Here is a 144,179-nt window from a genome sequence, read left to right as displayed (position 1 = left end):
TTGGTAAAAATTAAATTTAGAAAAGGAGACCAACCCAGGGGTTGTTTTTTGGTAAAAGGTTGATAAAATTAGATTTAGAAAAGGAGACAAACCTAGGGGTTGTTTTTGAAAAAGGTTGATAAAAAATAAATTTAGAAAAGGAGACCAACTCAGGGGTTGTTTTTTAGAAAAGACTTATTTGAAACTAGTTTTTGTAAAAGGAGATTGATACGAAGGTTGATTCTGAAAAGACTGATTCAAAGCCAGTTTTTATAAAAGACTCAACCCGAGGGTTGATTTTGAAAAGACCGATTCAAAACTAGTTCTTGTAAAAGACTCAACCCGAGGGTTGATTTTGAAAAAGATTGGTAAAAATTATCTTTGACAAAAATATTGAACTCGTGATTTCGAAAAAGGTCGTTGCTTTAAAAAACTCTCTATGATCATGATAGAGATTTTGTAAAAAAATTCAAAGGTTCATGTTTTTGGACAAACCCCTATGGGTAATCTTATCACTCTCATGAATGATGTCAGGATTGTCCCTTATCCTGAATGGGAAAGAAGAAAATAACTCAAAAAAAGAGGCTCAGGTTTATCCCTTAACCTGAAAGGGAAGGAAATACCTCAAAGAACGAGGTTCAGGTTTATCCCTTAACCTGAAAGGAAAAGAAATACCTCGAAAAATGAGGTTCAGGTTCAACCCTTAACCTGAAAGGAGAGTGAAATAGGAAATTGATGAAAAAATTGATACAAATTAGTGATGAAAGAGTTTGATCTTGCCTGCATATAGGACATTTTGAAGTAAAGATAAATTTTTAAAAGATGCCCCAGTGTAACGGGAAAAAGCATATTTGAAAAATGCTTTTTGGAGATAACATGGCAACGAGCTTTTTTATTGATTTAGGAGGCCCTCCGAAAGAGCTCACTCTTCGTAAAAGAAGACATCTTGCAAAAAGAAGGAGAAGAAAAGATGATGTTGCTAAATTATGAGGAAAATTGAAAATTTTACTGATGCATTGAAGAGTGATAAATCAAAGACAGAAATAAGATTACATCATCTCTTTAAATCTACAAAAGCAAAAAAAAATGGGAAAGCATTGGCATTGTCAGTTCCTTGAATGATTGAGGAAAGGCTTGGTTAGGATGGCTAGCTAATCCTCTTCTTCATCTTCAACAAGAAAATTCTTGTCAATGCAGCCTTGAACAATATTTTTAAAGATAAAACAGTGATCGGTGTCGTGCCCTACTGCCCGATGGAATTTGCAGAACTGATTGATAAATATTCCCATGATTATGGGAGGATCCGTGGCTTTGGGGAGTGTGATCATCGCAAAATTTTTCTTCTCTTGGTTTCTCTCTCTTCCTTCTATTTTTCTTTCTAACCTCTATTTCCCTTTTTGGAAAGGGGAAAATAAAAGACACAAAAGAAGAGAGAAGAGAAAAGAAAAGAAGGAAGAGAGGGAGTAACTCTTTTGCAAAGGTCTCACTTGACCTTAATTTTGAAAAGATTTAAAAGATTACTCGCCTCCGTTTTGAAATATTTGCGAGAAAATTGGGAGACGGGGCTCGCTCGTCGGTACGAGGTTTGACCGTTCCTGGCGCCTTTACTAGGGGTAATCGAACCAAGGATCAAATTTATACCTTTTTGCTTTGCCTTAATGTTATCTAAGAATTCATTCTAAGTCTAAAATGCATAGAGAATCATGCTTGTGCAATGCAAATGCAGAAATGTATGCTTTTGAAAAAACACTTTTGGAAATTTTGAGATTTCTCAAGTGATTCTGAAATAAATGTGATAATGGAGTGAAGAAATGACTTTTGAAAGTTGAATCTAACTTTAAAACTTGTGATAGATCTGAAAAGGTATTTGAAGTTCTAAGTTTTGAAATAATCAGAGTTGGGAAAATAAATCTTGATTTGAAAAGAATGAAGGAAAAGGAGAATTTTTGAAGTTGAGATAAAGAAAGTGAAGTTTCAAAAAGTCAAAATGGACTTTGAATTTGTTATCTGGATTCCAAAGTGGAGATGGAATTTGAAATGGAATTGAATTCTGGATTTGAAGTTTGAAATCAGAATGGAATTTGGATTTAAGAATTGGGTGTGAAATCTGGAATCCACGATGAAATTGGATCCGGAATCTGAGATAAAATTGGATATAGAATCCAAGATGGGATTTGAAAAGTATAATTGGATCTAAAATCTAGAGTCCTAGATGGAGTTGGATCCGAAGTCTGGAATCCAAAATGGAGTTGAACCTGGAATCCAAGATAAAGTTGAATTCAGAATCAAATATGGAATTAGAAGATGGATCTGGATTTTGGAAATCCAGATGAGATTTGAAGATGGGTCTGGGCCTCGAGCATCACGATGGGTTTTGAGAATAGAATAGGGTCTTGGAAATCCAGATGAAACCTGAAATTGGATCCTAGATCAATTTTTTTGAACTCGAAAAGAAGGATAGAGAATGAAATTTAAATTTCGAAATCAGGTGCTGGACCTGAAAATTTCAAGGTTGAATTGAACTTTTGAAATTAAATTGAATTTGAACTTGAATCTGGAAATGAATTTGGAATTTTAAAATTGAATTGAACTTTGAAATTCAATCTAGAATATTGAATTGAATTTAAAATCGAATCCTGAAAATGGAAATGAATCTGATTTTTTTGAATTGAACTTTGAATTTGGTTTTGAATTGGGAATTTAATTTTGAGTTTTCAAAGTCAAATGGGACTTCGAAATTGAATCTTTGAATATAAAATGAATCTAAAATTTCAAAGTCACATTGGACTTTGAAATTGAAGTTTTGAATTTTCGAAGTAAGATAGAATTTGAGCATAGGAAAGAGATTTTGAATTTATAAGCGAGAATTGAAGATTGATCTGAGAGGTGAAGAAGATATTTGAAAAATATATCTCAAAATCACTTGATCTTGGAAAAGAATTTTGGAAATATGATATAGTTCTATCCTAAATGATGAAATGAATAAAAGAATTTGAAAGTGAATTTGGAAAGCATATTTCATTCTTTAAGTGAATTGAAATAAGATTGAAAATATAATACATCCCTGACTATGGTCATTGAATGTATTATATAGTAACCATATTTAAATTCAAGTAAAGAATAAAATACATTTTGGTGCCTTTATAGAGTTTTAAATGAAATTAACTCTCAATATATATCCTGACTATGGCCATTGATATATATTATGAGTTAATTTTAAATTAAACTTTAATAAAGGAAGAAAATATTTGAAAATGTGATGATTTTTTGAAGAAGATCCAGTGTGGATCCGATGTTATTCCATAAAAGATGAAAATCCTAAGTCTTGTTCACATTCTGACTATGGTCATTGATGCAAATCATCAACTTAGGATTTAATCACCTTTTATTAGAGTGGTGCACGTGCCATTCGTGTTCCCATTCATGAATTTTTGAAAGAAAAGAGAAAAATGATATGAAACACATAATTTTAGAAAATATGCATGCTCATATATTCTAATCTAGTGCAAGGAATGTAAATTTTTGTTATATCTAGCTATTACAATTTTAGAATTTGAAATTAAAATGATGGAATTCTAAATTTAAAAGGGGATTCAACCATTCCTGTATATTTTCTGCAAAATCCCAAATTAGCATAAGCAATAATAATAATAAAAGAGTATCACATTGAAAACTAATATGCATGTAGATGCTGTGAAAAGAGATTGTGGGTATTAAGTGCACATACAGCAAAGGGGACAGAAGTGCTACTGTGTGAGTAATATAATGGATGCTTCTGTGTAGGCGTAGGGTTGAAGCCGATGACAAGGGACATTGTAGAGGTGATGCTGGGAAATGGGTCGTGGAAATGGTTGGTAGATGAAGGGATGTTGCATATTGTGTGCAAATAAGGGTGAGACAATCATGGTGACAGCAACAGGGTTGTTGTGTGTTGTAACAGATGGTACAAGAGGGGGGGAGTGGTGTTGTTATCTGATACAGCAGGTGATAAATGGGTGTTGCAGGGACTAACATGGGAAGCATGGTGAAGCCGTGTAGGTGAGGTTGTATGCAGTGCAATGAAAATGTAGGAAATGTGCTACATAGTGCAACAGTGCGGTGATAGGTGAGTATTAAATGCAGTGGCTGAAGGTATGGACAGCAGAACATGGAATAAAATGGATGCCAATGTGGTGACGGTAAGTGGCTGATGCATATAGTGAAAACACTAATGTGAAGTGGTGTAGATAAATGAAGTAGTAGGGTGGTATGCAGAAGGGACTTATTGAAACTACAGACTTCAAAGGAAGCGCTCCTATTGTAAATGCAATTAAAGAATGTTGATGAACAGATGGAGATCTGTTCACCAATACCACATCCCTATCTTTAAGACTTCTATATAATATATCACCTATTTGAAGATTGCTCATGCTATGTACAAGAACTAAATGTCCATTTCCTTGAATATGGAAACCAGCCTTCTAATGAAGATAAGTTTCAACATGTGCCTTCAACAGCTTCCACTTGACTAAATTAACATGTAATAGAACCATGAGCTTTTGGGAAATCTCAGCTGGAATGCCAATCTCATGCAGATGAAAAACATGGGTTACCAATAACAATGGTACGAAATGTAAAATCAGAGCATTTACCAAGAGCAACTTCTCTCATTTATCTCAAACCTGAACTACAAGTATCCGGATCTCGGCTTGAAGATGTTCTGGGACTCAATTTGGGTGCATCGGAGCAGTCTAGTGCCTAACAGTGACCAATTTTCACTGTTGCACATTGATAGAACATGAAATACTAGATTGTCAAATGTATTCCCATTCGCTGTTATCGGTTTCTACTCCCTGCTGCATGTTGATCTTTGAATTGAATGCCAACAAACGCTTAATCAGTTTTAACAGATGCCAATAGATGTGAATCAGACCTAAGGTTAGCAAAGGTTAGTAAGTATAAACAGAATTCAGAATACCAGATTCAGAGTTTCTCAAAATATAAACATAAAGAGCAATCAGAATATTGGCAAATTTAGACCACATAGATAAGATGCAAAGAAGATATACCACATGGAGCTATAGTACGATGAATAGAACTCTGTAACAAAATATTCTAAGAAAAAGAATACACTTAATGCTGGATGATGTTATATGACATCAATGAAATATAGATGTGATATGCAGATGTACAGGTATGACAGGTGAAAAGATTCAGCAACCCAATGTGCCATGATAAGTGAAATATTACTACAGATGATAGTATACAAGACACAGAGAATTAAACTGATATATAGGAAACTTAATCATTTGTGAAATACAGATAACGGGGCGATTTACATGCATTACTAGCAGCAAATTGCTTCAAGCAAATTGATTTTGGTGGCAACAATTGGATTAATCTTTTATAGCTGGGACTCACTTGTTAGATCTCAGTATAAAGTCTCACCTGAATCCGTCAGGACATGACCTTAGTTGTCATTTAACAAGATTAGGATGCCTCAATAATTTCACCTGGATGCTCCTAGGAAATTAACATTACAGACTGAGAAAGAATGATCATGTTAAATAATTGAACAGATGATTGCACAGGTTTGGCATTCCTTGGGAGTTCCCATGTTATCTTAACTACTGAATCTGCCACCAATGTGCTAAGAAGATATGCAGATCTCTCGATTCTTACTAATCGAGTATGTAACAAAGCATTACCAGCACCAGAGGATCCTTCCTCCATTGGCATCAAAACCTGGATAGAAATACCAAGAATGTCTGTTATTTTTTGTATCTCCTCATTTAGTAACCCTTTTAAGGCAATGCTCTGAGAAGCTACTACTGAAGACCCAAGCGATGCAATTACTCAGCCTTTTAAACTTTGAGCATCCCCACTTCTTATAACATTTGATTTACATAAGTTTCAATGCCATAGCAAGTTCTGGTTCTGTAACATCGTAATGTGTTTTTCAGAGGATATACATCGTGGGCACAAATACTTCAGCAACTTGTGTTTTGCTAGGTGACATACAGATGATGGGTAACAAATGAGGTAGGATTACCTCCAACGATCAAACAAAATGAGAAAAAAAATAGTGAAAGGAAAAGGGGAGAAATAACACGGTGGCTGGGAAATATCAATCTATATAAACAAATGTTAGAAACAACCAATGATAAAAGGGTGTCATGAGGCCAATGATGGTAACTCGTGACATCCAGGTGAATCAGTGGTGTCTTGGCAGGACATCACCGACTTCTAACAGAGGAAAATGCTATGGATGCAGGGCATTTCCCTCGATATGAGGGATCCACAATGGGTAACATCAGCAGAAAATTATTAAATTGTAAATACATATTAGAAGATAACACTATCAGATCAAGGAGGATTGAAGCAAATGTCATGACGCATACCAGCAGAATCCTACAAAAACCACAATCAAAAGCTTCAAAAGATCAAAAGATCGAAACAAAAGTTTTTGCTGGAACATGATCGTTCCCTTTTGATGTTAGCACGGGGATGGGTTGAGATTGCTATAGGCAATCCGACGCCATCCATGGTGCATTAGTGGGAGCCCCAAAATAGAAGAATAAAAGGAAAGAAAATCAGAAGCATAAAGAAGAAAGAAAAGAGGAGGAAACTCAAAAGGAGAAGGCAGTAAAGCAGTAAAAGAAATGAACGATGCAAAAAGTAAGGGAGGGAGAGATGACATCAAAGGCCAGAAAGGGAAGTTACAACGAAATTAAACACAGAAAAGGGGTCTTCAAATCACCTACGGGAGTTGATTTGAAGTTTTTCCAATAATCTCAGAAAACACAGTCATGATGAAATAAAAGAGCATTTTATGATAAAACCAAGAATCCGATGAGCTATATATTGAATGAGATGCAGAGTACCCACCTGGATTAATCTATGTGTGGCCACCATTCATCGCAGAGATGATGCAACTAAGATTACGATGATGTAGAAATCAATAACGAACTGAAATAACTCAGATTGGGAGGAAGAGAGATTCTTCCTCTGTGCCACCGCCTGATGGATCAATTTCCTTTAGCCACTGAGTGAAAGAAGAAATAGGGAAAGGGGAGAGGGAAAGAAGAAGGGAAGCGTGAAATGTGCTGGGGTGAAGACGGATGCTCAGGAGAGGAGCCTTCGGCTCCTTATAACGGCGAGTCGTTACAATCTTTACAACAGGGATTCCTCTTCTTTTCAAAAATTTTAAAAACAGGTTTTTAGAAAAGGGGCTTTTCAAAAATAGGTTTTTAGCTAAAAGGAGATTTCATAAAGTGGATGAACTATTTTTTCTAAATTTTTGGAAGGAAGATCCGAAAATATAAGGGAAGTGTGAGGATTTTAATAAGCGGGACCCAAATGACATTTTTGAAGCAATTTTACAAAAAATTTGTTTTAAGACTTTAAGATTTTTCTAAAATGAGGTTTTTATGAAAATACAGGATTCGTTTCAGAAAATGAACCTCAATATGGATCTGGATCCAAGATTTTTCAGAAAATATTGGGTTTGGATCTCAATTTGAGATTAAATCCAAGAAAAATGATTTTTTTGATTTTTTGAAGAATAAGAGATCCGGGATCAGAATTGGATCCAGATATCCGATTTGGATCAGAAATTGGGTCCGAATTGAGTCTGGATTTCAATGAATTCGATAAATAAATGGAATTTTGATTAAAGATTGACTTGATCTATTCAGAGAATGGGCCTAGGGGCAAAAGGAGAATTTTTAGATTTTTTGAAAAAATTGGGGTGTTCACAGGGAGCTTGGACAATCCCTTGGTTAGCATGTATTCAAGGACTTCTTCGAGCGGCTGCTCTAAGGGAGTAAACTTGTGGTCGCTACCCCAACCTTCACGCTTTATCTTTTCTTTTTGTTGGAAGTTGGACTGAACCGGCTTGTTGCTCTGTTTGGAAGACTTCTCCCCTTGAGCTGCACGGTTATTCTTGCTACCTTTGCTGTCATTGTTGCCGGAGTTGGCGGAGAAGGCGAAATTTGTTTTTTTTTTTTAATCTTGATTGTTATTGACAAGGGTGATGCCTTCATAGACTCCGTTGTCCATTCCCATTTTGAGTCATTCAGCTCGTTCAGTAAGTTTGATGAACGGCTTGGAAAGTGAAGTGGTAATAAGACCTCTGAGAGGTTAAGAGAAGTTGTTCAGAATAATCTGGAGCGTGTGCTTCTCTGAGATGGGGGTTCGCATTTTGTTGCAGGTGTCTCTTTATCTGTGAATGAAGTCTCTAGCTTTTTCTTTGTCATTCTACTTTAGATGGTACAGGTGATTGAGGGTTGGCAGTGCCTCAGTATTGAACAAGAACCTTTCAATGAATAAATTGATAACTTTGTCGAACTCTCGTAATTCGATCAGGTTGATGTGCTCAGCATACCATCTCGCCGCAACACCTTCTAGGCTGCGTGCAAAACATATAAACAAGGCTCTGTTGTCCCTCTTAAATCGGTTACATTCTGCGAAGAACATGGCCAAATGAGCCTTGGTATTTTCAGTTTCATCAAACTTAATGAATTTACGAGGAAGGTCCTCCAGGTTGTCATCCCCTTCTAGACCATCGTAGAAATCTTCGCAGGTGTAGACTCTTTTGCCTTTGTCTCGAGCCTGCAAATCTTTGACCATGCGAGTCGTCTCTTTCAATTGCAGTTGGATCAGGTCTTCCACCGGGATCAGAAACTTAGTTTTGTTCACTGACTCAGGCTCCTCAATGATTTTCTTGGGCTGATACAAGGGGTTTTAAAAAAATGTAGGTTGCTCTTCCTGTGAGTCTTCTTTTATTGAGTCTGTCATTTCTGAATTGCTATCAAGCTGAACCCTTTTCTTGGTCACTTTGACGGGTTTTCTCATGAGATTTAACTTGGATGACTTCTTTTCTGAACTTGCCATGGCTTGATCTGATTGCATCTTGATCATCATCTTTTGAAATAAATCGTACATGGTGGGATCGATGTCATCGCTGCCTGTCTGATCCTGACCTCTGGCAGATCTTAGAGAGTCCATTTCTTTTGTATTGCTGTATTGTCTTCTTCCCAGATCACAATGCCAATGCTTCCTCTGTAGAATAAAAGGGATGGTTTAGACTGAAGAAGTTTTGGAAGAAAGAGAGATGATGAAGGAGAGATTTGAGAATTAGGTTGAAAATTTGAAAAAGATATCCCATTACCAGGGATTGGGTCATCATTGAAGTCGTGAAAATTGCGTTATTACTTCCATAAAGGAGGTAAACAACTAAAATACGCCTTGTTACCCAGGCGGGTCGCCAACCATGATGAAAGGAAAAACAAAAGATTTTGGGCTGACAATTTCTTATTGAAATGATCAAGGGATTTATTGGAAAAATACGAAGGAAATAAGGTGAATAGATTTTTGAAAATAGGATTGAAATATAGGGATCAAAAAATCCAAGAAAAATACATGTTTTTTGAGAAAAATATCAGGCAGAATCGGAGAAATTGAAGAAATCAAGATCAAAAAAGAAAATACACCTAGATTTTGAGAAATATAGGAAAATCTTTGAAAAATATATAGGGTTTAAAAAATTTTCTGAAGAAATAAAGAAATATATACCTAGATTTTGAGAAATATAGGGAAATCTTAAAAAAATATCAAGGATTAAAAAAATTATTCTGAAGAAATAAAGAAGGAGACATATACAACTAGATTTTGAGAAATATAGGGAAATCTTGAAAAACATCCAGCGTTTAAGAAAATTATTTTGAAGAAATAAAGAAGGAGAAATATACACCTGGATTTTGAGAAATGTAGGGAAATCTTAAAAAATATCAAAGATTTAAGACAATTATTTTGAAAAAATAAAGAAGGAGAAACATACACCTGGATTTTGAGAAATGTAGGGAAATCTTGAAAAATATCCAGGTTTAAGAAAATTATTCTAAAAAAATAAAGAAAGAGAAATGTAGGGAAATTTGAAATGAATATCCAAGGTTTTGAAAAGGTGAAGTAAATGAGGGTTACAAGATAATATCCACAAAAAGGAGCAAAGCTACACAAGCAATGATGCACAAAACAACATTCCCTAAAAGCTGACTAAAATGCAATATTTGAAAAGGCTTGTAGGACCTTAATTCTAACTCTAAGGTTTAGATCATCTTAATCCAACCAAGATATGCCTATATACTCAAGCCAAAGCTTGAAGTACGTGGCATAGAAAAAAATTTCCGGTTCTAAGGTAATGGTTTCCCAACATCCTTGAGCGCCTACCGATATACTTTGGACTATGGCCCTTAGTACGTGGCAGGGAGGTGTTAACCTAAATAAGTGGCCCAGTTGTGAGGCTCTTTTCTGAACTATGGTTCAGTGAGACAGCCCAGCAATGTGAAGACTGGGACAATATAGGTGGAGATGTTTTTGAAAATATGCTTAACATGCAAGAAATCAGATGGCTCTAATGCCAAGTCCTAAAGAAATAGAATTTTGAAGATCATAAAAAAGCATAAACTTTCATATATTGTTTGCATTCAATCCCTAGAATAAAAAGGGTTGTATTTCAGACCTAAGTCTAAGTAAGCATGCATAGATCTCCTCAATATGGTCCTACCAAACCATACTTAATCCTTTATGCATCAATGTCAGTTGGGTCAGAGTCTGGGCTCCTAAGGTTTGCATAAAAATGAAGCTGACATTTTGTAGAATAATGACTTAGACAATTTTAAACAAGGCAAAGGCATTTAATTCGATCAAACGAATGACGGGACCCATCACGGTCGTCAAACTTGTGATCATTGCAAAAAAAATTCTCTTTTACCTTTCTTCCTCCTTTTCCTTTTTGAAGGAAAAAAGTAGAAGAGAGAATGAGAAAACTCTTTGCAAGGTCTCACTTAACCTTTTGAAAAATATATTTTGAAATTACTCGCCTCCCTTTTGAAATTTTGCGAGAAAATGAAGAGTCTAGATTCGCTCATCGGTACGAGGTTCAATCGTTCCTAGCGCCTTCACCAGGGGTAATTGAACCAAGGATTGAATTCATGCCTTTTGCTTTACCTAAATTTGTCTAAGTGATTATTCTGAAATCCTAAATGCACATAGAGTGATGCTTGTGTTGTAATGTATGCTTTTGAAAATATTTCAAAATTTTGGATTTTCCAAGTGATTTTGAAATAGGTTTGAAAATATCCTTTAGAAAATTTGAACTTGATTTGAAAAGATTGAAATTTGAATCCAAAAACTTGGGATTGAAGTGAATTTGAGATTAAAAAGAAAATTAGAAGTTGAGACTTTGAAATAATTTGGAAATTTGATTTGATGTTTGAAATCATATTCGAATTTAGAATTGGAAATCAAAAATGAATTCCAAAATTAGATTGAGAATTTGGAATAAGATTCAGATTTTGAAATTGAATTTGTGATGAAAATGGAATTCGAAATTTGGAGTTTTGAAAATTTGAAATTGAAATGGAACTTGAGATTTTGAAGAAATTCTGAAATTTGATTTGATATTTCTAATCAGAGTTGAACTTGGGAATTCAATTGGAATTTCAAAATGAATTTCAATCTTTAATTAGGAATTCAGATTGGATATTGAAATAAAATTTAGAATTGCATTTGAGATGAAAGGTAAAATTCAAATTTTGAATTTTTGAAAACAAGAAGTAAAGAGTTGACTATTTGAATTTGAAACGAAATTCAAAGTCAAAAATATGAAATTCAAGAAATTATGAAGTTCAAAAATAGGAATTAAAAATTAGAATTTTGAAACAAGATTTAAAACTGAGTAGAATTGAGAAATAAAAGGTAAATTTGCATTTGAAAATGGAATTTGAAAATGGTTTTGAATTTTGAAAATGAAAATTGTGTTTTTGAAAATTTATTTCAAAGTCTCTTGGGATTTTGAAAATGATTTGAGATAATTTGGAAAGATGGCAAATAATGATGCAAAATGATGAATGCATTGAAAGAATTTGTTTAAAATTGAAATTTAAAAAGAAAATTTCATTCTTTAATAGAATTGAAATGAGATTTAAATTTAATATACTCATGACTATGGTCACAAATATATTTTAATTTAATCTTCATTTAAATTCTAAGAAAGAATAAAATTATTTTTTTATGCTTTTATAGAATTTAAGGCAAGATTAAATTTCAATATATCCATGACTATGACCACAAATATATCTTGATTTAATCTTTACTTTGAATTCTGATAAAAGAAGAAAAGATATTTTTAAAAAATATGATGATTTTTAGAAATGACCTGAAGTGTAGGTCAAATTTTATTCTATAAAAGATAAAAATCCTAAGTATTGTTCACATTTTGACTATGACCATAAATGTGAATCATTTACTTAGGGTTAATTAGCTCTTGTTAGAATGGTGCACGTGTCATTCGTGTTATCCCATAGTGTTTTTTTTAAGAATAAAATAAAAGGAAATACTACAAGCAATTATGAGAATTCAAAATACAACTATATGCTCATACATTCTAATCTAAACAAAAAAGTAGGAATTCTCATTAACATAGAATTATTACAATCTTGAGATTCCCTAATCTTGGAAAAGAAACCAAAATCTTCCATGCTTTCCCTTCAAATATGAGATAACACGAGGCAACGAAATTGCAAAATATAGCAGGAAATGGAAAATGTTAGGTTAAAACTAACATGCACATGGTTATACTGATGAAGAATGCATATGCATATACCTAAGTGTTATGTTTATGCTAATGAAGAATGCACATGCATATGCCTAAATGCTAGGCCTAAGCTAATGAAGAAATGCATATGAATATGCCTAACTGCTATGCTTATGCTAATGAAGAATGCATATGCCTAAATGACAGGCCTATGCTAATGAAGAAATGCATATGCATATGTATAAGTGCTATGATTATGCTAATGAAGAAAATGCATATGCAGGTGCCTAAGTATTATGCTTATGCAAAGTAGAATGGCATTATGAAATAAGAGGCAAAGAGATGGAATGCAAACAATGCTCAGCAGAATGAAGCGAAGGAAGCATGCTGTCAGTGCATATGAAGCTGCAGTAATTTATTAAGAATGTTGTGGATAAAGTTGCTTGTGAATGAAGATGACAGTATGCAGAAAGTGACAGTATGCAGGAAATGAAGCAATATGTTGTGCAGGTGACAGTGAAGTGCAAGGGTGTGGCTGATGCAGGAAATGTCAATGGCAAGTGTGTTGCGATGTAGCAGTGAAGTATACCTGTATGCAGATTGGTATGATTTGCATTCAAGTGATTAAATGATGTGTATAGATGATATTAATATGCAGATGCAGAAGTGCAAGTGCACAGGGAATGAAGCAATATGCAGAGGCAAATGCAGTGAATGACCTTGCGCAGGTGCTAATGAAGGGGTATATAAAATGAAGCTTATAGCAGGTGCTTTGAGTACATATGCCGCTACAACAGCTTATAGAAATTTTTTGATTGTACGTGAAGCTTCGGTAGCTTCTGGGGTACCATGAATGCCTAAGTGCTATGAGTGCTTGAGAAACTACAACAGTGTATAGATGATTAAATGATCAATGCAAATTATGCTCATATGTAGATGAATGCTTAAGATGCTGGAAACAGTGTGAGATGCAATGTTAAATCAAGAATATGTGGATGATATAGCAAATGGAATGAAGACAGCCAATGCTATTACAGCTTGACAAAAAGAGAGACTATTGTACGGTTTGCTCATTATCAGCATTAATGTTATGCTTATACTAAGTGAAAGGGTATTATGAAATAATAGGCAAGGAGATGGAATGCAAAAAAAAATGCTCAGCAGAAGGAAGCATGAAGCATGTTGTGAGTGCATATGAAGCTACATCAATTTATTAAGAATGCTATGAGTGTGACAAGATGTTGTAAGAAGTGAAATGTTGTAATAATGAAATGTTGTGAGGTGAAGTACAGTGAAGTGGAATGTTTTCAAAATGAGGTGATGTGCAGTGAAGTATGTTGTAGGGAAGTGGAGCATGTTGTGAGGATGATTTGATTTTAGGATAAAGCATTTCGCGGTAAGCCGAATATAAGTCTAACTTCCAAGCAACAGAGCAAAGGATTTCCTTTGACAGAGGAACACAGTGAAAGGTAACTACTATTCTTGTACCTATTCTAGAAGGACAGGTATGTACATCCAACATTTCCATGAACCTTGGTTATTCAGTGACCTTCATTGACATAAATACATATGCCATTTTGTTCCTCTTAGGAGACAATCCAATAATGAGTTATTTGCAGAATCACATGTCTGGAAATGACTCAGGAGTAGCAGAACAACAATCCTAATGATGAACATCTAGAAGTTCTCCATATTCGGACACAAGATATCCACCCAACAATAAGTGATTTTAATACATTTACAAGTTAGTGCAAAGACAGAGCCTTAGTGGATGTGGATGTTTGTGCAAGTGATGAGGATGTGCCTAACAAGCTATAACAATAAGCATTGTTGGAAATAAAATTGCAGGCTTAGCAGAGAATGAGTTTACATTAGCTAAAAAAAAATCAGCAAAAGATTGCTGGAATAAAATTTTGAACAAAATTAGGCCAAGCTTCATTTTTCCTACAGAATATTTGATCAACATTCGGTGATTACCAAAATCCAAAAAACAAAATCGGGTATTTAAAATGGTTGAAATGAAAGAATCATACCACCACTTCCAAATGTATTAAATATTATCAATACCTGAAGAAAAATTCTTAATGTAAGCAAAGGACTGGTGCTCAATGTTCATTAGTCATGAAATGTGATGGATGCAACAGGGAAATACATATATGAAATGTAAAATGAAGGAAGTTAACTGCTATGAAGGACGGATGAATAAGGTGATATCCAGGTAATATGTAGATAATGAATCAAATATAATATGCAAATGCAGGAAAATACAGTGAATTAAGAGGAAATGTACAATGATGTAATGAAATGCAAAGCCATAACCTAATATGATGTGCACAGGCAGTAAAATGCAGTGGGTGATAAGCATATGTAGTTTAAAATGCATATGTATTTTAAAATGCAGGGAAGGGATGTGCCACCACTTAATCTAGCTATCTCTTCTAATATGAAGGTATTTGAACAAGTTCTCATGGCTCACAGGTGACCATACATATTTCATATTTTTTCCAATGCAGGTGTGGGTTAAGTACACCACCACCAAATATATCTCTCTTATCAACTGGGACATAATTGGACTATTTCTGAGTTATATAATTTTTTTTTTATAAAGTTGCTCCTTGCCAATTAGTTTCCGGATTCAATAGTTGGACTTTGAAAATTAGGCACTTCATACTTCTTCAAACTTTCAGTAAGTATAGCTTTATTTGATTTTGGCCCTCTTCAATCTCAGTATCAGCTTCTGTGTCAGAGTTGTTAGTAGAAGTGTCATCATCTATTGGCTCAATGATTCTAGCTTCAGAATTTCTAAGATTTTGTGACCTACTGCAATGTTTTTGAGCTACGAATTTTGAGTATGAGTCATGGCAAGATGGATCACCTATGGAACGAAACATGGAATTTCATATTTCAAAAAGACACAAATGCAATCAGCGAGAGTCCAGGTTATGAACTTGAATTTCATTTAGCAAATCCATTTCACACATCGGATTTTCAAAACTTATGCAGCACATTGATTCAACAAACCAATTGCAGACATTGGACCTTCGAAACTCATGCCGCAAATCAATTTCTGTTGTTCAGACCCACAGCAAATTGACCCTCGCTCGTTGTGTAGCAGAAATGACCTACTGAATCGTGAACTCAGGAGGAAACCAAATCAGCACAGGATCTGTTTTCATGGTAATGTCAAATCATACAATAGACTTTACTGCAACTCTGAACTGGGTTCCAGAGCAGTTGGGGTTGAAATGAAGGATCGATGAAATGGAAGGATGAGCAAAGATTGATCACTTGTAGATCTGATGCAGCAATTAAGGAGTACAATGCAAAGGAAAAAGAAAAGTTTATGCGATAAAATACGATGGATACAAAGTTTGATAAATATGCAACACAAAGATGTACAAGTGAATATAACACCAAAACAAAAGAAAGGAAAATTGCAAAACAACATGAAGTGAAGTCCAAAGGAGATGATGATCGATGATGATTCGAACAGATTTCACGAGAATGTGTGGAATCTAAAGATATATAACTCATGTATTTTAATTACCAACACAGGAAATGGGATTTCTACGAATTAAAATCTAAAATTACAGATTAGAAATAAGATAGAGATAGTGGTAATGAATGGGATTAGCAGATACGATAAACAAAGAGATAAAAAAAATGGTAAGATGCAATGAATGATATGTAGATAATTAGAATGAACGGATGAGAAATGAATGAGCAGGAAGGTTTCACTTCCAGAGTAAATGCAGCTCAGCATTTCACAGTGAAATCAATCTGGATTATGATTTCGCTGTGGAATCAGGTGCAAAGAATCAAATTCATAAACCAACAATAACAAAGTGTGGCCAGGAAGAGATCATTATCTTATTGCAAAAATGTAAATCGATGCTGCTATAGGCAGATTGATATTGCGTATGATGCTTCCACAGAAAAGAGAGAAAAAAAAAACGAAAAGAAAATCTAAGATAAAGAAGAACGAAGAGGCAAATTCATAGAAAAAGTGTAGAGGGGGGAGGGTGATTCTTATTGTGGATCGGCAGAGGCTGAGAAGAGAGAGGTGCTCCCTCTGGATGCTACTGCTCCAGGATTGGACTTCTTCACAAGGTAAGAGATGAAAATAGAGAAAGGAGGAAAGAGAAGGGGAAAGAGGAAGATAGGTATGCGATGGATGAGGCAAGATGATGGAGATGGTCGATGGATAATGGATACTTGGGGGTTGTGGGATGCGAGAGATGGTCCCCAGCCTTCCTCTGATGGTTGCTTAAAAAAGATGAGACCGTTACAAAATGTTCAAAATGGGTCCCTCATAGTTTTAAAAATTTTCAAAAAGGGGGTCTTGATTATAAGGTTTTTCAAAAGAAGGGATGAAGCTAATTCTTGAAATTTATTCTTTTTATATTTTTAAAAGAAAAACCTAAAAAAATATAAGGGAAATACGAGGATTTTAAAAGATGGGATCCAGACAAGTTTTTTTGAAAGCTTTACGCAAAAATATTAAATTTGAAATTTTGAGGATTTTTACAAAAAGAAGGGTTTTGTGAAATAGCGGAATTGATTTTAAAAATTGGGTTTCAAAATGGATCTAGATCCAAGATTTTGAGAAAAATATCGTGTTTGGATCTCAAACTGAGAAAATGAAATGAGAATGGATTTGGACAAAATACCTGAACCAATGCAGAGAATTGATTTTTGATTTTTGAAAAATAGAAGATCCAGACCTAAAATTGGATTCATATATATCTGGATCTAAGATTGGGTCAAATATGGAAAATGAAATTGGATTTCAAATCTTCAACAAGAAAATGAATCTGAAAAATGATCAAAAATTGACCTAGTTGCTAAGAAGGTGGGGGCCAGGGGCAAAAACAAAATTTTTGAAATTTTAAAAGACAGAGGAGGAGGAGAGAATGATTGGGGAACAAAAAGGCAGAGGCGGGAGGAGGATGAGCGAATGATGGAGCAACAAGAAAGGCAGAGGAGGGAGGGAGGGGATGAAGTGGAGAAAAGTGTGACAAAGGTACGTGTTATCATCGCAAAATTTTTACTTTTGCAAGTCAAACTGACCTTTGAAAAAGTTTTTGAAAATAACTCGCCTCCGTTTTAAAATGCAGGATAATTCCGAAGAATGGGACTCGCTTGTCGGTACGAGGTTCAACCGTTCCTGATGCCTTTACCAGGGGTAATTGAACCAAGGATCAATTGTGTGCTTAGCTTTGCTCAACTTGTCTAAATCGTGTTCTATTTCCTAAATGCACAAAGAATCAGGCATGTGCTATGAATTTTCTGAAAATACAGATTTGAAAACATGATGTTTGCTTCTGAGATTTAAAATACTTGGAAAATTCTTGGAAAAGATGTCACTTGGAAAAATCGTGAATCATGGTGAAAATATTTCTGAAGAAAATGAAAATCGATTTCTGAGTAATTTAGAGGTTTTGTGAAAATCGATTTCTGAGAAAACCCCAATAACTTTGGAAAATTTGATTTCTCTGAATTAGAACTTGGGAATTGAAAATGTAACTTGAAAAATCAAGATTTTGAATTTGGGAAATGTTTGAAATATCATTGGAAAATCAATGTGTTGAGAAAATCAATTTCTGAATAATACTTAGAAATTTTGAGAAAATCGATTTCTTTGAATTGAAATTGGAATTTGTAAATGAATGAATGTGGATTTGAAAGACTTGATTTTGAGGAATTGAGAAAATCTTTTTTGTAGTTTTGAGAAATGAAGTGCATTTTTTAAGTTAGCCTAAGAGTGTAGGCTGAATGTGGCTAATACGAAGATTACAAATCTGGGTATCATTCGTATTCTGACTATGGCCATAAATACAAATTCCACCGAGTTTGTCAACTCCATAAGAGCTAGTTATGTGCCATTCATGTAGACCATAGTGAATTTGTAATATGTTCATGAATAATGCATTCATCAGATATTAAAATTTGCAGAATTAAACTATATGCAATGCATCCTATTCTATGCAGGAATTGAAATTCTTATTCCAAATTTACATTTAATTTACATCACTAATTGAATTTAAATGACTTAAAATTAAAGTGTTTAATGTTTCTGCAAAACTAAAAAACTGGTTAGTGAAGATATGTTGGCTTTTCTAGATTTATCCAGTAATATCTAGAAATTACTGGATTTTGCTAGATATAAGCCATTTTCCATATGATTCCCTTATATAAACTTAATAAAATATGAAATAAGATGGAATAAATACGAAAATGGAATTTGGAATTTCGAAATTGGGGTCAAAATGACCAAAATACCCCTGATAGCAAGACTATGGCCTTGAAATCAGGGTTTTTAAAAAGATATTTTGTAAAATACAACTTTTGAAATACAAATAATGATAAATTAACTCAAACATGATATGACATGATTAAAAATGTGAAAATTAGGGTTTTGAATTTCGAAATTCATGTCAAATGACCAAATTACCCCTAATAGCAAGACTATGGCCTTGAAATTAGGGTTTTCTAAAATAAATTTTAATAAAAACTTTGAGTTTATGATTAAAATAAACATAAAATCAAACATGAAACATACTAACATGATTCTAAACATAAACAAACTCTAAAAACATGAAATTATACACAAAAATCAAGAAATATCACAAATATCACAATTTTGGCAGTGTTTTTGGATCTTTTAGGTACCCTGTTTTGCAATTTGATCTATTCAAGCATCAAATGAATTCTAAATTTGATAAAAATCAACACCTGCACTTGTTATAACCCTAAAATCAGATTGGAATTATAAAATTATATTTTTGACATTATTCCAACTCGAAAATTGCATTAAAACCGTAAAATAAGCTATTTTCACCCATGTTCACAGCCCAGTTCCAATGTTAGACCCGAATAAGGAGTCAAATCATCATAGAAATTTTTGAAATTTTACAAAGGTACACTAGACATAAAAATAGATATTTCCCTTTTTACAGTTCAGAAAAAGCATCTTCTATGAGGGATAAACTCTTACGGCAATCCGGACTAAAATTTAATGAATCTAACATTGGTTAAAACAGGTACTTCCGATTGAAAATACAGAAACAAATATTCGACCTCATCAAAAATTCTTGAAATTTTAGAAGTGAACAGTAGACAGAAAAATAATGAATTTTTTTTTTACATATCATGAATCGGATCTACGGTTTGAGATTTATGATCATCACAAGTCAGATTGGGGTTTTGGTAAACCCTAACGAGTTTTAAATTTTAAACCTGATTCTCTGACAGAGGAAAAAATTAAACAGAGGTTAAAAATTATCAAAATTTTACAGTAAATAGTTCATATCAACATGAATCCACTGCATTTTACGAATCTTGAATTGGATATCGAATGAGAAAAATAACCCAACTGCAAGTTACCTATGAATTTCATCAACGATTCTAAATGACTGAAAATCACGGTTTAATCTTTTATTTTTTTAACTGGGTTCCCAAATCCCAAAACTTCTGATTTTTTTACAGTAGCTCACTGACATATCTGTGTATCACATTATAAAAAATCAAAAATTTAAAGTAAGTACTTCAATACGAAATAACATGCTCTTTACTGATCTAAGCTTAAAACACACAGAAATTTAATAAAACCTAATAAAACATGCATTAATCAATGAAAACAATAAAGAAAATACTTAAACAGTAAAATAAAATTAATCTCTATGCTGGGAAACGTATAATAAACATGAATAAGTAAAGAAATAAATAAAACACATGGAATCCATGGCTGGAATTGCTTTTACCATTGAAACCATGGATTTAATCCATTTAATCGGATAAATCTCATGTTTTCTTGGTTAAGAATATAAAAAATAATGCAATAATCAATTCTAATGGATTAGAATCATGGAAAACAGCATGGAACAGGGTTAGATCATCTTCTTGAATTGAACTTGAGGTTCTTGAGGTTGAATCCATGGTTAAATCCATGAAAGGGGAGTTTTCATGGTGAAATCTATTGAAAAATCATAAAAAACTAATAAAAATTAATAAAATAATATTAAATAACTCACCTTGGGGCTGCAGCTGCAATGGAAGAAGGTGGAGGTGCTGGAAAGTAGAGAGAATCCACGAAAATTTGAGAGAGAAAAGAGCCCCCTTTGACCCCCTTTAGGTGCCCTATTTATAGATTTTTTTTTTGGATTTGTTTAGAAAGAGTTTTGATTTTTTGGACTCTTTTTAATTGTTTTTGATAAACCACATGGGGAGGATGATTTTTTTGGAGAATTCTAACCTAAATGGACTCTAATTAATCCCTAATTAAACCCTAGAAAGTCCAAATGTGGCAGCACCTAGTATGGACCCATATTTGGTTTTTAAAACTTGAATTTAAAACCTTTAAAAACCAATGGTTTAAAACTTAAATAAAATGGATTTTTAAAATTGATTTTGACTCATCTAAACCCCTAACCTAACTAGGACAATGACTAACCCTAGTCTAACCTTGACTTCTTCAAATGTGGCGCCACCCCGAGTGGGCTCCACTTGAATTTTCAAAAATAATTTTAAAACTTGAAAATGAGAGGTTTTTCAAAAGAGATTCAAAAGTAGTCTTGAAATCAAAAGTTTTGAAATGGCATAGAGTTTCAATTGGGTTAGAACTCCTCTGGATATGGTGCCAACTAAGTGGACCCCACATCGGAGTTTTGAAAATTTGAAATAAATACTGAAAATGGCTTTGAAAAGGGGTTAAAATCAATAGTTGAAATTCAAAGTTTTGAAAGTAGAGTCTCAAGCGAACTGGAACTCCGGCTTAGAGTCCTGAATTTTTAAGACTCTGTGATTTTGGTTTTTAAAAGCCAAATGAAGGAGTTTTTGAAAAAAATTCATCGAAAATGGTGAAACAAGTTAGAAAATACAATCAGGGTTAGACTCCTAACTCAATCAGAACTCTGAAATAGAATCCTGAATTAACTGGACTCTACAAAAATGACCTAATTTTTGAAAAACAAATGAAAATAAATGAAAATAGAAGTAAAAACAGACTCTAGAACAGACTTATGACTAGATTAGGACTCTGGGACAGAGTCTTCATCGGACTGAAACTCTAGATTTTTTTTGGTATTTTCTGAAAAACAGATGAAAGAACTTGTGAAAACAATGAAAGCAATAACAAATATTAAAATAAAACAGAGTTCTGATTCAACTGAGACTCTGGGGACAGAGTCCTAATTGAACTAGGACTCTCCAATTTTTGGATTTTCTGAGAAAACAAATGAGAGAATTTTGAAAAACAAGTGAAAATAGGATGAAATTAAAGTTTTGGTTCAGAGTCCTGATCTAATTAGGACTCTGAGAAAGAGTCCTGATTTAATCAGAACCTTAAGAATTTTTGGTTTTCTGATAAGTAAATGATGAAATTTAAGCAAATCTTTTGAAAACCAGTGAAAATGAAGTGTGAAAACCAACTTTGGATGGAGTCCTAATTCGATCAGGACTCCGGGATAGAGTCCTAATTTGCTCAGGACTCTGGGATAAAACCTCAGAATTTTGAAATTCTTTGATAAAAGTGTAACAGTTTTGATAGATGAAAAGATTTTTGAAAGATTCTCTCAAAATTAAAATCAGGATCAGAGTCCTGATCCAACTAGGACTCTCTGAACAGAGTCTTGTTTTGACTGAAACTCTGAGTTTTGACTCATTTTGAAAGATTTGGTTAAAAACAGGTAAAAATAGTGATAAAAGATAAAGTCTTAATTTGATTGAAACTCTGGAGAAGAGTCCTAATCCGACTAGACTCATGAAGAAGTGTCCTAATCCAACTAGAACTCTGGGATTTTGGCTAAAACGGAAGATTTTGAAAGGTTTTCTCCAAAAGAGGTAGAAAAGGTAGTAAAAAGTAGAGTTCTGATCCGACTGGACTCTGGAAAAAGAGTCCTGATCCAACTAGGAATCTGAATATTTGGAGATTTTTGACAAGTAAAGGAATTCAGAAGTGACACCACCTAAATGGGTCTTATTTGAGAATTGAAATCGGTTGAAAAGTGAGTTTAAAAGAAATCCAGATTGTTTTCTTGAGAAAACACTTCAAAATATAAGGTCCTAGGGGTTGGCAAATGACAAAATGTTGATTAAAAACCCAGGTTTTAAAATTGATTTTGAAAAAAAAGTTTTAAAACTCAAATCTAAATTAAATATTTTGAAAATAAGAGTGCTGGATCTCGAAAATGAGATGTAATGACATGCAATGCAATGAAATGGTATGTCGAATACATGCAATGACACATGAAATATATAAACACTGGATGAGGGTGAAAATTTGGGGTGTTTACAGATGCCTCTCTTTGCTACTAAGTCGGTTGTAAGCCGAGCTTAGTGGCAAAGAAAACACACCAAATTTGGACTATATATATAAAAAAAATGCCCCAGTGAGGAGACTCTAACTGGGTGTGAAGGAATTAATTCAGATGATGATGGTAGATACGGAATGGAGAACAAAGAAGAAGATTCACCTCATCGAAATGAGGCTCAGGCTTAGCCCTTAACCTGGATGGGCGGGAAATGAAATACCTCATCAGAATGAGGCTCAGGTTTAACCCTTTGACGTGATCGGAAAATGAAACACCTCATCAAATGAGGCTCAGGTTTATACCCTTAACCTGATTGGGCAAAAAATGGAATACCTCATCAAATGAGGCCCAGGTTTATACCTTTAACCTGATTGGGCGAAAAATGAAATACCTCATCAAATGAGGCCCAGGTTTATACCCTTAACCTGATCGAGAAATGAAATAGTAAGTTGGATAACAAATAAGACGACTTTCTTGAAGAGGAATAAGGCAACTTTTTCGATAGCACGAAAGATGAATAAGGCGATCCAAAAGAGCAGGGTGATTCTTTCGACAATGCGAAAGATGAATAAGGCGATGGAAGTCAATTCTTTTGACAATGCGAAAGATAAATAAGGCTATCCTTTCGGAGAAAAGGCTAATCTTTTAACAACGCGGAAGATGAATAACGTGATCCAAAGAAATAAGGCGATTCTTTCGACAATGCGAAAGATGAATAAGGTGATCCAAAGGAACAGGGTGATTCTTTCAACAACACGAAAGATGAATAAGGTGATCCAAAGGAAGAAGGCGATTCGTTCGACAACGCGAAAGATGAACAAGGTGATTCTTTCGACAATGTGAAAGATGAATAAGTTGATCCATAGGAACAAGGCAATTTTTTCGACAATGCGAAAGATGAATAAGGTGATCCAAAGGAACAAGGCGATTCTTTCGACAACGCTAAAGATGAATAAGAGGATCCAAAGGAACAAGGTGATTCTTTCAACAACGCGAAAGATGAATAAGGTGATTCAAAAGAACAAGGTGATTCTTTCGACAATGTGAAAGATGAATAAGGTGATCCATAGGAACAAAGTGATTCTTTCGACAACACGAAAAATGAATAAGGTGATCCATAGGAACAAGGCAATTCTTTCGACAACGCGAAAAATGAATAAGGTTATCCTTTTGGAGAGAAGGCTAATCTTTCAACAACGCGAAAGACGACAAAGGCTATCCTTTTGGAGAGAAGGCTAATCTTTCAACAACGCGAAAGATGACAAAGGTTACTCTCTCAAGGAGGCAAAAGGTGATGCCAGAATGTGTCAAGATGGGCATTGAGCTCTTCACTTCATGTCAAGATAGTAAGAAAATATTGCCAAACTGTAAAAAATTGTTTGTTGATTCAAAATACTAAACAATGATATATATCCATACAAAAATATTTTCTCTTTTCTACCCAAAGTATTACCTCCAATTAGGCTAACTTCGTAGAATCAAGATTCAAATTCAAATTGCTTACAATTGGCTTTCTTTCAAGGAAGCTATCAATTTCCATGATAGGGACGGAAAAGAAAGTATTTTTGATATTGCGAGAGCTATTGGTGAAAGAATATTGATAAAAGAATTTCACAAAATTAAAGAAGATTCTTGATAGATTCAGCAGTCTGATATCCTGGGATTCTTTTCTCATGATGATCTTTCTGCACTCTCTTTTTGACAGAATTGGAGCTTTCTTGGGTATTCGGGGATTACATCATCCTTCATTCTGGAGATGTCCAGACTTTTCTCTCTTTCTCTTTTTTTTTTAGAAGGGTACGTCACAAACTTTTTCATCTCAGAGATGTTCTGATCCTTCTTTTCTCTCAGAGATTATATTGACGATTATTGGCTCTTTGGTTGGAAATCTCTTGATGATAGCAAAAATTAAATATCTTTTAGGGTTTGTCGGGAGGCTCATCGCATCTGCCTTCATCTCGACAGTGCTTTGGACTTTCTCTGGAAGGATCCGTCACAAACCTTGCCATCTTGGAGATGATTCAAATCTTCTTTGGCCCTGGGGGTCGACTCGCCTAATTCGTCTACATCTTGACGACAATTGAGAGATCCCTTTTGCATATATTTAATTGCAGCTTAGGTGATTGAGAAGATTGAGTGGATCACCCCGGATATTTTGACTGCTTTATTTTCCAAGAATGATCTTTAAAAGTGTGTCATTGACTGCGATCAATATCAATCACTTATGGCTTTGCAACAATATTGATTTTTTTTGTTGGCCATATCGCGGATTTATTCTTCATCCTTTTGGTTGGCCAATATAAAGATTTTGAATTTGGAATCTTTCTTCGCAAAAGCTTTGTCCTTTTGGAAGTAATACTGAAGGTAATTTTGAGGTAATTCTTTTATGTAATAAAGGTTTTGAAATCAATAAATATTTAATGACAAATTGGCAAAATATTCTTGGAATCTTTGGTGAAAGAAATTGCTTGATATCCGAGTTGACACATCAGTGGGATTCTGGATGAAGGTCCAACACGAACCTAAACTTTAAAGGTAAATCCAATACAAAATTGGAATTCTAAAAGTAAGTCTTAGCACAATGTTGAATTTTGAAAGTAAGTCCAATTCAGAAGTTGGTTTTGAAAGAACGACTGAGTCAGGACTCGGGTTCTACAAGGAACAGAGAAAAATTCGAGTCGAAACTCGAGCCTTTGAAGGAAAGTTAGGAAGTTTGGTTTTTAAGGAGTGAAAATTTGGGTCGAAACCCAAATCTTTAAAGGAAAACTCGAGTTTAAAACTCAAAATTTTCAAAGGAAAACTGGAAGGTTCAAGTCGGGGCTCGGAAAACTTGAAAGTTCAGATCTTGAAGGAAAGAAAACTCGAGTTTAAAACTCAAATCTTCAAAGGAAAGCTGGAAGGTTCGAGTCGGGGCTCGAATCTTAAAGGGAAATTGGAAAATTCAAGTCAAAACTCGCATCTCAAAGAAAATTTAGAAGTTTGAGTAGAAACTCGAATCTCAAGGAGAATTGGAAGTTCGAGTCGAGTTCGAATCTTAAAGGAAAATCTTTAATTAGAAGATTGAATTTTGAAAATCGACAGTGCGAGGACTGGGATTGAAAGTTTTGAGAATGGCTAGTTTGAGGAATGGATTATTGGACTTGCAATGAAAAAGACCATCATATTTAGAGGTATGTGGTCTGATTTTCAGGATTAACCCTTTATCCTGGACGGGGATATGAATAGAAATTGGAGAATTTTGGCAAAATCATGGAAAATGATTCAGGTTTATCCCTTAACCTGAAGGAGAAGAAAATGGATGCAGAATTAATGCAAAATGAAATGCAAATGCACATGAAATGTAAATGAATGCAAAATTAATGCAAGTGGGTGCATATACATGCAAAAAGAGAGATTGGTTTATCCTGCCTGCATACAGGATGTTTTGAGGTAAAGATAGATTTTTCAAAAAAAAATGCCCCAGTGTAACTAGGGAGGAAGATTTTGAATACAAAGAAGGATAATCGAGGAATAAGGTGACAGGCTTCTTGATTGAGAGACATCCTCAAGGTCATTCCTCACAAGAGACATATTGTGAAAAGGAAAGAGACGCAAATAAAATGGTGCCAAATTATTGGCAAATTTAATAATTTTATTGATGCTTAAAAATCGAGGAAAGGAAACAGAATTATATTGTCCCTTTGAAATGATAAAAGCAAAATGAGAAGTGAGAAAGTGCTTGCACATGGGATCTTTAAAGTAAAAGGAGAATGTTATTTTGAAAGTGAAAAATCATTTTGGGAAGAAAATCAACTGCAAGGTTGATTTTGAAGAATGATCAGCGTGAGAGTTGATCTTTGAAAGGGGAATCAACACGGGGGTTGAGAAATCATCATGAGGGTTGATTTTGAAAACGAATTGGTTTAACAATAATTTTGGAAAAGAAAATCAACACAAGGGTTGATTTTTAAAGATAATGTTCAAAATTAAATTTAAGAAAAGTAGATCACCGCGATGGTTGATTTTTGAAAAAGATTGGACCGAAGTATTAAACTTTTGGGTGATCATAATGAAGATGTTCGTAAATTTTTTTTAAAATTTCACGATTTTTGGAAAAACATCATAGGTAATTTCATTTCTCTCATGAATGATGTTGGGATTGACCCTCATCTCGAAAAGAAAGGGAATTTAATGTGGCTTAATAGAAGCCGATGGCAAAGAGGATTCTTTAAAATGAAAATGTTACATTTATTTATTTATTTATTTATTTTGAAAAGGTGCCCTAATGGGACAAAAGAAAGATGTATTGGATGATGAAAATGGACATTTTATTGATAAACAGAACTGATAACAAAAAGACTGCATACTTATAAGTACTCGACCAAAAGGTTGCAAAAACTGGGCGGACTTGCCCCTACGAGGTGACTGGCAAAACGAAAGGAAGAAAGCAGGAAATTTTGGCATCATCAATTTTCTGAATGATCTAGAAAAGGCTTAGTCAGGATGGCCAGCTCGTCTTCTTCTTCATCTTCAACAAGGAGGCTCTTGTCAATGCAGTCCTGAACAATATTTTTGAAGACAAAACAATGATCGATGTCATGCCCTACTGCCTGATGGAACTTGCAGAACTGATTCATGAACCTTCCTGTGATGGTCGGAGGAGTTGTGGCCTTTGGGAGCTTCACTAATCCCTTGGTCAGCATGAATTCAAGGGCTTCTTCGAGTGTTTGTTTGAGAGGAGTGAACACAAGATCATTACTCCAACCTTCACACTTTATTTTTTCCTTTTGTTGATCCAACTTTTTATTTTGCCTTGAAGACTTTTCTTTTTGGCCTGTATGGTTGCTCTTGCTATTTTTGCAGTCACTGTGGCCGGCAATGGAAGAGAAGGTGAAATTGATTTTCTTTTTCGATTCTTGTTGATTGTTATTCTTGGTGAAGATGAAACCCTCGTAAGATCCATTTTTCATACTCAACTTGAGTCATTCAGCTCGTTCTGTCAATTCTATAAAGGTCTTGGATGGAGAGGTGGAAATCAGTCCCCTTAGGGGTTGCGAGAAGTTACTCAAGATCAAAGATAGTGCATGTCTCTTTGATATCGGATCACGCATTTTGTTACAAGCGGATGTCCACCTATAAATAAAATCCCTGGCTTTCTCGTTTTCCTTTTGCTTTAGACTGCAGAGATGACAGAGAGTCGGGAGGGCCTCAGCATTGAATAAAAAGCGTTCAATAAACAAATTGACCACTTTGTCAAACTCTTTCAGTTCGATAGGATTAATATGCTCTGAATACCATTTTGCTGCAATACCCTCCAGACTGCGAGGGAAACAAAGAAATAAGGCTCAATTATTCTTCCTGAACTTGGAACATTCTGCAAAGAAAAGGGAGAGGTGTGCCTTTGGGTCACCAGAACCATCGAATTTGATAAATTTCTTGAGGAGATTGTCGAGATCATCATCCTCATCCGGTCCGTCATAAAAAACTTCACTTGTGAAGACCCTTTTGCCCTTGTCACGAGCTTGAAGATCTTTGACCATTTTAACCACATCTCGGAGTTGTGACTAAGTAGGATCGTCAACGGACTGATTCCTGGACTTATAAGCCGACCCTTGCCCCTGAGTCGACTTTCTGAATTCTTGTCGAGTCTCATATTCTTTATCAGTATCATCTGTTGATTCTGCTTCATCAGATGTTTCTTCATGACGACTCTGCTTTTAGTGATCTTTACAATCTTGGCTGTATGACCTTTAGCATTTTGTTTGACCTGAGTCTGCTCTGTACTGGCTTCAGTCAATAACTTACTCAGCATTCTCTGGAACAATGAATACATTTGTGGGTCGATGTCATCATTAGCTTGCTGCTTTCCATTTCCGACAGATTGTGAAGAGGCCATTTCTTGCACTGAAACTGACGGGGAACTGGTAATCTGGACTGGCGCGGATTTCTTTCTGGACCTCGTCTGAACCATGTAAGGATGTGGGTGCTCTCTATAGGGCAAATTGAGGATTAGCTGCTGAAAATGGTTTTGAATAGGAAATATTTGTTGAATATCTGGTAGACGATTTGAAGGATGTCCCATTACTAGGGACTGAGTCGTCGCTAGAGCTACGACAATTGCGCTGCTATTCTTTGCAAAATAAACAACTGAAAATATGTCTTGTTACCTAGGCGAGGTCGTCAAACCAAGATAGGATGAAAATTAAGGGAATTTTTTTGAGGGAAAAAGACATGATTTTATTAATAATATACTTGACAAAAAGGAGGGGGACGGACAATTTTCCACCACTCCTGATAATCAGAGGACACTCGAGGACCAGGAAAAATAGTGAGAGTAACAAAAGAATTCCAGCCATGTCTGGCAGAATGGTATGCTCCGAACCACTGATCTGATGTGAGATCGATCTCTGGCAAGATCCCTGATAATAGACGAATTTCTATGTGCTTCTGTCTCTGAGATAACTGCCTGACACACCGCTCTGGATGGTAGTATGCGCAAAAGAATGGTCCCAGTAGCCTGAACCGCTTGTCGTAGGCATAAGTATATCTGGGAGGTGATTCCTGACGATCAAAGTAGTCCCACACGACCTCTTCTTTCTGAAGGTTATCGATCAAGAACCTGTATCGAGCAACTGGAAGAAGCTTTTCACCATTCTATCTGATTGAGCTGGCTCGGGCTGGCACATGCTGAAGGAACCAAGATTGCAATGCATAGGTGCACCCTTTGACTAGAATTGATTCTTCGAGTGTGAAACGGGTCAACCCTCGGTATAGAAAAGTGAGTGCGGCCATGGCTATGGAGAGGCGGCTGGTCTGTCGACTTCCCCACCTTCGCAGAAGTTGAACTATCCTGATATCCATGTAATTTCGTCTATCTGAAAAGAGAGCTAATCCCACAGTACATAAGACCATCGCATGTTGGATTCTCTCTCAAGCTGTTCGAGATAAGAAACTGACTTCCATAAATGCCCCATACTGTATGTAGATTTCGAGCAGGTCCATATATTCATTTCCATTCTCCTCGATCAATGGCCAAGACTTGCATCCTGTCATGCGAGCTAAAGCGTCTCGGGGATCCAGACCCTTGACATTGATTAAGAACTGTTTCTCCAATGGATCTCCAGGCTGACCGGCTGGCTCGGGTAATCCCATAATCTCCGAGAATTTGTACATTAATAAAGTCATTTCCCCGAATAGAAACTGGAAGGTACTAGTGCTCGGATTCCACCGCTCTGCCAGTGCGTGGATCAAATTACCGTTAATTGTCTGCTTTCCCACTGCGGATGCCAGTTCCAATCTACAATCGTCCAAATGGTCTGAAAACATACGAGAAAAGTTCTTGAGCCATGAATAATACCACCGGGGAAGGAAGGATCCGGTGTTGAGGACTCGATGTTTTGGAAGACCTTGTCGCACCTCGTAGGAGATGTGACCCACAGAAAAGACTGAATCGAGTTGACTGGATGCCATCAGAATAGACTGGAAAGCATGGAAAATTTGGAATAAGTCTTAGGAAAATATAGGATTTTTGAAAAAGATGCAGGCAGGATAAAAATGAAGCAGAAAATTCGAGATCCAGAAGGAAGGAAGGATAGAAAATCACCTGGAGTTTTGAGGAAAATAAAGGAGAATTTGAAAAATCGTCCAAGGTTTGAATAAAACAGGAATTTTAGATAGTATATGGAAACAGATGGAAACATTGGAGATTTTTGGAAATCATCCAGTATTTTAGAAAACTTATGGAAAAATGTAATAAAAGAAACTGACATTCAATCACATCTTGTACAAACAAGTATGCACATACAACATTCCCTAAAAGTTGACTCTAGATGCACAAGTTTTGAAATAGCTATAGGACCTTAATCCTAACTCTAAGGTTCAGATCATTTGTGTCCAATCATGCTATGCCTATATACTCGAGTCAAGGCCCGATGTACGTGGCATAAAATCAATTTCTCCAGTTCTAGGTTCAAGTTTTCCAACATCCTTGAGCACCTGCCGATATACATTGGACTATGGCCCTTGGTACGTGGCAGGGGGGGTTTCACCCAAATAGGTGGCCCAGTTGTGAGGCTTTGTCCCGAACTATGATTCTGGAAGAAAGCCCAACAACGTGAAGACCGGGTAGACATAGGTGGGGTGGTTTTTTAAAACATGAGCACATGCAAGCAAACAGAGGGCTCTAAAACCTAAAGAGATAGAGATTTTTTTGAAATATTTAAAGAAGCAAACATTGTTTTCATATAATTTCTAGATTGAGGAGTGTTGTATTAGACCTAAGTCTATGTGAGCATGAATAATTCCTCCTCAATATGGTCCTACCAAACCATAACTAGTCTATATGCAATCCATGTCAGCTGGGTTCAAGTCTAAGCTCCTAGGTTCACATGATATCATGAAATAAAAGCTAACATTCCATGGAACACAATTTTGACAATTTGAACTAAGTTAAGCACACAATTGATCAGGCGAAGACAGGTCCCATCACGGTCGCCAAACCTGTTATCATCGCAAAATTTTTACTTTTGCGAGTCAAACTGACCTTTGAAAAAGTTTTTGAAAATAACTTGCCTCTGTTTTAAATGCAGGATAATTTCGAAGAATGGGACTCGCATGTCGGTACGAGGTTCAACCATTCCTGGTGCCTTTACCAGGGGTAATTGAACCAAGGATCAATTGTGTGCTTAGCTTTGCTCAACTTGTCTAAATCGTGTTCTATTTCCTAAATGCACAAAGAATCAGGCATGTGCTATGAATTTTCTGAAAATACAGATTTGAAAACATGATGTTTGCTTCTGAGATTTAAAATACTTGGAAAAGATGTCACTTGGAAAAATCGTGAATCATGGTGAAAATATTTCTGAAGAAAATGAAAATCGATTTCTGAGGAATTTAGAGGTTTTGTGAAAATCAATTTCTGAGAAAACCCCAAAAACTTTGGAAAATTTGATTTCTCTGAATTAGAACTTGGGAATTGAAAATGTAACTTGAAAATCAGGATTTTGAATTTGGGAAATGTTTGAAATATCATTGGAAAATTAATGTATTGAGAAAATCAATTTCTGAATAATACTTAGAAATTTTGAGAAAATCGATTTCTTTGAATTGAAATTGGAATTTGTAAATGAATGAAATGAATGAATGTGGATTTGAAAGACTTGATTTTGAGGAATTGAGGAAATCCTTTTTGTAGTTTTGAGAAATGCAGTGCATTTTTGAAGTTAGCCTAAGAGTATAGGCTGGATGTGGCTAATACAAAGATTACAAATCTGGGTATCATTCGTATTCTGACAATGGCCATAAATACAAATTCCACCAAGTTTGTCAACTCCATAAGAGCTAGTGCATGTTTCATTTGTGTAGACCATAGTTAATTTGTAATATGTGCATGAATAATGCATTCATCAGATATTAAAATTTGCAGAATTAAACTATATGCAATGCATCCTATTCTATGCAGGAATTGAAATTCTTATTCCAAATTTACATTTAATTTACATCACTAATTGAATTTAAATGACTGAAAATTAAAGTCTTCAATGTCCCTGCTAAACTAGAAAACTGGTTAGTGAAGATATGTTGGCTTTTCTAGATTTATCCAGTAATATCTAGAAATTACTGGATTTTGCTAGATATAAGCCATTTTCCATATGATACCCTTATATAAACTTAATAAAATATGAAATAAGATAGAATAAATATGAAAATGGAATTTGGAATTTCGAAATTGGGGTCACAATGACCAAAATACCCCTGATAGCAAGACTATGGCCTTGAAATTAGGGTTTTCAAAAAGATATTTTGTAAAATACAACTTTTGAAATACAAATAATGATAAATTAACTCAAACATGATATGACATGATTAAAAATGTGAAAATTAGGGTTTTGAATTTCGAAATTGAGGTCAAATGACCAAATTACCCCTAATAGCAAGACCATGGCCTTAAAATCAGGGTTTTCTGAAATAAATTTTGATAAAAACTTTGGGTTTATGATTAAAATAAACATAAAATCAAACATGAAACATCCTAACATGATTCTAAACATAAACAAACTCTAAAAACATGAAATTATACACGAAAATCAAGAAATATCACAAATATCACAATTTTGGCAGTGTTTTTGGATCTTTTAGGTACCCTATTTTGCAATTTGATCTATTCAACCATCAAATGAATTCTAAATTTGATAAAAATCGACACCTGCACTTGTTATAACCCTAAAATCAGATTGGAATTATAAAATTATATTTTTGACATTATTCCAACTCGAAAATTGCATTAAAACCCTAAAATAAGCTATTTTCACCCATGTTCACAGACCAGTTCCAATGTTAGACCCGAATCAAGGGTCAAATCATCATAGAAATTTTTGAAATTTTACAGAGGTATACTAGACATAAAAACAGATATTTCCCTTTTTACAGTTCAGAAAAAGCATCTTCTATGAGGGATAAACCCTTCCGGCAATCCGGACTAAAATTTAATGAATCTAACATTGGTTAAAACAGGTACTTCCGATTGCAAATACAGAAACAAATACAAATCTCATTAAAAATTCTTGAAATTTTAGTAGTGAACAGTAGACAGAAAAATAATAAAATTCTTTTTTTACATATCATGAATCGGATCTACGGTTTGAGATCTATGATCATCACAAGTCAGATTAGGGTTTTGGTAAACCCTAACGAGTTTTAAATTTTAAACCTGATTCTCTGACAGAGGAAAAATACTAAACAGAGGTTAAAAGTTATCAAACTTTCACAGTAAATAGCTCATATCAACATGAATCCACTGCACTTTACGGATCTCAAATCAGATATTGGATGAGAAAAATAACCTAACTGAAAATTACCTATGAATTTCAACAACGATTCTAAACGACTGAAAATCACAGTTTAATCATTTATTTTTTTAACTAAGTTCCCGAATCCCAAAACTTTGGATTTTTTTACAGTAGCTCACTGACATATGCGTGTATCACATATTAAAAAATTAGAAATTTACAGTGAGTACTTCAATACGATATAACATGCTCTTTACTGATCTAAGCTTAAAACACACAGAAATTTAATAAAACCTAATAAAACATGCATTAATCAATAAAAACAATAAAGAAAATACTTAAACAGTAAAATAAAATTAATCTCTATGCTCGGAAACATATAATAAACATGAATAAGTAAAGAAATAAATAAAACACAGGGAATCCATGGCTGGAATTGCTTTTAGCATTGAAACCATGGATTTAATCCATTTAATCGGATAAATCTCATGTTTTCTTGGTTAAGAATATAAAAAATAATGCAATAATCAATTCTAATGGATTAGAATCATGAAAAACAGCATGTAACAGGGTTAGATCATCTTCTTGAATTGAACTTGAGGTTCTTGAGGTTGAATCCATGGTTAAATCCATGAAAGGGGAGTTTCCATGGTGGAATCTATTGAAAAATCATAAAAAACTAATAAAAAATAATAAAATAATATTAAATAACTCACCTTGGGGTTGCAGCTGCAATGAAGGAAGGTGGTAGTGCTGGAGAGTAGCGAGAAGCCACGAAAATTTGAGAGAGAAAAGAGCCCCCTTTGACCCCCTAGGTCCCCTATTTATAGATTTTTTTTTTGGATTTGTTTAGGAAGAGTTTTGATTTTTTGGACTCTTTTTAATTGTTTTTGATAAACCACATGGGGAGGACAATTTTTTTGGAGAATTCTAACCTAAATGGACTCTAATTAATCCCTAATTAACACCTAATTAAACCCTCGAAAGTCCAAATGTGGCACCACCTAGTATGGACCCACATTTGGTTTTTAAAACTTGAATTTAAAACCTTTAAAAACCAATGGTTTAAAACTTAAATAAAATGGATTTTTAAAATTGATTTTGACTCCTCTAAACCCCTGACCTAACTAGGACAATGACTAACCCTATTCTAACCTTGACTTCTTCAAATGTGGCGCCACCCCGAGTGGGCTCCACTTGAATTTTCAAAAATGATTTTAAAACTTGAAAATGAGAGGTTTTTCAAAAGAGATTCAAAAGTAGACTTGAAATCAAAAGTTTTGAAATGGCATAGAGTTCCAACTGGGTCAGAACTCCTCTGGATATGGCGCCAACTAAGTGGAGCCCACATCAGAGTTTTGAAAATTTGAAATAAATACTGAAAATGACTTTGAAAAGGGGTTAAAATCAATAGTTGAAATTCAAAGTTTTGAAAGTAGAGTCTCAAGCAAACTGGAACTCCGGGTTAGAGTCCTGGATTTTTAAGACTCTGTGATTTTGGTTTTTAAAAGCCAAATGAAGGAGTTTTTGAAAAGATTTCATCGAAAATGGTGAAACAAGTTAGAAAATACAATCAGGGTTAGACTCCTAACTCAATCAGAACTCTGAAATAGAGTCCTGAATTAACTGGACTCTACAAAATGACCTAATTTTTGAAAAACAAATGAAAATAAATGAAAATAAATGAAAATAGAAGTAAAAACAGACTCTAGAACAGACTTCTGACTAGATTAGGACTCTGGGACAGAGTCTTCATCGAACTGAAACTCTAGATTTTTTTTGGTATTTTCTGAAAAACAGATGAAAGAACTTGTGAAAATAATGAAAGCAATAACAAATATTGAAATAAAACAGAGTTCTGATTCAACTGAGACTTTGGGGACAGAGTCCTAATTGAACTAGGACTATCCAATTTTTGGATTTTCTAAGAAAACAAATGAGAGAATTTTGAAAAACAAGTGAAAACAGGATGAAATTAAAGTTTTGGTTCAGAGTCCTGATCTAATTAGGACTCTGAGAAAGAGTCCTGATTCAATCAGAACTCTAAGAATTTTTGGTTTTCTGATAAGTAAATAATGAAATTTGAGCAAAGCTTTCGAAAACCAGTGAAAATGAAGTGCGAAAACCAACTTTGGATGGAGTCCTAATTCGATCAGGACTCCGGGATAGAGTCCTGATTTGCTCAGGACTCTGGGATAAAACCTCGGAATTTTGAAATTCTTTGATAAAAGTGTAACAGTTTTGATTGATGAAAATATTTTTGAAAGATTCTCTCAAAATTGAAATCAGGATCAGAGTCCTGATCCAACTAGGACTCTTTGAACAGAGTCTTGTTTTGACTGAAACTCTGAGTTTTGACTCATTTTGAAAGATTTGGTTAAAAACAGGTAAAAATAGTGATAAAAGATAAAGTCTTAATTTGATTGAAACTCTGGAGAAGAGTCCTAATCCGACTAGACTCATGAAGAAGTGTCCTAATCCAACCAGAACTCTGGGATTTTGGCTAAAACGGAAGATTTTGAAAGGTTTTCTCCAAAAGAGGTAGAAAAGGTAGTAAAAAGTAGAGTTCTGATCCGACTGGACTCTAGAAAAAGAGTCCTGATCCAACTAGGAATCTGAATATTTGGAGATTTTTGACAAGTAAAGGAATTCAGAAGCGACACCACCTAAATGGGTCTTATTTGAGAATTGAAATCGGTTGAAAAGTGAGTCTAAAAGAAATCCAGATTGTTTTCTTGAGAAAACACTTCAAAATATAAGGTCCTAGGGGTTGGCAAATGACAAAATGTTGATTAAAAACCCAGGTTTTAAAATTGATTTTGAAAAAAAAGTTTTAAAACTCAAATCTAGATTAAATATTTTGAAAATAAGAGTGCTGGATCTCGAAAATGAGATGTAATGACATGCAATGCCATGCAATGCAATGAAATGGTATGTCAAATGCATGCAATGATATGCAATGACACATAAAATATATAAACACTGGATGAGGGTAAAAATTTGGGGTGTTTACAGTACGTAAATCGCTTTTGTCTGTCACGATTTACTGTGATAGGTATTATTATGTATAGCGATTACTGTGATAGTGATTACTATGTATAACGATTATTGTGATAACGATTACTATGTATAGTGATTATTGTAATAGCGATTAGTACGTATAGCAATTACGTAATAATTTTCTGTGATAGGTATTATTATGTATAGCGATTGCTATGATAGTGATTACTATATATTGCGATTACTATGATAGTGATTACTATGTATAGTGATTACTGTGACCTATGTATAGCGATTACCGTAATAACGATTAGTATGTATAGCGATTACTTTGATATTTATTATTATGTATACAATTACAGTGATAGCGAGTGTACAATGATTATTGTATATAGTGATTACTGTGTATAGTGACGTATAAAAGTACAAATGAGACTAATTGTGATTTGATAAGAATAATATGAGATTTTGTGTTATAGGGAGGTCAGAAGAGAAGTAGAGCACCAGATGAAAAGCTCAAAGGGTGGTGTCAGTGGCATGTAGTTCTGTCGTGGTATGAACAACTGAGTGAATATCAGAATGACCAATTATGAAATATGCACTTCGGCGGCCTTCTGGACCAGCATTATTTTGAAACGTGCTGGAACACTATGACCCACCTGGTTAATAAGTGGAATCATAAGACAAACACATTCCAGTTTGATGGTTTTAAGATCACCATGACCCTAGAAGATGTGACACGAATTACGGGTCTTAAGTGCAATGAAAGTGTTGTTCTAGCATGGGATTCAAACTATAACTCAAGGGAGAAGTGCATGATCATTCTAGGAATGTCAATGGAGGACTGGGGTCAATGTATTTCTGGTGGAAGCAATTCCACATCGATGAAAGTTTCTTCTTTACGTAATAAATGGGAAGGTTGGTCTGCTACATGTGCATCTAAAACATTTGATCAAGAGTTGTGTGACTTCCTTCTTTATTTTTTTGGACTTACTTTATTTTCGGATTTGTCTAGTTTGAGGTTAAGTTACATGTGGTTGCAGTTCTTGGAAGACTTAGATGAAGTCGACAACTAATCATGGGGTGTTGCTATGCTCGCACACTTGTACAATCAACTTTACTATGCAAGTAAGGGTATAAAGACCGTCAGAGGGTTTTGGCCATTTATCTAGGTAATTGTTTATGACATATTTAGTAGTTATAGACTAAGATCAGTGAAGGTTATAGTCTTACTAATATATTATTTTTATATGCTTGGACGTGAGAGCATATTGTCGCCTTGCGTCCTCACTATGGCCCTGCGATTTGTGGTTTTCCCAAGATCGGTTGGTGGGCTACAATAAATGTCAAGGAGGATAATGCTAAGTTCATTTTAGATGATCTGCAATTAAATGAGGTAAATGGTTTAAAATCGTTTACAATCATTTTAGCATTTACCATTCATTAGTATAAATCGCTTAAATATTTAGCAATCTTAAGTAATCATCATTGTAGGATTTTGTCTTTGTTAGTACAAATCGTTATCGCATTAGCATTTAGCATTTATTAGTATAAATTGTTCTAATGTTTAACATTCTTAAGTAATGATCGTTACAAGATTTTGTATTCCTTAGTATAAATCGTTATCGCTTTAGCATTTAACTTTCATTAGTATAAATTGTTGTAATGTTTAGCATTCTTAAGTAATGATCATTGTAGGATTTTGTCTTCGTTAGTACAAAGCGTTATCGCTTTAGCATTTAGCATTCATTATTGTAAATTGTTGTAATATTTAGCATTCATTAGTGTAAATTATTTTAATACAAAACACTCATTAGTATAAATCGTTGTAAGTTATTATAAATTGTTTTAATATTTAGCATTCATTAGCATGAATATATATGTCTATACCTAAACCACAATCTCTAATATACATGTTGCATAGAAACTGTATGGAGATGGGGAGAACGAGGACCAAAAGGTTGTTGCTAAGACTGCGAGACTGTCTAGCTATGATATTTGGTTGTTTAGCAGATCTAAAGCCGAGTTGCAGCATGGTAGTCGAGTTCACCTGCAAGCTGGCTTGGGACAGTCGACCCCAAAGAAGCTTGTGGTAGTGAGAAGGAAGATGAATAGTGGTGGGGCTAGGAAGGTGAATTGGCACGAACGCTTCAGGAAATAATTGGATAGCTGGAACAAAGGTGTTTGTGCCATAGCATAAGATTATAAATAACGACAATATGACCCCAACTATTTCAAAAAATATTGGAAACCCATGTGTCAAAATTTGGAGATTTAGAAGAAGCAACATGGAATTAAGGTCCCTCCTATCCCCCAGCATGTTGTCTCCCAACATAAAAATAACGTCCATTGTATCCCTTCGACTATAACTATGATTCACTCAGTTGTAGTACACAATGAGGAGACAACACAGCTCACAAAGAAAAAGGTTGTCTCTCCCACAAGGTTAAAGATGTTGGGGAGAGAGAATAAGGAGTTACGAAAGCAGGTGCAAATTTTGGGGAGATAAATGTCGTCACAATATAGTACACTAGTAGAGACGATTACCAGTGGTTTTAATAAGATCGAGTGAACCAAGAGGCTACCGAGGAAAGAGAGTCTACCAAGGAAAAGAAAGAGACGATTTGTATGTCATAGTCCATGTGAGTCGTCAAGTGCCAGTGAATAAACATTATGTGATTTTTGTATCTGTGAACACCCCAAATTTTCAAAAATTTAAAAATTTCCTTTTTGCCCCTGACCCCCACCTTCTGAGCAATTAGGTCAATTTCTAATTAAATTCTCGGATTCACTTCCTTGTTGAAGATCCGAAATCCAATTTCATCTTCTATATTTTAATCCAATATTGGATCCACATCAAATATCCAAATCCAATTCTGAGTCTAGATCTTCTATTCTCAAAAAAAATCCAAATATCAATTCTCTGTATTGGCTCAGGTATTTTATCCAGATCCAATCCCTATTTGGATCCATTCTTCTCATTTCATTTCCTAAGTTCGAGAGCCAAACTTGATATTTCCTAAAAATCTTGGATCCAAATCCATTTTTGAAACCCAATTTTTTTTTAAATCAATTCTGTTATTTCGCAAAACTCTTCTTTTGTAAAATCCTCAAATTTTTAAATTTAATGTTTTTGTAAGGCTTTCAAAAACCTCATCTGGATCCCATCTTTCAAATCCCTCGTATTTCCCTCGTATTTTTTGGTTTTTCTTTCAAAAAAATAAAATGAATATATATAAAAAGAAATTTCAGAAAATAGCTCTACCCTCCTTTTTTAAAAAACTTTTTTAAAGGCCTTCTTTTTTAAATTCTTTAAACATTGAGGGACCAATTTTGAAAAACCTGTAACAGCTCCTTCCTATATAACAACCATCGCAAGGCAACTCCCTCATCCATCTCTTGCATCTCTCATCCATCGCAAGACACCGAGCCTTCTCCCCTCTCTCTCTTTCTCTCCTTCTTTCTTTTCCCTCTCTCTCTCTCTCTCTCTCTTTTTCTTCTCTTCTCGATCGACTGATGGAAATCTGCCCTGCAACAGTAGCCAAGTTTAGACGATCTCCTCTCCCATTTTATCTACTGGTGATTTGTGTTTTGATGCCTTATTGAATTCATTACAGTTTGTGCATGTTAATTCCATGTTTTATTCGTTATACATTATTGCATCTGTTATATTTTTCTGGATTCAGTTGCTTTATCGTATCATATAATTATTTTTGTGGTATATATCTGCGATTTGGGGAAGTCGGCATCATATTGGCATTGTCTATTGCAAATCCATTATATCGGTTAATGTGGTTTGCATCCATGACAGCATCGCATAATGGTAATCAGTGATGCCTTGTAATGACATCATCGGTTCACCAGAACATTATATTCGAACCCAAATCATTGTCCTTCATTTCATAGAATTTTATTTATTGTTAATTGTTCCAGCATCATCCGCATCATCTGTGCATTTTCACATTCATTTTCTTAGCAACTTGTGTGTTTTTTATTCATCACAGCATTCGTGTGTTTTTAATTAATCACAGCATTCATGTGTTTTTAATTCATCAGAGCATTCATGTGTTCTTGATTCATCACAGCATTCGTGTGTTTTTTATTCATTACATCCTTATCTACTTCATGTATGCATTTGCATATATCTTCCTAAGCATTTGTGTGTGTTTTATTCATCACAACATTCGTGTGTTTTTTTATTCAGTATAGCATTATCCATATCATCTATGCATTTGCATTTATCTTCTTAAGCATTCGTGTGTTTTGATCTCCTTCACTGCATCCACCGCGCACTTCACTTCACAGCATTTTGAGGTCAGTGCCATCTAAAATAAGGAGCTGTGTTTGCGGATTTAAGTAAAAATATGATATCAAGTGACCTATCCGCATTACAGAATTGGGGTGATAATATAGGGGTTGTTGATCTTAGTTCAAAATCACTATAAGGGACCTTCTCCAAATTAGACTTCTCAGTTTCTAAATTTGACTATCCTAAAGACAACAAATAATTTATTGGTGGGTACTCTCCCTCCTTTAAGGAGATATTCAAAGTTAACTGTGACAGACCTAGGCTGTAATCAACCCTTAGGACCTATTTTGAGTGACTTCTTCATGTTATTGACTTTGAAAAGCTTGCGTCTGTCAGGTAACAGGTTCACAGGAATCATCCTTCTTCAGAGTTTGCATTTGTCTTTATCTCAGTCATTGGGTCTACCTTCTTATTCACAATTGAAGTCTCTTCTACGTATTTTTTTCGTTTGCATGTGCTCCTGTATTCTTCTGTTTGCGTCTTGAATTTTGCATTTTATTTCAAACTATTATTTAGTTTAAAATCCAGTGAGCATTAATCAGTCACTTAGCATATTGGCATATCATTAGTTAATTCATAGCATTAGCTAGTTCACTAATTACACATGCATACTAGTTAATCCACCCTGCACCTTGCTCCCAGTTTCCATAATGTAGGCCTGCAATTTTGTTCCTGTTAATGCTTCTAGTTGTAGTCGGCTGGGTCCAATTCCGTCATCACTTGCTGGAACCACAACCGGTAAATAGAAACATAAAGCTGAGACAAATTATCCTCAAACGCTTTATAGACTCAACATCTTTCTTGCAAGTAAATCTGAGGAGAATATGCAGCCTATTGATCGATTTGTTGTGGAGGAGTATTTGTTGGATGTGCTTTTTCTTTTTTTCTTTTTTTCTTTTTTTCTTTTCTTCAATGGATGTCGTAAAGAATGTGTTGAATACATGGTTGGTCTGCTTGAACCATTTCGATATGAGTATCTGATAGTTGAGGCATTATTTTCTCAGCTTTTATTACTCTCACCTCCACCCTTCAAACTGTTATATTATACACTTGTTATCATTGATCTTTGTAAGATGTGCAACAGTGTCGTTCAGCCAGGTGTTGGAGACATTGCTTTGATCTTCAGCTACAACTGTTGATGAGGAGAGAGGAAATCCATATTGGCGAGCATAAGCTGACTTTTATATGACCTGTACTTTGTCTTGCCTTCCATGGGGAGGAGCAGAGTTGGTCGAGCAAGCTCCTAAAGAACTTGAGAGAGTTATGGTCGGTATTCATTCATACTGTAATATCAGAAAGCATGCTTATGATGTTGGGTTTTCAGCTTTATCATTCGATGATGAAAGTGCCACATGTTTTGATGAAAAGGATTTCTTAGAGGACTTGTAGGATCGCATCCAAAGTCTTTCCAGTAATTGATGAAAAGTAGATAGTGTTCCCAGACCACATCTTTCTTCATTTAGCAGCATATACATTGCATTTGCATGAACACTTGCATTTTTCCCTTTTAGTAACTTCCTTTTTAATGCATCTTCAATACTCATTTAGCCTGGTAGTACTTGCATCCGCAGCACATCATTCAGCCACATTACTGTGTGTTGCAAGTCACCCAATTACACTATTATGTGTTACAATTCAATTGTGTTGTTGTGTGTATACTAATCATCTGCATATCTTTCACATGCACAGTATAGTAAATTAGATTAGCTACTTACTTACACATCACACACTTAGGCTCATTGTTCACCTACATCGGTTCACATTAGTTAGCCATATTCACATTCAACTTAGATATACTATTTTACTTGCACCTTAGTTAGGCACATTACTTACCCATATTATTTCAATTCATACATTAGTTTAATACATATTAATGACACTCACTTTCACATACGCATATCACTCAGCACTTAGTTTAATCACTTACATATTAGTTAGTCATTTGCACATTAATTTTGCATGTGCATTCGGTCTAGTTAGTCATTGGCATCTCATTTTGTATGTGCATTCAGTCCAGTAGGCATTGGCATATCATCTTGCATAGGCATTCAGTCTAATTAGGCATTGCATCTTCATTAGCATATGCGTTTCCATTATAGCTTAGGCATAACCATATGCATATTAGTTTCAAACATGGTATTTTCAATTTCTTTTCTATATTTTGTATTTTTGTTGCCTTGTGTTATCTTGTGTTTGCAGAAAAGCCTGGAAGATGTTGATTTCTTTTTCTAGATTAGGAATTTCAATATTCAATTTTAATTGTAATAATTCCATATTAATGAGAATTTCTATTTTTCTGTTTAGATTAGAATGTATGAGCATATAGTTGCATTTTAAATTCTTGTAATTGCTTGCGGCATTTCATTTTACCTTATTTTTCAAAAAAAAGTATTGTGGGATAACACGAATGGCACAAGCACCATTCTAATAAGAGGTAAATAATTTTAAGTAAATGATTCGCATTTATGGCCATAGTCAAAATACGAAAAATACTTAGGATTTTTATCTTTTATGAAATAAAATTTGGCCTACACTCTAGGTCCTTTCTGAAAAACATTATATTTTCAAAAATGCATATTTCTCTTTTATCAAAATTACAAGTAAAGATTAAATCAAGATATATTTGTAGCCATAGTCATGAATATATTGAAATTTAATCGTGCCTTAAATTCTATAAAAACACAAAAAATAATTTTATTCTTTCTTGGAATTTAAATGAAGATTAAATTAAAATATATTTGTGACCGTAGTCATGAATGTATTAAAATTTAATCTCATTTCAATTCTATTAAAGAATGAAATTTGCTTTTAAAATTCTAATTTTAAATAAATTCTTTCAACGCAATCATCATTTTGCATCATTATTTGCCATCTTTCCAAATTACCTCAACTCATTTTCAAAATTTTAAGTGATTTTGAAATGAATTTTCAGAAATACAGTCTTTCTAAAATTCAAAATCATTTTTTCAACTTACCTTTTATAAATGCAGATTTACCTTCTATCTCTCAATTCCATTCAGTTCTCAATCTTATTTCAAAATTCTAATTTTTAATTCTTATTTGTGAGGTTCACATTTTTTATTTTATATTTTGACTTTGAATTTCATTTCAATTTCAAATATTCAATTCTTTACTTCTTTTTCGAAAATTCAAATTTTGAATTCTATCTTCCATCTCAAATTCAATTCTGAATTTTCATTTCAAATATTCAATTCAAGTCTTAATCAAAGTTTGAGATTTACTTTGGAATTCCAACTTCAAAGTTCCAAATTCAGTCTTTTATCACTCTTTTCCAAATCCATTTTTGACTTCAAACATTCATTTTCAATTCAAATTTAAGATTCTAATTGTTGACCTTTGAAATTTCACAAGTTTATTTCAACTTGCAATTTCAACTTTTGATTTTAGTTTCTACTTTCATAACTTCAAATTTCTAATTTCCTTTTCAATCTCAAAAATCACTTTAAACCCAAGTTTTTGGATTCAAATTTCAATCTTTTTCAAATCAAGTTCAATTTCTGAACCATTTCTTAAAAAGACATTTTTAAACCTATTTCAAAATCACTTTGAAAATCCAGGTTTCTGAAATATTTTCAAGAAAAGCATACACATTTCTTAAAGTTCAAAACTCATGGCACAAGCCTGATTCCATGTGCATTTAGGATTTCAGAATAATCTCTCAGTCAAATTTAGGCAAAGCAAAAGGCATTAATTCGATCATTGGTTCAATTACCTCTGGTAAAAGCCCCAAAAACGGTTGAAACTCGTACCGACAAGCGAATCTCGGCTCTCTATTTTTTCTGCAAAATTTCAAAACGAAGGCGAGTGAATTTTAAAACATCTTTTTCTAAAGGTCAAGTGAGACCTTGCAAAAGAATTTCTCTTCTCTCTTCTGCTTTTTCCCTTAAAAGGGAAAAGAAAGAAAGGGAAAAGAGAAAAATTTTGCAACAATCATAGGTTTGGCAACTGTGATGGGACCGTCTTTTATTTGATCAAATTAATGCCTTTGCCTTGTTTAAATTTGACTGAGTTATTATTCTTCAAATGTCAGCTTCATTTTTATGCACCCTTAGAAACCAAGAATGAAACCCAGTTGACATTAATCCATATAGAATTAAGTATGGTTTGATAGGACCAAATTAAGGAAATTTATTCATGCTCACTTAGACTTAGGTCTGAAATACAACCCTCCTCAATTTAGGGATTGAATGCAAACAATGTATGCAAGTTTTTGCTTTATTATTATTTTTTTTTTCAAAATTTTATTTCTTTAGGACTTTACATTAGAGACATTTGATTTCTTGCATGTTGATCATATTTTAAAAAACATCTTCACCTATATTGACTTGGTCTTCACGTTGCTGGGCTATCTCACTGAACCATAGTTCAGAAAAGAGCCTCACAACTGGGCCATTTATTTGGGTTAATAACCCCCTGCCATGTACCAAGGGCCATAGTCCAAAGTATATCGGCAGTTGCTTAAAGATGTTGGAAAACCATTACCTTAGAATCGGATAATTATTTTTATGTCACATACTTCAAGCTTCGACTTGAGTATATCGGTGTATCTTGATTAGATTCAGATGATCTAAACCCTAGAGTTAGGATTAAGGTCCTACAAGCCTTTTCGAATGTTGTATTTAGAGTTAGCTTTTAGGGAGTGTTGTTTGCGCATCCTTGTTTGTACAACTTTGATTTTGTGATGCTCACTTATTACTCATACTTTCTTGTATTTTTCAGACTAAGTTTTTCTCAAACCCTGGGTATCCCTTTCAAAAAAAATTCTCTATTTTCAAAAACCCAGGTGTATATTTTCTTCTTTCTTCATTTCTTCAGATCAATTTTCTAAAAAACCTGGAAATCCTTTTTCTAAATTTTCCTTTGTTTTTCAAAACTCGAGGTGATTTTCTTTTTTTTCTTCCTTTCTTCTGGATCTCGATTTTCCAACTCTATTTTTATCCTGCCTGCTATTTTTCTCAAAAATCATTCCTTTTTCTCCTGGATTTTTTTGTATCTCTATATTTCAATCCTATTTTCAAATCTCTTCATCTTATTTTCTTTGTATTTTCTAATAAATCCCTTGATCATTTTAGTGAGAAATTATCAGCCCAAAAACTTTTGTTTCTCTTTCATTATGGTTGGCGACCTCGTCTGGGTAATAAGGCATATTTTAGTTGTTTACTTCTTTTATGGGAGTAATAAACGCAATTGTCATGACTTTCGTGATGACCCAATCCCTGGTAATGGGATATCTTTTTCAAATTATCAACCTAATTATCAAATATCTCTTTCATCATCTCTCTTTCTTCCAAATTTTCTTCAGTCTAAAACTTTCCTTATTTTGCAGAGATCTTTGGCATTATCACAATATTTGATTAGAAGATTGCATCATCTCAGTGTGTCAGTTAGAGTAGCAGTAGCGAGCAAAAGATGGATTCTCTAAGATCTGCTAGAAGGCAGGGTCAAGAAGACATGGAGGCCATTGATCCCTATATATGTCAGTTGTTCAAAAGAATGATGATCAAGATACAATCAGAGTAAGCCAGGATAAGTTCAAGAAAGAGGCCTTCCAAGGAGAAATCCAAGAGCAAGCTTATGAGGAAGCCTGTCAGAATTGCCTAATATGAAGATATCTCGGAAGAGACAGACTCTGCAGATGAAAGCTCTGATGAAGAACAAGAAGCCTGCTTGCCAGCTCACTAAATATTCAAGAAGCAGATCCTAGAGCCTAAATCTGTCAAAAGGCCCGAGGATCAGCTAGATATCAATCATATACAACTACAACTGAGAGAGATGAGTTGCTTAGTCAAAAACCTGCAGGCCCGAGATAAAGGAAAGAAGGTGCACACAAGCGAGAATTTCTATGATGGTTTTGCAGAATGCACAAAATCCAAGGCGCATGCTGAAAAGACACATGTCGCCTCATCCAAGAACATCACTAGCAATAGCATCAGTCTGGGAGGCAGGAGCAGCAATAAAGGCAAAAGGGGAGATACCTTCAACCAAGATTACAGGCAATTTCAGTCAAGTTCTTACCCGAAATCCCTGCAAAAAGAAAAAACAAAGCGTGACAGTTGGGATGGAGGCCATCAGTTTACTCCTCTAGAGCAGCCGCTCGAAAAAGTCCTTGAATGCATGCTGACCAAAGGACTAGTAAAGCTCCCAAAAGCCATGGACCTTCCTATAATCATGGGAAGATTCCTGAATCAGTTCTGCAAATTCCATTGGACAGTAGGACATGACACCAACCACTGCTTCATCTTCAAAAATATCATTCAAGACTATATTGATAAAGATCTCCTTGATGAAAAAGATGATCAGCCAGCAGTCTCAACCAAGCTTGTCTGATCCAACTCCCAACAGAAGCCAAGTACTTGGCAGAAACCAAAGCACGATGGTTGAAGTTACAATCATAAATTTACTCCTCTAGATCATCCTCTCGAAAAAGTTCTTGAATATATGTTGGTCAAGGGAATGGTTAAACTCCCGAAGGTTGTTGATCCTTCTGTCACCAAAGGCAAGTGGAAGAATCGATTTTGCAAGTTCCACCGAGCAATGGGGCACAACACTGAACATTGCTTCATCTTTAAAAATATTGTGCAAGATTTCATTGACAAAGAGCTACTCATGAAAGACGAAGAGGAGAGTCAACCAGCTCTCTCGCTGACACCTTCCCTGACCACTCAAGAGGATGATGATGCCAATGCTCTCTCACTCCTTTCGTTTTGCTTTTGCCATTTTTAAAGGGGCAGTGTAGTCCCAGTTCCTTTCCCTCATGATGTCATGTCAGTCCCCAGTTACTTTTTAATATTTGAGTAATAAAGCATTAAGTTTCTTTGCATCTCTATCAAATATTTCTTTTCTTTGCTATATTGGGGCATCTTTTATTTTGAAATTTTATTTTCACTTCCAACATCTTGTATACAGATAGGACCGGACAAAATCTTTTCATCACCTATTTTTATTAATTTTCATCAAATACCCATTATTTTCCCCTTCAGGATAAGGGATAATCCTGACATCATTCATGAGAGTGATAAGATTACCTACAAGGGTTTATCCTAAAATCGTGATTTTTTTAAAATTTTTGCAAAATCGCCATCATGATCATCGAGAGCTTTTTAAAGCAACAGTCTTTTTTAAAATCATGAGTTTAGTATTTTTGTCAAAGATAATTTTTACCAATCTTTTCTGCGATCAATCCCCCAGGTTGAGTCTTTCTTCAAAAACTGGTTTTGAATCAGTCATTTTCAAATCAACCCTCGTGTTGATCATTCTTCAAAATCAACCTTCGTGTTGATCATTTTTCAAAATCAACCCTCATGTTGATCATTTTTCAAAAATCAACCCTCGTGTTGGTCATTTTTCAAAAATCAACTCTCATGTTGATCATTTTTAAAAATCAACTCTCATGTTGATCATTTTTCAAAAATCATCCCTCGTGTTGATCATTTTTCAAAATCAACCCTCGTGTTGATCATTTTTCAAAATCAACCCTCATGTTGATCATTTTTCAAAACAACCCTTGTGTTGATCATCCTCTCAAAATTAGCTTCTGGGTTGATCCTTTCTGTCAAAAGAATTATATTTTGCTGGTCTCTTTCAAAATTAACCTTTGGGTTGATCTTCTCCTCAGCAATGAATTTTTACTAGTTTTCTGAACATCTTACTTCAAAAATTCCACATGCAAGCATGATCAAGCAAAATATTTTTGTCAACAATTCTTCATCAATTTCCAATAATTCTCATCAATCTTCTTTTTTTTCCATTCAGGATAAGGGATAAGCCTGAGACCATTCATAGAAGTAACACAGTTCTCTATAATGGTTCATTCAAATTGTGAATCTTTCTATGTTTAGAATTTTCACAAAAATATCATCACAATCATAAAAAATCCTCAATGTCAGTTTACAAGTCAAAACCCACTCCTAGAGCTGGCCATTTAAAAAAAAAAACTGATCATAAATCGTATCATTTCCAAATCCAATTTTTTGTACTGGTCCTTTACCAAAATCTAATCTTCGAATTGGTCCTTCCAAATCCATTTTTTCAATTTGGTCCTTATAAACCCAGTTTAACACTAGTCCTTCAAAAACCCAGTTTAGCACTAGTTCTTCAAAATCCAAATTTTCAAATTGGTCCTTCAAAATCCAAATTTTCAAATTGGTCCTTCCAAACCCAATTTAGCACTGGTCCTTCTAAACCTAGTTTAGCATTGTTCCTTCAAAACCCAGTTTAGCATTGCTTCTTCAAAATCCAATTTTTTCAAATTGGTCCTTCAAAGCCCAGTTTAGCACTGGTCCTTCTAAACCCAGTTTAGCACTCGTTCTTCAAAATCCAATTTTTTCAAATTGGTCCTTCCAAACCCAATTTAGCATTGGTCCTTCTAAACCCAGTTTAGCACTAGTCCTTCAAAATCCAATTTTTTCAAATTGGTCCTTCCAAACCTGATTTAACATTGGTCCTTCCAAACCCAGTTTAGCATTGGTCCTTCCAAACCCAGTTTAGCACTGGTTCTTCAAAAACCCGGTTTAGCACTAGTCCTTCAAAATCCATTTTTTTCAAATTGGTCCTTCCAAACCCAGTTTAGCACTGGTCCTTCTAAACCAGTTCAACATTGGTTCTTCAAAATCCAGTTCAACACTGGTCCTTCAAAACCCAGTTTAGCACTGGTCCTTACCAAAATCCAGCTTTTCACTGGTCGAGGTTATCAAAATCCAGTCTTCACTGGTTGGAATTATCAAAATTCAGTTTTACTGGTCGGGATTTCCAAAATCTAATTTTCATATTATTCCTTCCAAATTTCAACCCAAGGTCCTATCAAAATTGATATTGAGTAATTGTTTCACGAGGGATCTTCAAATATTTTGCTAAAAAACATTTGTTGATTTCAATATTTTATTGCACAAAAGAATCACCTCAGATTATCTTTAGTATTCTTTCCTAAAAGGTAAAGCTTGCTGAGAAAAAAAGCAAAATTCAAACCTTTTCCCTGTTGATCAACCAAAAGGATAAGAAAAATATCCTTGTTATGATGAGCGGAGAAAATTTCAATGATTTTGAAAAGCCAGAAGCGAATTGATATTGATCATAGCTATGGTGCATTTTAAAAGTCGATTCTTCTGGCAAGAAAGCAATGGAAATATTCTGAGCAATGTAAAATCAACTTAAAATTTCCAATAAATCAAGTATAATTAATTATATGCAAAAGGGATCTCTCAACTATCGTCAAGTTGAAGATGGATATGCGAGTTAGACCCCCGGGGATAAAGCAAATTTGGATCACTTTCGAGTTGAAGGAGTGTGTGACGTATCCTTCAAGAGAAAGTTTGGATCATCGCTAAGTTGAAGGCCAATGCGACGAAACTCCCGATCAACCCTAACAGATATTTGATTTATTCTATCAAAAGATTTCAATCAAAAAAGACATCTTTATCAATTTCTGGGGACAAGGAAGACCTTGATCATCTCCAAGTTGAAGGAGTGTGAAGTGTTTCTTCTAGAGAAAATCAGAACATCTCCAAGTTGAAGGTTGATGTGATAAAATTCTTGCCAAACTCTGATGAATGATTTTTGTTTTATGTCTCAAAAGGTGCAAAAAAATATATCTCAAATTGCCAAAATTGCCAAGAATCATCTTTTCTTATGCAAAATTCTTTTATCAATATCTTTTCATTACTTGCTTTTGTGAAATTAAGAATATCTTTTCTCTTTTCATATCAAGGAAAGGGATAGCTCCCTTGAAGAAAATCATCAGCGTTAAAATTTGAATTTAACTCTGGAATCCGGGGAGTTAACCTCATTGGAGGGAATACTCTAGGTAAAAGAGGGAATATTTTTTGCACATACGTGCACACTTTCAAGCATTTGAATCAACTATTATTTCATCTTATTGGCAAAATTTTCTGGCTATTCAAATATGAAATAAATGCTCAATGTCTATCTCGATGCAACCCAACATGGTTTATATCTTAAAAACGAGTTGCCTCACTCTGATGAGGTATTTCTTCTAGTCCCATCATGGTTTCCCTATCCTGATGAGGAATCCATATTTTTCATATTCATTCAGATAAGGATTGTACCTGGGCCTCGTCTCACGAGGCATTTTTCAGAAACATCCCATCATGGTTTCCTCCATTCTGACGAGGGATCCATATTTTTCATTCCCATTCAAGTAAAGGTTAAACCTGAATCTCAGCTTTTCAAGATATTTTCATCCCATCCAGGTCAAGGGCTAAACCTGAATCTTTCTAAAAAGCTTATTTCGTCTCAGCCATGAGACTTCTTCAGAATCTCCCTTCGTCACTATTTCAGGTTCTTCATTCAAAAGTCTCATCACGATTTCCTCATTTCTTTTTATCCAATTATTTCATTCTCGAGGATTTCGTCATTTTTCAAGCCATTCAAAACAAGGTATTAAACCTGAGAATCATTTTCACAAAACAATTCTTTCACACTCAGTTCAGATTTTCTGACTGGGGCATTTTTTGTTTTAAAATTTGGTGTGTTTTCTTTGCTACTAAGCTTGGCTTTCAACTGGCTTAGCAAGAAAGAGGGGCATTTGTGAACACCCCAAATTTTTAATTTTTCAAAATTTTCCTTTTTTGCCCCTGGCCCCCACCTTCTGAGCAATTGGGTCAATTTCTAATTAAATTCTCAGATTTACTTCCTTGTTGAAGATATAAAATCCAATTTCATCTTCTATATTTTGACCCAATCTTGGATCCAGATCAGATATCCAAATCCAATTCTGAGCCCAGATCTTCTATTTTCAAAAAAAATCCAAATATCAATTCTCTGTATTGGCTCAGGTATTTTATCCAGATTCAATCTCCATTTGGATCCATTCTTCTCATTTCATTTCCTTAGTTTGAGAGTCAAACTTGATATTTCCTAAAAATCTCAGATCCAGATCCATTTTTGAAACTCAACTTTGTTTAAATCAATTTTGCTATTTCGCAAAACCCTTCTTTTGTAAAATCCTCAAAATTTCAAATTTAATATTTTCATAAGGCTTTCAAAAACCTCATTTGGATCCCATCTTTTAAATCCCTTATATTCCCCTCCTATTTTTGGGTTTTCTTTCAAAAAAATGAAATGAATATATATAAAAGAAATTTCATAAAGTAGCACTACCCTTTTTTTGAAAAAACTTTTTTAAAGACCTTTTGAAAAATCGTTAAAACAATGAGGGACCAATTTTGAAAAACCTATAACGGCTCCTTCCTATATAACTGCCATCGCAGGGGATCCCTTTGATCCATCTCTCATATCTCGCATCCATCGCAAGACACTGAGCCTTCTCCCCTCTCTCCCTTCCTCTCCTTCTTCCTTTTCCCTCTCTCTCTCTCTTTTTCTTCTCTTCTCGATCGACTGAAGGAAATTAGCCCTGCAACAATAGCCAAGGAAAGAGGATCCTCTCTCCCATTTTATCTACTGTTGATTTGTGTTTTGATGCCTTATTGAATTCATTACAGTTTATGCATGTTAATTCCATGTTTTATTTGTTATACATTCTTGCATCTGTTACATTTTTCTGGATTCAGTGGCTTTATAGTATCATATAATTATTTGTGTGGTATACATTTGCAATTTTGGGAAGTCGACATCATATTGGCATTGTCTATTGAAAATCCATTATATCGGTTGATGTGGTTTGCATCCATGACTGCATCGCATATTGGTAATCGGTGATGCCTTGCAATGACATCATCGGTTCACCAGAATATTATATTCCAACCCAAAACATCATCCTTGATTTCATAGCATTTTCCTTATTGTTAATTGTTTCAGCATCATCTGCATCATCTATGCATTTTCGCATTCATTTTCTTAACAACTTGTGTGTTTTTTATTCATCACAACATTTGTGTGTTTTTAATTCATCACAACATTCATGTGTTTTTAATTCATCACAGCCTTATCTACTTCATGTATGCATTTGCATATATCTTCCTAAGCATTCGTGTGTTTTTTATTCATCACAACATTTGTGTGTGTGTTTTATTCAGTATAGTATTGTCCATATCATCTATGCATTTGCATTTATCTTCTTAAGCATTTGTGTGTTTTGATCTGCTTCATTGCATCCACCGTGCACTTCACTTCACAACATTTCAAGGTCATTGCCATCTAAGATAGGGAGTTGTGTTTGTGGATTTAAGTAAAAATATGATATCAGGCAGTGTTGTGAGAGGCGTACGCCTTAGTACCTGAAGCGTACGCCTCAGAGGCAAAGCGCACGCTCAAGGTACTGAGGTGTTGTAGTGATGCGCCTAAGGTAAATATAAAAAAAGAAATCTGATTATGAGCATTAAACAAAGGTCGTTCTGAACTTCTGATGCAGTCGAATACGCATTAAATTCAATCCATTAACATCCCTACAAAAATGCCACATATTTTTACGATATTTTAGATATACCACGGATACTTGATAGTCTCACGTTGTGAGAGGCGTACGCCTCAGTACCTGAGGCGTACACCTCAGAAGCGAAGCGCAAGCTCAATGCCTCACTTCGCCTCATCGCATTTAACAACCTTGATATCAGGTGACCTATCTGCATTACAGAATTGGGGTGATAATATAAAGGTTGTTGATCTTAGTTCAAATTCACTATCAGAGACCTTCCCTAAATTAGACTTTTCAGTTTCCAAATTTGACTATCCTAAAGCCAACAAATAATTCATTGGTGGGTACTCTCCCTCCTTTAAGGAGATATTCAAAGTTAACTGTGATAGACCTGGGTTGTAATCAACCTTTAGGACCTATTTTGAGTGACTTCTTCATGTTATTGACTTTGAAAAGCTTGCGTCTGTCAGGTAACAGGTTCACAGGAATCATTTTTCTTCAGAGTTTGCATATGTCTTTATTTGAGTCATTGGGTCTACCTTCTTATTCACAATTGAAAACTCTTTTACGTATTCCTTTTGTTTGCATGTGCTCCTGTATTCTTCTGTTTGCGTCTTGAATTTTGCATTTTGTTTCTAGCTATTATTTAGTTTAAAATCCATTGCATTTGATTTGCCTTGGATATTCAGCAACACTTCACATCCTCTATTTTAATAATTGCATTTCATCACATACTCTCTGTTTCGAAACTTTAGCTTCATCATTTCATTTAGTTTACGTTGCTTATGTTTTGATCTGCTGCATTTTCATCATCCCAGTGGTAATATGCTTTCATCTGTTGCATCTGTTGCGTAGCATACTCATCGCATCATGTTGGTTTTGGTCTGATCATCATTCCTGCATAAGCTACTGTGTATTTAATATGTCGTATGTTGTGTTGTAGAATTGTTGTGAGTTATATTGCATAACATTCACTAAGCACCAGCATTCATACTTCATTACTTGCATCTTCTATTTCATTACTAGATCATGTACCATCCATACCACACCTTCATCAACATCTGATAGCTTTAGCTACACATTTGCACTTACATACTACTCAATGCATTTCATTTCCCATGTTGCATGGCATTGCATAGTAACATGTGCATTCATCTCTTTCTCTGTATGTTATTGTCCTCATTACATTTTCACAGCAAACCCAATTTATACATATGCAAATCCAGTTAGCATACCATACCAGCTATGATCAAATGCAGAAAAGTGAGCATTAGCCAGTCAGTTAGCATATTGGTATATCATTAGTTAATTCATAGCATTAGCTAGTTCACTAATTACACATGCATACTAGTTAATCCACCCTCCACCTTGCTCCCAGTTTCCATAATGTAGGCCTACAATTTTGTTCCTGTTAATGCTTCTAGTTGTAGTTGGCTGGGTCCAATTCCATCATCACTCTCTGGAACCACAACCAGTAAATAGAAACATGAAGTTGAGACAAATTATCCTCAAAGGCTTTGTAGACTCAATATCTTTCCTGCAAGTAAATTTGAGGAGAATATGCAGCCTATCGATCGATTCGTTGTGGAGGAGTATTTGTTGGATGTGCTTTTTCTTTTTTTCTTTTTTTCTTTTTTTCTTTTCTTAAATGGATGTCATAAAAAATGTGTTGGATACATGGTTGGTCTACTTGTACCATTTCGATATGAGTATTTGATAGTTGAGGCATTATTTTCTCAGCTTTTATTACTCTCACCTCCACCCTTCAAATCGTTATATTATACACTGGTTATCATTGATCTTTGCAAGATGTGCAATAGTGTCCTTCAGCCAGGTGTTGGAGACATTGCTTTCATCTGCAACTACAATTGTTGATGAGGAGAGAGGAAATCCATATTGGCGAGCATAAGTTGACTTTTATATGACCTGTACTTTGTCTTGCCTTCCATGGGGAGGAGCAGAGTTGGTCGAGCAAGCTCCTAAGGAACTTGAGAGAGTTATGGCCGGTATTCATTCATACTATAATATCAAAAGGCATGCTTATGATGTTGGGTTTTCAGCTTTATCATTCGATGATGAAAGTGACACATGTTTTGATGAAAAGGATTTCTTAGAGGACTTGTAGGATTTACAGCTTTACAGCTTTATCGCCACTGTAAATTTTGCACACGTTTTAAAATCATACTACAAATATCTTACAAATCGACACTAGAAAATACATAATATCTTACAAATCAATATACACATCGTATAATATATTACAAATTGATACAACAAGTGCGCAACAATATAAATTATGCATGCACACGTATTAAAATCATACTATAAATATCTTACAAATTGACACTAGAAAACACATAATATCCTACAAATTGATATACATATCGCACAATATATTATAAATTGATACGACAATTCAGCATAATAGCTTACAAATCGATATTAACAAACAAAATAATATCTCACAAATCGGTAGTATGTTACTACAACTGTGATTTACGTTACATTGCATATATTGAGTGAATGAACGATACTAGATGGGGTAGAGACCCTTCCTCACATCTGTAACCAAGCATTCTTGTCAATAGGTCCCAACGTATTATAAATATCTTCAAATTTTCAACCATCGAAAAGCCAACATCCACTTGCAATAACAAAATAATGCCTTAATGGTACTCACAATGACATGCGTTCTTTAACAATAACATGATGACATGGAAAGGTATTCACGACGCCTTAATGGCACTTGTTGAAATGTTTGTTCGTCATTGCTTTTTTCTATACTGCCTAACGAAAATGAAGAAGAAGAGAAGATTGCAAAAAAAGATGGCCGACAAATCCCTCTATGACACCCACCAATGATCGAACCAGTTGATTGATTTATAGTTATCTTCACAAGATAGAAACAAACCCTATAATGTTTTGTAACACAAGGCAGAAACGAGAAGACGAAAATGTGTTATAACACAAGCTAAAAACCAAGGTGAGAACCTGAACTCGCGAAAATGTACAAAGTTATTTACGAAAGAATATTTCTGTTAAATGCATATCTATTTTATGGGAGGACATTTTCATCAAAGGCATATCTATCTTTGTTATATGCTATTTATCTTTTTTATATGTTATTTTATTATAAAATCATTATGCGTAACATTGACATATGAATTAATGAAATCATTATGCGTAACATTGACATATGAATTAATGAGGGTCCCAAAATATTCCTTCGTACACACCCAAAACACAAGAATTTGGGTTAGGGGGAGAACACACAACCCCCTCTCCAAATTTCTCCGGTCCCATACAGAGCTTGAGATCAAGATCAACGGCATCCACAGGAGTTATAGGGTATTACCGTCAGTGCTCACTTTGACCTGATACCATCAAAGGTCCTGGATTTCCGCATGTGCGGAGTTTTAGAGGCAGCCGTGGTACTAAAGAAAAGGCCAGTTATTTCTTGGTGAAAAATGCAGTAGAACCTTATGTGGCAACAAGAGGTCCATTGGACTTTTTCTTTAGGTGATTTCCGTTTTTCCCGTTCCTTTCCAAAATATAAAAAAAAGCGAAAGACTGGTTTGGGGTGATGGCATTACCGAAATTTATAAAACAAATAAGGGTAATTTTCATATTCCGTAACGCAATCGTCGTGGAGATGTCTACGTATGCGAACTACCCGCCATGATTTCGTTTTAGTACACGCTCTGATCTTTCGTTTTCTCACTCGCACTGTAAGAGCTTCCGGAGCAAACGGAGGAAGAGGAAGAGGAAGAGGAAGAGGAAGAGGAAGAGTTTCAAGAGAAAGACAGAAGCGCCTTAGTCTAGAAGATGGAAGAGAGCTCTCTTCCTCGATGCTGTCTCTTTCCCCTTCCCACGCGTCTCATTGGGGCTCTTTCCTCTCTCTAGATCGTCCCAGAGTCACTTTGCTTCTGAAAACCCTAGCCCCTCCCAGAACGGTGCGTCTCTCTATCTCTCTCTCTCGGAGTTGGCGATTGGAACGAGATCTCCACTTCTCGCCTTGTTGATCGAATTCTAGGGCGGGCGCAGAACGGCGGAAGTCCTCGCGCTCGGGGGAGAGATCTCGGTTTCATGCTCTTTCTCGAGGTAAAATCTAGTGCTGAGGGGGAGATCGAAGATTTTCTGTCCAGGATCTCAGTTATTCTCGTTTCGGCCTTGGTGTTTCACCTCTGTCCGAGTCAATTAGCTTCGTTACGGTAAACCGTGGGTCGCGTTGGTTGGAGCTCTTCGATCTTGAGTCTTTAGCTTTGGATGAGAAGGTTGAAAGGGTTCTCTTTGAGATGCTTTGGCTTAGGCTTTTTGTTCTATAATTTCTCCATTTCTCGTGGTCAAACGAACGAGAATCACTTTTCGTCCATATTTTGATCCTCTACTGTAAATCTTTTAGCTTAAAAGAAGGAAAAAAGATCGTCTTGGATTTTGATTTTGAAAGAAAATCACCGGTTTGGAACTTTTCTTTCTTAATTTTGGTTGGAAATGTGACCTTCCATGCTTAGAGAAAAAAATGCTGCTGTTTTAATCTGGAAAATGACGTGAAGAGCCTCGCTTTCTTTAGATTGAAGAAGATCGTAAGCTTTTATGCTTTATCGACCTTCGGTTAGGAATTTGATAAAAATAGTTGTTTTTCATAGCCTCTTTTTCTCTTCAGCTATAAAAAAAGGCTTTTTTTCTCACCAACTTGTTTTTTTTTCCTGGAATCTTCTTGTGAAGGAAGATCCTTAATTGCTTGTTCTGCTTACAAACGTCCTCGATTGTCCGGGTTATGGGTAAAGAAGATTTATTCGAGACGTTCTGTTCCTAGAACTTCTGACATCTTGGTTGATCCAAATATTCGTTTATACTATAAAAAATACTCCGCTTTGATTTTCTGTATTTTGTTAAGCTTTGGTTTTGAATCCTTCCTTGAATTCAGAAATAAAATCTGTATTTTTGAATCCTTCCTTGTATTTTGTTAAGTTTTAGTTTTCTGTCCACCAATTTTTTGAAGTTCTTTGTGTGAAATCGGTTCCATCAATCCTCATCAGGATTGCCGGAAGGAGAGACTCTTTTGGAGTTCATTGGTATGTTTCATTCAAGGGAGGGGAAACGTATCTAAGTTCTTTTAGATATCTCGTTACTTTTTGGGCAACTTGGGAATTACAGACTTTTGCGTGCATGCTCCGGCTCACAGCGAAATGGACGAAGGACGAAGAGTTCCAGATTTTTATATTTAATACATTTTTTTTCTTTGGAGATTTTGAGGGGAAGAAAGCGACCGCATTGAAAGATTCTTCTGGTATCTGAAGGCTGTAATACTGATCGAGCATCTTGAGAAAAAACAAAAAAGAAAACACTTGGCGGTTTACGGCCTATATATACGGAAAAAGGGAAAATATATAGATTTCTGAGAGATGGCAGGCTTCAGATGTTGAGCTTTTACCTGGGGATAGAAACCATTGTTTTAGGTTTAATATAGAAAATCCCGTTTTTCTCTGTGTTTTTTTTTTCCTGTATCACAAGGAGGTGCTGTTGTGGGGAGAGGTGATTCGGAGGGAAAAGAGACGGGAAGAAGAAAAGGGAAAAACTTTATGCTGTCCCCATCTAAAGAGGGCAAAACCCTTTCTGTGCGAGGTTTTTAGGCCTGAAAAATAGTGCGTTTTTGCGGAGAAAAGGGAAAGAAAACTTGTTGCAGGATAAAGGAGGATAGGAGAGGGAAGAGTCACGGGGTTGAGCGTTTTGTTTGGCTTACTATTTTGTCTGGGAGACCTGGAGAAGGCACCATGAGCGTCACGTCTTGCAAGGATGGCAATGGTGAGGGGATGGACCCCGGGAAGTACGTTCGCTACACGCCTGAACAGGTGGAAGCGTTGGAGAGGCTTTACCATGAGTGCCCGAAACCAAGCTCCATTCGGAGGCAGCAGCTGATTCGGGAGTGCCCCATACTCTCAAACATCGAGCCCAGGCAGATCAAAGTCTGGTTTCAGAACCGTAGGTAACGAGAGAAATCTATGGGTGTCTCTTTTCCATAAAGTAGTGCGGTTTTCCTTTTCTTTTCTCCCTTGTTTATTCTCTCTCCTCCTTTCATACATGGAGGGGTCTATCCCCGTGCATTGGGAAAAAAGGTGCGTATTCCTTATTAAAATGTATCTAGTTACATTTCTCTCTCACTTTTCAACTGTAGACAACGATGTTGGTGTATTTGTGTTTCCTTCTGGCCTGTTTTTAATTTTTGACGCTTAAATTGTTGTTGTTTTCGTCGAACGATCTTAGCTGGTTCATTTAAACTGCACTATTTTAACCAAGGGGCTCGGGGTTCAAACCCCATGGAGTCTATACCCATGCTTGGCTGAAAAATTAAAAAAGAAATGTGTGGATTTTTTTAATTTATTGTTGGATATGCTTAAGTAACCATCTCTCTCTTTCACTCTTTCCTTTTTCCGTGAATAATGTAGAAATTTCTGTGCTCTTTCAGCATGAGCGTGCATGACGAAATTGGCGCTGCATTGTGCATTTTGGTATTTTACGTAATTAATTCTTGGTTTGTTATAGTGGGCCTTTTGTTGGTTACTTAAAGCGTGGGTGGTGAAATGTGTACGAAGATTGTTTTTTTGCAATTTTGCCTTTTCATGGGTTGCTTAATAATCCGTGCTTTCGTTTTGTTTCTTGCATTGTCCTTTTGGGTTTGTTCTCTTCAGATGCAGAGAAAAACAACGGAAAGAGGCTTCTCGCCTCCAGGCTGTTAACAGAAAACTGACGGCCATGAACAAACTTTTGATGGAAGAGAATGATCGTCTCCAGAAGCAGGTGTCGCAGTTGGTGTGTGAGAATGGGTCTTTTCGGCAGCAGACTCAAAATGTTCGTCATTCTCCCACTTATCTTTATTTATTTATAATGGGGCCACCACCATAAAGAAATCACCGGAAGTTGTTCTGGGGGTTGAAGGCAAGGCGATGATCCCCTTCAAACTAAACTTCCCAGGCTCCTAGACGAAAGAATACTACGGCGAGACTAACCAACCAAAATTGGCTAAGCTCACCAACCAAAATTGTTCCTCTTTTCCATGCAGTATGGTCAAATGGCTGCACCAAATCGGGTTTTAGTATTTCCTCCATCTTGTTTCCGGAGTCCGAACGAGCAACCACTTTCCTTTGCTGGGCTTATTTATGTCTGGGCAACAATTGGCAAATAACAGGGGCACAAACGGGTCCAGATGCTCGTGTGGCTAAGGGTTAGTTCGCCCCCTGTAATATACGCGTATGACATGGTTTAGACTCGGTGCACAGGCCGGTGGCCAAGTCTTTGGCTGTGGTTGTAGCGGATTTGTATTTCGGTTGACTTTGTTCTTACTGGGTGTGGCCCAGCTCCTACATAACAGAGCCCTTTCCGATACCGCCACTTAAATAGCCACCGGCGTCTATGCGAACTTGCGTGGCACGGTTGGCAGGAGCTGTGAAACTTGGATAGCCAGAAAGAAGCAGCACAGAGGACATCCTTTTTCTTCCATCCTTCTAAAGGACCTTTTCCCTATGCTTTCCTTTGTTTCGTTTTAAAAGTGGCAATTATGGAATAACCGGAAAATTCTGTCTCAAGTTGTTCTTTTTAGCGTTCGTTTTGGTTCTTTTTCAATTTTTATTAACATAGTTTACGTATTCGCCCGCTCCCCCGCCCAGGATGGGAAATAAACAGCTGAATTATAGGATATAATTGAAAAATGTCCATCAAGAAACAAACTACCCTGACATAATGAGCGAATATGGGTTAGACTTTTGAGGTATCGTTCAGGTTGTAAATTGTCTGAGTCGTTCAATTAGTGTTCTTGTCAGATCGTGGATATCTAAAGTTTGGAATGGTAATTGGGCATATTGTCCCCCAATTAATTTTGGCCTTCACTGTTTGCTGTAACATTTTCCTTCCATTCTTTACTGGTTGTTGTTACAAATGTTAAACTCAGTTCACCTCTGCTTGCAGGCCTCTGTAGCTACAACAGATACAAGCTGCGAGTCTGTGGTAAGCATTGGTCAACACCACTTGACACCATCACATCCTCCGAGGGATGCTAGTCCAGCTGGGTAACTGAAAATTTTCTTTTGCTTTGGATTACCAAGGTTGCCTCTGCTGTTGAACAATAGTACCTGGATGAACACCCTTCATATATGACGACGAAGTTTTCTTGCGAAAATGAAGCCTTAAGTAGCCACTTGTTTTGAAGTGTACATGGAGTTCCCTTCTTGCATTTCTATTGGTGTTTTTCAAGTACCTGGTCCTTGAATGGAGTAAATCCATTCAATCCAATTCCAAATTGGCTTTTCCTTTTAGATTACTGGAAATAATTTGATGTTTTTTTACATCTTGATTCTTGTTTCTTGAGATTGAAATTCTTGTTCATTTTCACAATAGGGTGTGTTTAGGTTCTTAATTTTGCCAACTTTCTCCGACGTTAGTAAGTATACTTTGATCATTGTGTTCTAGAATCTGGATCAGGTTTTAGAAGTATATTTCTAACACTATTGGAATTTCCTTTTTTCTTCATGTTTGGTTCCTACCACATGTTGTGGCTGTTGCTGTTGTCAGTAATGATGATAATGATAATTTGTTCCCACTTCCCATCTTCTAGACTTATGTCTATCGCCGAGGAGGCTATAACAGAGTTTCTTTCGAAGGCTACTGGAACTGCTGTGGAGTGGATCCAAATGCCTGGGATGAAGGTAGCTCTAGTGAAACTTATTTATTGCTTTCTTGTTTTTCACAATCATCTCCTCATGAATGATGAATAACATGTTAAATTGTTATTGTCTTTAGCCTGGTCCGGATTCCATTGGAATCATTGCTATTTCACATGTTAGCTCAGGGGTAGCTGCACGAGCTTGTGGCCTTGTAGGTTTGGAACCTGCAAAGGTGCGTCTTCTGCAATTTTTGTTCGGATGCCGTTTGCTCTTTTCCTGCCCTCATCATGATCATCATTGATTTCTTTGTTACACCATTGTTTAATTTTATTATAAATGCTATTTTTTTTTAATATGCTATTCTTTTATGGTTAAAAGTTCTTGGCTCTACCACTCAATTAAGTGGAAAAACAACTAGGAGAGAATGAGCTGTTTGCTGATGCTTTTGTTTCAGGTTGCAGAAATCCTCAAAGATCGACCTCTGTGGTTTCGTGATTGTCGATCTATGGATGTTTTGTCTGCTCTATCTACTGGAAATGGTGGAACCATTGAACTAATTTATATGCAGGTAGCTATCTAGTGTACCGCCTAGTATTTATTGTTAATGCAGTTGAATGCTAGAATCTTGTTGTGGATTCATTTGGATAAACACATTCATTTTCTGGGCATCTGCATCTAGACTTATGCACCAACAACATTGGCTCCTGCTCGTGACTTTTGGTTGCTGCAGTACACTTCCATACTGGAAGATGGTAGTTTGGTGGTATGCTGCATTTCTCTAACTTTCAACTGCATACTCTCTCTCTCTCTCTCTATATATATATATATACATATATATATATATATATATATATATATATATATATATATATATATATATAATCTCTCTGTGTGTGTGATCTGCTACAAGTGATGTTTTTATGACTGGATTTCAGGTGTGTGAGAGATCACTTAACAGCACCCAAGGTGGTCCGAGTATGCCCCTCGTTCAGCATTTTGTTAGAGCAGAAATGCTTCCAAGTGGGTACCTTATAAGGCCTTGTGAAGGGGGTGGCTCAATAATTCATATTGTGGACCATATGGATTTGGAGGTAAAATTTATCATAAATGAAAATGGGATCTCTGTTTTCTGTTGTTAGTTTATTTACAGGTACTTTGTACCATTAAACTAATAAAAGTTAGCTCTTTCTAATCAAATTTAAGTTGAAAATGCAGCCATGGAGTGTACCTGAAGTTTTGCGTCCTTTGTACAAATCACCAATAGTGCTTGCCCAGAAGATTACAATGGCGGTCTGATACTGTATCTTCCATTAGTTCCTTTGAGAAGAGAATCCATTCCTTCATAATCTGCTGATAGTTGTTCCAACATATCCTGTTAAATTTTTAACTTAAATTGGTAGATGTTCTACCAAAATTACATTTCCACTTCTGTGTTATTTAAATAATTATACCTGAAGTTGTCTTTTGCCATTCATCCTGTTCAGGCTTTGTGCCATCTTCGACAGATTGCACAGGAAGTTTCTCATGGTGCAGTTATTAGTTGGGGTAGACATCCTGCGGCCTTACGAGCTCTTAGTCAGAGACTGATCAAGTGAGCTTTGGTATAAACTTTGACTGATTGCACTATATTCTGAATTAGGACTTCAAAGATGAATTTCTGCAGGGGTTTCAGTGAAGCAGTGAACGGATTTCCAGATGATGGATGGTCCATATCGATTAATGATGGGATGGATGATATTACAGTTCTTGTCAACTCATCACCCCACAAGATTATGGGCACAAATGCATCTGAAAGTGGGTTTTCATCCATCTCAAATGCTGTATTATGTGCCAAGGCTTCCATGCTATTGCAGGTTGGCTGTTAGTTTTTTGAATTGTTGCAAAGATTTTTGGAAAATTCATCTACGGGGTGTTCAAACTTCAAACATCCGTGAGACGATGTCCTGCTCATTATTTCTGATGTTCTGCTTTATTATTTTACTATTATTTTCTGCTTGATGACCCTAGGAATCATGAGTTGTATTCTAGTTCTAGAAACTAGATTCTGCATTTTAGTGGACTACACTCTTCTTTTCTTTTTCTTTTGGACTTTTTCTTCTTTAAAAGACTCAGTGAGACGATGTCCTGCTAATTATTTCTGCTGTTCTGCTTTATTATTTTACTAGTATTTTCTGCTTGATGACCCTAGGAATTGTGAGTTGTATTCTAGTTTCTAGAAACTAGATTCTGCATTTTAATGGACCACACTCATCTTTTCTTTTTCTTTTGGTCATTTTCTTCTTTAAAAGACTCAGTGGTTGGCAATGTTTTCGAATTATTCTCTATCAATCAAAAATCCAATTCTTAAATGAAATAGGATAGATCAAATACATTCCAATTTCTGAGGGTTGAACCTGGTCCCTCTTCTTTGGGTTTTAGAAAATATCCTGTTTCAAAACTTCCATGGTTGGGTGGTGGTTGTTTTTCTATCTAAAAACCTTTTTAACTTTATTTTTGTAATTAATTTACTAACTAATCTTCATATTTTCTTTTTCACTGGCTCAATTTTGCAGAATGTGCCTCCTGTATTGCTCATCAGGTTTCTGCGCGAACACAGGTCGGAATGGGCTGACAGTAACATTGATGCTTATTCCATGGCAGCTCTTAAGCCCAGCAACTGTAATCCACCTGCACCATGGATGGGTGGCTTTGGAAGTCAGATCAATCTTCCACTAGCTCACACACTCGGGCATGAAGAGGTAAAAATTACCAATCTTTTCGACTATTCATTGTTATGCTGGAAACTCTTTTGTTGTCTTCTTATTACTTATCCATATTGCTATTTTCTCTTAAATTATACCTATCTTATGTAACATCACTGAGTTTTCTCTCTTTTTTCCTCCCTAAGGAGATGCGTTTTACATTGCTTGGGGAAAATGTCCCTAGTGACTAGTCGCTAGACAGTGTCTAGTTAGGGACAAATTAGTTGGCTAGGACCTGGTCAACTAGGAGACCTAGCATAGGTGCTAAGCCTGCACCTATCTTGACTATGCAGTCACATATAATGTTATTATGTAGCTTCAATGTGCTTATTTGGGGTTAGGACACAGCCTCATAGCAGTCCTTCGATTGTAAAAGATATATTTTTCTATTATTAAAAAAGGTTAATCGAGCCACCATATGGGAGCTTGCATTGGGCATATTAAGACAGAATAGAGGGAGGGAGACTCATGCTTCGAGAGTTTCTCTGGTGGACAAGTGATGTATCTTATGGCATTCTTTTCTAAGCAAAAGTATGGTGGTTGCTTGAGGTTTCTCTTGGTTTTGGAACAAAGGAGAAGAACAACCTGCACTTTTGGTCTTGTACTCAAGAGCCTTTCCTTTTCTATTTTGAACATATCTATATTTGAGATAACCATTTTGACTGCATATTTTCTACTATTTCTTTTATGTTGGAACGTGGTAGGTAATTAGCTCAAATTTTGCTGAATTAAGAATAAGGCTTTCATGCTCTCCTTTTTTTGGTAGACATTTATAGGCCATGTTAATCCCTTCTTTTTTTGGTGGTACTTTCCTTTGCTTATTATTATTTGTGTGAGTATTCCTTAATCACTATGATATCAGATTGGAATCTAACAACATCCATAGCATGGATCTCAATACCACAGCAAACAAAAACATGCAAGAAAATATTAGAAAACTGACGAGGTCCTAGGGACTACTAGATAGTATGTTAATATTGATTGTACACATGCACACACACATTCAGGTTAATCACTTTAAACTGTTTATATTTGATGCTAGAAGTTTTCAACTGATTGAAATGTCTAGAACACTCACAATGGTGTTTTGGAAAATGTCATTGGGGGGAAGTTATATTTTTTCTTTTGTTTCTGATGGAAAGCAAAAAGTGAAAAAAATCCCAAAAACGGTATTTCAGTAATTAAATCAAATTATGAAAGTGACTTTGGACACTACTTTTGATGGTGTCTTGGTCATTTCAATCACTTTAATGATTCTAATGCAAAGGGTTTAAAGTTAGTTTAACATCTATGTAACACAGACTCTTCTAACAGGGCATTGCACCCGCGTCGCACCTACACCTATGCAGGTAGGACACATGGACACAACTTTCTTTGTGTGAGGTGAAGTCAACCACACTGAGGTCCATTTCTGTCCAAAAGTAGATTCATTTAACCCTAATCAAGTCTAGTTTTATCTATATTATATATATAAATACATAAATGCACACACATACACTAAGTGTTAACGTAAAACTTTTAAAAATTATATATATATATATATATATATATATATATATATCTATATATATATATTATAATGAAGATAGGCTTCTGCTATTCGGTTGACTACTTCGGTTTGCCCATCGGTCCGGGGTGATAGGCTGTGTTGTAGTTTATCTTGGTTCTTAAGAGATTGAGTAGTCTTTCCAAAACCGACTGATAAATAGGAAGTTCGGTCACAAACAATGTACTTGGGCATTCAGTAGAGTTTCCCTACATTTTGGTAGAAGGCTTTCACGACAGTTTGGGTAGAGTATTTTCTGGATATGAAATGAGAGAACTTGGTAAACCTATCAACTACAATATAGATGACTTCTTTTTGTTGGAAGGAGGTAGGCCTTCAATGAAGTCCATAGAGATGTCGGACCATGCTCGGTCCAGAATGGGCAAAGGGTGGAGGTAGCCAGCGGGCTTGATGGCCTCGTATTTGTTGGTTTGGCAAGCGAGATACTATTTGACAATCTTCATTACATGCTCCTTCATTTTGGGCCAATGAAATTCGCCCTTGATTTGTTGTTAGGTCTTAAAGACCCCTTCATGACCACCCAATGGAGATGAGTGATAATATTGGAGGAGGTCGGGGATGATCTCGGCATCTTCGGGGAGTAACCTTTCCTTATAGAAAACCGCTTCACCCTTTACTTGGTAGTGGGGGTGGCTATTTGGATCTTCTTCGATGGTCTTCTTTAACTTCCGTATTTTCTAGTTATTCTCTTGTATTTTACATGCTTTACTCCATAATTCATGTCACAATGGAGAGGACATTCAACCATGCTTCCTCTTCTTCTTCTTCTTCGTGGGCACCCCTTTGACTCTTTGTTTTTATCCTGCGTGAGGCGGCCTCATGAGTAGCTCTGTAATTTCGGAGAGCTTCCTCAAGGCCTATGACATTGCCTTCCTCTTGCCTATAGGCTTTGAGGCATATGGCTTTCCCATCTTTTTCGAAGCACATCCTCATTTTAAAGAAGTTCCACTTGACTTTTCCTAGAGATCAAAACCAACTCATCCCACACACCACATTGATGCCTTTTATGGGTAGCACATAGAGGTCCACTTTGAATTTGGATCCTTGGAGATCCAATTTCACTTTGGGGCACACACTCATACACTTGAGGTGACTGCCATCCCCAACCATCACATCAAAGAAGGGTTGTTCCTTCACACGACATCCAAGGATTGGCACTAGATCTTTCCGCACAAAGTTGTGGGTCAATTCGGTGTCGACAAGCACTTCTACTTGTTACCGATGCATACACCCCTTCACCCTTATGGAATTCATAATGAACACACCCGTAAGGTCATTGTAAGAGATCCCATGTCCTTGTTCTATTTCCTCGTCTGTTTTCACCCATGGTATGAGTTTGTTGATCTTCACTCTCATCCTCGCTTTCGCACACGACAAACAACTTATGGGCCTTACATTTATGCTCAGGGGACCACTTCTCATCACTGTTGTAGCATAGTCCCCTGCTTCACCTATCTGCTATTAGGCCTTACATATGAATTCCGTTTTGATGTGAGAACCAAATTTGGCCTTGACTCCCTCTTCTTTGCTTGGGGTGTGCGTTCTCGGCCTATGGGGGGGTCGACTAGGCCTTTTTATATACAATGTCTTTTTCATACGCTCTTCCATAACTCGAGCCTTTACAAAACACTCCTCTAGGGTCTGAGGGTCAAGAGCCATGAGCTCAACCCTAATTTCATCTCGTAATCCCCTCATGAATGTGTCTACCAAAGCGGGTTCAAACAAATCTCTCCACATGGTGCTAATGTTCTCAAATTCCGCTTGATACTCTTTAATAAACCCTTTTTGCCTCAAATTCTTCATCTCTACGTTATGATTAATGTAGGGAGAGGGTCTGAATATTTTCTAGAGTTTTCTTTCGAACTCATGCCAAGTGGGTGTCCCATGGCATTGCTTACGCCATCGATACCACCTTAGGGCTTCACCTTCGAGGTGAGCCACGATGCATCCTAGCCTATTTTCGCGGGGTATTGATTGGCTGACATAATATTGTTTTACTTTGTACGTCCAGTCATAGAGATGTTTTTCTACGAAGGTAGAGAAGGGTATCTTGATGCATCGCGGAAGAGAGATGCCAAGTTGATACGACCTTGAGCTAGCTCTACGGTCATTCGAGTGCGGTCCAAGGATAGACTCGTGCGCATCCTACTCCTCACAATCGTCGTGTTCCTTGTGAGAGTCTTCCTCCACCCCCAATATTGAATTGGAGATGTTGGGCTGCTTGGATTGTCGTCTAGAGCTGCTGTAGCAGGTTGGTGATATTTAGAAGGCTGGTTTCAAAACCGACTATACGAGTCTTAACACCACCAAGCTTGGTGTTGGTGTCCTCCACAAACTTGTTAAGGATTTTGGGGTTCATTTATGAGATTTGGTCTTGGTTTTTCTTAGGAGGCATGGTGGTTAGCTCTGATACCACTTTGATGCGTGCCTGGGCCTAGGGTACGAATTTTTGGGCTGGGGTAGGCTCGATTAGGTTCAATCAAGGTCAAATAGGCTAACTCGAGTAGACAGGGTATGGGTTTCTGATAGGTTTCGCGAGAAAAATCAGAACTCCCAAATGGTGGTACAAAAAAATCCCAAATTTTGAGGAATGTTTCTAGACACCTTGAACTAAATTTTGACCAAATTTGAAAGTCAGAGGACTTCGAACCAGAGAGATATGATTTTAGGAAGTGACATGTTTTTTAGGGTTTTGTAGGGCAGCCTGGTTCTGGGGACTGACAAACCCAAATTGAAAAATAGAGTTTTTCGTACAGAGATCTCTATAAATCATGAAAATTTGAGGGTTAAAACTAGACATCTTAAAGAATATTGAGCTCAAATTTTACTGATATCCCTTACGGTTTGGGCTGGGCGAATTTCAGAAGTCTCGCAAAATTTTGGGTTCGTCAGAATTCAGGTTTGAGCTGAAGTGAGTTGGGTAAGTTCTAGCTTAGGATTGGATAAGGGAAAGGCTTAGTCGACTTATTGGGTTTAGGCTGACTCAGGTAGGGTCTTCTACAGAAGATGGGTTGATTGGTGGAGGTCAGTTGCACCACATAATCGGCTTGGGAAAGTGAAGACTGTTGGGGACTTGGTTTACCTATGCCGGTTGAGTGTGCCTTGGCAACAACCTTAGTTCATCTAGTTAACTAGACCTACTTGAGGTTAGCACACCAAGGTAAGAGAGGGACATACCCTTGAGAGAGAAAGAGAGAGAAGAGGGGCAAAGAGAGCCCAAGAGAGAGAGAGAGAGAGAGAGAGAGAGCAATTCCACTTTCTTATTATTTCTTAAACCAAAAGCAAGGCCCATATATAGGCTGAGGAGAGGCTCATAAACTCTTACACAAGTTATAAAATAATATTAAACTCAAACCTAAATGTAGATAAACCTTCTAAGGGCTAAGCTATTTCTAGTTATGCCCTTTTTGGACCAACCCTATTTTTGGAGTTCTGCATCCCAGAAATAGACTAGCTCTTGGTCCACCTTCTTCCTTCTTTTGGGCCTCATAAACCACCTTTTACGACCTTCCTTGAGCTTCATTTTTATGTGGGGCACCAATTGGGTGTAGGGGTATCAACGAGGCGGGTTTACCCGGACCCGACTTATACCAAACCCTATAGGGTTCGGCTATGGTGATAAATAAGAAGACTCGATTAAGACCCGATTTTGGACCTGAAGGTCCAATTAATACATGGAGTTGGGTATCGTTTGCGAAATTTTATACTAGAATCGGGCCCGACCAGAGTTTCGATTAAGATCCGCAATTTTTCAATGTAAAAATATTATTTTACCGGGTATGGCCCGGGTCTGGTTCATATAGTTTTTATCAGGTTCGGGTATGGTTTCAATTATGGTGGGTTTGATTAGACTTGGGTCTGAACCAAACCTTGACCCGTTGACACCCCTAATTGGGTGGGTCCCATAAAGCCTTCAAGTCTACAAAAGGAGGGGGCGTCCCATGAGTTGGCCCCCATAGCTTATTCATTTGGGTTCTTGGATTTGGATCTTATCTTCACAAATTGGGTCTGTATCAGCCACCTAATAAGAAAAGCACCTTGGGCTCCTTATCTTGCCATTGAGAAATGAGAATATCAAAGATAAGTCTAGGTTCACCCTAAGTTAGTTCACCTTGTTATAGCTTTCTCCATCCAATAACCTTCTTATTTTCTCACTTTTACACACTTTCTTTCACACATAACCCTTTTGGCTCTTTTCACCTTTTTTTTCTTCTTATGCCCACTTTTGCTCTTTTCACCTCTCAAACCATTGCCACCTGGACCTACGATCGAACGATAACTTTATAGAAAACCACCAAGCCTAGGGGTATGACAAGGCTTTTTCTCAAGGTTATAAGTATCGTATCGTTACCTGTATTGTATCATATCATAAACATATTGTAAATTTTTAATAATTTTTTTAAAAAAATTAAGAAAAATAAAAAAAATCATATCACATGAAACAATGATGAATTGCACAAAATACAACCATAAAATCACATATGAAGCATTTATGTCTCTATAAGCCGCATAAGACATCATCAAACATCAACTAATATAGAATCATAGATAATATTATATGCATATCTCATAAGAACAATGCAAAATATTGAATATCTTGCAATTAAGAACATGCCATAAGACTCATACTTTCATACTTTTGAATCGGTTTTCACTCATTACTTGAGTGCTCCATTGCCATGTCGGACCATCTTATGCCATCTTTGTTGGAGGAGTGTGAAGCCTAATTTCTACCTTAATATAAATCTTTAGTTTTCGCGGATTCAAATTCGCGGTAAGGTGGTGGTGGGTTGTAGGCGGGGCAGCACCCCTCGAGGCGATTTTTTTTGGAGAGTAGCTTTGTAATTTTATTCATAATAAAGATTTTTTTATCTTAATCCATTTTCTTGAGTGAAAAAATGGTGAAAATGCACTTTTTTACCTTAACCCACTTCTTTCAGTGAAAAAACAGTGGAAATGCACTTCTAGTAGCCTTTAGACAAATAGAGAAGTTGATCCTCAAAAGGTATTTAAAACCCAAAATAAAAAAATAACTTTCGGCCTTTTTAAAGTGCACCGAAGGTGTATCGCATCTTACGATATGGCACAATACAGGGGTATATCATATGATACACCAGATACGGGTAATGATACACATCGTATGATACAATACGATACTTACAACACTGCCTTTTCTTACTTTAAAAAACATTTGACTCTTTTTGGCTCTTTTCACCACTCATTTTGGCATGACTATTGGTGAAGTCCACCTAAGGCTATTGACTAGGGATTCTTAGAGAGTGACCAAAGGAAATGAGAAGCAAGGTCGAACAAAAGGTGTCTTTATCCCGATCTTAAGCTTATAGACTTGGTCACCTAAGCAAGTCCTGTATGGTCTTATGTCATTGGCATAGGACATCTAGCTTTGAATTCTCATGATTCACTCCCTAATTAGGACAATGATTTGGGCAACTCCATTTCAGCGCCAACTTTTCTTCTTTACGATAACCTTTCCATTGGAATTTGAATTTCCATGACTTTATTTCTAATCCACTTTCCTGAGAGACATATTTTCATAAAACAAAAGGGCTATTTAGAATTTTTTTGGAAAAGAACCAATCTAATAATAAATTTTTTTTGAATATGTGGTATTGATTAGTTCTGACACTCCATCAAATTTGATTAGCCAATAACAAGTTTTGGGGTAAGCCTTGTTTGACAATGCCGCGATGGATGAACTGAAAGACCTCTCAATTACATGTTTGACATAGTATCACTCAATTCTTCTCTCATATTCATTAGTATCATCATTGGCACCTTCTTCAAACTTGTTTTTTAAAGACTGTTAAAAATTGGAAGCATCCATTTTTTCAAGAAAATGAGACATTGACAAAGTTCCGAATTGACACAAAAAAGTTCTGCGGAGGGAAGATGCGACATTATCGAGAAAAACAAACTATTTTTGGATTTTTCAATTTTTCGTTTTTTTTAACTTTTTAAAATAATATTGTACAAGATCCAGGTCAGACTCAGTTACTTGGGGTTTTGGGTATAAGAACCCAGGTGCTCATCTTTTGAGACTCCATGATTTGACCCAGTTGTTGGTTAAGATTCTATGGTAGCATTTACTGCATCAAGAAATCTATGGTAGCATTTACTGCGTCGAGAGATAGACAAGAGAAAAACATTTCCAATCCTAGGATTTCAAGATCGCAATCCCAAGAGGGGGATTCAACCAAGACATCAGAGTCACTAAACTGTTGTACTATCATGGGAATAAGATCCATTTCCTGAGAACGATCCATTTCATTAGAGTTGGTTGGATAATTCTTCCAATCCATATCTGTATCATAGAAAATTGCATGGGTCACTTGGTCCAAATACCTTTGGCGAAATTGTATCCGCACTATATATGTATGTGTGTATGTCCTACATAGTCAAAAACAGTAGACAGCGCCTAAGCGGTAGACCCCTAAAAGAATTAATTAGGGCCTAGGTAGGACTAATCGACCTAATCGGGACCAAAAAGCCCAAAAAAAAGCAAAAACTTTACATAAAATGCTAAAATTTATAACAAACATATAATTGTGACCGTGAATGAAGTGAACGTATGTAACTCGTAACCTTAGTTGCCAAAAACGTTAAGCAACACCTAGGAATTGGCCCCTTAGGCACTGGGCAACACCTAGGCATCATCTAAAGGCTCTGAAAAAAGTATAATTGTTTAAAATAAAATATAAAAAAGAAAAAAAAGAAAAAAAGTACAAAACTTAAATGTTTCAAAATATATTACGGTTAGTACCCAATATTGTGAAAAGCGTGCCTCAAGGTTAGCAAGGCGAGGCCCCTTGAACCTTGAGGTGCACTGAAAAAGTGTAAATGGCCTGAGGCGTGCACCTCATAGGTTATGATGCTTATGGTTTTCAGGTCAAATGCAGGTCAAAGCCCCCATTTGACCCAAAATGAGGGCAGGCCCGAGGGTTTAGGGCACTCCCCTCATCTCCCCCTCTCTTGATTGAAGATGCGAAGGTTAGCTTTGTCCTTTGCTTAGTTCAAGATGTTGTATCTAGCTGTAATATTGATTTTGTGGAAATTTGTTACTATGAAGAAGTGTCACCTGATTTTGTGGAATAGACAGAATCTACTGTATGCACTTTTGATCTTTTATTAGGTTATTTTTGGTTTTTCATTGTTCGATTGCCAGTCCTGTTATTTGACAATTTGTTTGTTTAATGTTGTTTATATGCATTTTTTTATGATGACATGATGTTGAGAATTTTGATTGTTAGTGATTTTGTTACTTAATTTTTTATTAAATGCTCATATTTTATTTGTTAGATACTTACATAGATCAAGCTGTTGCATTAATGTTCTTTTACTATTTTACATGTTAATCTCATATTTTTTGGTATTTATTTGAGATTTTCTATTTCTTATTGGTTGTTGCTTCATCAATAAAACATTTCTTTTATGGACCGCTTCGCTATGCCTCAACACTTTTCACAACATTGACATTACCAAGACATGGTTATAATGTTTTAAACATTATCGAAAAACATTACCAACCTTTGTGCCCCCCTACTAAGACACTCGCCTAGGCACCTAGGTATTCCTATGCAGTAAGCTTGGGCCTAGGTAACCTAGGCAGGATTATAACTACTATGTGTATATCATGAGTCAAGCAATAAGCTTGTGCCTAGTTTATTGCCTTTATAAAGAAAAGTAGATCTGTCTCAGTTTTTTTTTTTTTAGAATGGCAATCCTATGCGATGTGATATTGTCAATTGTTGTGCTTTACAACAATCTAGAACATCCAATTTCTGCCATAAAGCTCTTAGTTAAGTACTTATGATCTATGTCACATGGATACAAATGCGGGTGTGAGACACGACGCGGATGTGCTTAGTATGATCCGATAATTTTCAAAAATTAGGACACGGGAACACGGCCGTATACACATAGATAGTATGTGTATAAAAAAACAATTTAAAATCACTACATTTAGAAACATCAATTAATGAAACTAAGTTGAAATTGAAATGTAATGTAGTTGATGAAAAATTTTAAAAGAAAAATAACTCGAGTGAATATGAAATAAATAAACAAGATCATACAGGAAAATAGATAAAGTTCATGACACAATGTTGACTATGCATGAAACTAGTTTGACTATGTTGATGAAGTGTCGTATCATGTCCATGAAGTGTCCGAGTAGCGTATCATGTTAGTATGGGATACACATGCTAATTGAAGTGTCCGTGTGACAGCTTATGATCCTTTTATATCATGATTTATGGCATATTCATTAAATTTTTTTCAAGGTATTGATAGACATGCAAGGGCATTCTTTTCAGTTTTACCCAGGGTTACCTGAAACACTGTAGAACTCGGGGAAGTGCACTTCCATGAAATGCATTTCGGAAGCATGAAACACATCGCTTTTGAAACGTGCAGGAAAGCGACCCTTTTAAATGGGAAGTGCACTTCCCATTATGTGGAAGCATGCTTCTCATTTCGCTTCCCACTCCCTTCCCAATATCAGGAAGTGAGTCTTCTTTTTTTGGGTGGTTTAGAGCCTTTAACATTTTTTTTGCCCAATATCGGGAAAACTCGATTTCTATTCGCTTCTCACTCGAATGCTAGATCGCTTCCCTCTTCACTTCCTAGGTCGCTTCCATTTTCGCTTTCGAGACGATTCCCAATTCGCTTCTACGTTGTCTCGTGCTCCCCGCTTCCTAAAATTTTAGAAGTGCCTCGCTTCCCGCTTCCCGAATCGCTTCCCGCACCCGCTTCCTCGACTGACAACTCTGGTTTTACCCACCAAGGGCACTGTGGTTATTACATGCTAGGAAATGGCATATTGATTACATGCTATAACATAATTTTCTATGCGAATGGAAGGTAGATTGCAGGGTTGGCAGTTGGATTCGTATCGTCAAGTGATAAGTCTTCCAGAGCTCGGCCCTGGGCCTCGAGCATGCCAGAAGCACATCTCGGTTGCACCACAGTTCTGTCGAAAATTGGCCCCCAAAGGAAAATCGGATATGAAAGCACAACAGGTAGGAATGTGGCTGGTCTCCATTGGAACTAGAGGCCTGTGACCAACAAGGCCACCCTACAAAAGCTTGGAAACACCCTATCAAGGTGGGGTTGTTCCCACAACAGTATGCCTTCATAAGAAGTGAACCAGTCATTCTTACTTCGGCTCTCCAGAACATTGAAAGAATGCTTGGAGGCGGGCACTCTAGCAAAGGAAGATGTACATAGAATCATAGATTTATATGCGGGGTACCTACAGTTATCATGCATCAACTACGACTTCGAAGGATGATGGCTTTGAGGCTTTCCCATTCTTCTTCATGGACTCAAGCCTAGAGGAAATCAACCAGGTGCCTGATAATGGCTGCTTGATGGAGGATCGACTCAAGACATTGCAAGAATCGAAATGATCGGACATCGGTAGTGATGAGAGAGAAGAATAATTCTCAGCAAATACCAGGCTTTCACAAACAGTAATGTCCAGGAACTTCAAAAGGGCGAAGAAAGTTTTGGACAAAATCACATGGGAGGGGGCTCAAACTGTCGATTGGGTATGTGAAAAATGCATATATGTAAACTTCAAACGCCGAAGTTCTTGTAGACATTGCGTGCATCCCATGTAGGCAAACAACCCGAACTTCAAGTCAGGATTGAAGGAAGTGCGGGTCTAAATGCCGACGGTGAGGAAGGACGCAGCTAGGAAGGTGATGATGGGTCACAACCAACAGAGTCTGAAGGGAGACTTCATGGTTGGCTCCATTCCTATTCCCATTCTGTACTGCACCAAAAAACGTGAAGATGGTTAGTCCCGTAAGGTGTGGCAAAGGAAGCGACAGGCACAGTTGCATAGCCCTTTTTCTGGCATCAGGTCAGGGCCAGATTTTGTTTTTCCAACAACAAAGCGGGGCCCAAGCCGGTGGTTGCGTATCTGAGGAGACATTGATGGCCTTGTTTGCCTTGGGCATGGTCACTAGGAGAGAAATCAAAGCATCATGGGATAACTGCCCAATGAAAATGACGGTAGGGCCAACTCGAGAAGATGGAAGGTCTCAACATTCAAATGGAGAAAGTGGATGCAATCATGTAGCAGTTAGTTCTGAAAAAAAAATTGCCTCACGCTAAAAGGGGGCGTTTTCAAATATGGGGCCTCCACCTAGAAAGGGGAGAGTGAGTTTAATGGCCTTACTGTTAACGGCTTGGTGGGGACCAACCTCATCAGCAGGCTTTTCCTGAATGGGATCAGGATCAACGTGGAATTTTGGTTAAAAATCGGTCATGCCTTCTTTAACTTGAGCTGGACCCGAATGCTGAAGATAACGTCAGTTAGGGGACATTTAATGAATGCGGGTTGGACTCACGAGAATAATTTCAAAGCGTCAATTCTGGTCCCAGGTCGCACCCTAGAGTTTGAACCCAACTCATTAAAGATCCAATCAAATATCCATACAAATATCAGACTCATGGCTCCCACCAATTTCGATGGGTCGGTTTCCATTGTTACGGAGCAAGACATCGCCGCTGAGATGACTTCAAAATGTATATATATATATATATATATATATATATATATATATATATATATATATATATATATATATATATATATATATATGAAACTAGGTTAGTAACTAGGATTAGGTTAGTTAGTTTAATTAGGTTAGTTTTTAATTTTTGTTTGAGTTGGGACTAGTCAACACTTGTTGACTAGTCAAATCAACGAGTCGTTGGGGAGCTCCACTCTTGTGTATATATATGGGGTAAAACCCCACTCATTTTCTATGCTTCTTTTATGAATCAACATCAATAAAATATTATTTTTATATCCTTATGTTGACCCCCCTTTTGATGGGTTTTGTGTGAGGCTATTTGTGGCCTTGGTGTGTTCATTTTTGGTATTTTGGTGGAACTCTTTTGATTATCCATTTTGGTGATTTGGTGGACATCTTTGGAGGAACTCATTTCCTTACATGGTATCGGAGAATGGTAAACAAGCTGAAATTGTTTTCGGTGCAATGGGAAGCACCCTACTCAAAATTTGAAAGTGTTTACACTTTTTTGCAATCTTTGTTCAAGTGCTAGTGAGATCGTGATTGTGCTTCAAGTGATAGATTGGTGGAGTTTTGATGCAGCCTTCAGCGGGCTGCTATAAAGGCAGCGAAGACACAATTGCTGGAGGCGACCTCTAACCCTCGCGTGAGCTTGATGGAGGCTGGAAAGGCACGACTGAGTACAGTCGTAGGCTGAACAAGCTTTAAAACAGTGAAAACTCACCCAGATGGTGATGCTGGACTTATTTTATTAAATACCCAATGTCAATGACAGGTTGCTGATAAACAAATTGAAAGAAATGGTAAACAACGAACATTAATGAAAGAAAAGGGAAAACGACAGAGAAAGAAAGTAAGGCTGCTGAGAAAAGAAAACAAGCTGTAATTATTCTCCAAAACTACTCTCACGCAACCCTAAGCCGTGCTTTTAAAGATGGCCACTGGATCCGGGTCTCGGGTCTGAATCCGGATCCAGACCGGTGCTGAGCTGGGTCTTCCTTTTCTGGAGTAGGTGCGCGTTATCTCCCTGCATCGAGTCGACTCACCTGTGGTCGGATCCTGCTGCTAGGTCCACTCGTGCCTTCCAAATGGTGGGTCGGGTTCCTTGGCCGTGCCAGGGTCACAAGGTATTGGTACCACCTGCTCTGCATCATTTTCCCCTGGTTGGGAAGAAGTCGGCTCCGACGACTTGTTGTCCCCACAGTAAGCATATAGATCAGACACATTGAAAATCGGGGAAATGTTCCAATCGTTGGGTAGTTATAGGAGGTAGGCATTCAGACCTAATCGTCGTAGGACCTTGAATGGACTGTATTTTTTTGGGCTCAGTTTACTATAAGTGCCCACGGGAAAACGCTCACGACGCAGGTAAACCCAAACAAACTGACCTACTTGAAACTGAACGTCGCGACGACCTTGGTCAACGAAGGCTTTGTACGCTTCGTAACTCTCAACGAGTTTAGCCCGGACCTGCCTATGTATATCACACATATATTCAACGGCATCAAAGGCGTCGGGGGCTGGGTCGGGGAGACTGGACACTGGAGCTAGATCGACGACATGAGTGGGCGACCAACCATAAACCACTTGAAAAGGCGACTTGCCCGTGGACCTATTGATGGAGCTATTATACGCAAACTCGGCTTGAGGTAAGACTAGATCCCAGGTTTTGACATTTTCCCCTACTAGGCTCCTTAACAAGTTTCCCAAGGTGCGATTCACGACTTCGGTTTGGCCATCGGTCTGGGGGTGGTACGCACTACTGAACTGAAGCTTGGTCTTCAATAAGGCCCATAGCGACTTCCAAAAATGGCTCATAAAACGCGTGTCACGATCTGAAGTGATGGTGTGGGGTAGACCATAGAAGCGGGCAACGTCCTTGAAATAATAGGACGCTCCTAAAGAGGCAACAATGGTTTGCTTACACGGAACAAAAATAGCCATTTTGGAGAACCGGTCAACAACGACTAAAATTGAATCAAAACGACGTGGCGTTCTTGGGAGGCCCACGATAAAGTCCATGGATATGTGCTCCCACGACCGTTCAGGAATGAGTAACGGAGTATACAGACCACTATTCTGACGATGACCTTTGGACACTTTGACACACATGACACCCTTGAATGAACTTGACAACATCTTTGCGCATTTTGGGCCAAAAGTATCGTTCATCTAACAGAGCGAACATCTTATCATGTCCGAAATGCCTTGCTAACCCTCCTTCATGTAATTCAGAAATCAACTGAAGCCTAAGGGAGAAATCAGGCACACATAATTTGTTTCCACGGAAGAGGTAACCATTATGAATACTAAAACGGGGGTCGATGGTGCGATCTGAAGAGATGCACCCCTCCTAGACTTGTTGAAAATCAGGGTCCGTGGGATATAATTCTTTGTACTGTTCGAACCCAATGACCTGCACTGACATAGTCATCAGGAGGCTATTCTTCCTGCTAAGAGCGCCAGCCACCTTGTTCAGGGTACCAGATTGATGGCGAATCGAGGTGTACTCTTGCAGGAAGCTGACCCACTTGGCATGACGAACACTCAACTTCTTTTGACTATTCAGATACTCCAATGCCTCATGGTCCGTGTACAAGACAAATTCCTTATAAATGAGATAATGTCTCCAATAACGAAGGGCTTGTACAACGGCATAAAACTCAATATCATAAGTAGAGTACTGGCACCTGGCCTGCATCAGCTTCTCACTAAAGAAGGCAACAGGTCTACGATTCTGACTCAAGACTGCGCCAATTCTCACCTTGGAGGCATCACACTCAACCTCAAAGACTGCACTAAAATCAGGAAGGGCTAAGACAGGGGCACTGGTCATTTTCTCTTTGACGATCGTAAAGGCTTTTCCCGCAGCAGGCGTCCACTGAAGACTAGTACCCTTGAGGCACTCCGTGATGGGGCCATGAGGGTGCTGAAGTTCCTCACGAAACGTCGGTAAAAAGTGGCTAATCTGTGAAAACTACGGATCTCTCCAATAGTCTTTGGGATAGGCTAATCGACAATCGCACGAACTTTCGCGGGGTCTGCCTTAACTCCATCAGATGACACAATAAAGCCTAGGAAAATGACACTGGACGTCATGAACTCACACTTCTTTGCATTGACATACAATTTTTCTCTCCCTAAAATGTCTAAGACCTGACGCAGGTGACTCAAATGGTCAGACAAAGATGAACTATAAATCAAAATATCATCAAAATATACCACGACAAACTTCCCTATACAAGGGCGTAACACTTGGGTCATCATATTCATGAAAGTACTTGGGGCATTGGATAGCCCAAATGACATGACTAACCACTCATACAACCCATCTCGTGTCTTGAATGCCGTCTTCCACTCATCCCCCTCTCGGATACGAATCTGGTGATACCTTTTTTTTAAATCGATTTTGGAGAAAATGGAAGCACCAGCCAACATATCAAACATATCATCCAAACGAGGGATGGAAAAACGGTATTTGACAATGATGCGGTTTATGGCTCGACTATCCACACACATGCGCATGGACCCATCTTTCTTAGGGGTGAGCAAGGCGGGTACCGCGCAAGGGCTTACACTTTCACAAATAAATCCCTTTTGCAGTAACTCCTGGACCTGCCTCAACAACTCGGCATGCTCGGAGGGGTTCATACGATACGCGGGGAGATTGGGGAGACTCGACTCTGGCACAAAATCAATAGCATGCTGCACGACACACATGGAAGGAAGACCATCTGGAAGGTCATCTGGGATAATGTCGCTAAACTCTTCAATAAGGGGTTTGATGTCCGTAGGAACTGGTAACGACGTACTCACTGACGGTTTAGCCACCACAGCATAACAATAACCATCCTCCTGACATTGGTTCAAGAAAAACCGATAGGATAGTCGAGCCAGCCGGGGAACTCGCTCAGGCTTATCTACCGTGGGAAACCCCGTCTCCTTGATGGGGAGAAGGATTATCTTATGACCCTTAAATATGAACGAGTACGTGTTCCTACGGCCATCATGAATGGTCTTGCGATCAAACTGCCAAGGATGCCCCAACAGGATGTGACAAGCACTCATAGGGGCTACATCACACCACACCTCGTCGTGGTAGTGCTCCCCCATGGAGAATCGGACTAAACAACGCTGGGTGATGGGAACCTCGTTTCCTTTCTTGAACCATGCCATCTTGTAGGGGTGAGACAGTTTCTCGGTTCTCAGATTCAAGGTAGACACAACACTTTCGGACACCATGTTCTCACAAGCACCGGTGTCGATAATAACATCACATGCGTGACCCTCATAGTTGCATCGGGTTCTAAAGATGTTGTTCCGTAGCCATTCGGCAGGGGTCGACTCACGGGGTGCGGTCAAGACGTGACAGATGGATAATAGATTGTCGACATTGCCGTCGAACTCTACGACTTCCCGCTCATCCTCATCCTCGACCAAAGACTCACTCTCACTCTCGGATGCTGACTCCACAATACCTTTGACGAGATGGGTGCTTTTGCCCACAGTGGGGCACCTAGACGCGACATGCCCTAGCTCCTGACACCTAAAACAACGGATGGTAGACTCACTAGGTTTGGTTTTAGACCGGGTATTGAATGCGGGTCCGGACGGATCAGGTTTGCTAAATTCTGCTCTAGGGGTAGACATCGAGTCCTCCTTCCTAGGGGAGCTCGCTCCCCTGGTTGGAAAACTCGACTTGGGTCGATTGGACTGTTCACTACGGGAGGTCCTATATTCCTGCCTCTGTTTCAACTTTTCCTCGACGTTCATGGCATAACTGTTGGCCTGATCTAATGTCTCAATCGTGATACAACTAAAGTCGTCAGAAATAACAGGACGGAGACCAGAAATGTACCTCGTGACCTGTTGGCGGGCAATTTCCTCGATTTGCACCCGTAGAGAAAGACGATGGAACTCGGTAGTGTACTCCGCCAGAGTACGAGAGCCTTGATGCAGGGTTAGATACTCCTTGTAGGCTCTCTCAGCGTGATCTGAAGGCACGAATTTTGATTACATCAATCTCTGCATCTCCTCCCACGACTGTACATGCTCTAGCCCCTGCCGCTCTCTCGACCGCTGCAGCTCCACCCACCATGTTTGTGCTAATTCTCTCAACCGAGTAGACGCTAGAGAGACACAACGGTGCTCGGCTACGGTGTGGTAGTCAAAGAAAAACTGCACGGCATAAGACCAGTCGAAGAACTGCTCCGCGTCGAACCACCCTGCAAACTCCGGAAGGTCCAGTTTCACCCCATAAGTGGAGGGATGCTCCACTGCTCTCTGTTGATGAGCCTCCACCATTCCTGCAGGATACTCGTTCCAGAACGCGTCATTGTCCCACGCTGCTTCATTGTCCTCTATGCGGTACTGCTCGCCTGGATGCTGGTGCTGATGAACTCTACCGAGGGGTGGTCGACGCTCAGGTCGCGCCGCTCCCTGCTGAAACTGTCGCGGCCTGGTTTGCCCGCGGGTGGGGGCCGTCTGTGGCTGTCACTGTTGCACTGGTATGTAAGGGGGTTCTACTAAAGGTGGGTGGTGGTGTTGGGTCTCTGGCTCTAAGTGGGTACGAAAAGGGTAGTAAGGGTTTGGGTTATGATAATGGTGTAGGGTCGGTCGAAGTACTGGGCTTTGGATCGGGAAGGGGTTATTGGGTTGGTTAGAGTTCGAGTATCGAGTTGGGTTGGTGTAGGATTGGGATGGTTCGCCCGACTGGATATAGATCGGGCCTAATCCTAAACTACTCGTCGGACCCAGATTTGGATAGGTCGGATCGGGGATCGAGTTGTGGGGATAAAAGGTCTTGTTTGAACTCGATCGACGGTCCATATGAATATGAGTCTGGTTTTGACCCGGCTCAAGATCAAGCTGGAGTTCCGTCCGGGTCCGATACAAGTTCGGGTCGGTATGGGATCCATTTTGGGGTTCAAAATTCACGGGTTGGGTCGGATTCAGAGCGAACTGCGAACCAAAGCCAACTGGGTAGGCTGGGTATGGGGCTGCCAGACCCGGACCCGCTCCTGAGAACCCAAAGGGTGGTCCTCGGTAATCGGGTCCGGACCCGATTAAAATAAGTTCCTGACCGGTCCCTGAGGGGTCAGGTCCGGACCACAGGGGATCGATCCCCTTAGACTTCGAGTTGCCGACGACCGCACCCCCGCAGGCGGGTGCTGGGAGGGTTGACAGTCCCATCCCTGCACGAGCTGACGCTGGCACACCCACAGACTGATCCAGCGTCACGCTCGGGCCATGCAGGCCGGGTCCAGCCTGCATTCCCAGGTGCGTGGGTCGATGCCAGGCCTGCGGGTTCACGCCAGTGAGGGGAGGATCTCCAAGAGGCCCCAGAGTCGGCTGCATCGCAGTCACACCAGAGTTCAGGGTGGGCGTACCTTGTTGAAGCGTCTCTCGATAGATAGGCCTGCCCAGACCTTATCCAAAACCCTCCTGAGATATCGCAGGCTGAGGACCCAGTTGGGCTGGGTCGATCGTTGCAGCCGCGATGACACTTACTGCACCATTGCCCACAGTGGTACCCACTGGTTGGGTTGTCGCTGGGTTCGGTCCTGCAGTCGATTCGATGACGACGAGTCGACAGTCAATCCCATCCATCCTCTTTGTAATCCCAGCCATTTCCTTGTTCATGCACAACATATTCTCTTGCATTTTTGTCATCATCTCCATCATAGGGTCTTCGGTGCTGATCTCTTCCCGTTCCTTGCCGTGTGCCGGATCGGTCCTCGCCTCTTGAGCCATGCGGCTGTCGATGGAGGATGTCGACTCTGATACCACGTTGATGCAGCCTTCAGCGGGCTGTTATAAAGGCAGCGAAGACACAGTTGCTGGAGGCGGCCTCTAACCCTCGCGTGAGCTTGATAGAGGTTGGAAAGGCACGACTGGGTACAGTCGTAGGCTGAACAAGCTTTAAAACAATGAAAACTCACCCAGATGGTGATGCTGGACTTATTTTATTAAATACCCAATGTCAATGATAGGTTGCTGATAAACAAATTGAAAGAAATGGTAAACAACGAACTGTAATGAAAGAAAAGGCAAAACGACAGGGAAAGAAAGTAAGGCTGCTGAGAAAAGAAAACAAGCTGTAATTATTCTCCAAAACTACTGTCACGCAACCCTAAGCCGTGCTTTTAAAGATGGCCACTGGATCCGGGTCTCGGGTCCGAATCTGGACCCGGACCGGTGCTGAGCAGGGTCTTCCTTTTCTGGAGTAGGTGCGCGTTATCTCCCTGCATCGAGTCGACTCACCTGTGGTCGGATCCTGCTGCTGGGTCCACTCGTGCCTTCCAAATGGTGGGTCGGGTTCCCTGGCCGTGCCAGGGTCACATGGTACTGGTACCACCTGCTGTTCATCAAGTTTACTTGGTGAAGGAGTGTTCGTGCTCATGATCGGTGGTGCTTGCTCGATGGTCGAGTCCTCGTGATCTTTTCTTTGTGTTTTTTCTCTCTTCTCTTTTTTCTTTTTACTCTTTTTTTTATTCTATTGTTCATGTAAAAATGGATGATAAATGAAAATGTCACCATAAAACCCATCAAGCTCAATGACTCAAATTATGAAACATGGGCTTTAATTTTGAAGCACCTCATATGGGAAAAAGGATGTGGAGACTAGTGGATGAGATCGTTCCTGAACCTATGCTAATTCTTACCAAAGTAGAAGGTGACAAATAAGTACCTCTTACGGTGGATGAAAAAACCAAGGCAATGGCTACTTATGAGAAAAAATGGAAGGAATGGAGAATAGGGCATGCCAAGATTATGTCTTGGCTTTTTAGTGATATTAATATTAAAAAGTGTTCTGGTCTTGCTAAATTTGAACATGCAAATAATGTATGAGAGTATCTCAAGAGAATGTATTCTTTTAAAGATATTGCATAATTGTGCAATTTGCAAGATAAAATATAAAGTATGACTGAAGGAGACAGAAGTATTAGAGAATACTATAATGGATTGTCCAAGCTTTGGGAAGAGTTGGCTCTTCTTGAACCAAAATGGCATTGTCCTGAAGATATAGAACTCTAAAATCAAATTGATGCAGAGCATTTTTATCAACTCATTAATGGATTAAGATTGGATTTTGAATCCACCAAATCCGCTCTTCTTTATCGAGAGAAAGTTTCCTCAATAGAAGACACCATAGAGGAATTAAGTATGAAAAAAATAGGCTTAAAAAGAGAATTCCAAAGAGTGAAGATGACTCAGTTCTAGCTGTATCTAGACCAGTAAATTATGTTCGTACCTACAAACCACTAGACTATGAAAGGACAAATGATGAATATTATGGAAAGCAAGGCAATGCATATGAGAGGAAGAAAGTTATTTGCTATTATTGTCGAGAACCGACACATGTAAAAACCTATTGTCCTAAGTTGAAAAACCTTGTAAGAAGAAGGTTACTTCTCTTGGACGCCCAAGAGTCAAGTGATGTAAAACTTACACAAGATCAATCCATTAGAAACATGTCCTTGACACAACTAATGGAGGCTCTTCAACCTCTATTCAAAGGAACATCCTCATCAATTGGAGTCGTGGTTTCTTCCTTCGGCTTCTCCAATCTCGGTAAATTTCTTTGGCTTCTTGACTTAGGTGCTTCTTTTCATATAACACCAAATGGTGAAGTGTTATCCAAATATCATAACTCAAGTGAATCAAATGTGTTCACTACCGATGGGACATCTCTTGAGATAAATGAAATAAAAAATTTTGAAAACATTTTTCAAAGTTCGTAAAGATTTTCTATTTCAAAAATTAGATATATTCCTAAATTAAATTTAAATCTTTTGTTTGTTTCTCAATTATCTGACCATGGGTGTAACATTTTCTTCTTCTCTCATGGTTGTCGGGTATAGGATCACTAGTCAGGAAAGCTGATTGGGAAGGCTATAGAGAAGGAGGCTTGTACTACATGTATTTTTTGAAAGTACCCAAGAATACATTTTGTTGTAATGGTCAGAAATTAGACTTGGGTTTATGGCATAAAAGGCTTGGCCACCCTAATGTATCCATGGTACAATATTTTTCAAAGATGATTTTTTTTTATAAATCTGAAAATTTTACATCTAAAGATTGTATTCTTGGCAAAAAAGAAGAGATTATCATTTTAATAAAAAACCTTTGTTTCTTCCGGACTACTTGAGTTAATACATTCGGATGTTTGAGACCCAACACCAGTTATATTTAAGGATGGTTTTGTGTATTATGTGATTTTTGTAGATGATTTTACAAGACATACTTGAATCTATTTCCTTAAACACAAGTATGAAGTTTTCTTACATTTTCAAATATTTTATAATTTGGTCAAAAGTAAATTTCAAAATGATATTTTCATCTTTTGCACTAATTCGGGGAGATATCTTTTATCAAAAGAATTATCTCATTAACAAAATGCCATCCTCTTTGAAAAATATGTCACCAATGGGAAAACTTTTCAAACAATAAATGTTTTGTTTTTATCGATAAAAATGATAAACTTTCTCCCCATAAAATTCCTTGTATTTTTTTGAGCTATGCAAATAATAAAAAAGGCTATATCTGTTTTGATTTTTGAAATAAAGAGCTATATGTTTCAAGAAATGTGTTTTTCTTAGAACAAGAGAGGTTTTTTTAATGTGAAAAGTCTATGGAAATAACTGAGTATTGTTTTTTGTTGTATCTAATTCCAAAGTATGATGATTGTAATGCTGATCTTGATGAAAATTAAGAATCTTAGAGATGATATAGCAAGTAAAGAACGGTAAAACCCAACCTAGCTGGCCTGGTGGGCTTGAGCCACTTGGTCCAACTAGGTTAGGAGGGGGGAGTCCCTCCATCTCCCTCCATGTTTTTTGTGGAGAGAGGCGAGGAGGCCCCCTCTTTAATATGATTAAAGGGAGCTCCTCCCTCTCACCCCTTGCATGAAGTGGTTTGGAGGTGGAGAGGCTCCTCATCAATGGAGGGGGTTACAGGTGAGCCCTCAATCCCCCTCAATTTTGTGTGAAAAAGAGAGAGAGAGAGGAGAGGAAGAGAGAATGAGGAAGAGGGCGTAAGAGAGAAGCATGCCATTGGTGATAGGTAAACCCTTTTCACCCCTTCTGCAATTGTTTTTTTTTTTTTTGGAGAAAAAAAGGGTGCTGTCGGCAACCACTTGGTTGTCGGCATCACACACATGATAAAGGAGAGGGGGGGGGCAAGTGGGAACAGAGGGTGGCCCTCTGTTCCTGCGCGCCCACTGTGAAGAAGAAATGGGGCGAGAGACAGAGGGCGCTCCTCTGTCTTCGCTTGACACCATTGCCGTGGAAAAATAAATAAATAGAGGCAAAGGGCAGGGGCTCCCTGCACCAACCGCCAATGACTAGGTGGTTGCCAACAATGTATAACCAAGAGAGACGGAAGAGAGACCGACTGGGTCTAGGTGAACCCAGACTGAGTTTGGTTGAAACAAGGGGCGAGGCAGAGAGCAATTTGATCTCTAAGCCGTAGATAAAGACCAATTTGGTCTGAGTACGCCCAAACCTAGTTAGGTCAGAAAAGGAACAAGACAAAGAGCTTTTGCTCTCTGTCTCGGCTTGTAAACAGACCGACTTGGTCTGGGATTGCCCAGACCGAGGTAGGTCAAGTCTTAGCTTACTAACCCAGACCGAGTTTGGTCACATGTACGGGACGAGATAGAGAGTCAGCCTGCAGAACAGACCGAAACCTAGACTGAGTCTGGTCAAATAAGGAGGTGAGTTCTCTATCTTAGCTTGCGGAAGAGACCGACTCGATTGGGGTGAAACTCAGACTAATGCTAATCAAATAAAGAGGTGGTCTGCAGGACAAACCGACTCAGTCTGGGTGAAACCCAGGCTGAGTTTGGTCATAAACGGGGCGAGACAGAGTCACACTCTCTATCTCGGTTTGTGAAGCATTGGACCAACTTGGTCTGGGTTTGAACCGGAATGAGTCAGCCAAGACCCCGGACTGGGTGCAACCCAGATCGGGTTTGGTGTGTCTGCACCCAAACCAACTCGGTCTGGGTGAGACTCGGACCGGGTGTGGTTGGAAAATAATAATTAATAAGAATATATATATATATATATATATATATATATATATATATATATATATATATATATATATATATATCGGGAAAACTGTCTGGGTTTGGATCCAGTTCGGACCAAACTGGATTGGGTTTGGGTCTAATTGGTACCAAACCCAGAATTAACCAAGTCCGGATCAATCGTACTGGATCTGGATCGAGTGTATGAAACAGAGACTGGATCTCTGTCAAAGTTTGGGATCCATATTAGACTAGATTCGATCCGGATCCAATTTGGGTAAATAGAAAGGGAATCAAGGACTGAACCTCGGTAGGTTTAGTTTGGGCTAGACCCAAACCAGGCTAGGTCAATGTACCCAAAAAGAAGAAAAGTTGTATTAGAGGATGGGATTGGGGTTTGAACTCCCAACTTCTCAATCACAGGGAACTACTTCTAACCATTAGACCAACATGGTCCAGTTGGTCAAGAATGTCAAACACATTGTATGCATAGTTATTTTTGGGTTCGACCAGTACGATAAAGATCTGAGGCGAATCTGATCCAAAATAAAGAATCAGACCTAGAGGGTCGGCTGGATCCCTCACAAATCCTGTTATTCGGATCCACACCCGCTTGAGAGGTGAAATGATCGTTTTGCCCTTATTCTACCTACTTTTGTAAAATGAGCATAACTCTTCTCTTCGAATTCAGAATCAAGTGAGGTTTAGTGCGTTAAAATTAAGATGCATAGGAGAATTTATCTGTCCTATTTTTGTGACTAAACACACAACACAAAAAATAAGGTATGACAAACCATCTTTATGAAAGGGAGTTTGGTAATTTTATATAGGAAATGCTGGTTTTGTAAATTCAGTGAGTGTTTGTGTGATGAACAAATTCGACGACTACGAGAGATTCAATTGTAGGGTGAGGTATCGATTCTTGCATTCAAGGTAAAGGAACATTTGCAAATAACTCCCTAGATAAATAAGATATAAGCTTGTTCATACATGCATCTTGTTATAACTCCATGTGCTTTAAAAGTATGCGGATTATTTCATGTATATAAATAGATCGAATGAATTGCATGCTTAGTAATCTATATTTCTGATGTCTTTAATAAGATGCATGTAAATTATGATATATATTACATGTTTATCCTCGTACCATAAATGTGCTTGTGAAAATGAGGATAATGTTTTGATACATGTAATATGTTGCGGGAAAAAGAAAAGGAATGTTAGGCTTTGAGAAAGGGACGTAGAGTTCCAGATTCCTTAGAATATGACTTATATTGGGAAATGTCACACATATACCTTGGGAGGGTTAATTTAATGTTGTGGCATGATTATTTTATATTGTATATCTGTGATGGATTGTTATCCTTAGAATTTATAGCATGTTCACGTGACTGAATAATACATTAACACTGGGAAATGACAATAAAGAAATGAATAATGAACCTAGGGTAACAACATACAGAGAGATAAAGAACTCTGTCAGGAAGGACATGGTCTAGGGTTTTGTTAGAAGTGTGTGTACCTCGTTTGTGCTTGAGATCTTAAGGAATTCCTAGGTTACCCTTGTGGGTGAAAACATTACCTATTAGACACATGTAGGAAGTATCATGAACCACAAACCTTGGGGTAGGTATAGCTCATCGGACACCTTAGGGCAGGTATATCCCTCTTGACTCTTCGACTAGCTATCATTGGGCATATTGGGCTCTCCGGCTTGCAACTAGTGAGCAAAGTTGCAATGATTGGAAGTCCATAGTTTGAACCGATTTGAATTATATTGTTTGTGGAGTGGTTCATATATCTGGCCAACACCATAGACTCTAGAGTTGTCTACATGGGTTGCTACGCCTTGGAAGTTATTTGCGAAATAACTTATTAGTGTAGAGTACGACATTGAGAAATGTCTCCTCTAGAAATAAGGAATGATTTTAGTAAAAGTAAATGAAAAAGAGAGATAAAATGTGTAAACATGTGTGCTAGTTAGATAACTAAACTCTGCCTAGGAGCTTAAAGCTCACTACAGTTGCAACAATCATGTCTTATATTTGTAAATGAAACCTTACTGAGTTTTAGACTCACCCCCGTTAGGTTACAACTGTAGGATCAGAAAGTGCTGCAAACAGGAAGATGTAACTCGTGGACTCGTCTACTGGTGGACCTTAAAGTACTTTGGAGTATTTGATCTTTATTTCTATATTTTGGATTTGTAATCTAAACAATTTAGTTTTGATAAACATGGATGGTTATCTTGATGTTAGATGAATGGACTTGACAACTATTTAGACCTTGTTATATAATTTTTTTTTTGCTTGGTTTTGAGGTTGTTTTGGTAATTTTCCTCTAAGAAGTAATGTCCACAAACCCGAAATCAAGAGGTCCCAATTCGGGTTGTTACAAGAATAATCTGATGATAATGAGATTAGAGAAGAGCAACCTAATAAGGATCAAAGATATATACAATATTTCAGCCGTAGTGATTCCAAACCGCCGCGTGCACTAGAAAGATATACTGATGAAAACCAAATGGAAGCACAAATTAGAAGATCATCTAGAGTATCAAAACCTCCTAAAAAATTTGTGTCTTATGACTCATTTTTACCTAAGTAGCAAGCCTATATTGCATTAATATAGTCATATATAGAACCCTCAACCTATGTTCAAGTAAACGAATACTCTAAATGAGTAGAAGCCATGAGGGTAAAGCTAGATGCTTTAAAAAGAACAAATAATTGGACTATTCAGGATATTCTCTCAAGAAAGAAACCTATAGGTTGTAGATGGGTGTATAAAGTAAAAATCAAGAGTGATGGGACTCTTGAACGATACAAAATTAGATTAGTTGCTAAGGGGTACTCCCAAGAGTATGAAATAAATTATGAAGAAACTTTTGCTCCAGTTGCTAGGATGACCACTGTTAGAACCTTAGTAGCCAACCTCTATGAGAAGATGATCAATATAACAGATGAATGTTAAAAATGCATTTCTTAATAAGAATTTGGTATGGCAGCATCACTTGGGATAACTATTCCTAAAGGAAAGACTTTTTGCTTAGATAAAGCCTTGCATGGTCTTAAGCAAACACCAAAGGCTTGGTTGGACCGATTTAGTCAAGTTATGGTTGATGTTGGATTTCAATCTTGCCTAACTGACACAACTTTGTTTATTAAGATTTTTGATACAGGTATTACTATTCTTCTCTTCTACATGGACGACATGATTATTACTAGTGGGGACAAATAGAGAGTTAAACACATTAAGAAACTTCTTAAAACACATTTTGAAATGATTAATTTGGTTTTTTTAAAATATTTTCTTGGTATTGAAGTTGCTTATTCTTTCAGTGAGTATCTGTTGACTCAATCTAAATTTTCTTTAGATATTGTTGTCAGGTGTAAAATCTCAGATGATAAGAAGGTTGATACTCTCAAAATTGTTAATATCAAAATAAGAATTGATGATGAAGAACTACTTGAGAACTCGACACCATACAAACAACTTATTAGGGCACTGTCTTATCTTTAAATTACGAGATCTGACATAGCACATGCAATTCACACAACCAGTCAATTTCAACATGCTCTCACCTCTGTTCATATGAGAGCAGTTTTATGCATTATTAGATATATTAAGACTTTAATTTATCAAGGCCTTTTCTTATCTGTTTCTTCATCTTTAGATTTAACTGCTCATACTGATGCTGATTGGGGAAGTGGTCTCAATAATTGATACTCAATCATGGGTTTTTGTTTTTTCTTAAGTGACTTGTTGATATCGTGACATGTAAGAAGCAACAAAAGGTCTCTCTCCTTGACTAAAGCATAATACTGAGCCATGACTACAACCACTATGGAAGTGGTCTGGATAAGAAAATTGTTGGCTGACATGGGCGTTCAGATTAAAGAAGCATCATGAATATGCTATGATAACAAGAGTTTCATCTACATTGCCAACAACTAGACCTTTTACGAATGAACCAAACATATTGAGATGGACTGTCACTATGTACGAGAGGAGTATCTACATGGTACTATCAATCTTTCTTATGTTACTTCAGAATATCAATTGGTGAATTTCATCACAAAACCTATTGTTGCTCTTAGATTTCACTCTCATAGGCAAACTTTCGGTTATCCAATCATAAGTTTGAGGGGGAGTGTTAAAAATGTAAATATACATATATGTATTTATTTGAATATATATGTAACTAGGTTAGTAACTAGGATTAGGTTAGTTATTAATTTTTGTTTGAGTTGGTACTAGTCAACACATATTGACTAGTCAAATCAAAGTCATTGGGGAGGTCCAATGACTATTTAGATCTGTTGGACCTCCCCAATGACTCTCTTGGAGCTCCACTCTTGTGTATATATATGGGGTAAAACCCCGCTCATTTTCTATGCATCTTGTATGGATCAACATCAATAAAATATTATTTTTTTATCCTTGTGTTGACCTCCTTTTGGTTGGTTTCTTGTGTGAGCCAATTTGTGGCCTTTGTGTGTTCATTTTTGGTATTTTGGTGAAACTCTTTTGAGTGTCCACTTTGGTGATTTGGTGAACATCTTTGGAGGAACTCATTTCCTTTAAATGACCCTCACCGAAGCCCTGCTCGTCATTAGGTTGGGTTTGGGAAACATGATGAGGAATAAAATTCTAAATGAAATGAAGAAGCAAAGATAGATAATTTTAACTCTGCAAAGCTAAAGGCCTAAGGGGTTTAGGGTCCTACTTGAAGGGTCTTTTCAACGAATTCAAAGATGAGGGTCGCAATGTGGAATTTGAGGGGCATGGGCAGCAATGTCCAAAGGGATTTTTTTGCTAATTACATCAACCAAGAGAAGCTGGACATTGTCGCAATTTTCAAAACAAAACTCCTATCTATCAACTAGGACATCATGAAGGACATTGGCCGAGCAACGAATTTATATTCAATCCTTCATGTTATGATTAGTCGAATGCTTAAGGTGGTTCTTTGCATTTTATAAAAATAATGGATCTTAGTGTAATTTTTCTTTTAAGGCTAATCACTACTTAAATAGGTGATTAGACCTAATTGTTGAATAAGAAAATCGACTATTTCTCTCTCTCATTTTTTCCTCTCTCTCTCTCTCGCACATTCTTCCACTGCCCAGGTATATTTCTCTACATGGTATCAGAGCCAACGCTCCTGGAAATGTGACCTCTCGATCTTCTTCAATCCCTGCGTGAAGGAAATCGTGCAACTGTGGATCGGGAGATCACTTGCAGAAGGATCAAGTAAGGTACGTGTGAATCTGAAGATCGCATGAAGGGAGATCACACGCTGACGATCGGGTAAGGCTTAGTTGATTGGTTTCTTTTTGGTACAGATCTGATAACAGATCTGTAGTCTGACCAACGTCATGACTCAGATCTGTAATCAGATCTACAAATCGTTGCAAAGCCCACTCAGATCTACAATGGATGTTTAGTCGACCCGATCTGGTGAGTGTGGATATGCACACTACGCTGATGTCGTGGAGTGGGAGACAGGGATTAACTCTGCTCGTGTTTGATAAGGATGGAATGACAACAAGAAGCAACCTCTATTTTGTCGCTGATCTGTGTAAAATCTGACACAGATCTGAAGGGTGTCGTCGTTGTCCATCAAAGCAGTTTTTTTTTTCTGTGTAAAGTCTGTCACAGATCTGAAGGTAGAATCTGCAGTTTTTTTACACAGATCAGTTTATTATAGTGAAATCTGACACAGATCTGAAGGGTGTCGTCATCGTATATTGAAGCAAATTTTTTGTGTGTTGTTGATCTGTGTAAAGTCTTGACACAGATCTGAAGGTTGTCATCATCACCCATTGAAGCAGTTGGTTTTGTTGATATGCGTAAAGTCTGTCACAGATCTGAAGGTAGAATCTGCGTTTTTTTTGGAACACAGATCAGTTTATTATTGTTTGTCTGACACAAATCTGGGTGTCGTGTTGCGAAAAACCATCCTTGTTCATCAGTGTATCGTGGTTTAAATATTATGGGTGAAGCTTCCAAATCTGATTACAACCATGAGGCTATTGGGGAATACAAGGCTTTTGCCTATCCTTTCTCATATGGTTCGTCGGTTAAACTGAATGAAACAAACTATGCCAGGTGATCCAGGATGTTTATGATGTCGGTGTCTGGACATCGTAGAAAATACATTTTATTGGAATCTGAGCCAAATGATAAAAGTGGAAAGTATACTACTTGGGAAGAAGATAATGACATTGTGATGTCATGGATCATGAATAATATTAACCACATATTGCAGATGGACTAATCTATTATAATACAGCTAAACCAATATGGGATAATCTTCGAGATACATATTCTCAAGAGACGAATGTGAGTCGTATTCTCTAAGTTGAACAGGAGATATATAATTTACAGCAGGGTGATCAGACCTTGTCCCAGTACTATGCATCTGTTAAGGCTGCTTTTGAGAGACTGAATGCTCATAGACCTCTGTGTTGCTCAATCCAGAAGGACCATCAAGAACAAACTATGGTTGCTCGGTTCCTCACAGGCCTATCATCAGAATTCACAGTTGCTAAAGTCCAAATGTTGAGCGGATCTGATGTTCCTACCCTCGCTGATGCATACAATCGGTTGAGCAGACTTGCCATCTCTCTTTCACAATCTCAACCTGCATCTCAGTCATCTGCTTTGGCTGTTCCATCTAGTTATGGACGAGAAAATCTTATGAATGTTAGAGGCAGAGGTCGTGGAAGAGGTATGGGAGGTAGAGGTAAACTCCAATGTACCTATTGTGGAAAATCAAGACATTTAGAAGATCGGTGTTGGGATAAACATGAACGGCCTGCATTCTCTTCGTTGAAGCAAAATGTTTCAAAAGCTAATGCTACAAAATTGGAGGTGGAGCATGAAACCAATTCTCCTAGTGAATCTATCACTCTAAGTCGTGCAGAATATGAAGAGCTGGTCTCTCATCGTCCTTCAAGTTCTTCTTCTCCTGTAGCTGGTGTGGCCTAATCTTCCGGAGACCATCGTTCTTCCACTGATAGTAAGTGGATTATTGACTCTGGTGCTTCCAGACATCTTTGTGGAAACTCTCAAAATTTTTTAGATCTAAAAGCTATTACTGCATATCGGGGAGTCTTATTAGCTGATGGGAGTTCCTCCCCAGTTATTGGTCAAGGAAATGTTTCTATATCCTCTTCCTTGCAGTTGAAAAATGTCCTTCATGCTCTTTTTTCTCAAAGTTTACTCTCAGTGAGTTGCCTTACAAAAGAGCTAAATTGTAGGGTGATATTTGATCCTATGTGCTGTCATTTTCAGGATCTGCTGACGGGGAAGAAGATTGGTGGAAGCTATGAAGAAAATGGAGTCTACTACCTACATCACCCTGTGTTTAACAACTATGTTGCAGTCGATTCTTCTTCGAGTCCTATTCAGTGGCATCGTCGTCTTGGACATCCTTCATTGTCGAAGCTTCATCGTGTCATTCCTCAGATTCCGTCTACTATATCATTCCAGTGTGAAGCATGTTAGTTGGGCAAGCATCATCGGAGTTCGTTCTCTTCTAGTCAGAGTCAGTCCAGTAATAAGGTCTTTGAACTTCTTCATGTTGATGTATGGGGTCCTGGTAAGATTCCTACCAGGACTCAGTGTCGTTATTATTTAGTCATTGTCGATGATTTCTCTAAGTTATCTTGGGTTTTCTTAATAAAAGGAAGATCTGAAGTTTCAGATATTCTAAAATCTTTGGTCATTGAAATAAAAACTCAGTTTGATTCTGTTGTCAAGATTATTTGCACTGACAATGCTCTTGAATTTAAAACCACAACTCTATTGCAATTTTACCAGAATCATGGAATTCAACTTCAAACCTCTTGTGCCTATACTTCTCAAAAAAATGGGGTGGCTGAACGAAAACATAGGCATCTTCTTGACATAGCACAGACTCTTATGATCCAATCCAATGTTCCTGCCTCATATTGGGGTGACGCAGTTACTACGGCTTGTTATTTGATCAACCGCATGCCTTCATCGTTTGTGGAAGACCAAATTCCTTTACATATTCTATATCTTAGTGCACCCTATTTCCTCTTTTGCCAAAGGTATTCGGGTGCGTTTGCTTTTTGCACAGACTTGGACCTGATTGTGATAAGTTAGCACCTCAAGCCATTAAATGTATATTTATAGGCTATCCAAAAAACCAAAAGGGGTATCGATGTTATGATCCAATCTCTCGTCGGGAATATGTCAGTGCAGATGTATCCTTCTTGGAGTCTATTCCATACTATTCTAGTACTGGTACTCGGCTGCAAGCTGATCAAAATGATTCTTTTCCACTTCCTATTCCTCTCCCTTTGGAATCGACACCTTTTTCGCATACAACTCCACCTACTTCACGGTTTCACAATCCTCCATTGGTGTATGTGCGTAGACCTCCATCTTCTCCGGTGCTTCCATCTTCTTCTTCCTCTGAGGTAAGTACTCCTGATAGCAACGATATTCATGCTGATGATGATAGGCTAATTGCTCTACGGAAGGGGACACGACAATGTACCTTTCACTCTATTTCTAAGTTTGTGTTTGATGCTAGACTCGACAATCAGATTAAAGCTTTTATTTTAGCCTTATCAGCTGAAACTATTCCAATGAGTTATCAAAAGGCAGTCCTCGATAACCGATGAAAGCAAGCTATGTAAGATGAAATGGATCCTTTACTGTCTCAACAGACATGGGACCTCGTTGATCCCCCAGGAGATGTGGACAATGTTGGATGCAAATGGGTATATACTATTAAGTATAATTCAAATGGTTCAATTGAGAGGTATAAGGCCAAATTAGTAGCAAAAGGATATACTCTGACATATGGGGTTGATTTCTTTGAGACTTTTTCTCCTGTTGCACGAATGGGCACCATTCATCTTGTTCTGTCTGTAGCTATTCACCATGGATGGAGTCTGTGCCAACTCGATGTGAAAAATGCATTCTTGTATGGAGATTTGTCTGAGACAGTTTACATGTAGCAACCTTTTGCATTCGAGGTTGAGGGGGAGTGTCATAAGGTATGTAGATTAAGAAATGCGATATATGGTCTAAAGCAGAGTCCTCGGGCTTGGTTTTAAAAGTTGTTTGAGGTGATGTCAAAGTTTGGTTTTAATAGATCAACGTCAGATCACACATTATTCATTAAGAAAACTAACTCAGGAATAGTTGTTATGGTGGTATATGTGGATGACAACATTCTTACAGGAGATAACATGAATGATATTGCAGCTACAAAGGCCCATCTTCAAAAACATTTTGTTACTAAAGACCTTGGGTCCCTTAGATATTTTCTGGGCATAGAAGTGGCCAGGGGTAGTGAGGGTGTGGTTCTGTCACAACGGAAGTATGTTCTTGATTTACTAAAAGAAACAAGAATGTTGGGAGCAAAACCAACAAATATCCCTATGGAGAGCAAAGTTCATTTGTTGGATGAGGGGCCAAAACCTGTTGACAGCAAGCGCTATCGCTCATTGGTAGTATGTGACAGTTACTAGACCCGACATCGCTCTGGCGGTAAGCAAGGTTAGTCAATTTATGAAAAAACCGACCGAGGTACATTTGAATGCTATAATGATGATACTTAGGTACTTAAAATCCTCTCCTGGAAAAGGGTTGTTATTCAAGAAAGGAAGCACTCTGGAGGTAATCGCTTATTCTGATGCTGATTATGCCGGGTTTGTAGAGGATAGAAAATCTACCACAGGATTCTGTGTTTTTGTAGGAGGTAACTTAGTTTCCTGGAGAAGCAAGAAGCAAACTGTGGTTGCTAGGTCAAGTGCTGAATCAGAATATAGAGCTATGGTTCAAACTGCCGTTGAATTAATGTGGGTTCGAACAATGCTGACTGATCTTCAAGTGAAGGTCCTATCTCCTATGGTGATGATGTGTGATAACAAGGCAGCCACATATATAGCACATAATCCATTTTTTCATGAGAGGACAAAACATATTGAAGTTGACTGTCACTACATACGAGATATGGTTCAAGCTGGGCATATCTCTACTAAGCATGTAATCTCTGAAGATCAAGTTGCAGGTATTTTTACAAAGCCGCTTGCCAGACCCAGCTTCTCAAAATGTTGCGGCAAGCTGAGGATGATTGATATCTATGCTCCAGCTTGAGGGGGAGTGTTATGATTAGTCAAATGCTTAAGGTGGATGTTTGCATTTTATAAAAATAATGGACCTTAGTGTAATTTTTCTTTTAAGGCTAATCACTACTTAAATAGGTGATTAGACCTAATTGTTGAATAAGAAAATTGACTCTTTCTCTCTCTCGTTTTTTCCCTCTCTCTCGCTCGCTCGCTCGCACATTCTTCCACTGCCCAGGTATATTTCTCTACACTTCAAATAGTAGATCAGGTGGCTTGGCATGGAACGTTGGAGGGGGTACTTCTTCACAAAGATAACTACTCCATAACTGTCCAATTTAAATCTTTTAATTCGGGTGATTTCTTTATTACTGTGGTGTACTGGCCAACAACCCGTATGATGAAACAATTTTTATGGAGCTTGAGGAGTTGGGAAAATTGAATTTGTCCCCGTGGTGCTTGGAAGGGGGGTCTTCAATTGTTTATTGCATGTGGGCGACTCCAACCGGCCCCAAAATCTAACAAGGAGTATGAGACAGTTTGCATAATTTTTGCATGACTGGGAACTTTCGGAGATATATATGGAGGGGGTGGGAATTCATTTGGTCAAATAAGCGGAGATATATATGGAGACAACCTTGTTCCGTTTGCTATTCTTACATGGGGACTTTGAGGCATTGGACATGGACAAGTTGGCCTTTCCTCCGATTGAGGAAACAGCCTCATCGGAGTTGGAAGGAACTTTTTCATTGGAAGAAAATAAGGTTGTTTGGGAATTGTCATCGAGCAAATCACCAGGGCCAGATGGATTTACAATTGAGTTCTTTTGATCCATTTGGGATTCTTGTATGGGGGACTTGCTTCAGGTTTTTGGGGAGTTTCATCGAAATGGGATATTGCCTGAACAATGGGGTCAATCCTTATTTATTCTTATACCCAAGGATCCGGTAAGTAGTGACATTTCGAACATCTCGTTGTTAAATACCACCTTTAAATTAATGACCAAGGCCCTAAGTAACAGGTTCAAGAAGGTACTTCCATTGTTAGTTTCGCCCCTTCAGAGTGCTTTCTTACCAGGAAGGCGACTACATGACTGCATCCTAATTGCGCATGAAGCCCTACATCAAATTCATACTTCGAAGAAAAAAGATTTCCTGTTAAGGATTGATTTGAGAAAGGCTTTCCATACTTTGCATTGATCTTATCTCTTCAAGTGTCTTGAAAGATAAGTTTTTGGAACAAGGTGGAGGTCTTGGGTAAGGTCCATTCTTTCTTCAGCTTCAATATCAGTGAATATAAATGACAAAAAAGGACAATTTTTTCAGCCCACCAGAGGTCTCAGGCAAGGTGATCATCTTTCACCACTCTTTATTTTGGCTATGCAAGGATTCACGAGCCTCTTAGATGAAACTGGGGAACATGGCTTCTTTAAGGGGATTAAGCTCCTTAGCATCCCGATTTTTTTGCACTTGCTTTTTGCAGATGATATCATTATCTTTGGAGAGGCTTCAGAGAACTTTTGCTCTCTTTGGCTTATCTTGGGATGCATCTCGGAAATGGTAGGTCTGCAAATGGACGGGGAAAAAGTAAGGTAATTATTTTCAATGATGAATTTGGGAGTTTAGGAGATTTGGCCACCTGTATTTTTGAATGTGGCAAGGGTTGTTTGCCTATCAAATATTTGGGCATCCCATTACACTGGGGATTGTCCAGAGATCATTACTGGTCAGAGATTAAGGATAGGGTGAATTGCCCCTGTGGGCAAGAGGGGAGTACTCATGAAGTTTTATACCATGGACACGAAAACAGGGCCACAACCATGCGTCACCTTTCAGCCTGTAATAAGACATTCAAACCATAGCACTGGCATCTCCCTATTATAAAAAATTTTTCACAAATCAGTATGCCACAGTGAATATGTACTTGGGCTCTGTAAACACCACCCGTCACACCCTGGTAATTGGTTTCTCTTGAAGCATTGGACCAATGATAACGTATGACTTATGTATCCCACTAGTGCCACAAAAGACTTTGGTAGTCTTCAGCTAGGCAGAAGTCATAACAAGGTAGTTGTAGGGGAACGTGTGGCTGGATAGAATCCTTCACGACCGGACCAAAGGCAGGTGTGGCCAAGGCCTTCCAATGGTGGTAGGATTGCAAAGGAAACTACACCATGTAGCCTAGTTTTTTAGCAACCAAGCTTCACAAGCGAAGTGGACCTGTAAGAGCGAGCTGCGAAGCATGGATCATCCATAGTGAACTATGCGGGCTTATTGGTTTTTCATTTCCTTCTTGTTCATCAATTGGAAAGAAAGACAAATTGGTCACTTCAATGAGACATGAAAATACCCAATCCCACTCAACCTCGAATGTGGAATCTTCTTGTGCCATATGTGTGGAGATTGTTCCGAGAGACATGGTTCAAGCCTGGTGAATCAATGAGGGATGACCTAGGACAACTCATGCAATCGATTAGACATGACAACTCATGCATGTATCTAAAATCTCTCATTTTTGGGGCAGTCAAGAGGATTTTGAAGTACATAAAGGGTACATAAAAGGCCTCTTGTACAAAAGAATGCCATTAAATGGTTCCATCAGCCTATATGTGATAGTGGTTACCTATGTCTCAGAGGCATACCACTTAGGGGGTGAATCGTATGATATGACATGACATGGATTCTGACATGGGACATTCTACTATTTGCGTAGAACACGGCCAACACATACGGTGCGGTGCCCAACATGCCTAACACGTTTTCCGACATGCCTGACATGGTGGTGGACAGGTTTGACATGGCGTCCAACACGATCAAAATATATGCATATAAATATTGTTTTTAAATTTTTTAATGTATAATACATATTATTTATAATTATATAAATATATAATATATGTACAGCCATGCCCCTGAATTCTAATTTTTGAAAATTGCTGCATCGTGTCCCATACCCGCATCTGCATCCGCATCCGCATCCATGTGACATAGGTGGTTGCATATTGTGCTGCAGATTGGGTTGGAGACTCCGGGACCAGATGTTCTCTGTGTACATATTGTGATTTTCTGGGTTCACATTGGGTGCCTTTAAGCAAGAAAAAGTAGAGAACTATGCAAGATCTGGTACAAAAGCTGAGAACTGGGCTATGGCCTCAGTAATGGCAGAAGTTACTTGGATTGTAAGTGAAGCATAATTAAACAAAGCATATTGAAATAAACATGAACTTTGTACAATGAGCAGATTGACAATCAGGAATTGAGCTAAGATTTATGAGCGCATAATTTCAAGTGGTCATAACATTATAAAAACCATCTTATGCAAGACACTGCAGGTTAAAGGGCAAAATATTGGTGGTCTTAGACCATGCTCAGTTTGGTGGGTGCTGTATGACATAGATGGACAAGGACATTTTAATCATTTTACCCAGCAAGCACATTATGGTTATTATGTGCTGGAGGAAGGTTTTACTCGTTACATTCTGTAACTTGATACTGTGTTTATATGATGTCAATGTACAGTGTTATGTACCATAAAGTAAATATAGTGATGCAAAGGTAAACTCTAATCAAACAATAAAGAGAAATACAAGAATTGACGATAGGCAATAAACCAAAACACAAGCCACGATGAGCAATACAAAAGGCCACTAAGGGAAATTACAAATGTAATATGGCACAAAAGAGTGAGAACAAGAGAGAACAATACATAAAAAATATAATTTTTATTAGTCAAATGCTCACTTAAAAGCATAACATGTAATGAGTGGAGAGCCCATATACATACACATGATAGAAGGAACAAGAGGGCCAAACTAGCCGTTAGGAGTGCCTAACGGCTAGTCAAACTAGATGTTAGTCCCTCCTAACGGCTAGTCAAACTAGCTGTCGGACTAGCTGTTAGGCACTCCTAATGGCTTGCTCAACAGCCAGTAGCCACTAAAAATAAAAATAATAAAAATTACATATTTAAAATAATTACAACAGAAAATATATAAATAAATAAATATATACATAATACATATATACATATAACTATAAGATATGTAGATACACATATATATATATATATATATATATATGCATATATATATATATATATGGCAAACAATTTGTTAATATTTACGTGCTTGTTTGAAAGATTTTGAATATTCAGCTCCTTATGAAAAATATAGAACATGTAAATTGGTACAGTAGAGAACCGAGAGAGAAAAGCGAGAGAGAGGAAGAGTCGTTCTTCTTATTAAAATTAGGTCTAATCTCCTGTTTAAGTAGAGATTAGCCAAAAGAATAAAATTACAGTTAGGTCCCTTATTATTTATAAAATATAAGAAATAACCTTAAGCATGAATAAAACTCTAATTAGTCGACTTATCTTAACACTCCCCCTCAAGCTGGAGCATGGATGTCAATCATGCTCAGCTTGCCGCAACATTTTGAGAAACTGGGTCTGGCAGGAGGCTTTGTAAAAATATCTGCAACTTGATCCCCAGAGATTACATGCTTGGTAGAGATATGTCCAGCTTGAACCATATCTCGTATGTAGTGACAGTCAACTTCAATATGTTTTGTCCGCTCATGAAATACCGGATTATTGGCTATATATGTGGCTGCCTTGTTATCACACATCATCACCATAGGAGACTCTTAAAACTTTTACTTGAAGATTAGTCAACACTGTTCGAACCCACATTAATTCAGTTGTTGTTTGTGCCATAGCTCTATATTCTGATTCAACACTTGACCTACCAACTACAGTTTGCTTCTTGCTTCTCAAAGAGATTAAGTTACCTCCCACAAATACACATAATCCTGTGGTAGATTTCCTATCCTCTATAGACCTAGCATAGTCAGCATCAGAATAAGCAACTACCTCCAGAGTGCCTCCTTTCTTGAATAACAGTCCTTTTCCAGGAGAGGATTTTAAGTACCTAAATGTCATCATTATAGCATTCCAGTATACCTCAGTCTGTTTGTCCATTAATTGGCTAACCTTGCTTACAACCAGAGCAATATCAGGTCTAGTCACTGTCACATATAGTAACTTTCCTACCAATGAGCGATAGCTCTTGCTATCAATAGGTTTTGACCCCTTATCAAACAAATGAACTTTGTTATCCATATGAATATTTGCTGGTTTAGCTCCCAACATTCCTGTCTTTTTTAGTAAATCAAGAACATACTTCCGTTGTGACAAAACTACACCCTCGCTGCCCCTGGCTACTTCTATGCCCAGAAAGTATCTAAGGGAACCAAGGTCTTTTGTAACAAAATATTTTTAAAGATGAGCCTTTGTAGCTGCAATATCGTTCATGTTATCTCCTGTAAGGATGATGTCATCCACATATACCACCATAACTACTATGCCTGAGTTAGTTTCCTTAATAAATAATGTGTGATCTGATGCTGATCTATTAAAACCAAACTTTGACATCACCTCAAACAACTTTTGAAACCATGCCTGAGGACTTTGCTTTAAACCATATATCACCTTTCTTAATCTACACACCTTCTGACACTCCCCCTCAACCTCGAACGCAGGAGGTTGTTGCATGTAGACTGTCTCAGATAAATCTCTGTATAAGAATGCATTTTTCACATTTAGCTGACACAAACTCTATCCACAGTGAACAACTACAGAAAGAACAAGACGAATGATGCCCATTTGTGCTACAGGAGAAAAGGTTTCAAAGAAATCATCCCTATATGTCTGAGTATAGCCTTTTGCTACTAACCTGACCTTATACCTTTCAATTGAACCATCTGAGTTATACTTAATGGTATATACCCATTTGCATCCAACAATGTCCACATCCTCCTGGGAATCAACGAGGTCCCATGTCTGTTGAGACAGTAAAACATCCATTTCATCTTGCATAGTCTGTTTCCATCAGCTATCAAGAACTGCCTTTTGATAACTCATAGGAATAGTTTCGGCAGTTAAGGCTGAAATAAAAGCTTTCATCTGATTACCGAGTCTGGCATCTACACAAACTTAGATATAGGGTATAAGGTACATTGTCGTGTCCCCTTCCGCAGAGCGATTGGCCTGTCATCATCAACATGAATGTCATTGCTATCAGGAGTACTTACCTCAGGAGAAGAAGTAGATGGAGGCACCAAAGGAGTTGGAGCTCTACACGAGGATTGTGAAACCGTGAGGTAGGTGGAGTTGGATTCGATAATAAGGGCACCGATTCCAAAGGAAAAGGAGGAACCAGAAGTGGAAAAGAGTCATCATGATCAGCTTGCAGCCGAGTACCAGTACTAGAATAGTATGGAAGGGACTCCAAGAAGGATACATCCACACTGACATACTCTCGACGAGAGATTGGATCATAATATTGTTACCCTTTTTGGTTTTTTGGATAGCCTATAAATATACACTTAGTGGCATCAGATGCTAACTTATCACAGTTGGGTCCAAGTCTGTGCATAAAGCAAATGCACCCAAATACCTTGGGCGAAAGAAGAAAGAGAGGTGCACTCGGATACAGGATTTGTAAAGGAATTTGGTCTTCCACAGATGATGAAGGCATGCGGTTGATCAAATAGCAGGCAGTGGTAACTGCATCACCCCAATATGAAGCAGAAACATTTGATTAAATCATAAGGGTGCGTGCTACGTCAAGGAGATGCCTGTGTTTTCTTTCAACCATCCTATTTTGTTGAGAAGTATAGGAACAAGAGGTTTGAGGTTGAATTCCATGATCCCGATAAAATTGCAATAGTGTTGTGGTTTTAAACTCAAGAGCATTATCAATGCGAATAATCTTAACAACTGACTCAAACTGGGTTTTTATTTCAATGACCAAAGATTTTAGAATGTTAGGAACTTCAGATCTTTCTTTTATTAAGAATACTTAAGACAACTTAGAAAAATCATCGACAATAACAAGATATAACGACATTGGGTCCTGGTAGAAATCTTACTAGGACCCTATACATCTGCATGAAGAAGTTCAAAGACCTTATGACTAGACTGACTTTGACTAGAAAGAAACAAACTTCGATGATGCTTGCCCAACTGACATGCTTCACACTAGAATGATGTAGTAGACGAAATTTGAGGAATGACACGACGAAGCTTCGACAATGAAGGATGTCCGAGACGACGATGCCACTGAACAGGACTCGAGGAAGAATCGATTGCAGCATAAATGTTTCCCACAGGGTGATGTAGATAGTGTCAGAAATATCGACCTGCAAGAGTTAAAGGTGAGGTAAAGAGAGAGGAGAGAGAAGAGAAGAGAAGAGAAGAGAAGAGAAGAGAAGAGAGGAGATAGAGAAGAGGAGTCGGCGGCAATAGGTTTTCCCTCTTTTACTTATTATCTATAAGTGTTGTACAGAGTATAACATTACACAAGTAATAAAGATAAACTACAAACATGCCACCGTCCACGCATCCCAAGATGGATCCTTGGAATGTGGTGCGGGTCATGGATCCATGATCCAAAACTAACAGCCTCCCTCAAGTTGAGTATGGTCTTTGATCATGCTCAACTTGTCTTTGAGTGCCCAAAACTGATGAGTAGATAATCCCTTGGTAAAGATGTCAGCAACTTGCATATCTGACCGAACATATGCAGGTTCAATTTCTTTTTCTTCCACCTTTTGCCTAACAAAGTGTTGATCGATCTTGATATGCTTCGTGCAACAATGAAGGATGGGATTGAAGGCAATATTGATAGCACTCTGATTATCGCAAAGAAGCATAGAGGGCGAGATCGGTTCTTGTAATTCTTGCAGTAGATGTCTCACCCATGTAACATCGGCTGTTCATGCTGCCATTGCACAATACTCCGCTTCAGTACTAGATCGCGCCACTGCCTTTTGCTTCTTGTTACTCCATGTTACAATATTATTGCTGATAAGAATGCAATACCCCGAAACTGATCTGTGCTCGTCAGGATCACCAACCCAGTCCGCGTCTGTGTAGGTGAATAGTCGATGCCCTGACATATAAGTTGTGTCCTTGGTGTACATCAAGCCATCTCCAATCGTACCCTTTAAATACCGAAGGATCCTTTTTACTCATTCCATATGTACATCTGTAGGAGCATGCATAAACTGCGAAGCTTGATTGACAGAGTATGCTATGTCAGGCCTAGTGAATGTTAAGTATTGTAACATCCCTACAACTCGACGATACAAAGTAGGATCATGATAAGTAGTGCCTTCTTTAGCACTTAGCTTATGATTTAGAAGGCAAGGTGTGCTAATCGGTTTACAATTCTCCATCCCGTAAAATATCAATGGTGTACTTTGTAAGAAGATGCAACCCACAATTCGAATCCTCAAATGATTCTCATAAAAGATCTTCCACAAGAACCATAAAGGTTCATAAGCAAAGCTCACTCACAAGAATCAATAAGATTCATAAAAGCACCACCCAAGAAAGAATGCAAATATAATTTCATTCAAGTGGGATATAACCCACACAAAAGATACAATTACAATGGGGTGAGACCCCACATTTATACAAGTAATAAAGAAGAGGAAGAGGGAGTCGTTGGGCTCCCAACGGCTCTATTTAGCACTGTTGGGAGTCCAACGACTCTCTTAGTGGTTTATGCTTTTTGACTAAGTCAAAAAAGGCATAAAGCCTATTATATGTCCAAAAAATAAGAAATGATGCTTTATGCTTTTTGACTTAGTCAAAAAGGCATAAAGCCTATTACATGTCCAAAACTGAAAAAAAGAAAAGCTAACTAAACTAAAAAGATAAACTAAACAAAACAAAGAAGATTAAATATGATAAGTGGTATATTACATATGAGATTACAATTTTAACATGTGTGAACGAGTACATGTATTTTAATACCCCTCCTCAAACTTTATGGGGAAATTTATCCTGAAAGCTTGGAAATACAAAAAGAATCTTGGGAAGAAATCAAATTCTTCAAAAGTCTTTAAGGGAAATCTCCATCTTTATGACATCTCAGCAAATTCTTTCAAATATAAGTCTTCAAAAATATCTTTATTGGTGATCATCCCCAAGTACCTTCATTGGTTGAATCCATGATGTATCTAAGGCACCACATCTTAACGATCCTGTACAGAAAGAACAAACCAAAAGAAGACTTCAAGTACACAAGAGAAATATTCTAGCCCAAGAATTGCAAAAAAAATTAACCGCAATATATTGTAAAGCAAGAATAGCATGGTTTAAATAGTAATAACTTTTTGAATCATTAAATATTAAGAAAGACAAGAGGCACATCCCTCAAGGATGAGATTAAATCACAATCAACTTATTTTTAGAACATGATCCAATAAGACAAGATAATTACTTATGCATAAAAAAATGTTTTTAGAAGAAATAGTGGTCTTCTAAGAGTCATACTAATCTCTCGAACGAGTGTCTATTAGAGATATTTCAAACAAATCCTATAAAAGGATGTACAAAATGGAAGATCACAATAGACAAATGAATCTTTAGTTATCCCAAAAAAAAGTTTAAGCATTTCAAAAATGTGCACTATGTGAAAATGTCTTTAAGATAATCAAACTTAAACACAATTTGATAAATTCTCTATATTCTTAACGAAAGATATATGCACTTAGGCACAAGAAATTGCTCACAAAGTAGATCACACATTATATAGTTAAAGCATGTTCAATACCCATAAATCAATAATGAAGAGATAATTAATTTTATCAATAAAAGATGAATTAATAATGACTCACACATCTTAAAATGAAATATTGGGAAAATACAAAAGCCCACTTAGAAAGCCGAAGAACCACAAGCACTTAATGTGCAAAATACCCAAATTCCCTATAGGATAAATTCCAAAATGTAAAAGTGATTTCCAAATATGCATATTAATGATATGAACTTTTATCGATAAATATTTTTCTATGTAAGGAAGAAACAAGTAGTAAGGATTAAAATTTAGAAAGAAATCCCATATGATAAATGGAATGATACATGCAAATCAAGACTAGGTTAAGAATTCTCATAAATATGATTTTTTGCAAATCTCAATAATAATTCAACCTATTACAAGCAATCATCTCATTAGACATCCAAAACCTACAAATCAAGTGTATAAGCAACTAGAACAAAAATATAAATATAACGCCACTAAAGGGACAAAAACACACACGAAGGTCCGGATAAACAACTCTTGTCTACATATAATGATACTTGAAATGAGTGTATCAACGACTAGAATAAGAGTACAAAAGCCAACCATAGGCTAAAAATCACATATGAAAGTGTGAATAAACATCTCTTGTCTACATATAATGACACTCAAAATCAAGTATGTTCAGCGACTAGAACAAGAGTACAAAGCCACAAATGGGCAAAAAGCACACACGGAGGTGTGACTAAACATCTCTTGTCTACATATAATGATACTTAAAACAAGTGTATCAGCTACTAGAGCAAGAGCAAACAACCAACAATGGGCTAAACACACACACAAAGGTGTGTACAAACAATTCTTGTCTACATATGATGACACTTAGATGAGGGGCATAAAAGGAGAGACAATTGAGACAAGAAGGCTTGTAAAAAATATCAAATTTTCAATATATCTAGAAACACTATGGTTTCAAAAGTTAGACATCCATCACAGGTATATATAATTAAGAGCATTCATAATAAAATTAATGGCCAAAGAACAAACGAGTAATACCACACACTCACAATCAGAGATCACATAACATGTCTTTTAGAGTCAAACTACAAATTGACAATCTAAAAAGACAACACGAGGTGCACATAACTCACCCTAACAAATATTTCTGTAATAATAATAATAAGGCCAAGAAAATTGATGCATTATATAAAGTTTATGATGGACAATACAAATGCCATAAGAAGGCAATAAGTACTTACGAAAATCATTTTTTAAATAGGTGATTTTATAAAGAGAGCCGATTTGAAAAAGTCAAATCAAAGATCCAATAATGGTAGATAATCAATTTTAGATAAAGTGTACTCATATGCACAACAAAATGCCTTATGACAACAATTTTGCATAAACACGGATCATGCTTAACATAATCAATTCTTCAAAATGAAGTTAAAAAAGTATATTATGAGACAAACACAACAAGAAATATTAAGCAAATAATGCATATGAAGTTTTTAGAAGGACCTCTTATAACACAATTATTACTAATCATGAATACTTGAAAGATAATCCAACAATTTATATAGAGGCTATGAAATTATGCCAATCATTTATTCATAATGCAATCTATTTTGTGTGATTATGACACATTTTTAGAGAAAATTGAGTTAACACTATAAAATGTATTCAAGATATCCAAAAATCAAGCTAGAGATTAACAAAAATCTGGGATCATTCTAAAAAATTATCAATGTAAGAATTAGTTTTGTATTATGAAAAAACATCTTAAAGTTATCAATTGTAATGAAATATAAAAAATACTCATTACAAAAGATACCACAAGAGAGTTTAACCGAAGCATATGAATAGATAAAAGAAACCATATGAGAAACCAAATGCATACATTCTCATAGAGAGATCAAAAGCACTCATGCAAAAATTAAAGCCACGTCTCATACAAAAGACATGCTTCCAATCAAGTTTAAGTATATATGCAAGTTTAAGCATGTAATGAGTCAAGGAGTTTAAGCATGAACACCCATGTCTATCAAAGATGAAATACAAATTGTAATTGATGATTATATATATATATATATATATATATATATATATGTGTGTGTGTGTGTGTGTGTGTGAAATGCAAGTTCAAACAAGAATATATTTTGTGAAATAAGACATCATTATCAATTTATTTTAAGATAAGAATATGATTGACGAACCATCTAGAATTAATAATTCATGATTATATATATATATATATATATGTATATATATATGTATATATATACATATATATGTTAGAGTTATTTTTGAAAAAGCTTCGAGATTCAAACATGATGCATATATTTTGTTTTCTTAAAACAAGTTCATCGATGATTAAAATACTAAAAATTTCAAAAAACATACATTTTGTTTTTTATTTTAATCATACAATATATATATATATATATATACACACACACACAATGATAAAGAACAAGAAGTGTTTTTCTCATGCATAATGCATGGACTAAATACTTGAAAAATGTAAAAATACATGTCAATTAACTCTAAGGAGAAGAAAGAGAATACAATACAACGATGTTGCTCAAGTCCTTTCCAACCAAATCCTCTTGTAGCCGATAGAGACGTGATAAAACACCCTTTTGGCAAGTGATGAAACACACCTAGCCAAGTAAGGAAACACTCCTTGCAAGAACAAGGTGATAACACACCTTTGCAAATGAAGCATGGAAATCGAGGCGGAAACTTTTCAAAATCTAAAAAATTCCGTGGCTCTGATACCATGTAAGAAGATGCAACCCACAATTCGAATCCTCAAATGATTCTCACAAAAGATCTTCCACAAGAACCATAAAGGTTCATAAGCAAAGCTCACTCACAAGAATCAATAAGATTCATAAAAGCACCACCCAAGAAAGAATGCAAATATAATTTCATTCAAGTGGGATATAACCCACACAAAAGATACAATTACAATGGGGTGAGACCCCACATTTATACAAGTAATAAAGAAGAGGGAGAGGGAGTCGTTGGGCTCCCAACGGCTCTATTTAGCGCTGATGGGAGTCCAACGACTCTCTTAGTGGTTTATGCTTTTTGACTAAGTCAAAAAAGGCATAAAGCCTATTATATGTCCAAAAAGTAAGAAATGATGCTTTCTGCTTTTTGACTTAGTCAAAAAGGCATAAAGCCTATTACATGTCCAAAACTGAAAAAAAGAAAAGCTAACTAAACTAAAAAAGATAAACTAAACTAAACTAAACAAAGAAGATTACATATGATAGTGGTATATTACATATGAGATTATCTATGAGATTACAATTTTAACATGTGTGAACGAGTACATGTATTTTAATACTATGTTGGCTCAATATAATAGTCTCATGTCGACTATCAACTTCCACACCCAAAAAATATCGCAAGGGACCCAAGTCTTTCATCTTGAATTTAGCCATCAGCATAGACTTAACCCAAGATATGTGAACCTCATCACTCCCGGTCATAATGATGTCATCAACATATATAAGCACCCAAACAATAGCTGAATCACTTTTGAATATGAACAATGAATGATCTAGAACACTTTTAGTGAACCCATGATGCTGGATCTCCGTGGAAAAACTCTCAAACCAAGATCGAGAAGCTTGTTTCAAGCCATAAAGAGAGCGTCGAAGTTTACATACCCAATTGGATAAATCATGCATACTATAACCAGGTGGCTGCTCCATGTAAACTTCTTCCTTTAGTTCACCATGCAGAAAAGCATTTTTAACATCAAGTTGACTGAGTGACCATCCATGTTGTAACGCCAATGCAATGTAATCCTGATGGTGCCCAATTTTACTACTGGGCTGAACGTTTCATCGTAGTCATGCCCATACTGCTGTGTGAAGCCTCATGCGACCAGACGAGCCTTATAGCGCTCAACACTGCCATCCGGTTTGTGCTTGATCTTGTACACCCATTTGGATCCTACAACATTCTTGTTATCTGGCCTTGGTACAATTTCCCATGTATTGCATTCATGCAATGCTTCCATTTCCTCATTCATCGCCTCTACCCAGGCACGGGAATGTACAACCTCATGAAAAGAGGAAGGTTCTGTTTCTTTGGACACTCTGGTTAGAAATGTTTGAAAATCCAAAGAGAAATTGTTATAACTTACCCAGCGATCTATAGGATGTCTAACCTGAGTGGAACGTCGTAGAGGAGTCTCATCATTGACTGGATGAGCTCTACGAGAATAAACAAGACCAGAAAAACGTGAGGATGTTGTTGTAGGAGGAATGTCTTCCATATGCGGTTCCACATCGAAAGTATAGGGTTCATTGTCTGTCAATAAAGATGAATCCTCATAAGGCAACGAGTCATATAAAAGTGAGTCACTGAGCCAAGGATCATAACTGTCCTGTGTATCTGTGGAAGACTAACCCAGAGTGTCAAAATTTTCATCATCAAAAACAACATTTCTAGATACCTGAATTTTGCCTGGATGAGGATCATAACACCTGTATCCCTTATAGTCATCTGCATACCCAAGAAACTTGCACTGTACAACTCTGTCTTGAAACTTATTTCTCAATGAATGATCAATGTGAACATAACATACACAACCAAAAGGATGTAGTTCTTCATATGATGGATGACAATTATAAAGAACAAAATACGGAGAATTATCTTCAAGGATGGTCATGGGCAACCTGTTGATAACGTAAACAACTGTATGGAAAGCCTCGGTCCAAAGAGAGAAGGGAATACCCACAGTGTGCATCATGCTCAAGGTTGTCTCAACAATATGCCTGTGTTTTCTCTCAGCTACTCCATTTTGTTGAGGGGTATGAGGGCAAGAAATGTTACGTGTAATGCCATGCTCCTTCAAATATTCACTAAAATCATGGGATATGTATTCTCCCCCATCACATTGGAAATATACAACATTGGTGTTGAACTGGTTTTGGACTAGTGCATGGAACTGTTTAAACAACTTGAAAACTTCATGTTTGTTTTTCATGAAGTAAATCCAACTAAATCGAGTGTAAGAATCAAGAAAGAGTACATAGTATCAAGATCCAGAAAGAGAGGCAGTGGGCGCAGGACCCCAAACATCTGAGCATATAATCTCAAAAGGCTTTGTTGCTCTTTTATTGATACTATGAAAAGGAAGTACACTGCCGGTTCCAAGCCCGGATAAAGGAGGAGGGTTGCGGTAGGCCTGTGACAGCCAGCATAAAAACTTTGTCATATCCTATGAAAATGAACCAATAAGCTATTTAATGATAGTCATGCTCAAGATCTTGGAGACTTCTCCATTCCTTTTCATGAGATAAATCGTGACTTCATGCGCAAGATTCAAAAGAAAGAAATTGCAGAGGCTTTGAAGAAAATGAAATCAAGAAGGGCAGTTGGCCCAGATGGTATACCTATCGAGGCTTGGAAATGCTTGGGAGAGAAAGGTTTAGAATGGTTGACAAATCTTTTTAACTTGATTTGGCGAACAAATAAGATGCCTAATGAGTGGAGGAAGAGTACTTTGGTGCCTTTATATAAGAATAAGGGTGATATACAAGATTGCACAAACTATCGTGGTATAAAACTCATGAGTCATACTATGAAACTTTGGGAGAGGGTGATTGAGTCTAGGTTGAGGAAGGTTGTCATGATATCGGAGAATCAATTTGGTTTTATGCCTGGAAGATCAACTATGGAAGCTATACATCTTCTTAGACAACTTATTGAAAGATATAGAGAGAGGAACAAAGATTTGCATATGGTTTTTATTGATTTAGAGAAGGCATACGATAGAGTACCTAGGGACGTTCTCTGGTGGACAATGATGAAGAAAGGTGTTTCTCTCAAGTACATTAGTATAATTAAAGATATGTATGAAGGAGTAGTAACCAATGTCCGCACTTGTGGAGGGGTGTCAACCAATTTTCCGATAACGGTTGGGTTACATCAAGGATCTGCTTTAAGCCCTTTCCTATTTGCGATAGTGATGGATGAGCTTACGAGATCAATTCAAGAAAATGTACCGTGGTGTATGTGGTTTGCTGATGATATTGTTTTGATTGATGAGTCTAGAGCTGGGGTTAATGCTAAGTTAGAATTATGGAGACAGACATTGGAAGCTAGAGGTTTTAAGTTGAGTAAGAGTAAGACTGAATATATGGAATGTCGGTTTAGTAAGCAACGAAGTAGTGATGGGAGTGTAGTGAAGCTTGGTGAGCAAGATATACCGGTGAATGATTATTTCAAATATTTGGGATCCATCATTCAAAAGTATGGAGAAATTGATGGAGATGTAAATCATAGGATAAAGGTTGGGTGGATGAAATGGAAAAGTGCTACTGGAGTGCTGTGCGATCGTAGAATGCCATTGCGGTTGAAGGGAAAGTTTTATAGGACGACTATTAGACCCGCTTTACTATATGGTACGGAATGTTGGGCTGCCAAGAGACATCATATTCAAAAAATGAGTGTAGCTGAGATGCGGATGCTTAGATGGATGTGTGGAAATACAATAAAAGATAAGATTCGGAACGAAGAGATACGTAAGAAGGTAGGTGTTGCACCCATTGAAAATAAGATGCGAGAGAATCGTTTACGGTGGTTTGGACATATTCGGCGAAGGCCTAATGATGCTCCAGTTAGAAGGTTGGAGAAATGGGAAAATATATTAGTTAAAAGAGGTCGGGGTAGGCCTAGGAAGACTTGGATGGAGATGATAGGAAAGGATATGAATGCTTTGAACCTCACCGAGGACATGGCGTTGGATAGAAATGATTGGAGGAAAAGGATTCATGTGGAAGACCCAAAATGAATTTCTTTTTTGGTTCATATCGCTGACCCCAATTGTTTTGGGATGAAGGCGTAGTTGTTGTTGTTGTTGTTGTTGTTGTTATGAAAAGGAAGTACATGACTTTTGCATAAATGACAATTTGGACATTTTGACTCTAAACTGATTGCGATATTAGACCTTTAGCAGACAACTTGTCAAGAAAAACTTGACTACAATGACCCAAACGAAGATGCCATAAGTCTGGCTTATTAAGTTTCAAGACTCTAGATGGAGAACTATGATCTGTGGATCGACTCAAAAATGTTGGAAAGGAAGGAGCTGAAGAAGCCACAGCTACGGAAGACGACGTCTTCAAAGGCACATGAGATTCTTCAAAGACGTACATGTTCCCGCGCCGTTCACCTTTAGTGAGCGTCTTCTTGGTGTGAAGATCCTTAAGATAAACAGAAGGAGTAAATTCAACGGAAGAATTTGTTTCATCAACTAATTTAGACACAGATAGAATATTCTTTTGAATAGCAGGTGTGAGTAAAACATTTGACAAGGGTAATTGAGATTCAGGCAAAGTAAGGGAGACATTTCCAGTGTGAGAGATGGGGTGGTGAGATCCATCTCCTATGACTATAGTGCCATTTCCAGTATAAGGAGTCAAGTGAGAAAATTTACCTGCATCAGAAGTAACATGTGCTGCTGCCCCTGAATGAATATACCATATACCTTCATCATTTTGGCGCAAGTTCATATGATTGAAAGTAGTCATAAGGATATTTTGTATGTCCTGTGGAAGAACCTGTCCCTGAGGAGTGCGTGCAAACGTCTGAGTTGCCCTCTGCCCTGACCTACTATCTGGCCTCCCTGTTTTGTTCCGGTTCTGAGGATTGTACCAGCAATTTGCTTTAACATGTCCCCGCTTATTGCATAGAAAACAAGTAGGAACACGTCCCCCTCGTGGTACACTGCCAGAGCCAAGGCTTCCTCCACCTGGTGTAGGTAGTAATCCTCCTTTGTTTATAGTTGTTCCATTGGGACGAGGAGGAGTAAATAAGACTCCTGTTTCAATAGGCGTATGTGCCATCATCACAGGATGAACATCATCTGACGCCTGCTCCTGATTTAAACTGACCTCATATTGCAAAAGCTTAGATTGAAGATCATTAAAACATGGAAGAACTGAGACAACCTGGAGTGCTGTGCAAAACATGCGATATTCAGGTCCAAGGCTACCTAATCCCTGTTGTACCATGTCCTTATCTGATACAGGACTTCCAATGGCAGCTAACTGATCTGTAATAACCCTGACATCCCCCATGAACTCTGTAATAGATTTGTTTCCTTTTCGCATGGATTGGAATTGCCACTTGAGTTGCAAAGCCCGAGATTCAGAAACCTGAGAAAATGAATGAGTTAGTCCATTCCACAACTCGACAGCAGATTGATTATCAGAAATAGTTTGTAAAACACGATCAGAAAGTGTGAAAGTTATGTAAGCAACTAATGTTTGATCCTGTTGTACCCATATGTCATAAGCAGGATTGGTGGTTCGAAGTTGACTCACCTTCGCATCTTCACCTGTTATTTCTTGCATGATATGTGTAGGTGGGGCGGGTGATCACCCATCTAGATGCCCATAAAGACCATGACTGCGAATAAAAGGCACAATCTGACGTTTCCAAAGTAAGTAGTTATCATGAGATAACTTGTGGGTCATGAGATGAGTAAGAAAACTAGGGTTCAGCTTGGAATCCATGGATTATATGAAGAATGAAAAGCCAAACTGTTCTAACAGTGTATTGAAGGAAAAAAAAAACAGCAATGTTGTGTGATGAAAACAATATCAGCACACACGTTACACAGAAGAATAGTGATGTGCGAACCAAAAAATATTAAATGCCGACTGTTCTAACAGTATATTGAAGGAAAAAATAGTAATGCTGTGTGCTGAAAATAATATCAGCACACACATTACACAGAGAAAAAGAAACAACAATGTTGTGTGCTGAAAACAATATCAGCACATACGTTACACAGATGAATAGTAACGTGCGAACCAGAAAAAGAAAGAATCAGAAATATTTTGGGGAGAAAAACAAAAACTCGGCAGACTGAAACAGGATGTTAAGACGTGCGTACCAGAAATATTGAGAATGAGAAGGATCAAAAGGGAAACTAGAATGACGTGAAATCTGATTAAGAAAATGAGCAATAAAGAAATCTGATTAAGGAAAACAAAACAAAAATAAAGCCTACGTCCTTTAGAAGCACGTGCTGGTCCTTATGGGCCTTCTAGATGATTGATTTCCGCGCCTATGCTCTGATACCATGTCAGAAGTATCGACCTGCAAGAGTTAAAGGTGAGGTAAAGAGAGAGGAGAAAGAAGAGAAGAGTGGAGATAGAGAAGAGGAGTCGGCGGCAATAGGTTTTCCCTCTTTTACTTATTATTTATAAGTGTTGTACATGGTATAACATTACACAAGTAATAAAGATAAATTACAAACATGCCACCGCCCACGCATCCCAAGATGGATCCTTGGAATGTGGTGCGGGTCATGGATCCATGATCCAAAACTAACAGATAGTAGACTCTATTTTCTTCATAGCCTCCACCAATCTTCTTCTCCGTCAGCAAATCCTGAAAATGACATCACACAGGATCAAATATCACTCTACAATTTAGCTCTTTTGTAAGGCAACTCACTGAGAGTAAACTTTGAGGAAATGAAGGAGCATGAAGGACATTTTATAACTGCAAGGAAGAGGATATAAAGACATTTCTCTGACCGATAACCAGGGAGGAACTCCCATCAGCTAATAAGACTCCCTGATGTGAAATAATAGCCTTTAGATCTGATTTTTTTTTTAGAGTTTCCACATAGTTGTCTAGAAGCACCAAAGTCAATAATCCACTTACTATCATGGGGAGAAAGATGGTCTCTGATAGAGTAGGCCACACCAGCTACAGGAGAAGAGGAACTTGAAGGATGATGAGAGACCAACTCCTCATATTCTGCACGGCTAAGAGTGATAGGTTCACTAGGAGAATTGGATTCATACTCCACCTCTAGTTTTGTAGCATTAGCTTTTGGAACATTTGGCTTTAATAGAGGAAATGCAGGCCGTCCATATTTATCCCAGCAACGATCTTCTAAATGTCCTGATTTTCCACAATAGGTACATTGAAGTTTACCTCTACCTCTCATACCTCTTCCACGACCTCTGCCTCTAACATTCATAGTATTTCCTCGTCCATAACTAAATGGAACAACTAAAGCAGATGACTGAGATGCATGTTGAGATTGTGGAAGAGAGATGGGAAGTCTACTCAATCGATTGTATACATCAGCAAGAGTAGGAACATCAGGCCTGGTCAACATTTGGACTTTAGCAACGGTGAACTCTGACGATAGGTCTGTGAGGAACCGGGCAACCATAGTCTGTTCTTGATGATCCTTTTGTTTTGAGCAACACAGAGGTCTGTGAGCATTAAGCCTCTCAAAGGCAGCCTTAACAGAAGCATAGTACTGGGTCAAGGTCTGATCACCCTGCTGTAAATTATATATCTTCTGTTCAACTTGAAGAATACGACTCACATTCGTCTCTTGAGAATATGTATCTCGAAGATTATCCCACATCTGTTTAGCTGTATTATAATAAATTAGGCCATCTGCAATATGAGGTTCAATGCTATTCATGATCCATGACATAACAATGTCATTATCTTCTTCCCAACTATTATATTTTTTAGTTTTATCATTTGGCTCAGATTCCAATAAAATATGCTTTCTACGATGTCCAGACATCATAAACATCCTGGACCACCTTGCATAGTTTGTTTTATTCAATTTAACGGAAGAACCATATGAGAAAGCATTGGCAAAGGCTTTGTATTCCCCAATAGCCTCATTCTTGTAATCAGATTTGGGAGCTTCACCCATAATGATTAAAAAAAAAAACTCAAAAATCTCAACAACTGTTGCTGCTGCACAATACGCAGATCGACGACGATGATTTGTCTTCACCACGACACCCAAATTTGTATCAGATTGGGAAAAAAAATTATGTGCTCCACACTATGCAAGTCCACACTACAGATCTGTATCAGATCTAAAAAAAAACTTTGATAACAACATCTGCTTCATGCTGCTGCACAACAGCATAACATAGTAATGATCTGCTCCACAATACGTAGATCCATACTGCAGATCTATATCAGATCTGAAAAAAAAACTTTGATAACAAGGTTTGCTTCACGCTGCTGAAAAAAAAACTTTGAGAACAGCATCTGCTCCACACTGTCATTCCATCATCACCAAAGCATAAGCACAGATACTGCCTGTCACCCGCTTCACGACGTTTGCACAGCACCCATACCTACACTAACCAGATCGGGTCGACTGAAAGCCCATGGATTCACCACGACTTGTAGATCTGATTACAGATCTGAGTCATGACTTTTGTCAGACTACAGATCTGATAACAGATCTGTACCACCAAAAAAAAACAACGGACACCTTACCCGATCTTCTACACGCGATTTTCTTCACGCAATCTCGAAGTCACGAGATCCGATGACCTTCATGCAAGATTTGGCACAGAACCAGAGGTCACGTTCCCAAGAGTGTCAGCTTTGATACCATGTAAATTGGTACAATAGAGAACCGAGAGAGAGAAAAGCGAGAGAGAGGAAGAGTCGTTCTTCTTATTAAAATTAGGTCTAATCTCCTGTTTAAGTAGAGATTAGCCAAAAGAATAAAATTACAGTTAGATCCCTTATTATTTATAAAATATAAGAAACAACCTTAAGCATGGATAAAACTCTAATTAGTCGACTTATCTTAATAGAACACAAGGAAAAGAGCAAAACAGAATCATAATGTTGCATATTACATGATAATATGTCCTTGATATTATACGTATTCATTATTTTTCTTTGGAACGTGTAACCTACATCGTGTAAGTGTAGATGTCAGATATAAAGAATGTCTGAAAAGAGAACAGTATCAAATAGAAATATCCAAAGAATTGATAAATATTTTAAGTTTTCTTGCCTCTTCATCTTTCTTTACTAAAGTTGATGCATGAATGTTACCATTTTTATGAGAAGGAATTATCTGATAACAATACATTGTTTTTCATCAGTTTTTGGAGGTAATTAAATTGGAAAATTGCCTGAATCCTGAAGATGCAATCATGCCCAGAGATGTCTTTCTCTTGCAGGTTTTGATCTTCTCTTATTTATTGTTATAATAAAGGCATACGCTCCTCATTACAATTTTTTTCATGTGGCCAGCTTTGCAGTGGGGTGGACGAGACTGCTGTGGGAGCCTGCTCTGAACTCATCTTTGCTCCTATTGATTCGTCATTTGCTGATGATGCACCACTGCTGCCTTCTGGCTTCCGTATCATCCCTCTTGACTCTGAAGTTGTAAGTGAATTTGATGATGCCATTTCTATAGAGAATTCATTGTATAAGCTCATTGTCTGAGGAAGCACCATCTTGAGCTTGTTTCTGGTGTCAAACATTGCATTTTCATCGCTTTTCCACTCACCATCCTGTCTGAGCCTTAAATTACTCCTGCGTGTCTGACTGTATAAATCTCCATCCTGAACATGCGTGAGCATGTGCACATATGTGTGTTCCTCACATATCAAAGTTCATACCGGAAGCCCTGTTTGCTTTTATTAGCTTCTAAAGCAATCTCAGTTTGTTTTGTTGCCCATAATTAGGTACTGATCCTAAAATTGGTTTAATTTTTGCTTTTTCAGATATATCCTAGTCCATTAAAAGTACCAGATAATAACTATGACATGTCAAGATTTTTTTTTCTTGGTTCCATGTTTTCATTTTAGGAGTTTTTCTTTGTGTATGTGGAAAAATTTAAAACCCAGTCCTATGATGTAATTTATTCTTTTTTTGTGTTATTGTTGTGGTCACTTGGGAAGATTGGGTTGTCATTAGTATGGGCATTTTCATATTTTGCGTAAGCAAATCTGATTTTATAAGTTTTTCTCCATGACCTTGTCAGTTATTTTATTGTCTTTTCTGGAAGGTTGCTTGTTGTACATATTCTTATTAATGTGCTTTCAACAGGACGGTTGTGGCTCAAACAGAACCCTGGACTTAGCCTCTGCCCTTGAGGTTGGTCCAACTGGGAGTAAAATATTTGACAATTTTCCAGGCAACTCCAGCAATGTGAGATCTGTATTGACCATCGCTTTTCAGTTTATGTATGAGGAGCATGTACAGCACAATGTAGCATTCATGGCCCGTCAGTATGTTCGCAGTGTTATATCATCCGTCCAGAGGGTGGCCATGGCACTGACACCATCTCGACTTAGTGCATATCCTGGAATTAGACCACCCCTGGGCAGTCCTGAAGCACTTACACTTGCCCGATGGATTTGTCATAGCTACAGGCAAGCATACAAAATCTTTCTCTCTTAACCCCATAATGAAAAATGTAATATTTTTATTCTTTTCTGTTTTTTTGCACATCTAACACTTCAGATGTGATCTACATATTAAGTTTAGTAGAAACTGACCTTTGGATCATTTTTTCTAATGTATATGTCAGATTTTATGAGGGTTGAAAAATCAATGGCCTACAATGCACCAAGTTTTCAAACATCAAAAAGACATATTTTTACGTCGAAAAACTATGATCCAAGAGTTGATTCCTGATATTTTATCCATGCTGAACACATTCATGAGGTCAGATTTGGTCAAAACAACTTTCCACATATAAGTTTTAACTAGGGGGTTCCTTACCCTAGGGTTGCAAACTCTCTCTCTCTCTCTCTCTCTAAGTAATGCGCTCGTTCTGCCCCGTTAGGCACATTAAAAAATCATAGTTTTTTATATTTTTTCTCATATCCTACACCATAGATGTGATCTATAGGTTTGTTTAGTGGGAACCGGCTTTTGGATCACCAAAATCTGACCTGAATACAAGTTTTTCTGGGGATCCAAAATCAATGGCCATGAAGGCATCAATTTTTTTTGCTCAATAAAATACATTTTTCATCAAAAAACATTATCCAAGAGTCGATTCCCACTAAATCGAGCATACTAAATATACAACAACAACAACTACGCCTTCATCCCAAAACAATTGGGGTCGGCGATATGAACCAAAAAAGAAAATCATTCTGGGTCTTCCACATGAATCCTTCTCCAATCATTTCTATCCAATGCCATGTCCTCGGTGAGGTTCAAAGCATTCATATCCCACTAAATCGAGCATACTAAATATATGGGTTAATATTTGGTGCCTTTGAAGATACCAAATTATATGAAACTATTGGTCTAAAAATCATAGGTTCAAGCTTTATCAACTCAATCGGACCACATAGATGTGTTCAGAAAGGTTTGTTTGCTAAGGATCAAGCCTTGGATCATGTTATTTCGATAAAAAAAAATATGATGTTTTGAGTCATGAAATTTTAGTGCGTTGTAGACCGTTCATTTTTTGAGCCCTTAAAAAACCCGCTTGTGTCACAATCATATGATTCAAAACACATTTTTCACTAAACAAACATTTTAGATCACATCCATAAGATTTAATTTACAAAAAAAACTAAAACGTATGATTTTCAGCTAAATAGTTCCATATAATTTGGTGCCTTCAAAGGAACCGTTCCACCATGCGAAAGGGAACCATTTTCATATCAAAGTGGCTCATTTTCTCTCCAAAGTGGATGAAACAAACACCTCCTTAATGAAATTCCGACCATGGCTTGGCCAGAAAAAGATAAATAGAGAATCACCACAAATGTTGCGCGGCTGACCTATGGCTGGAAAACAGCCTGAAAGAGGGAGACTGAAACAGAGTTTTCATTCTTCTGTTTCTAAAGAACATCCTGATCCGGCCATGGGTTGGTCAGTAATTTCCTTATGGGAATACAGCTCATATTTCTGGCCAATCTATGTCACATGGATACCGCTGCAGATACTGGGAGATTACCATTTTGATGAAGTTCTCGATATTAGGCAAAATGGAGTATCCGTGTAGAGATTACCATTTTAATGAAGTTCCCAATATTAGGCAAAATTTAGTATCCGTGTAACATAGTGAGCAATCCATGGCTGGAAATGATTCTCAGGTGGGTACTTGATGGTGGTTGAATGGAAACATAGTTTCACGGAAAGGGTTTTCAGTGATAATAATTGGTGAGCTTAGAGGGGACTGAGCATGAAAACTTTAAATCATTTTTTAAACCAACTTTTGAAAAAATAGATGTATGAAAATTTTCCACAACTGACTTTAAGGCCGTGAAAAGATATTATGGAAAAAATGATTTTGAAAAATTTGTCAGCCAAACACTTAGAAATTGTTTCGAGAAACTTTGGCTCCCAAAAAAAATTTTAAGTGTCATCCAAGTGCCACCTTACTTTCTTAGTTGCTCATATCCTTGTAATTGCTCCTTTTACAGGCTACATTTGGGTGCAGAGCTACTTAGGTCTGCCAGTGAAGCCACAGAGTCTATCCTGAAAACACTTTGGCATTATTCTGATGCCATAGTGTGCTGCTCTTTGAAGGTATGCTCTCAAACTTTCATTTGATAAGATGGGCGGCATAGTTTTCCTTAAAAATGAAATAAAAATTCTACATACTGTAGCATGATTACCATAAATAGAAAACATCTCTTCAAGCTTTCTGGTAGAATTTCATAAAGTTATCTTGGATATGCCACTACCGAGGTAAATGTGGAAAACAATGTCTTGTTATTGTGTGATTTAAACCAACTTGAAAACGATACCATAGCTGGTGCTATCAGAATATCATTCTTTTCAACTCTTAAAGATTAAAGAGAATCTTGCATATGAGGTGGCTAAACATGTTTAGACATCAGAGCAAACAACTTGGTGCTAATGTTTGTACATGGATATTTTGGTAAACATAGAAATGATTTCCCGAAATAAGTATGTCATAAGTGCACAAAAGTTGTTTTGTTTGATGAATTTGTTTTCATAGTTTATAACTTTTCCAATTTTAGAAAAATGTTTGCCTTGAAACAAATAGTAGTGGAACAGTATTATGTTGGAAGTTTTTTGTGGTCATAAAATACATAATACCCTAGTATGTTGGTGCGAGTCATGCCTAGTATGCTCAAACATAGACATTTGGATGCAAATATGACATAACAGTACTAATCATAAAGATATGCCTCCAGATGTAATTCACATTATGCCCTTCAAATAGATGCAGACTTTTGAAACTGGAAAGGCCACAATTGCTACACATTTTTTGAAAGACATACTAAGTTCATGTAGTAAAAGATTTCATAGGGAATAATTTCTGATTAGTCCATTGCATTAGAAACAAGTATCATCACATATATGCAATTGAAAAATACAAGGATCCATTTCTGATTTTTATGCAATATTACTGTTTCTGTATGATACAAAGGCATCTATAGTGATAATTAGTGATTCAACTTAACGCCTTTGATTTTCCTTCAAAAAAGAAAAATTTTTGGTGCCTTTGAATGGCCACAACTGAAAAATCATCTGGCCTGGTATGTCTTGTGGGAAACTAAGTAGGAAAATAAAGAATAAAGAGTGAAGAAGAAATAGAAAGAACTTAGGAGAAGAGAAGAAACTAAAAGGTGATTAGGCCTTGCATTATCATGCTCTCTTTCGTGACATGTTTATATATTACGTGGGTGTAATATTTGCTGGACAAAGAGAACCCTATGCCTCCCAATTATAACAGGCATATATAAAAGTGGGCAAAAGGATAAAGTTATCCCTGAACTGAAATACTAAATGTTTCAATCCCTTTAGCACTTCCCTCAAATTGGGGAGAAATATAGATATCATCCTTTTAGTACTTTTGTTGAGTAGTTTAATCAGACCTTACAAGTGTGATTTGTATAGTTTATTCAGGTTGCATTTGAATATCAAGGTTAAAATTGGGACCCATAATTCCTTTGTTTGTTGTGATCCATGAGAGCACAATTGCCAAATTCACTTTTCCTAAAATTCAGGACCAACATTGACCTGTGCCATTATCGGTGTATCATCTGTAGAAGTTGTAAATATAATTCTTGACACTGGCGAATCAACTTTGTACTTGCGCTGTGCAGTCATGTGAATTTGCATTTCACTCCAAGAGACTTCAGAATTACCTCGTCAATCCTATTAGTTAAAAAATGTTTGTTCAGACAGGTTTAGAAATTTCTAAAAAATCTGCTTCTCATGTACCAATGCTTTACAGTAAAAGTTTTCCATTGAAACAATTCGACCAAAGCATGTTTTTTAGGAACAAGTCATATTTTCATATTAATCTAAGGCGAAAGCCACCTATGTTTTTTTGGGTGTGTTCGTGGTTTCATTCTTAACGTGATTAGGAAAAAAAAATTTTATGTTCAGATAGGTTTAAGAAATTTTAAAAAAACCCAGCTGCCCATGTTGCACCAATGCTTTATAAGGGAAGTTTTTTTCATTGAAAGAATTTGTTCCAAAGCATATTTTTTTAGTAACTAGTGATAAAATATATTTGAATGTTAGTGTTAAGCAAAAAGACATGCTACTGTTTTCTGAATCGATCAATACTGATCCATTCCTAACTTGGTTAGGAAGCACACACACGTGCACATATTTGTAAATATTTGCTACTGTCAACAGTATATACAATCTAGTAAAAAAATGTTCACTTTTTTTTGTGTGTGATTCTAAGATTACAGGTAGTATCTACATGGTTTGTTAGTGGAAAATGTCTTGAATCATGTGATTGTGCATGTAAGCAAGTTTTCCAAGTGCTTAAGAAATCAAGGGCTCACAATGCACTAAATTTTACAGCTCAGGAAAGCATTTTTTACATCAAAATGATACAATCCAGCATGCAACTTCCAACAAACAAAAGGTGTTGAATGCATATACTGTGTTAGATTGACTAGACAAAGCATGCACTTATGATTTCTAACCAGATAGAATGGTACACTAGATAGTAGAAAGATATAAATTTTGCTAGTCGTTTTGAGCATAGTCTAATAAAAAAACTCTATTTTCTTTGCAATTTTTTCAATTTTTTTGTGGATCTAACCTTACAGCTATGTCACACAGACACTCCATTTGTACTCCGTACCCGTGTCGACACGTGTGTCCATGTTGACACCTGGACATGCCATTTTACCCTCGGTACATACAAGGTTGTATTCAATTTATAATTTATAATTATATTTTTAGTTTATAACTTTATATTTTCAGTATATAATATATATTTTAGATATATATTTAGATTATATTCAGTTTATTTTGAATTTATTTTGTATTTATGTGATATATATATAGTCGTGTCCCCGCACCCACATTTTTTGGAATTGCTGTGTCGTACCCCTGTACCCACACCCACACCCGTACCCAGGTGACATTGCTTACATATATGGCCTGCATAGTTTCTTTAGTAGAAAATAGGTTTTGGATCATGTGTTGGCAACATGTAAGCAAGTTTTTCAAGGGCTTCAAAAATCAATTACCCACAAGATACCAAAATCTAATGAATCAAAAAATTTTTATTTTTACATCTAAAAAATATAATTGCAAGATGTGATCTCTCTAGCAAATAAACCATGTTGAACATATCTATGAAGTCAGATTGAATGGATACAACTTGCACTTAGTTCTCCAACTAGATTATACATATTTATACTAGTGCGTGTGTGTGGTCAATCTATTTGGCATGGCTTGGGCTATTAACTCACTCATGCTAGGTCACTGTTGTAGGCACTGTTTTCTGGGGTGCTTCTGATTCAGTGAAGCTGCTTTTGACATGCTATTGGCAGAGAGAGAGAGAGAGAGAGAGAGAGAGAGAGAGAGAGAGAGAGAGAGAGAGAGCAAAAATGTGAGCCTGATCTGCACTTGACCTTTGTTCTGCAGCCAGTACCAGTTCTCACTTTTGCGAATCAAGCTGGTCTTGACATGTTAGAGTCGACCCTGGTTGCATTACAAGATATAAGACTTGAGAAGATATTTGATGAGAATGGCAGGAAAACTCTCTGTACCGACTTCACGCAAATAATGCAGCAGGTGCCAACGAGAGATATCTAAGTTTGTTCCAGTGCTCCACTCTTTTACATTTTTTAGTTTACTCTTTTTTTTTTTTATCTTTTCATGCACAGGGTTACGCATATTTGCAATGTGGGATGTGCTTATCAAGCATGGGAAGGCCTGTTTCTTTTGAGAAAGCAGTGGCCTGGAAAGTCCTGAATGAGGAAGACAGCACCCACTGCGTCTGCTTCATGTTCATCAACTGGTCCTTTGTCTGAAAGTAACTGCGCCCAAGTTCATATCCACTTCTCTGCCTAAAAATAAAAATGTTGCAAGTTATACTGTTGGTGAGGGATACGTTTTTCTTGTTTAGTCTTTGTGTTTGTTAAACGAGTATTGTTATTCTGTAGAGTATGTCTCGTGATGACAGCCACAAGAAAAGTACTCATTTTGTTATATGCAGTTTATATAATCAAAAAGGAAAAAGGGTAAAAGAGTGCATGCTTGAGCACAATTCTGTTACCCGGGTTTCATCGATAGTTACCAGGATACAAAATGGATACGAGCAGTGAGAAAAGGGAAGTGAGCATTAAAAAAAACAGCATGAAGTGTGTAGCAAGATATGTTTGTGAGGCAATTGTAGAAACGTATGAGAAGAGCAAAAGAAAACGTGGGGAAAGCGGTAGGAAGTGGAAGCAGAAGCGGAAACAAATAAGAAACTATAAACCGAGGTGGAATTAATAAAACAATTGTCACTTTTTACAATAAATATAACATGCAAATATAAAAGAAAAATCGAAACAAGAGAGAAGTGAAGGGAAAGCAAAAATTCGAAAGAAGAGAGAACAAAAGGAAAGCTATAGGATTATTAAAGGTAGAATTGTCTTGTGACCCAAGCTAGAATTTCTTGTGAAAAAAAGGAAAAATCCGTCATGCTAAACAGAAAGAAATAGGATTAGTAAGGTATTTTTGGTAATAATTAACGGGCCTATACGAGTGTAACATCTTTTTTCGTGTTTGTTTTATTGAGCCTAGTTTACAAATTAAATATGAACGAGAGTTTTGTATGCTGAACCTCGTCTCTTTTCCCGACCTGCTATCTATATTATGTGCCTGTCCAAAGAAAACAAAATAACCTATTATGCTCATGTGAAAATGCAAGCATAGAAATTAATATCTTGAATATAATATAAAGAAAAATCCAACGCTTGATCAAGAAAACAATTGCCTACCTCAAATGAAAAAGCCTAGGAGAAAGCAATTTACTAATATTTTCGATGTTCATATACAAAACTATATTCTTTTTTTTTTCTATGATGACGAACCCTAGCTGAAGAGAGGAAAACCCCAGGTGGGGCCCTCACAGCCACCCTGCCTTACATGGCCCACCTCTGAAAGCTATGAACACACTTGTGTGCCAGCAGGGTTTGATCCAGCGCTTTCATCTCAGTACCCTAACAACCAACCCGCCGGCCACATGGGCAACCCCATGGTAGTATACAGACTATATTCTCAGCACACAGACACACACACAAGTATAAATAAATGAATAAATAAATATAGGGTAATCAGGGCTGTAGCTAGGATTCATGCGAGGGGGGGGGGGGGGGGGGCAAACAGGGGTGTAGAAAAAAAATTTGTGTGATAGTCGGGGGTTCGAATTTTTTTTTGAGATAAAATAAAAAATGGCTACAATTATTAATAAAAATATATTTCATATGGACAAATCAAACTATTTGCTGCAGTCAGGGCTGGGCTAAAAAATGGATAAAAATCTAGTTCATATGGAATCAGGGCTGGGCCAGGACTGGGCTTTAAAAAAAAAAATTAACTGTTTTGGGAGGCAGGACTGGGCTACAGCCCAGTCCTGCCCCCCCCCCTAGCTACGCCTCTGAGGGTAATAATCCATGCTAAATGAAACATTCTAAATTGGTTTTTTCGTTTTTTTTTTCATTTTATTTTTTAATTCTAACCGTACAGATGTGATCTTGATTCCGACACATGGGTGGATTTTTATAATGTTTAAAAAATCAACAGTCCAAAATCTTTGTAGATTTTTTAGGCTCCAAATATCATTTTTTTGATCAAAAACACATGATCCAGGTGTGGTTTTTTAGTAAATTGACCATGCCCAACACATTTATGGGGTTAAAACCATGAAAAACACCAAAAAAGCCAAAAAACCCATTTAACATATTTCAATGGATATATATATATATATATATATATATATATATATATATATATATATATATATATATTCTACACACTTCTAATTCAATTACAGTGACTTTTGACTTTCTTTCTTTGGGTTTCAATACTAAGCACAAATTTTCAAGATAATGACTCACTAATGGCATCCACCAGCCTCTATAACCCACTGCATGCATGCATAACTTATATACCATCCAAGGACTCTATACTTGCACGTAACTTCACATTCTTACCACAATCACATTTGGTTCCTATTACACACACTCAAGCAAATTATCGCACTCAAATTCTTTAGACTTGACAATTTTTCTAAAATAACCAAATCACTCGGTTACATTGACAACTTTGACATTTAACTTTGAGTAACATCCCAATCACACATTAAGGTTTAATATATAATTAGATATAAACACACACATGTGCTCCACATACATGATTAAATGGGTCAGCTTAAGATGTTGAAGATGAAGGACATCAAGAGTTTTATACTTAGGATGGAAAGTTTGTTGCACCCTTAGAAAATTTTGAGATCGAGTTGGATGCACCGAAAATAGAATCGAAATTGGGCTCGGTTGGTTTATCTGGATGGCAACGAACATGTTCTTTAAACAGAGTTTCGCAAACTCTAGCGGATTAGATCTGCTGTACTTAAGCCTGGGCTTGTGGGTTATGGGTCTTATGGTCTGCACACTTGCAGATGCGGTGGGTTGGAGGTTGAGGGATTCTTGGGGTTACGACGGAAGAGGTACTTATAGGTTTAGAATAAATTGGGTAGTCAGATAAGTTCAAATTGGGCTCAGAGAGTGGTTCACATAGGAGTTTAGGTTCATAACCGGTAGAAATTGGTATAGGGGGTCTAGGTTCATCTTGGGATGTGTGAAGGGGTTTGGTACATGTTTCAGAGTTATAAGATATCAGGTTTGACTTCTAAGAGGGTTGTGGAAGTCAGATGGTCAAAACCTCATGGGATTTTCTAATCAATGAGGTTGTTTTAAGGAGATTCATTCTAAGGCCTGTCATTGGGGTTCAATGGAGCTTCCCGAGGTTAGGTGACAGTGTCTAGGATGTGAGTGAAGGTCCAGATAATGACTGGTCCAAGAAAAAGTCGTGAAGAGTCTAAAGATGTCAGTTCTATTCAATCAGTTAGGACAGGTTATCGGTAGAACACGATTTCAGTTTCAAGTTCTGGAAAATAGACAAAGGTTGGTCTAGGGTTAGAATCAGGGTTAGGGTTACCTGGGTGAGCTTTCGAGAAGCACTAGGAGGGGCTGGACCAGCAGAACCATGGCTGGGGATCGACGCCAGGGTAGCACCGGGGTGAGCCTAGCTGAGGGACGACCTGACCAGCTTGGGTTGTGTCCTTAAGCCTAGCCTAGGGGAGATCCCAGGAGAGAGTGGAGAAGAATAGAAAACGTCAAGGGGTAGGAACATCAGGGGAAAAAGGAGAGTGAGATATATAGAGAGAAGAGAAGATGGAAAAAAATAAGTCATAAGTTCAGTTCTATAATTCAGCGCATAAAACAAAATAAGGGAACCCTAGACCTCTAATTATAGTACTTGGCTTGGGTTTTGGTCTAGCTCTAATCCTAAACTAAAATCCAAACGATAAAACTCGTACACCCTCTAATTGTCAAAATAAGACCTAACTAGCAGTCATAACTCGACAAAGAAGGGCTCCATTGGATTGACTAGTATCTCTAACCAGATCCTAACTAGATCTTAAACTTACCCAAATACTAATTTAAAAATAGAAAACCAACTTAAGCTGGGCCCTTTTATATTTTGTAAAGTGAGAAAGAGGGGGAGATGTTTTCTACTTTCTTTTTTCTTCTCCTTCCAAGTTAGCCCCACTAGTTTGACTTTCTCCTCCTTCCCAGTTGGCATCCCCATGGGCACCACTTGCTTACCTTCTCCTTCACTCTGGTGTAGACATGTGTCCATTGATGCTTCTTTACCTCCTTGGGCTCTACTTTTAATTAGATCCTGGAGCAATGGATTGAATATTTTTTCTGGATTATAGACTATAACAGATCCACCACGCTCTTGTGCACCTTGCCCTCACGGTGCTAAGTTTGGGGACCTCCATCTTGGGTTGAGTTTCCATTCTCCATTACTGACTTCTTCACTGTCGTGATCTCACTTAATTAGAGACTTCCACATCTTCCACTTGTATCTCCGCCACCTTATGATTTTTAGGATGACGATATGTTAGAGCTCACACAACTCCTTATGGGGCACATAAACAATAGTCGGAAGCTGACCATAGTGTGACTTGAATCGAGATATATAAAAAACAAAACAAAACAAAACAAATTGTTACCTTTTCAGGGATTACCCGTCGCTAGGTTAACTAGAGGGGACATAAAAATGAGAAACAAGATTGCCATATCAGCTTATCATTAGTTGGCTAATGTGACCAAGACATTAGGTGCATATGTGTGCGAACCTGGGTCAACTCCCATTCGACACCTGCCTGCACACTTTCCTTACAAACTTTCTTTCTATCTACTGCACCACCTTATGCTTTATCTATACATACGCGGTTTGCATAGGTGAGCTTCCTGTGAAGGCACTCACTTTATCAATGGCGTATTCGCGGTCAGGTTCCACCCAGAACAAATATGAGGTTTTGATCAATCCCATGTATTGCTGTGATTTCACAGTTTTCTTTTGTTGTTTCATAATTACTACCCAACTCTCCAATCAAGTTGAGTCTAGGCGAAGGAGTTTGGGACCTTGATGTGTTGACTTGAAGTCGACATAAGTGCAACTCCATGGCCCAATCATACTCTGAGTGGTCTGTCGAGCATGCTTGTCCCTTGTACTATGACAATACACATTGTACACGAGTCGGTACCATATTGGCCACACACCTCTATCATTTGCCTCTCTGCCTCCACTTATGACTGTTCTTTCCACTAGTGCCAACCTTTGTTTCGTTGCCCGAGTTATGAGAGGATTTATAACAAATGCTACAACACCAAGTTGCATATCCCATTGATGAGTTCTACCCCTAGAAGGTTCTTGGGAGGTTTGCCAATAAAAAGTTGTTTTGCTAGGGCTGCATAAATCAAATTAAAATAAAATTAAAATCAACTTGCAAAGCATTCTTTGAGCACACCCTATCATGAGACTGCTAGATGTTCATTCATAATGCCTTTAGCAGTGTTTTGCTGCTGCCATTCGAGGTTGCCACGCAAATTTAATTCATGACAGATTCTCGATATGCTTTAGCTCTACAGAAGAGTATCCCACCAACTCCACTATTGCCAAATCGTGACACTATCATCCTTTTTGGATTTTTTGTGTTCGTGTCATGATTTGGCAACAATAATTTCAGGGGCCCAATTCAAATTTGGCCAGCTTGACAATGCTGCAGAAGGGGTGCTTTGACCCATAGATAAGCCATGTTTTTGTTGTAGCCACATAGGAATGCAGTCGATTGTCCTGCACTATCCATCAAAGAATGACTTTAAATGAGTCTTTAGTAACACATGATCCATGGCCTCACATGGATTAGCAAAGAATGATGCAAGATTAGCTTCTAGTAATGTGTGAACCATCGCCTTGCATGGTTTAGCAAAGAATGGTGCAAGATCAACTTCTAGCAATACACGATCTATGTCCTTACACACTTCAAGATCAACTTGTATTAGCGTGTAGCCTTCTGCTTCATTTCCCTCCATCTTTTCTTCACAATTCTACTGTGACTTTTTGTCTAGCAAGGGTTTTTCCAAACACTCTATTTTAGTTGCTTTTTCTATACACCTCACTTTGTATTTTGCCCACGCCTCACTGAGGAAAATTCAATCTTTGTAGAGTATGGATGTGGATAGTCCACATCCCCAAGCTCGTATGTCGAATACGCTTCGTCGTATATACCAAGTTGCCTCCTTGAGATGTCTTAGGTTGTCAAGAGCTTGCAGGTTTGTTTCTTTGTCTAGACGTTCCTCGATTGCAACATAAACTCGATTACCCATCTCAATGGTTGTATTCATCTGAGTCATAGATGGATTCCATTTCAACACATCCATATCTCACTTCATGCATATCAGATCAACATTCTATATGGTAAAAAATGATTCTGGTCACCACTCGTCATGGTTGTCTTCTTGAAGTACCTCACTGCACACAATTTCTGCACTTGTAGTAACCAATTGGGTAGTGTTGGAGTGAGGCTTAGGTCTGGGGTATCCTAGAAGGCTATGATCAAAGTTCAAGGCCACTTGGCTAGGTTTACATGGGTGGAAGGGGTCATAAATGAAACCTTCTTAGGTATATTCACTCTTGAAACTTGGTTGTGGGGTAGTGAATATACCTAAGAAGTTGGAAAAAATTGGTCGGGTCCAATTCTCTAGCTACTTGGGGATATGGTTTTTTCAATATGGAACAACAAAATAAGTTCAGATTTTATTTGGTACATAATGAAACAGGAGGGTCTGGGAGCAAAATTTTTATCTCATAGGAAACACAATTTTTTTGAAAATTGGCCAAGATTTAGGTGACATGTGGGGCTAAGTACGGACCAAGAATCGCTGGTTAACTTCACATGGATTGAGAGAAACAAATTCTTGAATCTTGGCTAAATTTCATGATTGACAAGATATGGCTCAATAGGTCTAATGAATGCATATTCAACCAAATCTTGATCTTGTTCGCTCTGATGATTGAGGATCATTTACTCTGATACCATTCTATTGCACCTTCTAAAAAATTTGAGATCGAGTTGGATGCAATCGGAGATGAAATCAAAATCAAGCCCGGTTGGTAGATTCGAATGACAATGAACAAGTTCTTTAAATGGAGTTCCACGTACTCAAGTCGATTGGATCAGCTGGACTTAGGCCTGAGCCTGTGGGTTATGGGCCTTATGGTATGCACCCTTTCAGGTACGGTGAGCAGGAGGCCGAGAGATTTTTAAGGTTATGGGGGAAGAGGTACTTGTAGGTTTAGGAAAAATAAGGTAGTCGAGTAAGTACAAATTGGGCTCGATGAGTGGTTTTCGTAGGAGTTTAAGTTTCAAATTGGTAGAGACTGGTCTAGGGGGTCAAGATCTATCTTGGAATGTGCATAGGGGTTTAGTAGACCAGAGGTCTAGGATCTCAGGTTTGGCTTCAAAGAGGGCTGAGAAAGCCATACGGTCAAAACCACATGGGGTTTCCTAATCGGTAAGGACATTTTTGACAGATTGATTCTAAGGGTTGTCACTGGGGTTTAATGGAGCTTTTCAAGGTTAGGTGACAGTATCTAGGACATGAGTGAAGGTCTGGACAATGACTGGTCTGAGAAAAAAATTATGAACAGTTAGGAGATATTGATTTTGTCTAATCAGGTAGGACGAGTTCTCAATGTGATAAAATTTCAGGTGTCAAGTTTTGAAAAATTGGCAAAGACTGCTCTAGGGCTAAGATCATGGTTAGGGTTACTTGAGTGAGGTCTTGGGAAGCACTAGGAGGGGATGAAACATCAGAACCATGCCTGAGGATCAACACCATATTGGACTTATATAGATGGCTAGGAGACACCAAGGTAGCACCAGGACGAGCCTAGCTGAGAGATGACCTAGACCAACTTGGGTTGAGTCATCAGGCCTAGCTTAGGGTGAAACCTAGGAGAGTATGAAGAAGAAGAGAAGACGTCAAAGGGTAGGGACGTTAGACAAAAAATGAGAGAGAGAGAGAAAAGTAAGTCATAAGTTCTATTTAGTGCATATAACAAAACAAGGGGATCTTAGGCCTCTATTTATAGTGCTTGGTGTAAGTTTAGATCCAACTTAAATCCAAACTATAAAACTTATACACTCTAATTTTCAAAATAAAACCTAAGTCATAGTCAAAACTAGATTAGGAAGGAGATCAATTGGACTTACCGGTGTCTTTTCCTAACCAGATCCTAACTAGATCTAAAACTTTCCAAAATACTAATTTAATAATATAAAACCTACCTAGACGGTATCATTTTCATATTTTAGAAAGTGGGAAAGAGAGGGAGACATTTTCTACTTTCTTTTCTTCTTCTCCTTCCTAGTTGACCCCTTTATGGACCCCATTATTTTGACTTTCTCTTTTTTATAAGTTGGCACCCACTTTTGTGTAAACATGTGTCCATTGCCTTTTATTCTAGAAGAAAAATCCTATTGCCTCTTTGGGCTCTACTTTGACTTGAAAACCCCTCATTGACCAGATGAGTTGGTAATTGGATTCCAAAACAATGGATTAGACATTTTATCTGGGTTTGGGATAGTAACAACATCCCAAATCCTCTGTCTCTCATCCCCCCTCAGAAGGAGAAGAAAAGCATTGTGCTTTTCATAGTCCATGCCTTCATCCTCCCTCACAAGGACAGGGAAGCAGATCAGGTCATGCTGAACATGAGGGTTTTTTGCTCATGCCATCAGATTTGCATTTTAAAAAGCTCAAAAGTCAACAAAATCACGTGGCATTCATCCAAAATACAAATAGACGGCCACGATGTCGGAATTAGCAAAAACGCTCATGTTCAGCATGACCTGATCTGCTTCCCAAGGATAGCCATCTTGGGTTAATATATTGGAAGGTATCCAACTCCAGGATCCTCTTTGAGGGCATCAATGGTTCAGGTCAGGGAGTCGTTTCGCTTGGATATTTATCTTGATAGACACAACAAGATGTTGGCCCCATTCAAGCGGTCTCTATTGGTAGGACTTTCAGGGGAAAACCCTTGTAAATACCTGGAATACCAGTTTGCTTTTCTAAGCCTTCGTCCTTCTGGAAGATTGCGGCTCTGATCAAAATTTTTAGCTCTTCGTCAAGGCTTATTTATCATTAGATTGAATAATACAGACGATATGTCACGGGTTCGGTGTGGAGGGCCATGGAAGGTCATTGGTCGCACTTTGGTGGCCGACAAGTGGGAGCCTGGAATGAAATTGAAGCTACAGGCCGCGAATTATGTCCCCTTGTGGATCTGTTTGGTGGGTTTAACAACGGAATGTTGGACACAAGATGTGTTGCACAATTTCTGCAGGGACATCTCATTGAGGTCGACAACTTCACATGGGCAATGGAGAGAGGTGCCTTCGCTTGAATATGGGTTGCAGTTTTGTTAAATGTCAATCCTAAATCTTCGATTGAAATTTCCATCAAGAGATTGTATACGAACAGAAAATTAGATTATGTTCACAATGCAGTTTTACGAACCATTTTCTTGCGACTTGCCCCATGCGGAGAAACGAAAAAGAAATCTCTTTTGAACCGATGCCCAACGATATGATGCATCCAGGTTCAAGAAAATGCATAGAGGATGGACATTTGTAGACTAAGAGGATGCTTGGGACGATTCCGACCGAGTTGAAAGGCAAGCAGGAAACACCAGATATCGTTTTATCCTCTTTGGGGAATCAAAAAATAGGATCGTCTATATCGATGGAAATAGAATAGTACGTAGGAAATTTAGATTCCTGCATTGCACAGGATCAGCCGAAATCTTCTCAGAGCAGTTACAAAACTACATATGTCCCCACTCTGTTCAGTTACAGTCCACCAAGGCATATTCAAGAGTTTTGTTTGCCACATCAGCCATCCCCTCTGCTAGCATGGACCAACCATCCAGTATGTACGACAGGAAACACATAATGTGGAAGCCTGCATTGACGCTCCTCCATTGCAGATTGATTCTCCTCCGAGTTTTATGTTTAAAGCCAGGGATTTGCGTGAGAAAGAGAACGTTCCTCCTATAGAAGAGATCAACTCCACGAGCAACTACAGTCAGGCATCTTCTCGTTTATGCCACAAATACAAAGTGGGTGTCTTCGATCCTTCGAAGCATCCTCTTCGTGAACAGGGATCAATAGGTAAGCTTATTCGCTTTGAACGACGACTCCAAAACTAGCAGATAGCGAGCTCCATTGCTTCCATAATAGCAAGAACTCTCACCTCAAATGTAGCCACTAAGCCAGACAATGGTTTGACTATCAGTCCGGACAGTGATCAATCTTCAACCGCTATGACAGGGGCTAATCTTGGGGCCAAGAATCAGGTCCTTCTAACTCTCATGAAAATCATGAGTTAGAATGTACACGGACTAGGTAGGAGGCATATTGCTGAAGTGATTCCTCAACATCAGTTGAAAGTCACATTTTTTCTCGAGACTAAAATTTGTAAGGAAGGTCTTGATGCTATCAAATCAAAATTTTCTAAGTATGATGTGGTAGGAAATTTTGATGCATCTCCGGCGAGCCGCATATTATCTCTATGGCAGCCACAACGAATTCATATGTAATTCATGTGGTGTTCGGATCAAATTCTATCAATCATGGCGAAAAAAGATTTGGATATACTTCTCATTTCAAGGGTCTATGGTCATAACTCCTATCTTGACAGTACCTCTTTGGAACGAGCTTCTAAATCACATGCTTGGTGTTCCATGGATAGTGAATGGTGATTGGAATGTAACACGCAACTAATCAGAATGATGGGGTCAACATCATTTCATGTGGGTGCAGATGAATTTAATTCATTTTTTGACACTCCTGGACTCATGGAAATTGGTGACGACCTTCTCAATTTAGGTAGCACAACAAACAAGTGGGATCCAATTTTTGTGCAAGCAAACTAGATCGTTGCTTTGTTAATCAACAATATTATTTTGATTCACCACCACCTCTAAGTCACTCCTTACAAACTCTATCTCTGACCATAATGCCTTCCTTGTAGCCGCCAATCACCGCACCATAGGCCATTGTCCTTTCAAATTCTTCTCTCTTTGGACCCAACTCCCTTCTTGTGATGAGGTGGTAAAGTGGGTGTGGGATACAGAAATTTAGGGTTGTCCTATGTACAGAGTAGCTTCTAAACTAAGGATGGTTCGACACTACTTGAGAGACTGGAAGAAGCAAAGAGGGTGATCTACGAATAATGATCTATTGAGGAGTGATAATGCATGAAATACATATCATTTTATCATACATTTATGCATTTATATGTGGTTTTATTGCTTAAGTATCCATGTTTGTGATGTTTTAGGTGTAAAGAGGCTTCGGTTCGAATTTCGCTTGAAATCGAGTTAAAATGAGAGAGATAAAGCTATTTCAAGGTAATGGGTTTGGTTTTTAAGGAGTTTTGGATCCAGATCTGACCCAAAGCCTTCACCATGGACCTTGGATCACATCTATACTTAAACCCATCCAAGATTCAAAGATCCAAGGTGAGAAAGTCTGATTCACCCTCAAAGATGACACCTAGAGGTAAATTGCAAATTTTAATAATTTGAAGGTGATTCTTGAAAATAGCTTGAACTAAGGGCTGCTTTAGGAAATAGGGTAAAATTTTTATATAAAAGAAAGCTAAAGCAACCTCGTCCAGTAGCCATGAAAGTCGTGCCTTTCTTCTCCCATCTTCTTCACATTTTCTTCTTCCTCTTCTTCTTCTTCACGTGTTTCTCTTATTGTTTTCTTTTTCTTTTTCATTTTTCTCCGTGATTCTCTTGTAAATCTTCGTGTTCTTCACATTCTCTTTATTCTTCTTGCTATATTTTGTGTCTAATCACTGCAGGTATACTCTAGCTTCAAATCAGATTTTGCATGAAAATGCCAATTACCTTCATTGACCGGCGACCGAGAATCCCATCTAGCAACCGCCAACCATCTTTTCTTCTCCATTGATCTCCCCCTTCATAGATTCAACTTCGGGATGTGTGTAGAATGATGATATCAACGTGTAGCAAGGGAAAGAATGTAGATATGTGTTTTCAAGAAAGGTGAATTGCTCTCTTCTTCCTAAGATTCATCATATAAACCTTGAGGTAAGTCTTCTCACCCACCGCTTGTAGTTAGGCATATAATAGGTTTAACTAGATTAGGCATGTAGTTCTTTATTAGTTTATTAAATCAATTTATTAATTAAGTTGTTTTCCATTTTTTTTTTGAAATTTATTTGAGATTAAATGAATTAGAATTAGATATATTAGCTTTAATAACATCAATCAATATATCGTGTCCTACATTTTTAGAGTGTCCTAGTTAATTTTGGTCGTTTATTAATTTTAGTTCAATAGTAGTTAGATTAAATTTATTTTTATACTGCTGTTTGTGTGACATTCTATTTTCATCCATGTTTTTAAGATCAAATTAGTTGATTTTAGCTGAGTGTTTGCTTGGGTTAGTGGTAGATCATTTAGCGTGCATTTTAGTTTTTCCTTGTATTTTTAATTAATTTTCAGCATTACATCATCATGTTAGTGATTATTTTTTATTTTAAAATTGATTTTAGAATAGTCTTTATTCTAATTAGTATTTAATTAGATTGATTTGTATTATTTTAATTAATTTTTAAGTGCATTATTGTTAGAATTAGAAATCTGTAAAGTGAATTTCACATCTTAGTGCATCATTTCATGTTAATTTTTGTAGAGTTTTGTCAAGGGACAAGGTGGACACATAACTAGAGGATATTGGCAAGGTCTATGCCGAATTTGAGGATATTTTGATCTATTTTGACATTGCCCATCATTGGTCCAAAGTTGATAGGTCCTGCTGAATTTAGTTTTTTATTATTATTTTCAGGTGTTGCTTCGTGTTATTTAATATATCAGTGTTAGTTAGGTCTGGTACATGTGTGTGTGCATTGATTTTCGTCAAGAAAAATAGAGGTATTTTTATTTAGTTTTTTTTAGTGGTGATCGTTAGCACAATCTTTTTATGTTGACCATTAGTATAATTTTATTGTTATTGTTTTTGTTTTGTTTTTGAGTAGTGTTAAATTAGATAAATTTATTGTTGATTATTTGATTAGTTGTTAATTTTATTTGAGTTGTTCTCAAATTTAGTTACATTTAATTTGTGTGAGTTTTTAATTGTTAGTCCTGAGGGCTTTTTGTTATTTTAATAATAGTCTTGTTAGTATAGGTATAGCTGTGTTATTTTGTTTTGCAGGTATTTTCTCTTAGAGTTTGCTACTTGCAGAGGAGGATATCTATCATTGCCTCTTTAATTGAGCCCGAAGAGAGAAAGTCTCGAGCTTAGTTTAAGATTTGCTTTTATTTTAATCGTATTTACTTTTATCGCATTGTAATAGAAGAGATAGTGTAATTCTTTTATTTTCTTTTAAAATATTAATAAAGTGAGGTTTTTAAGTGAAATAGTATGCCTTATTTCTTGTTCCCTGATGAGACGATCCAACTTGCCACTATACATGAGTGCAAGGACCGATTTTGAATTTATTATTTGATGTGTAGTTCTTGTTTTAAAATAGTTGTATGCAAAAATTGCACCAAATTTTTGGCGGCGTTGCTTGAGAACGACGTAGATAAGGTCTAATTCATTACTCACTTTATTGATATTTTTGTTTAGTTAGTAAAATATAGGCTTTAACTTAGTAAATATAGGTATACAATCTTTTGCATTGTCATATTTAAGATTATTTGTTTAGAATAGTTAGTGCACTTGTATCTGACACAAACGTCAGTGCATGCAAGGGTGTAGATCATTGGGCTTCCCATTGCATCCTTTTGTCAAAGATCCTAAGAGATTACTTCATTTTTCTTGAGGTCAAAGCTAAATGGATCATCAAATGGAGCCTACTGGACCTACACGCCCTTTGAGGGAGTACTTTCTACCCACAGAGTACATCTAGACATCATGCATCAAGAGACCTGATGTAGGGGCGCCACATTACGAGATTAAGGCCATTGTTATTTAGATGTTACCTTTCTTTTATGGCCTTAGTCAAGAGGATCCCTACAGGCATTTAGACAAGTTCCTCGAGGTATGCTCCACTATGAAAATCCAGAATTTTGGGGATGATGCCTTAAAATTGACCCCATTCCCATTGAAAGACAAGGCCAAGTATTGACTTAAGTCCTTAGATACCATAAAAATAGGGTCTTGGGATCAAATGTAGAAGGAGTTTCTCAATAAGTATTTGTCGATAGGTCGTACTAATCAGTTTAGACGAGCCATCATGAGCTTCAGAGAGTTTGATGGTGAATAATTTCATGAGACCTGGGCAAGAATGAAAGAACTCCTCAGGAAATGTCCCCATCACCAAGTGCCGACATGGCAACTGGTGCAATGCTTTTATGACAGTCTATCTAAATGAAATCATCAGATGATCGACTCTTCGTGTGGGGGTATTTTCATGTTAAAGAGTGAGGATGAGGCATGACATCTATTCAATATCTTGAGCCATAATTCATTACATCATGCCTCTACTTCACGGGCCGAGAGGGTTACACCGGGGATCACGGAAAAAGGTGGTGCTCTTGAGATGAATATAACAACTGAGTTGTAAAGCAAAGTGGACTTGCTCACTTAGAAACTGAATCAGTTTCTTGATAACCTACCACCTACTCATATGGTGTGCGTTTTGTGCGCTAGCTTAACACATGTTGTTATTGAGTGTCCTTTGGCATCTCAGTACCCTAAATTTGTCAAAGAATAAGTTTAGGCTGCTCAGAGATTCACCAAACCCATGAATAACCCATTTTCTTCTACTTATAATCTGGGTTAGCAAAACCATCCTAATTTCTCGTGGAAGAATCCACAAGTTTCGATCTTTGTCCCTCAAACACAACAGGTTAGGCCTAATGCTTTCACTCAGACCTATCAGAGGCCAAGCTATTCCCAGCCCTCTCCTATGTTTCCCACAGTAGTTCCGCAGGAGACCACCTATCAATTGTCCTTTGAGGAGAGACTTCTTCAGGCATTTCAGGAGGTAAAAACCTCCAACCAAACTGTCTTTAAAAAGTACAACCAAGTGCTAAACTCCCACACGCAGTCTATAGCCAAATTAGAGACACCGATGGGACAAATAGCAGAGGCATTGACTAGAAGGAAAGAGGGTAGCTTACCCAGCCAACCTGTAGTAAAATCCAAGAGCAAGGATCCCATGTCTTGTAGCTTGTGTATGACAGATCCTCACCAGTAGCAGACTAATATAATTATGGATCCTAGTTGTGGACATGAGTACCTGTCAGTTTCAAGGCAGATGACACATGAGCTCGTTGAGACTATGCCTTTTACTTCTGCTCAGCCGTCTGCACCTGGTAAAGGCAAGGATAGAGGTGAGTCTCCTCAGAAGGAAGATGAATTCCTAGTGTATGTCCCGAAACCACCCTATCCTAGAGCCCTAGAGTCCCTAGGAGGCATTGGCAAGCAAGGGGTTAAGATGCAAGAGATGCTCAAAATTTTTAAGCAATTGCAAATCAACCTTTCCCCGCTTGATGCTATTCAGCAAGTGCATGCCTACGCCAAATTTCTGAAGGAACTATGCACCCAGAAGCGCAAACCAAGAGGCAAGATTCCTACCAAGGTCTTTCTGACAAAGCAAGTGAGTTCTGTGCTTCAGCACCAAACTCCACCTAAACTCAAGGACTCTGGTACTCCTATTATCTCATTCATCATAGAAAATATCCAGATTGAGCGAGCATTGTTAGATGTTGGGGCAAGTGTGAATATCTTGCCAAGGTATTTCTATGATTTGTTTAGATTAAAAGAGATGAATCCAACTCCTATGACCCTACAACTGACAGACCGTTCAATCAAAGTTCCAAGAAGAATCGTTCAGGACGTGCTAGTCAAGGTAGATGAGTTCTATTTTTTAGTTGACTTCATTATCTTGGATATGGAGGGTGCAGACAACAACACCAGACTCTGATCATTTTGGGCTGACCATTCTTGGCAACGACTAATGCATGTATCAATTATCGTACCAGAGCGATGGATGTTTCATTTGACAATAGAAAAGTAAGATTGAATGTCTTTAATGTTGCCATGGGACCCGCTAGAGATGAGGCTTGCTTCCAGGTGAATATTGTTCAAGATTTGATGAAAGAAGACTCAAACTTGTTGTTGATTAGAGATCCACTAGAAGCTTATTGTATAGTAGAAAATGCATATAATTTTTTATAGAATATTCATGCATTTTCATGTGTTTTAAAGGTTTAGAACCCATGTATTGATGTAATTAGGTACAAAGAGGTCACAGTTCGAATTTCACTCGAATCAGAGTTAAAATGAGAAAAATAATACATTTTTAGGGTTTTAGATTGGGTTTTGAGGTAGATTAGATCTAAATCCGACCCAAGAGCTCAAGTTTGGATCTTGGACTAGACCCAAACCTTATAGATCCATAAAACCACGTGATTTAAAGTATTTTATATGAATATTTTCTGAAAACCACCTCTTTTTAATGCATTTTGGTAGCTAAGTGTAAATAACATAGAGTTTAGCATTTAACTAAAACTAACTTTTTAATTAGGCGGCTTTTAGAATTAGAAACAATTTTAGGTAGTTTAAATAGTGTGATTTTTCGAGGGTTGACATTTTTGGAGTTTGAAAAATCACCCCTCTCTCTCTCTTCTCTACCTTCTTCTCTCTCACACGACCTCCTCTTTTCTTTTCCATTCTTCTTCACTTTTGTTGTATTTTTCCTTGTTGTTTATGCTGTGTTCTTGCAGGTGTTGCAGACCTAAGTAGGTTTTCACTGTCGGTGTGCCATCTACATCTCCAGGGAGTGACTGATCCTCTCTCCCATGCGGTCTTCTTCTTTTTCTCATAATTCTCTTTGAATAGACTTCCGGATGAGTGCAACATCGAAAATCCACTGTACAGACATTCAAGGTTGTGCTGGGTGTGACTCCAACCTCCATTGACCTCTCTTCCTCCCCCCCTCCATCGTCGGACAACCCTCTGAGGTGAGTCTTCCTCCTTCTTTCTTCTAGGCTAGATCGAGTTAACCCTTGTGAGACAATTCATACCTGGGTTTATTTTTGTTTTTTGATCTTTATTACAACAAGTAATCATATTGAAATCACATTTTGTGTAGATTCTAAGATTGAGTTTCATATTAATTTAGAGTGTTCATGTATTGCATTGTTCATTTTTTGCCAAATTGCAATGAACACCCCAAATTTTCCCCAAAACCCAAAAAATTCCCTTTTTGCCCCTGGGCCCATCTTTTAAATAATTGGATCAATTTTCAATCAAAATTTCCATTCATTTCTCGGATTCACTGGAATCTAGATTCAATTTCCCTATCTGACCCAATCTTGGATCCAAATCGTATATCCGGATCCAATTCTGATCTCGGATCTCCTATTCTTCAAAAAATCAAAAAAATCAATTTCTCTATATTTTCTCAGAGGTTTTTCTCACCTCAGGGTCCGATCTTAATTCAAGATCTGAATTCTAAAGTTCTATCAAAATTCCTGGACCCGAATCTATCCCTGAAACCCAATTTCCAAATTTAACCCGGTATCTTCCAGAAACCTGATTTTTAGACAATCTTACAATTTCAAAACAAATATTTTATAAAAATCTTTCAAAAGCTTCGTCTGGATCACATCTCTTGAAAATCCTCAGGTTTTCCTTATATTTCCCTCTTATTTTTAGAATTTCTCTTAAAAATACAAAAAAGGATTTCCAAAAAAATGTAGATTTAAACTATTTTGACGAAAGCTTGTAAAATAGGCCCTCTTTATGAAAATCCCTAAAATTACAAAGCCAATTTTGAAAATTAGCCTAACAGCTTCCTCTTATTTAAGCAACTGTCGAGAGGCCTTCTCCTTCACCGCCTCTTCACCCCACCATCGCTCGTTCTCTCGAGCCTTCTTCTTCTTCATTCTCTTTTCCCTTTCTTTTC

At 37.4% G+C, this 144,179-nt stretch overlaps 1 protein-coding gene across 2 annotated transcripts; it reads left to right on the top strand.

Annotated features, from left to right (window-relative positions):
- The first annotated feature begins 58,933 nt into the window (after positions 1-58,933).
- On the top strand, positions 58,934-126,887 carry HB-8 (homeobox-leucine zipper protein ATHB-8). 2 transcript variants are annotated; one of them, XM_090016334.1, is made up of 18 exons: positions 58,934-59,276; positions 59,980-60,139; positions 61,253-61,353; positions 61,899-61,989; positions 62,084-62,179; positions 62,402-62,515; positions 62,627-62,710; positions 62,883-63,038; positions 63,163-63,237; positions 63,432-63,538; positions 63,611-63,800; positions 64,500-64,685; positions 119,496-119,573; positions 119,647-119,781; positions 120,448-120,773; positions 122,790-122,895; positions 126,238-126,387; positions 126,480-126,887. In XM_090016334.1, exons 1-18 carry the CDS (start codon positions 59,065-59,067, stop codon positions 126,624-126,626), a joined length of 2,514 nt encoding a protein of 837 aa, XP_089872460.1. In that variant the 5' UTR covers positions 58,934-59,064; the 3' UTR covers positions 126,627-126,887. The 2 variants fall into 2 exon arrangements, with proteins under 2 accessions (XP_089872460.1, XP_089872461.1); XM_090016335.1 differs by lacking the exon at positions 58,934-59,276 and having other exon boundaries at positions 60,089-60,139; positions 61,253-61,291.
- Positions 126,888-144,179: the final 17,292 nt, after the last annotated feature.

Source organism: Nuphar pumila, chromosome 8, assembly GCF_984573655.1.
Source record: "Nuphar pumila chromosome 8, dmNupPumi1.hap1.1, whole genome shotgun sequence".
Lineage (NCBI taxonomy): Eukaryota > Viridiplantae > Streptophyta > Magnoliopsida > Nymphaeales > Nymphaeaceae > Nuphar > Nuphar pumila.
Note: the sequence above shows the minus strand (reverse complement) of the source record. Positions and strands in the feature narration are given on the sequence as shown.

What these genes read in the sequence shown, in the direction of transcription:
- HB-8 (XM_090016334.1), top strand. Translation starts at nt 59,065, where the DNA reads ATGAGCGTCACGTCTTGCAAGGATGGCAATGGTGAGGGGATGGACCCC. An exon ending in TGGACCATATGGATTTGGAG is followed by an intron (nt 63,039 to 63,162) that starts GTAAAATTTATC and finishes TTGAAAATGCAG; the next exon opens with CCATGGAGTGTACCTGAAGT. An exon ending in TGGATTTGTCATAGCTACAG is followed by an intron (nt 120,774 to 122,789) that starts GCAAGCATACAA and finishes CTCCTTTTACAG; the next exon opens with GCTACATTTGGGTGCAGAGC.